The sequence below is a fragment of the Lepidochelys kempii genome, chromosome 14, assembly GCF_965140285.1.
Source record: "Lepidochelys kempii isolate rLepKem1 chromosome 14, rLepKem1.hap1, whole genome shotgun sequence".
In the NCBI taxonomy this organism is placed as follows: domain Eukaryota; kingdom Metazoa; phylum Chordata; order Testudines; family Cheloniidae; genus Lepidochelys; species Lepidochelys kempii.
The window spans coordinates 43,629,229-43,771,806 of NC_136393.1; the positions used below are offsets into that span (position 1 = coordinate 43,629,229).

General features: G+C 50.9%; 2 protein-coding genes across 2 annotated transcripts; one reads left to right on the plus strand and one right to left on the minus strand.

The window, feature by feature from the left end:
- Window positions 1-9,877: 9,877 nt before the first annotated feature.
- Window positions 9,878-50,339, minus strand: LOC140898080 (butyrophilin subfamily 1 member A1). The gene is made up of 11 exons (XM_073311539.2): window positions 50,063-50,339; window positions 49,545-49,801; window positions 47,626-47,742; window positions 45,329-45,676; window positions 39,323-39,604; window positions 30,238-30,345; window positions 28,503-28,535; window positions 21,653-21,673; window positions 20,375-20,380; window positions 20,246-20,272; window positions 9,878-12,358 (listed from the first exon to the last, which is right to left on the minus strand). The coding sequence occupies exons 3-11, from the start codon at window positions 47,729-47,731 to the stop codon at window positions 11,799-11,801; spliced, it is 1,491 nt and encodes a 496-aa protein (XP_073167640.2). The 5' UTR covers window positions 47,732-47,742; window positions 49,545-49,801; window positions 50,063-50,339; the 3' UTR covers window positions 9,878-11,798.
- Window positions 50,340-54,625: 4,286 nt separating this feature from the next.
- On the plus strand, window positions 54,626-96,951 carry LOC140898051 (butyrophilin subfamily 1 member A1). The gene is made up of 10 exons (XM_073311487.2): window positions 54,626-55,053; window positions 58,792-58,908; window positions 60,522-60,869; window positions 73,218-73,499; window positions 76,975-77,082; window positions 84,714-84,746; window positions 87,183-87,203; window positions 89,331-89,357; window positions 89,483-89,509; window positions 95,859-96,951. The coding sequence occupies exons 2-10, from the start codon at window positions 58,803-58,805 to the stop codon at window positions 96,416-96,418; spliced, it is 1,512 nt and encodes a 503-aa protein (XP_073167588.1). The 5' UTR covers window positions 54,626-55,053; window positions 58,792-58,802; the 3' UTR covers window positions 96,419-96,951.
- Window positions 96,952-142,578: the final 45,627 nt, after the last annotated feature.

Genomic DNA, 142,578 nt, shown 5'->3' on the forward strand with positions numbered 1-142,578 from the left:
TCCATGACAAAGCTCTGCAGCTTCTCTGCAGCCTGGAGGAAACAGATTGTTCCTTCTCGCCCTGCACCCACAGTCCCTACAATGAATCTGCCCAGTGCCTGGGCCAGACTCTGGAGTTGGGAGCTGGGAGGAAGATTTGCCCCCATGGGTGAGGTTCAGATTCGCTCAGCTGGCTGGGCTGGGGGCATGCTGGGAGCTGAGCTCTTCTGAGCATCGAACTGTCAAAGTCAGATTCAGGACTCACATAATTTGTCAGACCACTCTGTTTATTAGCAAAGCGCCTTGCTAATGCACCCAGATGTGAGCCCCTCTCTGAGGCTCAAGATAACTTATTTATACAGCTAAGCCAAAGCCAATTTAACATAAGAGACAAAAGGAAGCAGAAACTGACAAATATACATACATATCTTATTTGCATACTAACGTTTACCAATCTCCTAGCTCAGTAGGAGCTCTAAGTTAATTAGTTTGAGGACCCATTGTCTCACACGCCTTAATGTTTCTCTTCCTGACAACTATATTTCAACAAACCCTTCAAGTAGCATTTCTTTAATGAATTGTAATTTCAATATAATTCATTCTACTTTCACAATCCCTCCTTTTGATCAAGCTACGCAATGACCAACAATGACTGGGTTCCACATATCAATCGTTCTTTATCTCTTTGTTCATCAGTGATATTTAAAATCATCAAATTAGCACTCTGGTTTGGGGCAGCTATCTGTGTAGCATGCCTGACACAATTTTGGATACAACAGGAAAGTAACTGAAAACATACAAAAATTATTAGGATTCCAAACAGGAGAGTTAGGGCTCCCTGAAACAACCAGTTTCCTATGCCAGAGAAATTGAAAAGGTTACTTAGCCACTTCCATAAAGAACTTGGCTCTTTGTGGGGAAGATATGTGATTTGTTCTAAGTGGCTAGCACGATCTATTACCTCATTGGTGTTGTCTGGTATATACACACAACAGTCTTTTCCAATGAGAGCACAAGTCCCTCCTTTTGCCGCCAGCACTATGTCCAATGCCTGACGGTTTTGGAGGGCCATCTGTCGGATTGCCCCTGTTTCTTTGGCCAGGGCTCTTAAACTTTCTCCGGTTTCATTTGCCATTATTTCAACTACTGCTTGTAACCTTAGGAGCCTTTTTGCATGGTGTATTACTCCCCCTAATGGTATGAAGGAACCACCAACGGCCTCTTCCCAGGTTAAGGGGCTTATGTTATTTATATACCATTGGGCATCTGTTAAGTCCCTTCTTTTTCGCCTGAAATTGCGGAAGCGTTCTCGAGGGAAGGTTCCTAGCACTCGGAATTGTGGGAAGAGTCGGGCGGGATAACGGATTCCTGACCAATTAGCTGGTAGTGCGGTATAAACTCTGGTCCCACACACCCAGTGATGGCCTATTAAGGCCGGGAAGGGTCGGTTGCACCCATTTGTCATATAGGTGTTTGCAAAGGAGGAGTAGTATCCCCCAAAGGGTACAGGGTAATTCTCCTTACGAGGAGCGGTGTTATTTGCATGACTGTAGGAGGAATATGAGATTGATTTCTCTGTTTGATCCCAGGTTGAGAAAAAATTCATATCTCCATACCCGGCCCGCCACTTTTTAGTTTTGTTTGAATAATCCCATACACCATTGGCCACAATATGCTGAAGGCAACGGCTTTTCCCCAGATCCAGCCCTGTCCCATTACACACCCAACACCAATGACCTTTTCCCTCCACCACACTTATCCATTTAGATGCATTTATTCCCACCGCTTCCAAAGTGTCATTGCTGTTCCATATTTTGTTAAACGGACGAGGCCCTCCAGTGAGGTCTGGGGACTTGAGTGGGATAGCCAGGACAGGAACACCAGTTTGAGAGTGGGCTGGGATGTGGCTGCAGACCTAGCAATTAGAAATATTAAGGGTCTGAGCTATCCACACCTGCTGCTGGATAAAAGAATTGTCATCGTGGTCTCCCCAGACCGTAAGATACCAGCAGCTGAGGAACAGCGTCTTCTTCTGGCAACCCTTACGAGAGCGTAGATTGTAAGATATTGCAGATTGTTCCTCTGCGTCTTCTTCTGGAGTCAAAATTGACTCTGCGTTGTCCTGAGGTGATGATTGGTTCTCTGGGGATGGTGCCTTCTTACACTGTGAAGCATGTATCCACGCTGCGATGCCAGATAGTTTAACAGCCGTCTGTGTAGTAAGCAGTACCTGATGAGGACCTTTCCACCGGGGCTCCAAGGCTTGCTTTCGATGTTGGCGCCATAATTAGACCCAATCACCTGGCTCGAGGTTGTGGCATGCGTCGGAGGTGGGTTCCGTGGGCCAGGCGGCTCGAACCTGTGAATGGAAGTGACTTACAGCTTGCATTAGTCCCTTGCAATACTGAAGGAGCACACTGTGGTCAAGTTCAAATCTGGAACGGGAGTAATGGTAGTCATAGCTCACATAGGGCGTCCCATAACAATTGCAAAGGGACTTAATTTATGCCTTTGGGATGGAGTGGATCTCATGTCCATAAGGGCTAATGCTAAGGCTACTGGCCAGCTTAATCCTGTAGAGTCACAAATTTTAGCAAGCTTATTCTTAAGTACACCATTTCGTCTTTCAACTGCACCTGCACTCTGTGGGTCATAGGGACAGTGTAACATGCAATATACGGTCCAGGTGTTGAACAAGTTGTCCAGTAAAATGTGTACCCTGATCACTGGACAGAGTAGCAGGAATTCTCTGTGGTTTGAGCACTGGCCTGCTAAACCCAGCGTTGTGAGTTCAATCCTTGAGGGGGGCTGTTTAGGGATCTGGGACAAAAATCGGGGATTGGTCCTGCTTTGAGCAGGGGGTTGGACTAGATGACCTCCTGAGGTCCCTTCCAACCTTGATATTCTATGATTCTATGCATTCCCTTGGCAGGCATAATATAATTTAACAAACATTTGGCAACAGACAGTGAGTCAGCCTTGCGACAAGGAAAGGCTTCAATCCAACCAGAGAATAAACATACCATAACCAATATAAATTCATATTGTTGACACTTAGGCATTTATACAAAATCAAGTTGCCAATGTGTAACCCTTCTGCCCGTCAGAGTTGGCAGCAACAAGGGCCGGGTTCAATATCTAGGGGATCCATTCCAATAACACAATGCAAACCGGCTTGAGCCCCCACCCAGTGACCTGGGACAAATATATACCACCCCCGCTGGGCGCCTCCAAGAGGCAATACTTCCTCTCTCGCAAGCACCTAGTCTGAGTGTAGCAAAAAGCCTTTTAATAACAGAGAGAAACAATGTGGCATTATGTTGGGGAAACACCACCAACAGGATTCCTAACACAACCCATGAGCAAAAAACCCACCCCAAGCAATTTGGGGCATGCCCTTTCCCTTTGGTTCTTGAGTCCAGCAACCCCAAATCACCCAAAGTCCCAAAAGTTCAATGCCCCAAAAGTCTCTGTCCCTGGTCAGGGCTGCCCCAGAGTTCGAAAGTTTATCTGCAGAGCTTTACCTCCCAACCTGGGTGGAGATGGGGGCAGGGGTAAAAGGCACCTTACATGATCTGAAGCTGACCGCCCCACAGCTCCATAGGCCTTCATTCCGCTCCGCTCCACCAGCCACCCACGTCCTATGAACTGCTCCACCAGCCTGTCCACAAGGCACTCCAGCCGTCCCGCAAACTGCTCCACAATAGATCGTCAGGCTCCCCCACTACTTAACACAACGCTCAGTGATTTCAGCTCTTAGTCAGTTCAGCTCTTTGGTGAATTCAGCTTGTAGTAGGGGAGCCTCTGTGCTGGTGCACTGTCAGCCTAAAGTGAGCTCAGGAGCCTGTAACTAGACTCCTAATGGAATCAAAATTAGCTCTGATATTCTACAGTGGAGAGAGGAGGAAGTGCAATTAGCATGTAAGGCCCTCACCAAGGGGCCCATGCCACTAAGCCTTAATACTTGTCCCCACCCTCTGTCTCTTCTCAGAGTTTTGGAACCCATGACCCTTGCCTAGCGAGTGCTACTTAGTTGATGGTGAGTCCCTCCATCATAACAAAAGGCCAAGTACAGTTCCAAGCACAGTTCCCATAATCAGGATAATAACAATTTATTCTTCCTGCCCCAATAACAGAGACACTGGGGATCCCACAGCAGCCAAAGTGACCATTTGGGCAGCTATGGCCTCATTCTAGGCGGGGTGGGTGTGCCTATGCAAATGAGATCAGCCCCTGAAGTTCTTTTCCACAACTTGCCACACCTCACCACCAGATGTCAGGGTGGAGCTCATCCTGACTCTGCTTACAAATGCAAGAACGGTGCTTGAGGCAGGCCCCGGAACCCCTGGGCCACTTTTACAGGTTTACCAATATTATGGCTTTGGCAAATGATACAGGCTGCACAGTGGCGGGCTGCAAAAGAACTAAAATGGGGGGCCCACCATCCTGTCTTAGTTACAGCAGAGACCATCCCCTCCTTTCCAACATGCGAAACACCGTGTAGCAGGGCGGTCAGAGACGGGTAGAGTGAAAAGGGGGCTACAAAGGCGCCAGTAGGCAAGTGCCAAAAAGAATTGGGATGTAGAGAGCAACCTTGGGCAACCCAGGATTCTTTCTCGGTTTCTGGGGCAGAGTCTTGGAGCAGGGCAAGGTCAGTGAGGGACCAGGAGGGTAAGAGGAGAGCGGAGAACAAGGGAATCAGACATTTCGACTAGGCACGCTGCAGCAGCCACAGCACGCAGGCAGGGGGGTAAGCCTTGGGCAACAGGGCAGAGAAATAAGCCACTGGGCGGTTCTTTTCTCCGTGCATCTGAGTGACAACCCCAAGTGCACACCCAGATTGTTCGTGGCAGAAAAGGGTAAAAGGCTTAGAATAGTCAGGCAGTCCTAAGGCAGGGGCAGAAGCCAAACCCTGTTTGAGGGAAACAAAGGCAGATTTGGCCTCGGGGGCCACAGCATGGGGTCAAGTACAGAGAATCGAGTGAGTTCCTGGAGAGGTTTTGCAAGGGAGGCATATTGGGGAATCCACTGTCTGCAAAATCCAACCATGCCGAAAAACTTCTGGACCTGGCTTGGGGAGCGGGGTTGGGGATAGCTTGGACGCAAGTGGGAGAAAGTGCACGGGAACCCTGGGAGAGGAGAAAGCCAAGGTATGTGACAGAAGCTTGACAGAGTTGTAGTTTAGAGCGAGAAGCTTTGTGACCCTTATTTGCTAGGGCAGTAAGGAGCACTAAAGAGTCAGTTTCAGAGGCAGACAATGAAGCAGAACAGAGGAGTAGATCATCTACATATTGGACTAGTGTGGACCTGGACGGGAAAACAAGGTCAGCAAGGTCTCGGGCTAATGCTTGGGAAAAATATGACGGGCTTTCAGTATACCCCTGGGGCAGTGTGGTCCATGTGTAGTGTTGCCCCTTGTAAGAAAAGGCAAACAGGAACTGGGAGTCAGGGTGAACCGGGACAGAAAAGAAAGCAGAGCACAAATCAACAACAGTAAAATGAGTTGCATCTGGTGGGATAGAAGCCAGAATCTTTGAGAGGGGCAAGTTTTGATTCTGTCCACCTATGATTTGCCTCTTCCCACCACTGCATGAAACAATCAACCTCTCCTTTTGCCAATTTAGTTTTAGGTTGGCCGAGTTTGTCTTTTAAGACGTCTACTTGGTCTTTGTCCCACGATCCTAACAGTGGCCACTGAATTTTGGAATTCTCCTGAGTTAGCCTAAACCATTTTTCCAGAAATTTACAGGAGTCCGGACTCTTCCTAAAATACATAAAACAAGCCGGCATTCCTTTAGGGAACTGTCCTGACTTAGATGTCTGGTTACCCATGCAGGAGGACTTTAAACACCAATCACACAAGAAGGAAAGTCGGGTTCGTCAGAGCGATGCCCGGTGTAACACACAGAAGGAGCCCACAGGCTACTGCCTCAATTGCGCTTGCTTTCACACCAAGGGTTTTACCCAAGGCGCGGTGCAGCTGCGATTGTGCAGATTTCACTCATGCAGACCGTGGGGACACGAACCCTTTGGTCAGCCGATTCCCGGATGGAGACGGCGCCCAGACTCAAACACACCACAGGGAGGATGGATAGACACAGAAAAAGACAGTCCTTAGTTGGACACCTGACCAGATTCCTGATGTCAGATCCCGGGATCCCTACCAGAACAGAGAAGGAACCAACAGATTCGATGGCGTAGACTTCACTGTGGTCATGCACCCTTCCGTTCCGGCGGAGGACTGCTCGGGCCAAATGCCCAGGTGCTGGCTTGCCACGGTCGTCCTAAGAACAGTTAGGAGTCACACGGCCCCAGTGAAGACGGTTGCCATCTCGGTGGAACCTCCAAATTGTCAAAGTCAGATTCAGGACTCACATAATTTGTCAGACCACTCTGTTTATGAGCAAAGCGCTTTGCCAATGCACCCAGATATTTGAGCCCCTCTCTGAGGCTCATGCTAACTTATTTATACAATTAAGCCAAAGCCAATTTAACATAAGAGACAAAAGGAAGCAGAAACTGACAAATATACATACATATCTTATTTGCATAGTAACTTTTTACCAATCTCCTAGCTCAGTAGGAGCTCTAAGTTAATTAGTTTGAGGATCCATTGTCTCACACTCCTTAATGTTTCTCTTCCTGACAACTATATTTCAACAAACCCTTCAAGTAGCATTTCTTTAATGAATTATAATTTCAATATAATTCATTCTACTTTCACAAGGTATAACTCCATCTGCACGGGGTGTGTGTGTGTGTGGAGGCGGTTAATCACACTGGTTTAAAAAGGCACTGTTAGTTAAACAGGTGCGAATGCATATGCAGCAAAGGCCCAGCATTTACAGTTGTGGTTATTAACGTGTTAATTCACAGTTAATGTGCTTGAGTTAAAACAGGCCCCAACACTCTTCTGGACAAACCAAATGGGGAGTCCCTTCCTGTCTCCCCATCCAGGGGACTCCAGGTGCAGACTCTGTCCCACTGACTGGCTGTCACACAGGGGAAAGTGCTACTCGGTTTCTGAAGACAATATGGAGAGGACTGGGACCATGTGGTGGCTTGGCAAAGAAGGCTAAAGCCTTAGGGATCCAAGACTTGGATGAAATGGTGATGTGAAATGTGGGAGGTGGGAACTTCAACTGCAGAGAGATCTGGTCTTTCCTGGAAGGCAGAGTAGAGGAGTAGCAGGAGCTGGGGAACTTCAAAAACCTTCCCTGATTGCAGGAAGCCCCCATTCTTACTGGGGAGCAGGGACACAGCTGCCAGGCAGTTTCAGAGCAGTTATTTGTCTGCCCAGGTCCTCTCCACTTCCCATGCAATAATCCTGCAGCCTTCAGCTATGAATCCAATGCATGCAGGGATTCAGCCACCTGCGTGCCTAGGGCGTAGCAATGGCAGCGATGGCCTCTTTGCCCAAGAACACTATCACATAAGAATGTGGAGACATGAAGACAGGAGTCAGTGGTGTGGGAAGGGTGATGGCCCCAGGGGCATAGAGGGATATGGTGAGAGAAGCAGAGACATCAAACACATGGTGGAGATTGTAAAAAAAACATGTTCCATGGGAGTCAGAAGGGTCTAATGATCATGGCACTGGACTAAGAATCAGGAGACCTGGGTTCTCTTTCTGCCCTGCTGGGTAAATCAGAAAATCCTTAGTGCACAGGCTGTAGATTAAAATAGGTTTGACTTCTTCAGGGGCAAGAAACTGTCCAGAGCTGTGGCATTTGAGGCCCTTTCAATTATCATGTGCTGGTTCCATCAGGCAGTTTGTGTCTCCCCTGCTTGGTTTGTGTCCCTCTGGTTTCATTGGAAAGACAGCAGAGAATCCATGTAGTTACTTAAGGTTCTGGTCACCCTGGTGCCTCTGTCATATGCTCTGCAGGAGTTCATACAGGATCTCATTTTTGTTTCTGCATGTTAGAAATCATTTTTTATTAAGCACCAGCTTAACATCATTTGCGGACAGTACTCAAATGGCTCGCTATTCCATTTCCCCCCCACAGATTGACAGCTTTTCCTCATAAGCACTTATTCTTCCTTGGTATAAAATGTATATGAAACAAAGACAAAATATTTTATACATCTTACTACAAAATGCTTAACATTGTGGCTGTATCTCATTGCCTCTTCATTGCCCAGTTCCCGACAGACTCTTATTCATGAACTGTCTCTTCATGCAAGGCAAATATCCTGCTTGGATTGGACTTGACTTTAAAACCCCTGCAATGAAGTGGACCTGAGTGGATGGCTCCCCGTTAAATCAAACACGTTGCATCTTTCCCCATGTTAAATAGATCTGAAGTGTTTTTAAACATTAGCTAATGTAATTGTTTATCATTATCTGTATTTATTATTGCTGCACAATAAAGCCTCTAATCAGCTATAACAAGTGCCCACGTGAACTAATGGATGACCTAGCGCAGCAACGACTTCTATTGCCCCTTGTGCTGGCACAGGGAGCGTATTTATGCAAGTTTTCAGTTGCAGAAGTTTGGCCTGTATTTACTTCTGAAAAACACCAAAAGTTGGATTTGACTGTGTGGAGACATCAACTATTACAGAAACCACATTATAATATTTACTTTGCTTACTATAGATGGGATTATATTAAAAATGTCATAGGAAAGATCCAAATGAGAACTCTAGCCTGTGTTCTTGCACATAGGTTGTTAAAACCTGGGAATTGCTGACAGCAGATTTAATCGGGCTCTATCCAGTACCACAGAAGCGATACCAGTATGTACTGGCAGCTACAGATGATTTTTCAAAATAGGTAGAAGAATTTCCACTTAGAACTATGACAGCACATGAGATGGAGAAGAAGACATGTAAAATTATATATCAACACGGCTGCCTAGAGCAGATACTGGCAGATCTAGGTTCTGAATTGAATAATCAGGTAACAGTTTACATTTGGTGTTATTTTCATTACATGGTCAATTACACACTCATGGTGGTGTGACAGGGTGCTGTTAGCAGCTACAAACTGAGCCCTTTGGAAGCCAGCATCCTGGTCACTGAGAGCACCCAGAGCATCGGGTGCAGTTAGAGGAGGAGGGACTGAGTAGTTTGGGTTTGGAAGGGTAGAGGGGATCACTTGCACCTGTAGGGAGCCCAATGAGGTCACTAGCTCAGCGCTGAGAAGAAAGCAGCAGTATAAAAGTCTGAATCAGGGAGCAGGAAGGGGGCTCCTTGTAACTGCTGCCATGTTGTGATGCACCATAGTGCCTCCCATCACACTCTGCTCCGATAGCTCTTCAAGATATTAGGTTCAATCGCTAATTTCAAGGAATTAGATTAATCGGTCACTATTTTTACAGAAAGAAAAGGAGTACTGGTGGCACCTTAGAGACTAACCAATTTATTTGAGCATAAGCTTACAGCTCACGAAAGCTTATGCTCAAATAAATTGGTTAGTCGCTAAGGTGCCACAAGTCCTCCTTTTCTTTTTGCGAATACAGACTAACACGGCTGCTACTCTGAAACCTATTTGTACAGAGCATTCCAGAAGGTGGTGGACAGAACCCAGAGGAATTGTGATGAATTTCCTGGAGCAACTTTCTTTTCTTTGTACTCTAAACCTCACATGACAACAAAAATAGCACCCTTACATCTGATTCATGGCTGAGAAGAAAGATTTCCCAATAAAGCTTCACCAAATTTTATGTTATGTGTCATTAAATGCCAGGCTTTTTAATATAATTAAGTTAATTTGTGATGATTCAGTAAAGGAATACAACCCCTTCTCTATTTCTTTATCAAACTACATTTGTTGTGTCCTTAGAACCAAGAACATGAAGAGCCCAGCAGTACATTGAAAGCAACAGTGGACACTGACAATACATTGCCTGTAAATAATATTTCTAAAGAAAAATAAACTAAAAAACGGAGATTGTAGAAGAGATTTCTATCTGTAGGGAGATAGCATGTTTTGTTTATTGATGTGAGAGAAAGAAAGAAAGGGTCATATCTTGATTACCGATGACATGTAGCTAGAAAGTTAAAAATCACATGAATTAATGCTGACAGAAGTTCAAAGAATATTACATAACCTTGTGTAAGTTAACTTAAATATATTGCTTAATTAATTCTATCGTTTTTTCACCTATTAATTTTCAAAGGTGTAGTGCAGGAGGTGGGTGTATGTGCCCTGCCCCCCAGAGAGAACCAGTCAAGACAATAAAGAGGGAGGAGAAAGAGAGAGAGAGAGAGAGAACAGCTGCACGTGTGTAGTTGTGATGTTTATGACACACGTACTTTGTAACTGAACAACCCTGTCTGACAATTTAATAGTTTATTTTGTTTAGATAAATATTTTGGATTTCTTGAAATTCCACAGTTGAAATACAAATGACGTTATTCAGAGAAGTTAAACTTCAACATAGATTTGATGGAAGAATAAAAAAAATGTAAATAATTCCATTGCTAAAAACATGTTTAGATGCTTGATTTTGAAGTACTGTTGAAATGTAAATTAAAATATTCTTGTATTTACACCTTGTTACAATAATGTTTTCTAAATTAGAATAATCTTTTTTCTTTCATATTTTATCTTGAGAGTTCACAGGGGTAGAAAATTCTGACAGGAGTGAATGACGGTATATGGGTTGCTGGACACTGGGCAACCCCTAGCCCTCACCTTTCCCCATCCACTGTTGGATCATATTAAAGAAGTTCTGTATTAAAATCACAAATGAGTTTGATTCCCCAGAGTTTAAATTCCAGGGTATTACTAATTAAGAGGTCTCTTGGTTTTTGGTGCTGTTTCTCTCCCTCTATGTGTGAAACTTGCAAGCTGCTAATTGTGTTAGTACATTCTAAGACAGAGTCTGTTCTCAAAGCAATTCACAGAGAGAGAGACTCAAAGCAATACTCTGTAACAACAGAAACAGCACCCAGAGACTCCCCGCCCTTTTGTTGTATTAACAATTGTGATTAAAATAGAGATAGAGGATGTATGTGGATGGTTGCTTGGTGTGGATAATAACTGAATGATCAGGGAGGTGCCAGCCTAAGAATCCAGTGTCCATCGGCTGAAGAAGGCGTCAAGTGGAAATAACCAGAGGACCCCCCGCCCCCCGGAGGGCAGACTGGAATCCACCCAACAGCCTCAAGAATGGGAGAACCAAAGAACAAGATAACATCTTGGAGCACGGAGCCCTCAGGAATGTGCTATCTGCTGATTGATTCAGTAACAGCATGATGAAGCAATTCCCACAGACTGGCATAGGAAGAAATTCCTATAAAAATAGACTCTAAAAAGTGAGAACTTTGGGGTCTGATTCTGCAAAGCAACTTCCAGGAGCATCAGATGAGCATCTGACAAGGCCCTGCTCCCTCCTCATGTCCAGGCCACCTGGCCAGTGACTTGGCATGAGCAACTCTAAGGCTGGTAACTATGATAACAACCTTGCAGAACCTGTGTGTGTGGGTGTTTGTATGAATGAATGTGTGAATAAATATGAGATTGAATGGAATGTTATAGAGATAACTAACTGCTTACTATGATTCTTTCTGTATTCACAATAAATGTGGTATTTTGCCTTTTTCCCTTTAATAAGATCCTGCTGGTTTTTATTTTATTGGTATAACACCACCACCATCTGCTACCTCTGGGGCAGGGGACGAGAGAAGGTGAGGGCTGGGGGTTGCCAAGTGTCCGGTTTTCGACTGGAACCTCGAACTGAAAAGGGAAACTGGCAGCATCCGGTCAGCACAAAATGTCCAGTTGCCGGCAGTATCTGGCTTGCACAACTGGGGGCAGGAAGAGCAGCAGTGCTGGGAGGGGACAGTCTGTGCCGCGGGTGTCACTGTCAGGGACCGAGATTCCCTCCAGCTTGAGCTGGCACTGGGCTGATGATCAGGGGAGCCACATTTTCACCCCCGGAGTTGGGACCAGGACAGAAATAAGGGCGGAGTGTCCCGGAGTAGGTGCCAGTGAAAGTGATGAGATGGGACCTGTCAGTCACATTGTAAAATGAGACCTCGCCCGCCTCATAGTCCAGGAAAATCCCCACCCGGCCGGGCCTGACCCTCACAGGGAGGGGGGTCGGGGGGTCGGTGCTGGCCTTGTATTCCCCATACCACAGCCACATGGCCCAGTATCCATCCTCAGGTGTGTGTGTGACCCACCCCTCCCTGTTCACAGATTCCCTACAAACTCCCAGAGCCCACTCAGGCTTGTCTCCCACCTCCACCTCCCAGTAACGCCTCCCGCCCGCGAACCCCTCAGCGCCCAGGACACAGACACAAGGATCAAATCTCTCAGGATTGTTGGGCAGATCCTGGCGTGTGTGTCCGTCGCTCACACATTTCCGATCCTCAGACAGGACGAGCCAGGGATTTGCCGTGTCTGGATCCAGAGTCACGTCCACTGGGGAGAGAATCACAGAGTCAGGGCCGGGGGCAGGGGCTGGTCACTCGGATCAAAGGGAAATTAACCTGTGTGTGTGCACGTGTGGGGGGGTGTTGTTGACTGAGGGGAGTCAGGGACAGTGAGTGGGGCGGGGGGAGCAGGGGAGAGGGTGGGAAAGTGTCAGTGGGGGTGGGGGGAGGGATGGGCAGGTTCTGATGCTGGGAGAGGAAAGAGGAGGGGCAAGTCACAGGAGTAGACGGGGAAGGGCAGAGGGGAGGGGCAAGCACAAGGGCAATGAGGGGGGGAAAGGGGAGCGGGCACCATGAGGTCAGAGGGGGGTGAAGGGAGGGGCAGGTTCCCGGGGCAGAGGGGAGGGGTGGGCACCAGGGCAGAAGAAGGGGATGGACCCCAGGGGGCACAGGGAAGCAAGGGAAGGGGTGGGCACCAGGGGACAGAGGGATGTGAGGGAATGGGGGGCTCTAATAAGGCAGGGGGGAATCAGGGGAGGGACTGGTGCCAGGGGGTGGGGGGGATGAGGGGTGGAGCAGGTGCCAGGACCATGGTGGGGAGGGAATGGGCAGGCACCAGGGGGACAGAGCGATGCAGGAGCCTGGGGGCAGAGGGTCTGGCTAGGGCAGGGGCAGTGTCACCAGTAGGCGGAGGAGGGCAAGAGGAGGGGCAGGTACTATGGGGCTGCGGGTGGTGGTGCTGAGGAGAGGAGCATGTGCCAGGGAGCAGAGTGGGGTGATAGGAGGGGCAGGTATTGGGGGGGGGCTAAGGGGAGGGGCATGCATCAGGGCGTAGAGTATGCATGAGAGGCAGGACTGTTGTCAAGGGAAAGAGAGAGATGAGGGGAGGGGTGGGCACCAGGGGTTCAAAGTCTGGACTAGAGAAGGGGCGGGCAGCACTAGGGGATGTGGGGGGGAAGGGAAGGGGCTTGCACCAGGGGACACAAGGGGTGAACAGAGGGTCAGGCGCTAGGGAGGCAGAGGGGCAGTAGAAGGAGGGGCTGGCACTAGGGGAAAAGGAGGGGGTGGGAGAAGGTGCAGGTGACAAGGGGACAAAGAGGGGGGAGGGGTAGGACAGGTTTCAGAGGGACATGGGGGGGAAAGGGATAGGGCAGACCCCAGGGGGCAATAGTGGTATGAGGGAAAGGGCAGTTATCAGGGGGAGAGGGGCATGAGGGGTGGGTGAAAGGAAGACAGAGGTGGGACAAGGGAAGGGGTAGTCACCAGGAGAGATGGGGGGGGGATGAGCAGAGGGGTAGATGCAAAGGGGGGGAGAGGAGAGGGGCGGGCACCGGGGGGCAGAAAGTGGGTTGTGGAGAAGGGTGGGGCCTAGGGGGCAGAGGGGTGGGACCCAGAGGTTAGGAGAGGGGGAGGGGAGGGGCAGGCACCAGGGAGCCCAAAGGCAGGCAAGGGAAGGGGTTTGCACCAGCCAGGCAGAGGGGGCAAAGGAAGGGGCAGGCACCATGGAGGCAGATGGGGGCAATGGTAGAGATGGGCCTCAGGGGGGCAGAGGAGGAGTGAACAGAGGGGCTGGCACCAGGGGACTAGAGGAGGGGTGAGGGGCGCAGGTTTCAGGGAGGCAGAGGGCGAGGGGAGGGGAGGGGGAAGAAGTAAGGAGAAGGTGGCAGGGAGGAGGTGTGACGAAGTGGGACTGTTCTTAATGTTTCCTCTGAAGAGTGTGGGGGTGCCTCAGTTTCCCCTCTGCAGTTCTTAAGTATCTAGGTGGTGGGATAAGGGTGTATGATCAGTGCAGAGCCCTAGAGGGCAGGTGTGTGCAGGGATCTGGACACAGAGAACGGCCGACACCCTGTCTCCTGGCACCTGGTGGCCTGGCCCTTCCCCCCTGCCAGGTGAGACCTAAAGGGTTGGAGAACAAAGGAATCTGGTGATCTTCTGGCCCGGGAAAGGGACAAAGCCCAGAGGAGGAGGGGCTGGAGGGAGTTTCAGTTTGGGGCTGGCTGGGACATGGAGTGAAGTGCAGACGGGGTTGTCTGGCTCACTGCCCCCCAAAATGGACCCGGCTGAGGGGTCCTGGTCTCTGCACCTACATGCTCTGTGTTAGACCGTGTTCCTGTCGTCTAACAAACCTTCTGTTGTACTGGCTGGCTGAGAGTCGCGTCTGACTGCGGAGTTGGGGGGCAGGACCCTCTGGCTTCCCCAGGACCCCGCCTGGGCGGACTCGCTGTGGGAAGCGCAGGGAGGGGCAGAGGATGCAGACCCAGGAAGGTGGAAGCCGTGTGAGCTGTTTGCCCTGGGGACAGGCTGCTCCCAGAGAAGAGACCTCACCAGAGTCCTGACTGACTTCGTGGGGAGCAGTTCCAGAGCATCGCCCGGGGACTTGGTGACAGGAGGGGTTGCAAGGGAAGGGGCAGGTGCGGGGGTGGGGGTGAGGGAAGGGGCTTGTGCTGAGGGGAGAGGTGGGGGCCAGGTGGGAGAAGGAAGGGGCGGGAACTGGGGGCAGAGTGGGGGAGAGACAAATGGCTGTGCGACAGTAGTCGGGCGTGAAATGGGGAAGGCACTGGGGCGAAGGTGGGAGGGTGGTGAGGGAAGGTTTGGTCATCAGGGGTGGGTGTCAGGGGCTAGAGGGGTGAGGGGAGGAATGAAAGCTGGGGGACACAGGAGGGAGAGCAGATGGGCAGGCAGCAATAGGATGGGGGAGGGGCAGGCTCCAGGGGACAGAAGGGGGTAAAGGAAGGGGGCAGACAAAAGGAGGGTAGGGGGTGGGGAGGAGTGTGTGCGGGGGGGGGTGAAATGAGGCATTGTCACTAGAAAAGCAGGGGGTGGAGCAAGTCATGGGTGATGGGGGCAGAGGGATGTGAGGAGAGTGGAGTCAGTGGGGCAGAGGGTGGTGAGGGGATAGGCACCAGGGAGGAAGGGTGAAGGGGAGGGTCAAGTGCCAGGAGGATTGAGCGGGTTGGGCAGAAGGGCAGACACAGGGAGGGCAGAGGAGGGGAGGGACGAGCACCAGGGGCAGAGAGGGGCAAGCAGAGAAGCAGGGCAGGTGAGTAGAGGGAAGCGTTAGGAGAGGGGATCGAGGAGGGGCAGGAGCCAGAAGGTCAGAGTGGGGCTAGAGGAGGGGTGGGCACACGGGGACGAGGGAAGGGGCAGGTGCCAGGGGTTAGAGATGGTGGGGAGAGGGAAGGGTACCAGGCGGGGCTGAGGGGGTGAGAAGGGCGGCGCATCTGCACTAGGGATTTGCATTGGGGCACCAACATGGCTGAGACACTGCTGTGCCAGGGGCCAGAACCCCTCCCCTCACTGGGGTTATGGAGCAATAATTACAGGGTCACTGGAGCAGGGGAGCTGGACTCTGGGCTCCCAGGTAAGGCCCAACCCACTGGGCTGCAGAGTGATTCTCGCTCCCACGCTTTGGCCCAGTGCCCATGGCAGTGTTTAGACACAGGGGGACGTCTTCAGCAGGAGAGATTGTGGGAGCCCCACATCAGACACCCAGAGCCCAGCAGTTCCAGCCCTAACCTGGATTCCCACATTCCAATTCCTGCCCCACATCCCACGGGGGGATGGAACCGGGGGCTCCCCGCTGAGGGCCCAGTCATGGGGCTAAAGGCTGGAAGGGAAGTGGCGGCACCTTTTCCTGTTCATTGAAACTCGTCAGCAAACTCGACATGGATTCGCGAATAGTTTTAGTCGACCCAAAATATAATTTTTCAGCAAATAAACTATTTGCCCTCAAAATTACACCCAGCTCTATTTCAAACGTGTCCCAGAAACTTAGGAGCCCAAATCCCAGTGACTTGCAGTGAGTGACTGTCAACATCCCCAGAAACACACAGGTACGGCCAGGCCAGGCTCAGGACACCAGCTATGAAACACTCCAGAGCTGCTGTTAAATTTGCCCTTGGTAGAAACATTTCCCCATGGGCTCCCATAGCTCTTTACTGAAGGCTGCGGGGAAAAAGATATGGCCAGTAGTAATTAGTGACACTAACAAGGAGCTAGTCTGAATGAAAGAGACCTTAGAAGAGACTAGCTGCAGAGTTATGTGAATTCAGGGGACATCTTTACCTGGTAGTCGTGGACTATTTTTCCAGGTATGTAGAAAGAGTGTACTTGAAAGACATAACAGACCAGAGTGTTATAGAGCAACTGAAGTGGACTTTTGGTCATTTCATGGTTCCAGAAGAACTTGTGACAGAGCATGGACCATAATTCACTGACGTAGAATTTAATTTATCCAAACAAAATATGATCTTCCTCATATTACTAGAAGCCCATATTACTCACAAGCGAATGGAGAGACTGAGAGCTGTACAGACAGCCAAGAATATCCTTCAACAGGAAGATCCATTCTTTGCTCTACTGAGTTATAGATCAACCCCAATAGCAGCTACTGGATATAGTGCAGCACAGCTCCTGATGGGAAGACAACTCCTAGCTACCCTCCCAATTTTGGAAAACAATCCATCTCCAAAGTAGCCAGACACATATATAGTAGTCAAATCCAATAAAAAGGCAAAATGAGCTTACAATCACTTTTACAACAGACATCACTCAGAAAAATACGAGGCCTAGAACCTGGTGACCATGTGTGTGTCAAACTGGATGGAGAAAAAGAATGGAATATTCCAGCTGTTATAAAGAAAAAGAATTCAACACACTGATTGTCTGTGATCGAGACCAAGAGAGGAGAGTTCATCAGAAACTGTCAACATCTACACTTTGTTCCTCAGAAAGAACAATCAACCGAGCAAACTCTACAGATGGTGGATGCAGAACAAGAAGATGACTCAAGGATTCCAGACCAAACATGGTCAGTCATTGGAACTAATGGACAGACAGATGATCAAGTTGTTACCTGTTCGGATCGTGTAATTAGAAGACCAGTACCATTCAGAGACACCTACCAGACTGATCTGCACTGAACTTCAAAGACAGTGAGATAATATAAATATTATAAATGGTAGAAATGTAGAACTTAACGGGGGAGATGTAATGGAACGCTCAACTGTATTCTGCTGTTCAACCACTAGGTAGCGCTGGGTGTAAAATACCATATTTATGCAGACCTCAGCCATAGTTGGCAGAACATTAAAGGATTTTGTGATGAACACATCTGGTGTCTATCTGGCTGAGAGGGAACCCAGACCAACCTGGAAGTAGTTAAATCCCAGGTGGCTAGTTGGCAGCTAAAGAGCTAATGAGCCTGATAAAGGGTGACCAGGGCTCAGCTGAAGGGATCGTAAAGACAGGAAGCTGCTGAGGAGAGGAGCTTTCCGGAGAGCTCACCAGAGCAAGAAGCCTGGAAGGGGTGCTCCTGGAGCAGTGGACTGTGGGTCGTGCTCCCCTTGAGGGTGTGGAGGAACATTTCGGGGGCATGGCAAGGCCAGGACCAGCCTCCATGTGTGGCGGGAAGGGAACGCCACCCAGCTCTGCTCTGCCCCCAGCTCCACTCCAGCCCCGGCCTCAGCCATCGACTCCTGGCCCTGCTCCGGCCTGTGACCCCAGCTGCAGCTCCAGCCCCAACTGTGGTTCCGCCCCTGGCTTAAGCCCCTGGCCCCAACTGCAGGTCAACTCCCAGCCATGGCCCCCGGCCTCAATTGCAGCCCCCTTCCTGGCTCAACTCCCGACCGCAGCTCCCGGGGTGGGGGCGCAAACTAGCTAAGGGAGGGCATGACCAGAAATGTTTGGGGACCACTGCCCTAGACAGAGGAGCTCCCCTAAGGGGGAGGCGCTGCCAGAAATGACAATGACAGCAGCAGCTGTAGCAGGACAGAGCCCTGGAGAGCGGCCCCCGGCTGGAGAAAGTGGATGCAGAGAATAAAGGCACAGTCTGAAATGACCCCAGCTCCGGGAAGGAGGGCTGGAGTCATCTGATTCCAGGATGGAAACTAATTGAAGCCCAGCTCTGGGAAGGAGGACTGACTCCTGACTTGAGGACAGGGAGGAGCTTGAGTGAGAACTGGAGGCTGGAGCAGAGTGAAGGAAAAGATTTTATTTTGGGGTTTACTTGGACTCAGAGTGGACCCCTGGAGAGGACTTTTCTCTCAGATCTTTTGGACTGTGAGGCGTAATTTAAGGAGTGCTGAACAGGGTAAACTGAGGCAAGATGCTTGCCAAGACACCCTGAAACAGTTGAGGGTGGCACCTGAGGGCGCCACCCCATGATGAGTTTATAAAACTGCAACCCATTTAACAGACCTGCTGCCCCTTCCCCATGCAGACAGAGCCTTGCTCTCTTCAGTCTGTCTGGGTGGGCCCCTCACCGCAGCATCTGACCCCAACAGAGCCTGCATCACAGAGTGGGAACCTGGAGCGAACACAGGACGTGGTTTTGGGCCACCCACCTGGCTTCCAGTGTCCCTGTCCCAGTTCCCAGGCTGCTCCCGCTCCCCCACAGCCTTCAGCTCCCCCCGTCCTCAGGCTGCCTCTGCCCTGTCGTGTTCCCTGGGGAGGTGACCCAGGGCCCAGCATGGAGCCATCAGGGTCCTACAATACTGTCTACCACACCCAGAAGACAGGCACAGGATGGGCTCAGGGAGTGGCTGTCCCCACAACGGGACCCTTGTACCCCCTCCCCCAGTGTTTGCTGCTGCCCTTGCTGGGCCTTGTCTGCACTCAGACCAGGAGCCCTGTGGGGCTGGCAGCCCCTTGTTCTGTCTCCGCAGTGCCTGGCTCACTCGTGGGCACCATACCAATAATAACACTCACTGCCCAGCCCCTAGGGGCTGCATGACAGTGCGGGGCCTTTCCCATCACACACAGGGACCCTGGGGTGCAGGGAGCCCTGGTTATTCTGCCCCACACATTCACCCAGTGACTCCCGCGAGCTGGGAAAAGGGAACTTTTTTTCCCTTTGTTCCAGGAGTAGTGGGAGCTGGTGGGAGAAGGGAACAAGCTCCCTGCTGCTGAGCGTCATCCAACCGCCTCCTCCTCCTCCCTTCCTCAGAACCTGCTCTCACCTGGCTTCCCAGCACCAACTGCCCCCCCACCCCACTCCTGGGCAGGTTTAATTCACACTGACTCACCCAGGCGCTGGGTACTAGCACGGTGCATATGTGCAAGGTCCATGTCCTATGGCAGCACATGAGACTCGAGTTCTGTGAGTCCCCTGGCATTACGGGGCTCTGCTCCCCGAGCCCTCCCCTGTCACTGCCCCTCCACCCAGTCTAGTGTCCTGACCGTTATCGGAGTAGTGAATGGATGCTCTTGTGGTTAAAGTGCTGATCTAGGAACCAGCAGATCTAGGCACAGTGTTGCCACAGCAAAGGGTAGTCAGGGCTTGTGGTCCCCGGGCGGGGACCTGAGGAGATGCTTCTCCTCTTTCCCTTGGCAAAAGCCCTGAGTAGCTAGTGCAGAACAGCTAGTCAGCACTGGCTGCTTGTGTGGACACCCTTATTCCATGCAAAGAGAGCCCTTGTCTCGTTTGTGTTAATCCACACTGGAAGACTACGAGTGCAGAATATTCCACACTAGCTACTCTGGGCTCTTCCCCATGAATTCCACACGCTGACAAGCCCTAAGTGTGGGATGAGGAGGTTTAAATTCCTTGTTCCTCACCCCAGTGACCCTTCTAGAGCCACCAGCTGCCCCCCTGCCCTTCATCCACTCTGCTATTGCACCCAGCAGGGCTGGATAAGCTCATCAACTAGATGTTTCTGCCAAAAATGGTCAGCAGTGAAATAAACAATCCATTGACCGGAGGCTATATCATAGCAACAGAGAGCAGTAAAACAATTGTCTGTTTGCACCAGCTCCCCCCACCACTGCAGGTACCTTCGTGGGGGTGTGAATAACCAAACCCTCAGACTTTCACACCGACAATGACATTTTGCCCTACCCCTTAGTTATTGTGAGAGCTGTAAGAGGACTGAGCAGGGACCGGATATCCCAGCGGAATGGGACTGAGAGTGACTGAAGCAGTATCAGCCTTAGTTACCTGCGTATCTTCGGGCTCTGGTGAGTCCTGAAATAATAATCAGACATGAGAATTTACAGAATCGAAATACAGACTCGACAAGTCACATACTGTGAAAAACAAACTCCACAAACCAGAAATGGAGCTTACCCAGTTCTGCCAGAGGGTCCATGGGAATGAGAGGGGAGAAAAGGGAAAAAAGAACATAAATGAATCAATAGAAGAGATTCTCAATTACATAAGTGCCCAGTTCTAAACCCAAATTACCAGGGCCGGATCTAGGTTTTTTGCCGCCCCAAGAGGAATGCTGCCAAACCAAAAAAAAAGGGGGCCGGCATACCACCCCTCGAAAAGTGCCGCCCCAAGCACGTGCTTGGTTTGCTGGTGCCTAGAGCCGGCCCTGAAAATTATATTGGCTTCAGTGGGAATTTTGCCTGAGTAAGGACACCAGGATTAGGCTCCTTATCAGTAGTTAGGGCTTCTGCTTTATCGCACCTGATCCTGCAAACCCTCTCCCCAGAAATCAATGGGACTGCACCTGTGAGGATCACTCATGTGAGTCAGGGTGGCAGAATGGGGCCCACAGTGATAAAGGGTTAGGTTGTCTCCCTTGGTCCAGTCACTGTGTGCAGGGATGGCACAGACTGGCAGGAACCAGGCCCTGGACATCAGAGAATTCCCCTGGCGTAGGGAGAGCTCAGATGGGATAAAGCAGCGTAGCTTGCTCCTATGCCAGCTACCCCCGCCCCCTTCCTGGTGTAGGAGGCTTGTCAGGGACCACAGCCAGGTGGAGCAAATTAGAGCAGCCCCTGGGGCAGCCTGCGAATCAGGGAGCCATAACCAGCTCCCTCACTGCCCCCTCTTGAAGCAGATCCTGGCACAGCAGAAAATCTGGGTCTCCAGCTCAAAGAACTCTTCCTTTATAAGTGTTTCCATCATGTGGATGATGCAGGTGTGACCCCAAGAGGTGCTGAGCGCCTGCAACTCCTGCAACCCATGTGCCTGGTCCTACAGCTGTTGTGTGTAGAAGTCAACAGGGCTCAGGGGGCCCAATCGTGCTCCAAGCAAACCAATGGGCGCAGGAGCATGTGCGTGGAGAACTCACAGGGCTGGGCCCTTTTGGTATAAAATAATTATTGTTCTTGTTACAGGGTGTCTGTGGTGTCAGGGAGTGAAGTTTGTTTGTTTGTGTTTAAGAGTATTTCCAAGGGTTGATGTTGCAAAAAATAAAACTGTTAATATTCATATTTTAATACCACAAATTTTCCATCCATTATTTCTGGATAATGTCTGGATTCCCCCTTGTCGTGTACGTTACCTGTACCAGTAACACATTAGTTTTTTACGTGAACATTTCTTTGCTCACATAGTTCTGACTATTCCTTTTCCAATTTAAAGCATAATCAAAACTAGTAAAAACACACTTACCTTTCACTGCCTCGTATTCCGCTGGAAAGTAAAAGACAACGTGAGTTAATGTTGAGTCTCCAAACTTAATGTACAATAGTCAAGCTAACAGCAACGTCTTCCTCACTGGTGATACAAATGTTTTGCAAGATTTGTCCATAAGATGCTAAGCAGAGCACAGCACAGGAGCTGACTTCTTATGGAGGCAGGGACCAACCTGTCTAGGGTTGCCAACTTTCTAATCGCACGAAACCGAACATCCTTTTCCCGAGACCCCACCCCTTCCCCGAGGCCCCGCCCCCCACTTGCTCCACCCCCCCTTTCCCTCACTCGTTGTCCTCCACCCTCACTCACTGTCACCGGGCTGGGGCAGGGGCTTGGGGTGCGGAAGGGGGATTATGGCTCTGATTGGTCCAGGGATTAGGGGTTTGGGGTGCAGGAGGGGCTCCGGACTTCAGCAGGAGTTTGGAGTGTGGGAAGGGGTGCGGGGTCCTGGCGGCGCTTACCACGGCTCTCGGAAGTGGTCACCAGGTCCCTGAGGCACTTAGGTGCATGGGTGGCCAGGGAGGCTTTGTGTGCTGTCCTCGCGGCTGCAGGCACTGCCCCTGCAGCTCCCAAAGGTCACAATTCCCGGCCAATGGGAGCTGTACAGCCAGCACCCAGGGCGTGGGGCAGTGCACGGAGCTTCCCTGGCTGCCCATGCGCATATGGGCCTCAGGGACCTAGCGGCCGACCCTGGACCCTGCCTTAGCAGGTCCCCACTGCGCTGCTGACCAGACTTTTAATGGCCCAGTCGACGGTGCTGACCAGAGCTGCCAGGGTCCCTTTTCAACCAGGTGATCTGGTTGAAAACCAGACGCCTGGCAACCCTAAACCTGTCCTGCCCCAGCTGTTACATGTACTTGTTATACACCTCAGATACTGCACAGATCAACATGGACCAGAGAGCAGGGCTTCCTGGCTCCACGTCACTACCATCTGTCTCTCCCACACTGATCCCTGCAACCCCCCACCCACCAGCCTCTCTTCATCCCCCATCACCTGCATGGACACACACACCTGTAAGCCCCATCCCCTGCCATAACTCCATAGCCCAGGGCCAGTCTCCTGCCCCACTGCACATTATTTGTATTCCAGTAGCAGTTAGAGGTCGCACTCAGAGACGTAGGTGCCAACTTTCCCCAGTGCCGGTGGATGCTCGCACCCCCCTGCCCCCGGCCCCGCCCCAACTCTACTCCTTCCCCGCCCCTTCCCTCCCACCGTTCGAATCCCTTCCCTCAAGTCCCCGCCCCAACTCTGCCCCCTCCCTGCCCCTATTGGACCTCTTCCCCAAATCCCTGCCCCGGCCCTGCCTCCTCCCCTGAGCACGCCGCATCCCCCCTCCCTCCCAGCAGCACGAAACAGCTGTTTCGCGGCACAAGCGCTGGGAGCTAGGGGGAAAAAGCGGGCACACGGCACACTCAGGGGAGGAGGTGGAGGCAGAGCAGAGGTGGAGGTGAGCTGGGCAGGAGGGTGGGGAGCTGCCGGTGGGTGCACAGCACCCACCAATTTTTCCCTGTGGGTGCTCCAGCCCCAGAGCACCCACAGAGTCGGCGCCTATGCTCAGAGATGGGCCCCACTGTGCTAGGTCCTGTACACACACACTCAGAGCTGGGCCCCACTGCGCTAGGTTCTGTATACACACACTCAGGGCTGGGCCCCACGGCGCTAGGTCCTATACACATATACTCAGGGCTGGGCCCCACAGTGCTAGGTCATGTACACATGCACACTCCAGACTGGAAGGTGACACAATCCCTACTCCAAAGAGTTTACAGTCTAGGGTCCTGACCCTGAAAATATTTATGCCCATGTCTAACTTTACTCAGAAACCTGCCCCTCTTCCCCACCCACCCCTCCAGGTGTTGTTAGGGTGGCCAACGTTGTATTTCAAAACTACAGGATAGTTTTTTCTGCTCTCCCCAACCCCCGATCTGGGCCTACAGTTCTCCCCGTGGTTCTCCCAGCCAGAGCAGGGGAAATACCCCCTGGACCCTTCCTGAATGAAGCCACCTCGAGCAGGGCCAGACCCCAGGCCTCCCACTCCGCTCTGGGCTCCCTTCAGCCAGTCCAGGCCTCACAACCCATCACCAGGCCACAATCCCTAGCCCACAGGAGGGGCAGAGATCCTGGTACCTTGCTCTGGTGGGCCCAGTGTGCGGGATGGGAGGTACGGAGGGAGGGAGAACAGCCACAGCCCCCTGCGTCTGGGACGGCTTGCGGTGTTATTCAAAGGGGTGAAGAGACTAGGAAGGTAGGGAGGGCTGTGAGGGGTGCAGAAGAGATTAAACACTCAGCTGTTGAGTTGAGCTGCCCTCTGGACATCGACGAGGAGGAGATGTCAGACAGGCCGAGATGTGGGATGGGATGGAGGGGGAACAGTCTTTAGCGAAGAAGGAGCTTGAGAGACATTGGCGTAGAGGTGGTATCTGAATCCCTGCATGTAGATAAGAGCTACTAGAGGCAGGGTGTGGAGAGAAGAGAGCAAGGGGCCAAGCACTGAGCTTTGGGGGACGTTCTCTGAAAGAGGGAGATAGGAAGAGACCAACCCAACAGAACAGACACCAAAGAAGCAATTAGAGAGGCAGGAGGAGAAGTGGGAGAGGAGGGAGCTGTGAAAGCCAAGGATTTAATGGAGACAGGAGGTGATGTCAGAAGGAGGAGCATGAGGCTAGCACAAGGAGGATGAGGATCACACAGAAGCCATAGGATCTGGCCAGGAAGAGGTTGTTAGAGACTTTGGTGAGAACGGTTTCAGTGTTGTACAAGGGGGTGGGAGCTGGATGGGAGTGGGTCTAGGATGGAATTGGAGGAGAGGAACTCCAGACAGTGACTGTAGACAGAGCGTTCACTGAGCTTAGAGATGGAAGCAGAAGGGGCAGTAGGTAGAGAGGCAATTGGGGTTGGGGATAGAAAGTTTTAAGATGGGAGAGACTAAGTGTCACAGGGTGGCCGGTCCTTTAAGGGGAGTTGAGCCCAGGGCCAGTCTATGAATATTCAACTGATGCTGAGGCCAGGGATCAAGTGATGGTTTGAAGATCTCCTGGTCCTCATAAAAGCCTGATGAATCAGCAAGTCCATCAGCTAAGGGAGAGCGGCTGGGAGCAGGAAGACACATGCAGGACACCCTGGGGCAGGGGAAAGAGCCCAGTTTATGTCTGATAGTCAGGCAGATGGCCTGTGGGGTGCAATCCTGCAGGGAGAGGCTAGGCCTGTGCCAAAGAACCCAGCTCAGGGGAAAGGATGTGGCTGATACGCTGTATTTGGGTTAAACAGTTTTATTTTTAGAAGTAAAACCAAAGCAGTGAGGGAAAGGCACTGAGACCCTGTGTCTGGAGAGTGCTCGAAGGGCACAGGCTGGAGGGACAGCCCCTGGCTGGCACTAAGCCATGTTGGTATGGAAAGGGTAGGGTCGGAAGAGAGGGGGAGGTTAGTTAAAGAGAAGGGTGCATGAGGGATGCGAGCGAGAAAGGGAGATCAGGGGATGCGTGTGGGAGCAGGTGGAGGGGTTGGAGGAGGAGAGAAGAGGCGAAACTTTTGGAAGGGATGGAGGGGCGAGGTCATGTTTGACCTTGTGCATTTTCTCTATAAAGAAATCAGTGAGATCCTGTGCAGAGGGACATGGGGTGGTGGGGCGGGGCGGCGGTGGGGTGGGGTGTTAGGAGAGAGTCCCAGATGGCAAAATGGTTGCTGGCATCAGTTAGGGAGAGGAAGTTCATCTGGTTAGCTGGGAAGTGTCAGAATGGAACAAGGAGAGTAAGATTTTTTAAAGAAACAAAGAACCCAATAATTTTGGGTAGGAGACAAACCCTCCTGCTTCAGAGCTTAAGTCAACCTCTGACTGAGGGGGGCTAGGAAGACACTTTGGCTACAGGCAGCTTATTCCATCACAGGCCACTACGGGGTTTCTCACATCATCCTTTGAAGCAGCTGGTACAGGTCACTGTCACAGACAGGATCCAGGCTAGCAGGGCCCTGCTCTGATTTGCGCTGGTCACTCCTGTGTTCTTTAAAGCTCCTGTTTTAGGCCTCAGTTCAGCAAAGAAATTAAGTGGATACTTAAGTACTTAGCTGAATTAGGGGCATTAGTGACTACATCTCAGGGACTGTTCACTACAGATACCTAGATAACTATCCCCATGTAAAAGCTGTTAGCTTGAAGTTCAGGGTTTTCTGAAAGTCACCTATAAACTAATGTTATAGTAACAAAAGGTATGAAAACAAATAAAGTTTTAACAAAGTTCCAAACAGGAATTTGGATGGGCATCCAGATCTCTTAGGGAGCTTCGAAAACCTCAGCCTCATTGTGTGAAAGGCTCGAAATTGAAATTCGTAACTCCATTCCCTGCACCAGCCTTCTCGCAGCCACTGTGAGTAGAACTGACCAGTGGGTGAGAAATACCTTATCAGATAAGATAGGGCCCTGCTAACAAGTATAGGCTATAGACTGTGTTTTGTGTTTCTTTCACCTGTAACTTTATGTTTCCAAGCCCTTACGCTTACTTTCATTTGAAACTCTGTCTCAGGCTCCGTTAATTAAACTTCAATTTGGTTTTGCTCTAGACACGTCTAAGTGCCTTGTGCAAAGGAGTGTGTAGAACCAAGGTGAAGCCAGTAAGTTGGGGTGCACTGCTTCCACGGAGGCAGCAGATTGGCGCAGACTGCCCGTGTCCAGGAGACAGGGGACTGGGCACTCGAGTGTAACAAAGTGGGGGTGTGAATTGTTAGCCTGCAGAGAGACAGTAGCTTTGGGAGAGTTCCCCCAGTGGGGACAGACAAGGTTCTCACATGCTGTAAGCAGGTTGTAGCGATTCACCCCAGAGACCTCGTGTAACCCTGAAAGCATCACAAATCTCCCTGTACAATGAATGAGGAGAAGTGCCTTAGAATGGGATTCACAAAACCCAGTGTGCTAGGAGTCATGTAAGCCAGCCAATGGGAGATGCCGACAAGAGGGGTATGTGCTAAGTCCCGCCCCTCTCAGGAGTTTGGATCCTCTCTCTGCTAGCAATCCACAGCCAGGAGCCTCTCTTCTGGAGCCAGGCAGCTTAGGCACCTCAGTGTGTCTTGTGAGACAGAGTAAGGCACCTGCCATGCTGCACACAAGATGGCCGAGGGGCAGAGGGGTTACAAAGTGATTCTCAATTAATATTTAATTAAAGTGTAACAACTTGAACAAAAGAGACTGAAGGACACTCACATCAGAATGTTCCATAGCCCAGTGCTTAGAGCATTCTCCTGAGAGGTGGGAAATCCCTGTTCAAATCCTTTCTCTTCATCTCGCAGAGAGGGGGAACCTAAACCAGAGTCTCCCACATCCCAGCTGGGAACCATAACTCCTGGGCTAAAGGTTATAAGGGAGGGTTGCCTCCTCCCTGTCTCCCACCTCTGTTCTGTGTAGTGTTGGGTGGCATCTGAGCACATCTGTTGGATCAGACCCCATGGGTGAGATAGAGGCTCCTCCACCCATCTTCCCCTAGTTTGTGTGTCGCTCTGGGCCACAGGAGGGAGATAGGTCCCCAGACATCTAGCGTGAGGCAGCTGTGTGCTCCATGTGCCCAAGGCAGAAACTTAGACACTGAGAGAACTTTTACAGCAGAGATTTATGTAGCAAGTCAGTTTAGCCACCTACAGGGTTAGGTGTCAGCCAAGTGGGGGGTTGTGGATGACGGTGGCTAAAACTGGGATTGAGACACCCATGTCTGGAGTTTAGGTGCCTAAATCTCCTTGTAGATCTGGGTCATAATGCACAATGCAATTCCTCTTATTATAGAGTTAAGATTGAGAGGACGTATACTTGTAACTTAAGGGCAAAACACACTACAGGGATCTTGTAATTATCTCTAAAGTGTTATACACCCAGGAAACAGAACTAAGGTTAAATTTAAAAGAAATCCAAATATGCTGTGCTCTAGAAGTGCAGCTAAGGCACCTAAATAACCTTAACTCTGCCCTGTAGTAACATCATGAGGGGAAAGTTGAAAAACATTGTGTGCCTTTAAAAATCAGTTTTATTTAATGTAGAACCTCACAGACTGCTCTGCATTGATCAGACCTCCTATGGTTATCGTACAGAGTCACTGCAGGGTGGAGCTGAGGGTGAAATCCTGCCCCCTCCCACATCACAAGGGTATGGAAGGGCAAGAACAAAGAGGAATCCCATCTGAGGATCCTGTTAAATACTGGAAAAGTCTCTCCGGGTTTCTCTACACTGCAAAAAACCCCTCAGAGCCTGGGTCAACGGTCTCAGGCTTCTGGGGCTCACACTATGGGGCTGAAAAATACCCGTATAGACATTCCCACTCAGGCTGGACCTGGGCTCTGAAACCCGGCAAGGGAGGAGGGTCTCAGAGCCTGGGCTCCAGCCTGAGCGGGGATGTCTACGTTGCTAATATTTAGCCCTGCAGCATGATCCCCAGTCAGTTGACCCAGGCTCCGAGACTCGCAGCCACGGGTGAGTTTTTGCAGTCTCCATCAATGAGGCTGACCAAGCTGGGCTGGTGTATTCATGACCCTGGGCTCAAGGTGCCATTTCTGTAATTCCCATGGGGTTTATTAGGACAAGTGATCCCTTCCCCTTCAGAGCCCATCTGTGTCAGCACGAGCAGCCCCTGAGCTCACTGCTTGGGGCTCTGGTGCCGATATGGAGATGTTCCCCATCACTCATTAAAACAGGCTGTAACTCCATCTGCTAAAACTGAGCTAAAAGTGTTAAACTCTGACTCCACTGCATTAAAAGTGGCTTTCAATTGAGTTAAGTTGCCTTGAACGAGCTAATTCAACTGACATGACGTGAAATCTTCAACCCATCCCATTGGTCCCAGACACTGACCTTTCTGTGTCTTCATCTCAGATCGCAGAGCCTCTAGAGGGAGAAAAGGGAGAGACGTGAGATTTCACCCTGTAGCGTTTGTGGGGATAATGCTACTATTAGTTAATGTAACTGGCCCAGACAGCAGGGTCTCTAGAGAGAGAACAGGGTGAAAGATCATCCATTCATAGATTCCAAGGCCAGAAGGGACCATTGTGATTACTTAGTCTGACCCCTGCATAACACAACCCCATGGGCTTCCCAACAATAACTCCTACAGAGGATCTTTTAGAAAAACATCCAATCTTGATGCAAAAACTGCCAGTGCTGGCGAATCCACCACAACCCTTGGCAAATTGTTGCAACAGTTAATTAATAATGGCGAGATTTCACCCTGTCATGTTTAGGGGGATAACTCTTCCGTCGGTCAATGTAATGGGCCCAGACATTGACCTTTCTTGCTCTCCATATCAGGTCGAAGGGTATCTAGGGAGAGAAAAGGGCAACAGGCGAGATTTCACCCTGCCATGTTTATGGCGCGGTTCCCGCTATTCATGTAATTTTTCTGTAATTACGAAAGTGAGGCAGACAGACTGACAAACAGGACACACAGACAGATCTGTCTCAACATCCCTGCACTTAGCGTCCCTGCTGCCTGGGCCCCACTGACTATCACCTCTAGAGGCTGCTCTAAATGTCTCCCCCAGGAGCCATCCCTGCTGCCTGGGCCCTGTCACACTCCTGTCTGATCTGGCTGCTCTCCTCTGTGCCCATCCCCTGAACAGCCCCAGCTCTCCCCAGCTCCTGACTGTGGGGATGGGGGAGGGAAGTGAGTGACGGGAATGGAGCATTGACCTGGATAAGGGACGGAGTTTGGTTGGTTCAATCCTAGGCCAATTCCTGACCTTGTAGGTGGTACTTGCCCCTGCTCCTAATGATAAGTGGTAACAGCTCTTCCTAGGGTCTTGGTAGATGTGGGGTGGGGGGAGAGGAATGGGGTGGAGGTGACTTTCTTTAGCTGGATGCTCAGGTCAGCAAGATCTCAGGCTGAAAAAATATTAGTGTAGATAACGTAATTGCTAACCTGTCCATTTTCACAGCCACTGCTTTGCCCTTCTGCAGCTCCTACTCAGCTAAACTGGAGGGAGGGGGGGGCTGAAAGAACCGACGGGGGGCAGAATTGGCCCTAAGAAATCCCCCTCTCTCCTCCTTTGTTTCTGTTTTTCCTGCAAGCAGCCAAGTTACATATGTCAGCACTCCAAGCCCAGCTCACTGAGCCCCACATGGTGTTTCAATCTGAGCCACGCTGATCCCCGTGGAACAGTTCAGAATCACATTCGATTGGGATCCTTGAGTGAGATCTGAAGGGTTGAAATCACTTGACATTTCTTGGTTCAGACAAAGTCATAATTTATTCAGCTCCCTCTTCACCCTCATCCTGGCTCCCACTGCCTGACACCTCCTCCAAACATTGAATCCCTGCATCTCTTAGGGTTGCCAACCCTCCAGGATTGGCCTGGAGTCTCCCGAAATCAGCATCAATTTCCCAGTGACTATTGAAAGCATTCCAGGAAATTTTAATAGGATATTTTAAGAAAATTACATTATGTCATGTTGGAAAACAAATCTCCCGGAATAGCTTCAGTCAGAGTTGGCAACCTTAGTATCTCTACTTTTGGTTTTGTTTTTCAATCGGTCAATCAATCAATTTCTCTCTCTCTCTCTCTCACCAAATTCCCCCCTCTTGTTACTTCACCTTTTGCTCTGTGTTGCCTCCAGAAGCAGTAACCGGCCAGGGGAAGGAGAACAGCCAGGATCACACCCAGAGCCACCATCCAAGGATTGACTTGTGGGAAAAACAGCTCTGCAAGAGAAAGGGCCATTGACTTGGGAGCAAACACACGCAGAATGAAGGCAGGACACTGTGACAGTGGTGACACTGTGACTAGTTAAAAGAGTCTCACAGGGAAATACACAGTGAGATGTGGCTCCTCTGTGCTTTATTATTAAGCCAGTGAAATTCCAAGCTTTAGCCTGGTTACTGAACATGGTTAATTAATGGGAGGAGGCATGTCGGCGGTAGGGAGGGAATAGAATGGAGCTCCGCTATGCTACTGCTATCCTCATGTAGCCAATGCTGAAATGTATCAGATATATTTAGGATATAGAGGTGAAATATAAATATTAGGTCTGTCAATTAATTGCAGTTAACTCGCACGATTAACTCAAAAAAATTAATCGCAATTTTAATCGCACTGCTAAACAATAGAATACAAATTGAAATGTATTAAATATTTTTGGATGTTTTTCTACATTTTCAATTACAACACAGAGTACAAAGTGTACAGCACATGTTGTTCATTTTAAGAACACTTTCACTGCAGATTTGACAAAACACAAAGAAGATACCAATGTGAGATTTCTAAAGATAGCTACAGCACTTGACCCAAGGTTTAAGAATCTGAAGTATCTTCCAAAATCTGAGAGGGATTAGGTGTGGAGATGTTCAAAAGAGCAACATTTTGATGCGAAAACTACCAAACCTGAACCACCAAAAATGAAAATCAACCTTTGCTGGTGGCATCCGACTCTGATGATGAAAATGAACATGCATTAGTCCGCGCTGCTTTGGATCCTTATCAAGCAGAACCTGTGATCAGCATGGACATGGTGGTTGAAGCAAGAAGGGACATATGAATCTTTAGCGCATGTGGCATGTAAATATTTTGCGATGCTGGCTACAACAATGCCATGTGAATGAACATAAGAACGGCCATACTGGGTCTGACCAAAGGTCCATCCAGCCCAGTATCCTGTCTACTGACAGTGGCCAATGCCAGGTGCCCCAGAGGGAGTGAACCTAACAAGTAATGATCAAGTGATCGCTCTCCTGCCATCCATCTCCACCCTCTGACAAACAGAGGCTAGGGACACCATTCCTTACCCATCCTGGCTAATAGCCATTAATGGACTTAACCTTTATGAATTTATCCAGTTCTCTTTTAAACCCTGTTATAGTCCTAGCTTTCACAACCTCCTCAGACAAGGAGTTCCACAGGTTGACTGTGCGCTGTGTGAAGAAGAACTTTCTTTTATTTGTTGTAAACCTGCTGCCCATTAATTTCATTTGGTGGCCCCTAGTTCTTATATAATGGGAACAAGTAAATAACTTTTCCTTATTCACTTTCTCCACACCACTCATGATTTTATGTACCTCTATCATATCCCCCCTTAGTCTCCTGTTTTCCAAGCTAAAAAGTCCTTGCCTCTTTAATCTCTCCTCATATGGGACCCGTTCCAAACCCCTAATCATTTTAGTTGCCCTTCTCTGAACCTTTTTTAATGCCAGTATATCTTTTTTGAGATGAGGAGACCACATCTGTACTCAGTATTCAAGATGTGGGCGTACCATGGATTTATATAAGGGCAATAAGATATTCTCCATCTTATTCTCTATCCCTTTTTTAATGATTCCTAACATCCTGTTTGCTTTTTTGATTACCCCTGCACACTGCATGGATGTCTTCAGAGAACTATCCACGGTGACTCCAAGATCTTTTTCCTGATTAGCTAAATTAGCCCCCATCATTATTGTGTGTATAGTTGGGGTTATTTTTTCCAACGCGCATTACTTTACATTTATCCACATTAACTTTCATTTGCGATTTTGTTGCCCAATCACTTAATTTTTTGAGATCTTTTTGAAGTTCTTCACAGTCTGCTTTGGTCTTTACTATCTTGAGCAGTTTAGTATCATCTGCAAACTTTGCCACCTCACTGTTTACCCCTTTCTCCAGATCATTTATGTATAAGTTGAATAGGATTAGTCCTAGGACTGACCCTTGGGGAACACCATCAGTCACCCCTCTCCATTCTGAAAATTTACCATTTATTCCTTCCCTTTATTCCCTGTCTTTTAACCAGTTCTCAATCCATGAAAGGCTCTTTCCTCTTATCCCATGACAATTTAATTTATGTAAGAGCCTTTGGTGAGGGACCTGGTCAAAGGCTTCCTGGAAATCTAAGTACACTATGTCCACTGGATCCCCCTTGTCCACATGTTTGTTGACCCCTTCAAAGAACTCTAAGAGATTAGTAAGACATGATCTCCCTTTACAGAAACCATGTTGGCTTTTGCCCAACAATTTATGTTCTTCTATGCCTGTTTTCACTTTCAGGTGACATTGTAAACAAGAAGCGGGCAGCATTATTTCCTGCAAATGTAAACAAACTTGTGTGTCTGAGTGGACAAGAAGTAGGACTGAGTGGACTTGTAGACTCTAAAGTTTTACATTGTTTTATTTTTGAATGCAGTTTTTTTTGTACATAATTCTACATTTGTAAGTTCAACTTTCATGATAAAGAGATTGCACTACAGTACTTGTATTAGGTGAATTGAAAAATACTATTTCTTTTGTTTTTACAGTGAAAATATTTGTAATAAAAAATAAATATCAAGTGAGCACTGTACACTTTGTATTCTGTGTTGTAACTGAAATAAAAATATTTGAAAATGTAGAAAACATCCAAAAGTATTTAAATAAATGATATTCTATTATTGTTTAACAGCGCGATTAATTGCACGATTAATCGCGATTAATTTTTTTAATCGCTTGACAACCCTAATAAATATTAATCAATGTTGTATCACAGGCCTACTGGCCTCAGGCCTGTAAAATATCTGACTTAGCCAAATTAGGCCTCAGGACTTAGCGCACGTTAGCATAAGTATATTAATAATGTACCTGCTGAGTTTGTGGCTGTTTGTGATATGCTGATGTTTTGAAAAGAAGTGCTGATCTGGGATTATAATGTCTATGAGAGATCTGTAGACACCACAAGATGACCGTTGGTAGCTAGGGTGAAAGACTTCTGCCTGTTACTGTGTTGATACGGTGATGGAAATGTTAATGAGTATAAGGGGAACTAATGAGTTCACCTATGAGAAATGGAGCACCCCAAAAGGAGTGAGGTCTGGAAGTTGAAATAAGGAATAGGGGTTAAAACCTTCATAAATATGTTTGAACCCCAGTGGGCATCAGCATAACACATTACAAAAGCTGTACCCCAGCCAGTGTGCCCTGATGGGGGGAGATGCCAGGGTGATGGCCACTGGTGATGGTGGTGACGAAGGTGAGGAGGATGGTGAAGATGAGGAGTAACACTTTGGGTTTTTCCACAAGGCCTGGTGTGAGTAGTGCAAATACTGTGCATTCTATATTGGTCTCTCTCTACTTTGCCAGACTGCAGCGTGTGTATTGTTTGGCTGGCTAATCAAAGTAATTAGTGTAGAGAGAGTACTATGTAATCTCTGTTGTATACCATGGGGTCGCCCTTCTATTGATAACCTCTCTACTGTAGTCGATCTTGGGGGCTGAACTCTCGCAGATTAAATTAGGTTAAACTGTCACCTTGGGGTGGGTTGTTGGTTAAAGGAACCCATAACTATAGATAAGGCTAAACCCCACTGACATAACTTCAAGCAGTCCCTAGGCTGCTCTAACTGATCCCAAGGCTGCAGCCAGTGCTGACTGGCCCTCAGAATCAGAGCATTGTGACCAGCTTCCTGACACTTCTGACTCACCTATGCTCAGTGCGGCTCAGCCACATGAGAGAACCTGGCCCAAAATATGCTAATGAAGGACTTTAATAAAAACAAAATGTAAGCCTGGAAATTCAGAGTACAAATTTCTCCAGATTTCTGTTGCTTGGGCCCTGGAGCAATGGCTGACTAGAGGGTCCTTGTTAAGTAATTAGTGGTGTATTGAAAGCCGGGTACAAATTACAAGAGTCACTTTAAATCCTGAGGTGATTCCTGGTGTTGCTTGCAGACTAAAGGGCTCTGCAGGGAGTGTACAATCTGGAGCCTCTGCAGTCCATCTGCAAAGAACCAGCCTACACCACGGTGGGTTCAGTTCTGCCTCTCTGCCTTAGGGAGCAGCCTGCTTTGTCTCTCTCTGTATTTGGCTGTGGTGTGTTAGAGTTTTGGAGTCTTAGAAATAAAGCAGTGTTTCATTGCAACCTTTCAGGAAGAGTATTTATATTTTGTTTCTAACTCTCCATGTGTATGCTCTGAATTAAAAATTTGTAATTTCAAATTACAAATGATGAATATAAACAAATAACACAAGTATGTAGGGACAAATTTAGAAAGGACAAGGAACAAAATGAGATTAAGCTAGCTAGAGACATAAAGGGTAACAAGAAAACATTCTACAAATACATTAGAAGCAAGAGGAAGACCAAGGACAGGGTAGGCCCGTTACTCAATGAGCAGGAAAAAACAATAGCAGAAAATGTGGAAATGGCAGAAGTGCTAAATTACTTTTTTGTTTCGGCTTTCACCAAAAAGGTTAGTAGTGATTGGCCATCTAACACAGTGAATTCCAGTGAAAATGAGGTAGGATCAGGGGCTAGGGAAAGAAAAAGTTAAAAATTACTTAGACAAGTTAGATGTCTTCAAGTCACCAGGGCCTGATGAAATAAGTCCTAGAATACTCAAGGAGCTGACTGAGGAGATATCTGAGACATTAGTGATTATCTTTGAAAAGTCATGGAAGATGGGAGAGATTCTAGAGGAATGGAAAAGGGCAAATATAGTGCCAGTCTATAAATAGGGAAATAAGGACAACCCGGGGAATTACAGATCAATCAGCTTAACTTCAGTACCCAGAAAGATAATGGAGCAAATAATTAAACAATCAATTTGCAAACACCTAGATGATAATAAGGTGATAAGCAACAGTCAACCATGGATTTGTCAAGAACAAATTGTCCTAATAACTTTCTTTGACAGGGAAACAAGCCTTGTGGATGGGGGGAAGCGGTAGATGTGGTACATCTTGACTTCAGTAAGGCTTTTGATACTGTCTGGTATGACCTTCTCATAAACAAAAGAGGGAAATACAACCTAGATGGAGCTACTATAAGGTGGGTGTATAACTGGTTGGAAAAACATTCCCAAAGAGTAGTTAGTGGTTCACAGTCAAGCTGGGAGGGCATATCAAGTGGGGTCCCACAGGGATCAGTTTTGGGTCTGGTTCTGTTCAATATCTTCATTGATGATTTAGATGATGTCATAGAGAGTACACTTATAAAGTTTGCGGATGATACCAAGCTGGGAGGGGTTGCAAGTACTTTGCAGGATAAAATTAAAATTCAAAATGATCTGGGCAAGCTGGAGAAATGGTCTGAAGTAAATAAGATGAAATTCAATAAGAACAAATGCAAAGTACTCCATTTAGGAAGGAACAGTCAGTTGCACACATAGAAAATGACAAATGACTGCCTAGGAAGGAGTACTGCAGAAAGGGATCATAGTGGATCACAAGCTAAATACAATAACTCCTCGCTTAATGTTCTAGTTGTGTTCCTGAAAAATGCTACTTTAAGCGAAACGATGTTAAGTAAATCCAATTTCCCCATAAGAATTAATGTAAGTGTGTGGGGGGGTTAGGTTGCAGGGACATTTTTTTCACCAGACAAAAGACTATATATATATATATATATATACACACACACACACACACACATACACACAGTATAAGTTTTAAACAAACAATTTAATACTGTACACAGCAATGATGATTGTGAAGCTTGGTTGAGGTGGTGAAGTTAGAGGGTGGAGGAGGAAGGGATATTTCCCAGGGAATGCCTTACTGCTAAATGATGAACTAGCACTCGGCTGAGCCCTCAAGGGTTAACACATTGCTGTTAATGTAGCCTCACACTCTACAAGGCAGCACGAATGGAGGGAGGAGAGACAGCATGGCAGACAGAGACAGGGACACACACCATGTGTGAGAGAGAGATGCGCATTTGCCCCTTTAAGTACGATGACCCCACTCTAAGTACGTTGCCTTTTTAAGTAGTTTAGCAAATTGAGGCAATAGCTGCTGCCAGCAAGTTCCCTCCGTCCTGAGCCCTGTCATGTGCCCCCTCACTCTGTGGAGATGAGGTACAGAACCAGAGGGGCAGGAGCAGGGGGAGGGGGACACCCTGACATTAGCACCCCCTCTTCCCCCCACCTTTGCACAGCAAGCGGGAGGCTCCCAGGAGCAGCTCCAAGGCCGAGGGCAGGAGCAGCACAGGGCAGTTGGGGGAGGGGCAGCTGAACTGCCTGGGAACTGATAGCCTGCTGGGTGGCTGCTGCACAGGGAACTTATTGGGGCTGCTGGTCCACTCTGGTTCCAAGCCCCCACCAGCTAGCTGCAACGGGCTGCTCTTCCTGCAAGCAGTGGACAAAGCAGGCAGCTGCCAAACAACGTTACAAGAGACATCGCGCAACTTTAAACGGGCGTGTTCCCTAACTGATCAGCAACGTAACAACAAAACAACGTTAACCAAGACGACTTTAAGTGAGGAGTTACTGTATGAGTCAACAGTGTAAAACTGTTGCAAAAAAAGTGAACATTCTTCTGGGATGTATTAGCAGGAGTATTGTAAGCAAGACATGAGCAGTAATTCTTCCGTTCTACTCTGTGCTGATACGGCCTCAGCCGGAGTATTGTATCCAGTTCTGGGTGCCACATTTCAGGAAGGATGTGGACAAATTGGAGAAAGTCCAGAGAAGAGCAACAAAAATGACTAAAAGTCTAGAAGACATGACCCATGAGGGAAGGTTGAAAAAACTGGGTTTATTTAGTCTGGAGAAGAGAAGACTGAGAGAGGCCATGATAACAGTTTTCAAGGACATAAAAGGTTGTTACAAGGAGGAGGAAGAAAAATTCTTCTTCTTAACCTGTGAGGATAGGACAAGAAGCAATGGGCTTAAATTGCAGCAAGGGCGGTTTAGGTTCGACATTGGGAAAAAGGTCCTAACTGTCAGGGTGGATAAGCACTGGAACAAATTGCCTAGGGAGGTTGTGGAATCTCCATCATTGGACATTTTTAAGAGCAGGTTAGACGACCACCTGTCAGGGATGGTCTAGATAATACTTAATCCTGCCATGACTGCGGGGGACTGGACTAGATGACCTCTCGAGGTCCCTTCCAGTCCTACAATTCTATGATTCTATAACGATCATGTCATTCCAAGCATACCGAGAGGTTATTAAGCAGTGCAGCACTTTGAAATCTCATATTACTAGTACTTTACAAATACAATATTCTTATTATTACAGTGATGAAATATTAATTCTGTATTAACAGTTATTTGATCGATAATAATACACAAAATATAAACCTTTTTTTCTAAATTATAAGCTGCTCTTATGTACGATTTTGTTTCTGAATATTTTGGGCCTGATCCTTTGTTGCTGGAATTCCCAATGCTCCCACTGACTTGGTTATGCAGGAAGGCAGGATCAGGCCCATTGTGTAACTGAATTGAAAAACTATAATGTATATTCACAGGGGAGATCAGAATTATGCTAGCCATGGAGCTCTGTGTTTACTGCCTTTTGTGCAGTTAAATACAAGTTACAACCTGATCCTCAAGTTCTGACGCCGGCAAAACGCTTATTTAAGCCAATGGGAGTTTTGTCACAGTCTGAACTGCAGGACAGGGCCCGTAGTGCAGCTCTCACACTGATGTGGTATTTTCAGATGTCACCTAGTGCTCGGACCATAATCAGGGCTCTTGTGCTATTCAGGAAAAATGACTTCATTAGCCAGATTTTCATAAATGCTCAGCACCCAGCAACTCTCACTGAGAACAAAGGAGAATTCCCTCCCCCACCCTCACTGAGAACTGTAATGGTCACAGCACACAGAGAAGTTAGACACAAACATAAATACTCCTGCTGGAAGGTTGCAGCGTAACGTGACTTTGTCTTAGAATCCAGAACCTTAACACACAAGAACCTAAACCAGAGGGGGGGCTGCTCCCTAACGCCCTGGGAACAACTCACCCCACCTTGCTTTATGTTGGCTCATTCATAGGAACAGTTTGTGAACTAGTGCAAACCTGTGTGCGGACAGGTAAATCCACCTCACACTAGCCTGCTGCCCACTAACTAGCCGTGTGGACGCTGCTGCCATGCACTTAAAGTTTCCTGGTGCACGTTGCTCTGTTCCGGTTTCAAAGCGGGGCAGATCAAAGCGCACTACAGAATTGTTAGTGCACGTAGCAGGGTCCACACAGACAGACAGTGCCCAGCAGGCCAGTGTGAGACAGATTTACACCCCCGCTTGCCACAAACTAACTGTTCCTGTAGACAGGCCCTGATTCTGCTCACACACTTTCCTACAGAGCCCTCTAGCCTGCAAACAGGACCTGGAAACCCCCCACTCTTAAAGCGATAGCTTGCAATTCCAACACAGTCCCCACTATACCACAAGAACAAAGGAGAATTTCCTCCCCCACCCCCAGTGAGAAAAATGATGATTGCTGGGTACTGAGCTGTTATGAAAATCTGGCCAATGACATCCCAGCCTGCAAGGTGTTAAACAACCTCAGCTCCTACTGGAGTCAAAGGGTACATCTACCCTATAATTAGCACCCACAACTGGCCCGTGCCATTGACTCAGGCTCATGGGGCTCAGGCTAAGGGGCTGTTTAATTGCAGTGTAGATACTTGGGCTCAGGCTGAAGCCCGAGCTCTGGGACCCTCCCACCTCACACGGGTCTGGAGTCTGGACTGCAGCCCAAGCCCGAATGTCTACACCAGAATTTAACAGCCCCTTATCCTGAGGCCCTTAGCCACAGGCCATGAGCAGGTGTCTAACTGCAGGGTAGATACATCCAAAGAGAACGGAGGTTGCTCAGGACTTTTCAAGAAGGGTTCGGTACCTTGAAGGTCCAGGCCAATGAACCGGAGACACAATGATAAATACTCTCCGCCCACGTCTGCAGCATCTCAGTCTATCTATGTGCGGCTGGGGGGGAGGGGGGCACTGACCTGTTACGTAAATCGCTGACTCTCTCTCCTGGTCGAGACGGGGGTTCCTGACACAGCAGGACACTTTCTGGTTGGACTCTTCTCTTAGAACAATGGCAATCTCGGTTTGAAACAGGCCATCGGCCTCTTGGGATATGTTTTCAGAGGCCGATGGTAAGAGCTGCCCCTGGAGATCTCTCCACTGAGCCTTGGGCTCTGGGTACCATCCGGATGATCGACACACAACCCGGATCCCTCTGTCCTGATGTCCCTCCACAGAGATGGCAGGAGCAGAGCCCAAATCTACAGAAGAAATAAATGAACTTGTGATAATCCTACAGTGCCCAGTAATGAGCCAAAAGTTTTTACACTGTTATCAAAAGCCATTTCCTATTAAACTAATAATCAAATGTGAGTCCACAAGTGCAGCTGGTCAGTTAATCTGGCCAGATTCCTATTTGATATACAGTAGAGTTAATGTTAATGTCAGGGCTTTTCTATGGACAAACTTGCTCCAGTTTAGTTAAACTGATTTAGTTAATCAAATGCAAATCCCTATGTGGACACTCTTAAAGCAGGCAGGAATTGACTCAAGCTAAATCAATGTAAGCCATTTCCAAACCCGTGTAAGTGTTCACACACAGGTTTGGACGAGTTCATCAAAACCAGTGCACATCTATGTGTAGACAAGCCTCAAATTAATTCACTAATAAAAAACTTTGTTATAGGGGAGTTCAGGTTGCTTGGCAGTGCCTTGTACCTTTCCAGAATGCAGAAGTGGGTAGCAAAAATTGGTACCTGTGAAAGCCAGGAAATACACTCAGCAAAACAGAAACACAAACACTAGATAACAAGGAGTTGCAGGCTTAAGGTAACACCTCCCACAGCAGATCACACTTGGGGTTTTTTATTACCGATGAGCTAAACGGAAATAAAATTATCTTAATCTGAAACAAGAGTCTTGTACCTTAACCAGAGGTGTGAATTCAAATGGATTTCCTTATTATGGGATCCGTTTGTGTGCAGATACCTTAGGGTATCTGGAAATTTCACACAGACCATCGTAGAGAGGGAAACAATTCTTGACCAGGAGAGCACAGACTACAGAAATCTCTCCCAGCAGGAGTGGGACTCACAAGGCTTTGGTCTGACAGACTCATGGGAAATGCCCAAGAGTCACAGACAAGAACTGAGGTTAAAAGGCCTAAGGTGAAAATTATATGTAACAACCCCCGCACACACCCCTGTGCTTCTGTTGCTGTTCCTTCTAAACAGTCCACTGACTCCAGCTAGATGGGGACTTGCAGGTAAACAAAGGAAAAAGTTCATGAACCTTTGCAGCATGCTCAGTAGGGCATCTCCAAAGGTGGGGGCCAATTCCACTCCCAATATAAGGAACAAAGGTGGCAAACTCTTCTTTTAGTTCAGCCATACCCAGAGGGCGACAGCCACACCACAGGGGAGGTGAAGATCTTTGGCCTGAAGGCCGATAATCATAGGCCTGATTTTACTAACTGCAGCAAGAAGATAACCACAAGAAGGGTATCAGCCAATTTCCAAGAACTGGTTCAGCTCAGAACAGTGTGGGGACATTAACGCCAAATCAGTAGTGTATGTTTTAAATGCACAGGGTTTGGGGCCTGTGAACCATTTGGTACTGAAGAAATCTGTACGTTTGATATTAATTTTGTTGTTGTTGTTTGCAAAGTATTTGCTGTGCTGATGTAATGATAAGATTGTGTTTAGATTTATAAGGAGTCTCAGTTAACCCTCAGATTGTCCCCTTATGAACCTAATGATTGTTTTAGTTTGAGCAGCTTTACTACACTGTGGTGTCTTTATTCCAAACGGGAGCAATTCACGTTATGGGCGTCCACGACTGTCCAAATGTGCATATTTATCTCATGTGTTGTTATCCACGGATGAGAGTTCCGCTGTCAAACCAGACTGAACCCGCTCACTCTTCCTGCAGTAACATGGAATTATGGTGGGTACTTGTGTAACCAAAGTTTGGTAGGTTACATGTACGGTACAGAAGGGAATGACCGTGTTGTGGTTATAAAGTGAACTCTGTGTAATACCCAGTCTTGGCAGCTCAGGTTACCCACAGCGGACAGTTATTGTGCTGTGGATGGGAGTGAGTGGCTGGAAGGGTTTTAAGTAGAATGTATGTCTCTATCTCCCAACAAGAGGGTTACAGGGAGTGACCCTCACAAATGACAGCAGCTGAGAACCAGCCCAAAGCCCATGAGGGACAGAGCAGCTGACCGGGGACATCCCAGGAGGGAGCCAGGAAAAGCACCATGCCAGGGAGGAATCACCTGAGAAGGACCAACTGGTGGACCCAGTATCCCTGTCACCCAGAGCTGTCTGGGGCTTATGACTTTGCATTAGGAAAGAGGAGGGAGGCTGTAGTCAGTTAAGTAGGGAGGTTGTTGCTCTGTGGGGTTTGCAGAGAGTGGCAGAAGAGGGCACCGGAGAGGTTTGTTGGGGAAAGTTCACTGGCGCTAAACACAACCAGGAGCACTGAAGACTCACCACCGGACTGGAACTCTGCCCAGGACTCGTGAACTCTGAGTGTAGACACAGTGCTTGTCATCTACCCTGTAATATTGTGGTACCACTGGGCTTGTGGGGCCTCGTGTTGCATCTAACCGTTTTACTGCTCCCCCTGTATTCTCCCCTGTTGTTTTTCTACCTTCATTGCTCTGTAAATATGTATTTACCTTTCCTATATTCATTGTACTATTCTGGTGTGTGTGCGTTTACACCGCAGCAGTTTGGAACAGGTGCCTCTAGGTTGGAAGGGAGTTACCCCGGTGTACTCCAGTGTGAGCCTGTTCTTGGCCAGAGCCGCTCTGCAGAGCAGACTCCATCTCAGCCATGAGGGCTCTATAGTTACATATTAATACCCACAATATACTTGCTAATGCAGAAGAGAAGGTTACTCACCTTGCAGTAACCGAGGTTCTTCGAAATGTGTGTCCCTGTGGGTGCTCCAGTCCACCCGGCGCCGTTGATCGGAGATCTTCAGTAGCAGTGCCTGGTCGGGACGCACGTGCTCAGCTGCTGTCTTGTGGCTTCATTAGGGTCTGCCTGAGCGTGCACATCCCGCACCCCCTTCTCTACCGTAGAGTTGTCTGATTAGTACTCCAAAGTAGAGGGGAGGAGGGTGGGTAGTGGAGCATCCACAGGGTCACACCTCTCAAAGAACCTCAGTTACTGCAAGGTGAGTAACCTTCTCTTCTTCTTCGAGTGCTGTCCCTGTGGGTGGTTGGCTTCTGTGCATAGGGAGTGTGACCGTGCTCCCCCCAGCCTGTTGATGTAGAACATACATGCTATATTGTCCGTGAGGATCCGAATGGACTTGTTCCTTACGATGGGGAAAAGTGAAGGCAGGCGTATCTGACTGCTCTGAGCTCGAGAAAATGTATGTGTAGACGCGTCTCTGATAGGGACCAGTGGCCCTGTGTTGTGTGTTCCCCTAGGTGCGCTCCCTCAGGGGCCATGCAGACGTCATCTTGGTGCAAGAATTGCTGCTGCTCCATGGGCTGTGGTCCTGCGGAGCGCAAAGTGTGAGCGGAAGCCCACATTGACTTTTGTTTTGCATTCGCATGCGCCATGGGCCATTTATAGGCACCCTGACCGGGGTCCGCGTCTGCTGCGGGGGTGATGGGCAGGCTTGGTGCCAACGTTCTTGTCGGTACCGGGTCTATCTTCAGTGCCAATGGGACCGGTGCCAAGGAGAGCTTCCCACTGTGGGAAGGCGGGTCCCTGCTTTTGCGCCCCTGTGAGCCGCAGCTGAGGTGCTGGGGCAGTCGAAATCGCCTCCTTTTGGCGCTGTCAGCACCAACAGTAAAGATCTCGCACGAGACCCTTTACCCTTTTGAAAGTCTCTGTGCGGAGACATTGGGGTTTCCTGCCTCTTCGCTTGAGAGGGTGAAGCCACGTTCCCAATCGGTTCCTACCTCGCAGGGGAGCGTGAGGGAGAGGGTTTACTTCTGCCCGTCTCCATAGGTGGCTGCAGAGATTTCTCCATCAGGAGCATTTTTAGCTGCAAGTCCATGTTATGACACAATGAATTCACTTGGCAGGAACGTGTGTCTCGCCGAGGCACTTCACACACCATGAGTGTCCATCAGACCACAGCATAGATTCCTTACAGGAATCATATTTCTTAAAGCCTGGGGACCCCGGCATCATTGAAGTATGATGGCCGGGGAGAGAGTCTCAACAGGAGACAAACGTGAGGAAAAAAAAGTTTGTCTGTCTTTTTTTGAAACCAACGAACTATTCTAAAGGAAGGGAGAGAACTGGGATATTTTTGTCTAACTAATTCTATTTCTTTCTACTTATTTCCTTCAGAGACCAGGGAAGAGGTTGAGCACTGCCCCAAATACCGTCTTCAGCTGAGGACGGTTGAGAAGGAACTGAAGGGGGTGCGGGACGCGTGCGCTCAGGCAGACCCTAACAACGCCGCGAGACAGCAGCCGAGCGCGTGTGTCCCAACCAGGCACTGCTACCGAAGATCTCCGATCAATGGTGCCGGGACGCACCGTCACCTGGAGTGGAACACCCACAGGAACAGCACTTGAAGAAGAAGTAAGGATGCCCAGCAGTGCCTTGTGCCTTCCCAAAATGCAGAGAGCAGCTAAACTTAAATGTCTGAAACCCAAGAGATAAAAAATAATGGCGCACAGCACCCCTGCCATGCAACCTTAATTCTGCCTCGTGGGGCTGGCAATAGATGCTAGGAATGGTTCAGGCAGGACGGTACCATAATACACAGACATAGAATCATCGGACCGGAAGGGACCTTGAGAGGTCATCTAATCCAGTCCCCTGCACTCATGGCAGGACTAAGTATTATCTAGACCATCCCTGGCAGGAGTTTGTCTAATCTGCTCTTAAAAATCTCCAATGATGGAGGCTCCACGACCTCCCTAGGCAATTCATTCCAGTGCTTAACCACGCTGACAGTTAGGAAGTTTTTCCTAATCTGCTCTTAAAAATCTCCAATGATGGAGGCTCCACGACCTCCCTAGGCAATTCATTCCAGTGCTTAACCACGCTGACAGTTAGGAAGTTTTTCCTAATGTCCAACCTAAACCTCCTTTGCTGCAATCCCCATGAGGGAGGGCTATGAGAAGGTACCATTGCTTGTGTTGTGTTTCTTGGATTTAGATTCCAGCATCTATTTGCCTGCACTTCCACGGCCTTCGCTGCGTTCAGAGTAGCTGTAGTGACTGGTGGAGGGATTCATTCGAGGAGGCTGTCACAGCTGTCACTGCGATAGGAGGAGGGGAATCACGTATGTCTCATTTCAGTGCTGAGGTCTGTAGGCTGTGTCAGTAGAAGGGCACAGAGGTGTCTTCTTGCCATGGGGATTGTCAGCAGTCTGGTGTTTGCTGCACCCGACCTAAACCTCCTGCCATGGTCACAGAACTAGCTACACCTGTCCTCTGGCTGGTCTCTCTGGCAGCACCTTCAGGGGTCAGGCCTCCTGCCTTTACCTGTCCTGGGGTGGGGGGCTAATTCCTCAACTCTCCCACTCTTATACCAGGCCCTGGGCTACAGGACCCAGTGCATCAACTACTCTTACCCTGTGGGTGCCAGACATGAGCCAAAATCAATCCCAGCTGGTGACATCAGTTTGGGGAGGATCAGCCATCATTTGTTCCCAGGTGTGCTCAAAAATGTAATCATCACAACTTAATCTTGCCAGACTTTTTATTGATGTTTGTGCATCTCATTAACCACTTGCTCTAATGACCTCAGATTTAGCCCGCTAACCCCACCCCAGACTGCAGTGCGTCACAACAATTTCAAGACAGTCTGAGTAAGCGTGTGGATTTTAGAGGCCTACGAAAAAAACAGCTGTTAAACAGTGAACTAGAACCAGCTGTAACCAGAGCAGAGCTATTACCCCACCATAATGAGAAAAATCACATGTCCTCTGACAATGAACCCTCTGACTCCACTCATTACCCTGCTGAAGGCATCAAAGCATTAGAACAAGTTACTGACCTGCCACCTGTAATTCTAATACAGCTTCTTCATAAGTGACACTGGACTGAAAACAACACTTGTACGGTCCCTCATCAGAGGGTTGGATGTTGCGTATTCTCAGGGAAACACTCCCACTGGTGATGTCGTCTTTCAAGAACTCAGTTCTTTGTTGATATTCTGCCATCTGCTCTTCATACTGATCCTGTCCATCCTTATACAGGTGCACAACCGCAGAGTATTTGGATTGGAACCACCTCACCTCCATGTTCTCAGCGCTCATCCTAGGGGAGAGGTGGCAGGGCAGGACGGCCTCCCCACCTAGGGAGGCAATGACTGGGTGGTCAGGTCCAGTCACTGTGAACTGTGCTGTGAAATATACAATGAAAAATGGAAATTAAATCGGTAAAGGGCTGGGGGTGGCTTTAATTCAGCAGTAAAACTCACAGTAAGAGAACACCCTGCATTAGAAGCAAACACCCCATACCCATGCAATGCCCTAGACATGTCTCTGAGTGCAGAGAGTCACAAGCTTTGGGTAACTGCACCTCTGACTCCCTCTATGGTCTGCTCAAGGAATGTCCCCTTAGGTCTCAGGCCTCCAGCCATCACCTCTCCCTGGGCAGGGACCCACGTCCCGCTCTCTCCACACTGGGGTTTCAAGGCTTGCAGCTCCCTGCGATTCACTGTGGTTTTCCCAGCAGGCCTGACCAAAGACCAGCATCTGCGCTTTGTTTTCACTCCCAGGGCTATGAACAGCATGTGCCAGCAGTTACCAGCAACCAAACAGCTCTTCCAAAGCAGAGACCTTTGAAGGACAAAAGCCTGACAGAGAAAACTTACCATAAACCAATAAGAGGTCTGAACATGTTACATTTATACCGAAGGATTCTCATCCGGCACATGGGACTCTCTGATAGGTTCCAAAGTCCTTCAAACCTTCTCTAAGGGTTTTTCCTCTTGAGTAACAGATCCTGTCAGTTTGTAGCCCAAGATCCCAGGCCTCTGGTCTGTTTAAATCAAGGGGTTTTCACCAAATATCTTTGTTCTCTTTGGCTTCTGGGACCTGGTCTGAACTAGTTTGTGCAATTCTCCTTAGGGGTGGCACTTCTCTGCAGCTGTTACCTGTCCCAGCAGTAATTACCCCCATGGGTTGTAGCTCCTGGAGGAGATGAGGTAACCCTCCCCAATGGAATAGATTACAATCCTGAGCCCACAGAGGTACATATAACATGTACAGGTGCCATTTATACAGGGGATACAAAAAGAACCTTCATAAAATTAATTAAATAAACCCCAAAATACCACTTGTGGTTGCAATACCTGTCACACGGAGTACACATGTCAGGGTTATACATTGTCCCTATTATCTCTGAATAGGGCTCAAAACTTCTCACGGGCACCCCGGGCACAATGGATATTGGGGGCTTGATTCTCTGATACACAAAGGACTTTTTGTGCCACTCCGTCATGGGGCCTTCCCCAACTGCTGCAGGGATGGTGAAGCGCATACAAGACAAAAAGATATGAAAATAGATCATCACTACGCAGGCAAAGTCAGAGGCCAGATAATGGAGAGGGAGAAGGAGGCAAATAGAAAAGTGCAGGAAGCAGAGAAGCAGCCATTATGGAATTGCAGGGGGGTCTTGGTGAAGAGACTCAGCATCAGGAGAGACAGAGAGAGCAGGTTAAATTAGCAGGATGGAAACCACAGCAAGAGAGAACCAAAATGCCCAAGTTGCTGTGGAGGCAGCCCCAGGGCTGGAGTGGGTCACTATTATCCCTGAGGGAACAGAATGAAGAAGCTGGCAAATTTCACATCCCTCCTTGTGACAGGAGATTTAGCTCTGAGCCCTGATCAGATGTGCCTAGAGCAGCATGAATGATCTGAGGGTTGTTACTTCACAGCTGAAGAGTCGGGGATTCATGATTTGTTTGTGGCCGAAGAGTCTGATCTGTGACTTATACAGACTGCCAGTGCAGTGTACAGGAATGGGTAGTGTCCCTTTAAATAGTTTGTGAGCCCTGTCGTGGTGCTCCTGTGATCTGTATTCTAGAAGCTGCCAGAAACCAGCCAGAGCAGTAGGGTGGATGTACGGTCAAGGCCTGACAAGCTGGTGTATAGATCTTAACCATGGTCAGGGGACCCAGCTGTGCCCTGTGGTTTCTCCAGGTTGCTGGTTGTTGTGTAAAGAGCAAAGAGACACCAGGCGTGTTGAACAGACGCTGTTTACAAGACAAGGCAGTGATGCGAGACGGACGGTGATGACCAGCAATAGCAACAGCAGCAAACCCAGCGAGGAGGCCGGAGCTCCTACCTGATGCCAGCCGGTGAACCTGTAGAGCGAGGCAGAGAGCAACGTAGCCGGACAGATAGGAGCTCACTGTGGAGCCGGGGGAGAACGAGGGAACCTTCCCCGTCATCGTAGCTTGGTCTGGGGAACAGGAGAAATAACAAACCAGACGGTGAGTGAGTGTGATGCAGTGACAGTGCCATGGGGCAGTGGGGAGGAGGTAACAAGTCTCACTGTTGCCTAACGTACACCAGAAGGGAAGGGATTTCCCCCACAGTCCTCGTCTGCCCTGGCTCTGAGCAGGGTTAGATGTTGTTGTGATTAAAACCCAGACCTGCCAGAAGCCAGTCCATACCACGGCTGAGACCTGCGGAGCTCTCTGCTCTATTTAGACTGTGTAAGGACCTGGGGAGCAGTGTGGAAAATAGGCTCCGCAGGAAGTACCGCCCACGAGCCCCAGAGTGACAGTACCCTGCAGGCCTCTGATTGGCCAGGTGCCCCTACTTAACTCCAGGGCTTGCCCCAGGAAGATGTCTCGGCAACTACCCAAATCTTTGTCTGTTACTGTGCTGGGCTTTGCCTTGTCTCCTAATCTCTGACCCTGAATCCTGCCTCTTGATTCTAACCTGGTACTACCTCTGGTATCTGACTCTGACCCGGTCTCTTGTTTACAGACCCTGGCCTTGTGATTCCTCTAACTCTGGCTCAATGACTCCCATCCCAGGTGGGGAGACCTCAGCCCAGCTGTGACCTCTAGGCAAGACTGCCTAAGCCCTGGTCCTTTACACCTGGGCAGGGCGGGTCTCTCACTATTGGTGTGTCCAGCTCCCAGCACAATGGGGCCCCATCTTGGCTGGGGCATTTAGATGCTACCATAGAATGGGCCATATTAGGGAAAACAAGCCAGTTCAGGCAAAGCCTTTGAGTAGGGTATGAATGGCCACTGATCGCTGTGGGGGAAAGTGGCCCCATCTCCCAGCCACACCTGTCCTAGGTGAGAGGTCTCTGGGGATCTCCCTATGAGCAGATCAGTCGCTGACCCCAGTGATTTTATGTGTCAGTGACCCACCTTCATTGCCTCCAGCATTGGTGCAAATGTCAAAGGAATTCTGATCAGGGTCACCACATCTCTGTGACCCCTGGGGTCTGCACCATTTAAATCACTCTCAGGGTACGTCTACACTGCAGCTGGGAGTGAGCTTCCCCATGCTCGTAGACAGACATGCTAGCTCTCCTTGAGCTAGGATGCTAAAAATAGCGGAGTAACGGGGTAGCCCACCCCAGGCGGCAGTTCGGGCTTCCTGCCTGAGAACAAACCTGCCTGGACTCCTGGGGTACGTACCCGGGTGGCTAGCTCGTGCTGCCCCGGCTACACTGCTAGTTTTAGCGTATGAACTTGAGCACAGCTAGGACGTGTCTATCTACCCACATTGGGAAGCTCAGTCCCAGCTGCAGTGTAGACGTTCCCTTAGAGACAGAGAGAGCTTTAGATAAATGTTAGTGTCACTCATGGCTCACGCTTCAAGCAGCTGGGCAGCCCCTGCCAGGGTGTGCAGTGGTGTCAAGTCCTCCCAGGAACCAGGCTGTGCCTGTAACTTCCCCTAGACTGGGACGGCCACCGTGTTACCCACAGAGCAGCCAGCACTGGCCAGGAAGGGAGCCTGACCAGGGCTCCAGGGCACAGACTCGCGGCCTCCCAGTGTGGCTCTCGGGGGAGGTGAAGCACCCCCTGCCCTGGCAGACACCTGTAATATGGGCAGCAGCGGTAACAGCATCTGCCCTCCCTCGGGGCAATGGTCAAGCAGACTGGGGTGGGGCTGGGAGGGATTCACTGAATCTGGACCAAGGGTTTTCTCTTCTTGTCTTTCACCCCCTCCCTCTGGAACTTCAGTTCAGTGACAATAACAAAGGGGAGGAGGGGGGAGAGAAACACACACACACACCTGTCACAAAGGAAGCCCAGCTCTGTGCCAGCGTCCCAGTCTGTGTTCAGATGCAGAGAAATCTCTGAATTTGCAGGGACATTCCCACAGCCAGGTTGACATTCAGAATCAGGAGGTGCCGGTTTCTCCCTGAGAATCCCTTCAGTGAGGCCCATCGGTGCTAACGGCCCATCTGAAGGGACCTCAATGCTGTGTGTCCGGAAATCTTAGACAGAGCCGTGCAGCTGGGGATCCAGGGCCCGGAGCTTCCCTCCCGGCTGAATCCCGGAGAGAAGCTTTTAATCAGAAAGTCGGGAAGGTTCCACAAAATTCTACAAAGCTCTAGAACGTTCCAGGAGGTTAGTAACAAATGAGCCACATAAGGAAAACCTGAAACATTTTACTTCAAACCTTCGATTTTTCCTTTTATCGCTAACAACAAAAACAGCCCCCGAGCCCGGCGCCCCCCAGCCTGGCACCCCAGGGAGTTGCCCAGGTTACGTGCCCCTAAATCCGGCCCTGGTCCCCATGTCACTTACCGAGGCTGCACACGGGGTCCTGAAGCCGGAGGGTTTGAGACCCGACCCGCCATCGACAGGGCCAAGCCCCCTTCGTGCCCACCCCTGCCCCTGGCCTCAAACTTGAAAGTACCAAAGTAGGGAAAGTTGAAGTCCCGGTCTGTGTCCCGGGCTGGTTGGGGCGGAGCAAATTCCTCTGAAAAAACCAGCCCCACCCCAGGGCTCAGAGCTCCCCGGGTTGGGAGCCAGTGTCGGGGTGTCAATGCCCCCCCGTTGCTGTTCCTGCCCCCCAGGGATCGCTGGGTTCTCAGTAATTCCCCCGCCCAGCCCCGTCCCCACAGCCCTGTCGAAAAAGCACCCCCCCCCGTCCTGAGTGGAGGCAGAATGAGGAAGGCGGGGGGAGGATGCTGCGGGGGGAGGGGAGCTGAAATCCGGAGTGACTAAGTGGGACCGGGGTGGGAACCAGGAGCGGATCAATGGGGAGGGGCAGAGGGGGGGTGACTCAGGAACTTCCCGGCTGCAGCTGGCTCGGCTCCTGCAGGCGCTCAGGGGGGCAGAGCCGGGGCGGGGGGGTCAGGGAGGGCAGCAGCAGCTCTGGGACTCGCAGCGCCCCCCCCCCCCCGGGAGCAGAGCTGGGGCGAGGAGGGGCCCTTGGTGCAAAGTCACTTTCCTGCCCGGCCCCGGCCCTTTCCCCGGGTCTCTCCTCTCCGCTGCAGGCTCCGGCTCAGGGGCTGGTGTCGGCAGAGCCCGGGGCTGCCCCAGGGGCTGGTTCCAGCCCCCGGCGTGTGTCCCCCCCGCGGGAGCGCCATGGCCAAGTCTGAGGGTCGGTGAAAGCTGCGGGGGGCTCAGGGCTGGAGGCTGCGGGAGGCGGCGGGTCCGTCACTGTTACGCTGTCACCAGCAGCCCGGGGAGGAGGAGGGGGAGTCCCTGGGCGTGGGGCCAAGGGGCTGGATTCTCCTAAATCACAGGAGTTCCCCTCCCCCCAGCCCCGCCCCTTCCCAAACAGGGAACGGGGGGGGGGGGGAGCAGAGCCCAGATCTGGGGCCGTGTCCTTGCCGCTCAGCGCAGATGCTCCCAGCCACCGGCACCCCCTGCAACCCCCAATCCGGGCAGCTGACGCTGGCCGGTGTGTCAGGAACTGCTTCCCATCGGAATCTGCTACCAGTAGCAAAAAAACCGAAACTCACTTGGAGGATGGAGCCTCAGTGTTTGCAGTAGCAGTCCCCTCCGTGCCTGTTTCTGCCTCTAGTCATGTGCACTGTTGTCTCCCACAAGGCTCCCACACACTATCTCCTGCCCAATCCCTAGCACGAACCATGAACCTGGGGAAGCTAGGTGCTCCTCCGCTTAGCTCGCCTGCAGGGTCTGATCCAGCAGGTCTGCTCAGAGGCCGACCATCAGATCCAGTCTCAGACAAAGTCTGGCCAGAGGAGGATGTGCCATCCCAATAGTTAGAGCACTCACCTCAATATGAAGAGACCCAGGTTCACTGCCCCCCTGTGTGAGGGAGAGAAAGGACTTGCACTGGGGTCTCCCACACCTCTTAGGAGAGCTCTCTAATAATTTCAGAATAGTAGCTGTGTTAGTTATCATGTGCCAGCAATGCCCCTCTGCCATGTACATTGGCCAAACCGGACAGTCTCTACGCAAAAGAATAAATGGACACAAATCAGATGTCTAGAATTGTAACATTCAAAAAGCAGTCAGAGAACACTTCAATCTCTCTGGTCACTCGATCTCAGACCTAAAAGTCGCAATTCTTCAACAAAAAAATTTCAAAAGCAGACTCCAACGAGAGACTGCTGAATTGGAATTAATTTGCAAACTGGACACCATTACATTAGGCTTGAATAAAGACTGGGAGTGCATGGGTCATTACACAAAGTAAAACTATTTCCCCAGGTTTATTTCCCCCCCCCACACACACACACACAAACACTGTTCCTCACACGTTCTTGTCAACTGCTAGAAATGGTCCACTTTGATTATCACTACAAAAGGTTTTTTTTCCTGGATCGCAGCCCTTTCCCCACCTGGGCTCCAGTGCTGAAGTCTCACCCCCCACCCCCGACCCCCTTCCTGGCTCCCGGCTTCCCCTGTATGAAATATGGAGCAATAATATATGGGAGCTGACGAGGGCCTGATCCTGGAAACCCTCCCATTTCACACGTCACGTTGGTCTCAGGGAGTGCTGCTGTGACTAAGGCTGCTGGGGAGATGGGGGGGGGGGTTGCAGGCAGTGTTGGTGGCTGGGAGCATCTGTGCTGCTTAAGCGGGGGAATGGTCCTGCTATTGTGGGGAACTTTCCTGGCTTCTGCACTACCCCGGTGAAGTGGGCTAGCGAAAGGATCTGAGTCCTCCCTCCCACTTCCTTTACCCAGAGGCCTCCCTGCCCTTGAGGACTCCCCTTCCGCTCTCCTGTCTGGCAGAGTCCTCGTAACCCCAATAAGGCTGGGCCCAGGATTCCTGGGGGGCTCGACCCCCAACCCTGCTGTGGTCACCTAGGGCAGGGGCTAGGGTGTTTTCACTTCGGGGTACTCTCTCTGCACTGGGCACTTCCTTGACCCAGTGATCATTACATACAATTTAAAGCAAATACAGGTTATTTAATTAGCAATTAATTTAAAAAAGAATAAGGAAAAATGGGAAAGGTTAAAGGAAAACACATCACCCCACTCTGTGGCAGGGAACATCACAAACAGTGTGTCTGGAACGTCAGGACAGTTCACAGTCTGTTTCCTGTAGGTCCCAGGCCACCTTCTCAAGCCTTGGCTGTGCTGCAGGGATGCTGCAGGTTGGACACTTGCTCTGGTGGTGGCCACACACCTCTGGGCTTTGGGTGGTGGGACCCTTCTACTCAGAGTCAGCCCCCCGACAGGTTAAGATCCCCCTTCCAGTCTGGCCTGCAAGGACCCTTGGCTGGGGGTGTCTTTCTGCGCCGGGCCCTTTGCCCAGGTTCCCCCCTTGGCTGGCCCCAGTTGCTCACTGCACCCGGCTCCAGACTGCTCCAGCCCCCAGCTCCACTGTTCTAGCTCCGCTCTGCCTCCAGCCCCCTGAGCTGCTTCTCTGGCCCCTCTGGCTTTGGGTCCCCAGCCCTGCTCCCAGCACAGGGTCTGCTCTCCCTGGGCTGTGTCTCGGTGACTCTGCTCCCAGCTCTGACCTGCTTCCTGGGCTGCTTTTCTGGCCCCGCTCTGCTCCCCAGCTCAGCTTGGGCCCCGGCTTTCTGCTTAGCTGGGCCCCACTCTGTCTGACCCAGGCAAATCCAGCTCACGGGAAGGAGGGAGGACGGGACCCCCCTGGCCTCCTGACTCCCTGATTAGCCTGCCCACCCTGTCAATCAGGCTGACCTGGAGCACTGGCCTTCCCCATTGTTCCTGAGGACTGTCAGTTTCAGGGTCCTGATTTCCCAGGGAACCTTCCCCTTTCTTTTAGTGCTGGGAGCTAGCAACCAAAGCAGCCACCACTGAGCGTTAGTGAGGGGCCAAGAGTCCCCGTACACTGAGCAGCAAGGACACAGCCCCAGATCTGGGCTCTGCTCCTGTTCCCTGTTCGGGAAGGGGCGGGGCTGGGGGGAGGGGAACTCCTGTGATTTAGGAGAATCCAGCCCCTTGGCCCCACGCCCAGGGACTCCCCCTCCTCCTCCGGGCTGCTGGTGACAGCGTAACAGTGACGGACCCGCCGCTTCCCGCAGCCTCCAGCCCTGAGCCCCCCGCAGCTTTCACCGACCCTCAGACTTGGCCATGGCGCTCCCGCGGGGGGGGGGAGGGGGACACACACGTCGGGGGCTGGAACCAGCCCCTGGGGCAGCCCCGGGCTCTGCCGACACCAGCCCCTGAGTGGGAGCCTGCAGCGGAGGGGAGAGACCCGGGGAAAGGGCCGGGGCCGGGCAGGAAAGTGGCTCTGTATGAAGGGCCCCCCCCCTCTGCTCCCGGGAGGTCTGCGAGTCCCAGAGCTGCTGCCGGCCCTGGACCCGCCCCCCCCCCCCCCGCTCTGCTCCCCTGAGCAGTGTTTCTATATCCTGGGAAAAAGAAAAGGAGGACGTGTGGCACCTTAGAGACTAACCAATTTATTTGAGCATGAGCTTTCCTGAGCTACAGCTCACTTCATGCTCAAATAAATTGGTTCGTCTCTAAGGTGCCACACCTCCTCCTTTTCTTTTTGCGAATACAGACGAACACGGCTGCTACTCTGATATCCTGGGAAATGTCCCCAAATCTGGGAATGTTTGAGTAAAATGTTTTGAATGAAAATTCCCAATTTCCCAAGTTGAAACATTTTACTCAAACATTCCCAGATTTGGGGACATTTCCCAGGATATAGAAGCTCTGCTGGGAATTTTTCACCAGATTCGGGAAATCTTTAGCCCTAGCTTGGGAAAAGTTGGCACCAGGATACAGAAGCACTTGAGCCGCCTGCAGGAGCCGAGCCAGCTACAGCCGGGCGGTTCCTGAGTCCTCCCCTTGATCCGCTGTTGCTTCCCACCCCGCCCCACTCAGTCGCTCCGGATTTCAGCTCCCTCCCCCGCGCAGCATCCCCCCCCTCCTCATTCTGCCTCCACCCAGGGCGGGGGCGGGGCAACCTGGCTGGCGCTTTTTGCTGCTGCTGCTTCGTTTCCCCCGCCGGACAGGGCTGTGGGGACGGGGCTGGGCGGGGGAATTACTGAGAGCCCAGCGATCCCTGGGGGGCAGGAACAGCGCGGGGGGGGACATTGACACCCCGACACTGGCTCCCCCACCGAACTGCCCCCGCCAGGCCCAACCCCGCCAGCTCCGAGCCCTGGGGGGGGGCTGGGACTTTCAGAGCAATTTGCTCCGCCCCACCCAGCCCGGGCCACCGACCGGGACTTTCACTTCCAGCTACTTTGGTACTTTCAGTTTTGAAGCGCGGGGAGGCCCGGGGGGAGGCTCGGCCCCGTCAATTCAGCTACAAATTCACACAAATAATGAGGGCGGGTCCGGTCTCCAACCCTCCGGCTCCGTGACCCCGTGTGCGGATCCGGGGCTGCAGCCTCGGTGAGTGACCCGGGTGCGGGTCGGACCAGCCCGCATGGGAGGCATGGGGGTGGGGGAGGGGCTGACGCCAGTCCTGGGTTGGGGGAGTGCAGGGCTCAGGCCAGCTCTGAGCGATAGGGTGGGGGGGCCTCGGGCTAGCCCCAGGGCGTGTCCCGTTTGCCCTTTGAGGAAATATGGTCACCCTAGGCAGAGCGCCCATGGAGATGAACGGGGCAGGCGTCTTCCGACAGCCGGGCCGGACCAGGGGGCCAGGTGCGGGGAGGCCGGGTGCTCCCCCGTCCAGGGAGCCCTGTGACCCGAGGCACCTTCTCTGCTCTGCCCTGCCCTGACACACCCCACCAAAGCCCCGGGGGCCCAGACACAGCCCCTCCCAGCGGGGCAGGGATCACACCAACCCCACACCCACCCCTGGGGGGCTGCAGCCAGACACAGCTGGGGTGGGGTCGGGGGAGTGCAGCACCTTGGCACTTACGGTTGCCACGTGTCCAGTTTTCAACCAAACACCCAGTCGAAAAGGGACCCTCCCTAGCCCGGTTAAAATTAGCGTGTGAGTGAGGGTGGGGGAAAGCGAGCGATGGGGGGAGGATGGAGTGAGTGGGGGGGACCTCGGAGAAGGGGTGGGGCAAGGGTGTTCGGTTTCGTTCTGTCCGAAAGTTGGCAAGAGTCCCAGCCCACAGTTGGAGCCCGCCCAGGGGATGGCCGGGGGAGCAGGAGCTGCGGGGAGGGGCAGGGGTAGGGACCGGACACACAGAGTGACACCGGACAGGCTCCAGCCCAGCGCATAGACCCCTGAGCCTCTCCCGCAAGGGCCCGGCTGTGCCCAGACCCCCAGTCACCAGAGGCTGGTTTCTCCTGCTCTCCCTCCATGGGGAGCAGCTCAGAGCTCCCAGCACATGGGCAAAGTGACCAGCCAGGGATAGAGACACCAGCGAGGAAGAGACATGCACAAGGTCCCCTGGCAGTGCCTTTCAACCCCACCCCAGCCACCTGCCAGGACACAGGATAAGTCCCTGCCTGGGTGGGGGATGGGGAGAGGCCATAGGTGCTAACTTTTGGTTTTGCCAGCAAGTGCCCTATCCCGGCCCCGGCCCCGCCCCCTCCCCTGAGATCCTGCCCCCACTCCGCCCCCCTACTCCAACTCTTCCCACCCCCACTCTGCCCCTCCCCCTAGGTCCCTTCCCTTCCCCTGAGTTGAGAAGCTGCCCATCCACGATGCTAGGCATAATCAGACTAAACAGTAGCTTAGGGCCCAGAGCAGCTCAGGGTCCATGATCTGTGGAAATAATGCAGTTAGACTTCTCAGGGGTGGGTCAGGGCCACCCCCCACTATTCCTGCTTAAGGCAGGGAGTATTAATGTTGCTCACTTCTCATAGCTCCACTCACAATTCAGGGACATTTTTACCCCGATTATCACAACATTCCCCGGTAATGGAATTTAGCATTTTTCCAAGATCCCAGAGAATTCAGCAGGTTTGTTGCATGCAGCCAGGCACCATCTTGCTTTTTTGTTTCCCTGGCTTGCTGGCACCTGTTTCTTGGAGAAGAGCAGAGCAGCTGGGGCCCAGGAGAGGAGTATCTGAGCCAGGCTGTCTGAACAACATTGCAGGAGCTGAGGCCCAAAGGGTGGGGCTGGGCTACCTAGAGAGCATAGCAACAAACCCTATCCCCCCAATAGTCACTGGCTAATTTTGCATTGATGAATATTTTCAGCCAGGGAGGGGGAGATTTTCTAAAGCTCCTAAGGAATTCAGGAGCACAAGCCCCATTGATCCTAACTCCCCTTTGTGTTTGTGAAAATCTCCCCCTCTGAGTGTAAATTGCACCTATCTGTGCCCTCGAGGCCCTTTGCATTCCGGGGGGGCTCACCCCAAAGGTGGGCAGGTGAGGCTGCTGCTTCCCTTGGGGGGGTTCCTGGCAGGAAGGGGGGAGCTTTACCTCTTACTGGCTTGCTATCAGCAGCCGCCGCCGAACGCAGGTGCTCAGTGAGTGACTCACCTGCCAGCCCTGCTCTCACCTACTTCCTCCCCAGTGTGGCTGCTCTTTGGGCCGTGCCGGCCCCTGCTGCTGTCCTGGCCTAAGGCAGGTAACAGCCACTTCATCCTGTCACAGTCCAGACCCAGCCAGAGCTTCCATCGGCGCTATGTGGTGTGAGCCCTTGTCGGAAGCCCCCCACTGCCCTTCACAGCAACGCAGCCTCTAGAGGGCGAGGGCCACGTTTCCAAGAGATCTCATCTCTGAACTGCTCCCAGGCAGGTGCCTGTGTGATGTGGACAGATTCCCCAGGGGCTCTGAGCAGCTGCACTCGGGAGGGCAGGGCAGGGTGGGCAGTGATGCAACCCCTTACAGGTCATGACTGCACCCCAAAATATCCCAGACACTGCAGAAAAGGGTCATAAACATGATTTGGGGGCTGGAGCAAACACCTCACAGTAGGAGATGGAAGGAGATCAATCTGTTCAGTTTAGCAAAGAGAAGAGTGAGAGGTGACTTTCTGTCATGGATTCACAAGGTCTGGTCTGTGCCCTGGCCTTCAGCCAGGCCCTTGGGAGTGACGCCTTTATTGTTCTGAACCCCATGATCCACACAATTCCACAGAGACAGGTCCATGGCTTCAGTGACTCACAAACTGGGCCTTGGAGCACCAGCGATCCCTGGCTTTCTCCGTGGCTCCTTGCAGCAAGTCCAACCAAGCCAGACTTGTGCAGGAGACTTGTTCTACCCTTTCAGGGCTCAGTGTGCTCAGTGAATATCTGTAACAATGTGTTAGTCACCTGGCCTATGGAATCCGAATGTCCTTAGGTCAGCCCAGAGAAGCAAAGTTTAAGAGAGGGGTCCAGAGCTGGGGCTCCGCCAAGCCGTGTTGCTGCAGGGTCCAGCTTGGCTCACTCGCTCCCTGTCCCTTTTTTTGTGTCTAAATCCCAAGTGAGTTCCTGTGTCTCTGTCAGCCCAGTTCTTTAACACAGACACCTGACACCTTCTCCCTTTGTGCTCCAGGTCTGGGCTATTGCTCCTCTTCCCTGCAGAGAGGTGGGGGAAGAAACTTGCTCTAGGAGTTGATGCTCAGTTGTTGAGGCTTCCCATTGTCTTTTCAAGGTCCTCCATTGATCTGTGTTGATCCCAGCGCAGACAGTCTGAGTGGCTCTACATCTCAGATACCTAGCCTGTTCGGCCATGTCCCAGCGAGAGAAGCAATTCTTTCCCCCAAAACTGTACCGATCCCCTTGGCATCGCTGCTGAGTCCTACCGATAGTTCACAAAAATATTTCAGTAAAGTTCCCCATCTGCCACATGGTACTAAAGCTCTCTTTAATACAGTGGAGAAAGGCATAACAAGAACCAGTGGCTGGAATTTAAAAATGAACAAATTCAAATTAGAATTAAGGCACAGAATTGTGACAGTGAGGGTTATTAATCACTGGAATAAACTACCAAGGGAAGGGATGAATTGTCCATCTCTTGCTGTCTTCAGATAAAGACTTGGTGACTTTCTGGAAGATGCTTCAGTCAAACACCAGTTTGGGCTCAGTACAATGGTAAACGGGTGAGAGTCTTTGGCCTGTGGCACAGATCAGACTAGATGATCTAATGGTCCCCTCTGACCTTAGTGTACGAATATTCGGAATTGTGCTAATGTAATCATAACTGATCAATGGACCAGGGCTGTAAAAGTCAGACAGCCGTGGCACTGTCAATGCATCACACTCACTGTCTGGTTTGTTATTTCTCCTGTTCCCCAGACCAAGCTACGATGACGGGGAAAGTTCCCTCATTCTCCCCCCTCTCCACAGGGAGCTCTGCTCTGCCTGGCTACGTCACTCTCTGCCTCGCTCTACAGGTCCACAGGCTGGTGTCAGGTAGGAGCTCCAGCCTCCTCTCTGGGTTTGCAACTGTTGCTGGTCATCACCGTATATCTCACATCACTGCCTTGTCTTATAAACCACGTCTGCTCAACCTCCCCACAACCAGCAACCTGGAGAAACCACAGGGCACAGCTGGGTCCCCAGTAACCATGGTTACTATCTATACAGCATCTTGTCAGGCCTGTACACTGTGTTCATCCTACTGCTCTGGCTGATTTCTGGCAGCTTCTAAAACACAGAGCACAGTGAGCACCACTACAGGGTTCACAAACTATTTAAAAGGGCACTATCCAATTCCTATACGCTGCACTGACAGACCGTATACGTCACAAATCAGACTCTTCAGCCATGAAGGAGTCCTGAGTCCTAGACTCTCTAGTTTAGACGTAACAACCCACAAGTCATTCATGCTGCACCCAGACGCATCTGACTAGGGCTCAGAGCGAGACCTCATCTCACAGTGAGGATGTGAAGATATTTGCCCGCTTCTTCGTTCTGTGCCCTCAGTGAAGCCCTGATAGTGACCCACTCCACCCCCGGGACGGCTCCATAGCTACTTGGGCATTTAGGTTCCCTCATGCTGTGATTTCCATCCTGTTAATTTAACCAGCTCTCTGTCTCTCCTGATGCTGAGTCTTTGCACCGAGACCCCCACATCCTGTGCAGTTCCACGGTGACCAGTTCTCTGTTTCTTGCACTTTTGTATCTGCCTCCTCCCCCCTCTCCATTATCTGACCTCTGACTTTACCTTTCAAGCCATCGCCTGCATAGTGATGATCTGTTTTCATCTCTTTACACCTTGTAAGCCTTTACACCATCCCTACTGCGGATGAGGAGGCCCCTGTGCTGGAGCAGCACGAAAAGGCCTTGGTGTATCCGAGAACCAGGCCCCCAGCATCATTATCCCCAGGGTGTCCATGAGAAGTTAGAGCCCTATTCAAAGATAATAGGGACAGTGTCTCACGTGAACTCTGTGTGACAGATATTGCAGCCACATGCAGCATTTTGGGGACTATCAAATTCACTTTATGAATGTTCTGCTTATTTTTGTACCCCCTTTATCAATGGTATCTATACGTGTTATATGTATCTTTGTGGGATTGGGATTGTAATCTATGCCATGGGGGAGGGTTACCCCATCTCCTTCAGGATTTGCAAATCATGGGGGGTAATTACTTGTGGGACAGGTAACAGCTCCAGAGAAGTACCACCCCTAGGGAGAATTGCATAAACTGGGTTAGACCAGGTCCCAGAAGACCAAGAGAACAAAGATTTTTGGTATAAAAACTGGATTTGAACTGACCAGAGGCCCGAGATCTTGGGCTGCAAAGTGACAGGACCTGTTAACCAAGAGGACAAACCCTTAGAGAAAGGTTTGAAAGACTTTGGAACCTACCAGAGAGTCCCATGTGCTAGATGAGAATTTTTTGGGATAAGTGTAACGTGTTCAGACCTTTTATTGGTTTATGCTTCGTCAAGCTTTTGTCTTTAAATGGTCTTTCACTTCTAACGCAGGGTGCTCTCTTACTGTGTGTCTTACTGCTGAATTAATGCCACCCCCAGCCTTTCACCAATTTAATTTCCTTTTTTCATCGTACATTTCACAGCACAATTCACAGTGACTGGACCTGACCATCCAATCACTGCCTCCCTAGGTGGGGAGGCCATCCTGCCCTGCCACCTCTCCCCTAGGATGAGCGCTGAGAACATGGAGCTGAGATGGTTCCGATCCCAGTTCTCTCCAGCGGTGCACCTGTACCGTGATGGGCAGGATCAGTATGGAGAGCAGATGCAGGAATATCGAGGAAGAACTGAGCTCTTGAAAGATGACATCACCAGTGGGAGAGTTTCCTTGAGAATACGCGATATCCGACCCTCCGATGATGGCCAGTACAAGTGTTTTTTTCAGTCCGATGTCTCTTATGAAGATGCTATGTTGGAACTGCAGGTGGCAGGTCAGTAACTTGTTCTGATGTTTTAATGTCTTCAGCAGGGTAATAAGTGGAGTCAGAAGGCTCACTGTGAGATGACACAATTTTTTTCATTGTTGTGGGTCAGCAGCTCTGCTCTGGATCAGGTCGATTCTAGTTTGCTGTTTAATATCCGTTTTTCTAAGTTCTCTAAACCCCGGACGCATTCTCAGATTGTCTTGAAAATTGCTGTGACTCACTGGAGTCTGGGGTGGGGTTAGTGGCCCAAATTTGAGGGCATTAGAGCGAGGGGTTAACGAGACGCACTGACATCCCTGAACAGTCAGGTGACATTAACGTGTTGTGGTTATTACAGTTATTTTGTGCACGCCTGGGGCTGAACAATGACTCTGATCCTCCCCAAACTGATGCCACCAGCTGGGATTGATCTCGGCTTGTGTCTGACCCCTTCAGGGCAACGGTGGTTGATACACAAGGCCCTGTAGCCCAGAGCCTGGTCTAAGAGTGGGAGAATTGAGGAATTCCTGCTCCCAGGACAGGCAAAGGCAGGAGGCCTGACCCCTGAAGGTGCTGTCAGAGAGACCAGCAAGGGGGCAGAGATGAAGCTAGTTCTGTAACGAGGAGATGAGGTTTAGGCCAGGTGCAGTGAATACCTGGGTCTACACTCAAACACTAAGCCTGCTGCACACAAACCACCCCTGACTTGCAAAATGTTATCGCCTTGTCACCCTTGCCCTGTGGGTGTGGATTTCTTCTGGGACGTTGCCTTCACTTACCCCTCATCAAGACTTGGTGATCACTGACATATCTGGCACTAGGCTGCTGACAATCCCCATGGCAAGGAGTCTGTGCCCTACAACTGACACAACCTGCACTGCTCCGTGCTGAAATGAGGCATGATTGATCCCTCAAGGTACACCTGCACCACTCCTGATGTCACTGTGATAGCTCTGCCAATATGCTCCAAATAATCCCTCCTCTAGCCATTACAACTACACCAAGCACAGTGGATGCAACTTCAGTGCATGCAACCGATTCCCAGTGGTTATTGCCAGCTCCAAAGGGGCAGAGTTAAGGTTGTTTGGGTATTTACCTTCCTGATGGATTTCCTAGTTTTAGAGGCCTGAGTATTGCTGAACTCAGCGTTCTGGAAGTGCATGAGATAATACAGAGTTAAGGTTGCCTAGAGGTAACTAAAGCTACATCTACACTACAGCCGGGGTCGACGGAGTGTTGATCGATGCACCGGCAGTCGATTTAGCGGGTCTAGTGAAGACGCGCCAAATCGACCGTGGATTGCTCTCCAGTCAACCCATGTACTCTACCCCTGCCGAGAAGAGTAAGGTAGGTCAACGGGAGACTGTCTCCCATCAACCCTGCGCGGTGTAGACACCGCTGTAACTCGACCTAAAGTACATCGACTCCAGCTACATTATTCATGTAGCTGGAGTTGTGTACCTTAGGTCGACTTACTGCAGTAGTGTAGACCTACCCTAAGTTTTCTGTCAGTGAATAGACATGAGGAAGGGTTACAGGAAGGTGCCATTGTTTGTGTTGTGTTCCACAGATTTGAATTGCAGCATGTGTCTGCCTGCACTGCAGCTGCATTCCCGGTGTTCAGTGTAGCTGTCCTGACCAGTGGAGAGCAGTGGGAGCAGGGGGGCAGAGCTGTCACTGTGCTCTGGAAGGGCAGGAGATAATATCACCAGGCAGCCTGAACTCTGTGCTAACGAAGGTTTTGTCACTGAATTTCCTAGTTTTTTTAAACAGAAAGGGAAACGTTTGTTGCAGGAGTCAGTGGCCATTTAGGCGGTTGTAGTCACGGGCGGTGGGTAGAAGAGGCGTGGGAAGGCTGAGCCTTCCCTGCCGCCAATCCGCTGCTGGACGCTTGCGCCGCGGTGGTCCTGCCACAACACCACCCCCACCCCTCCAGAAATCCCCACTGCTCACTGCATCCCTCCTCCTCTTGGGAGGGGGAGTGAGGAGGGACACGGCAAGCCAGAGGGTGGCCAGCCGGGGGCATCTGGCGGGGGAGTGGGGCAGCTTGGTCATGCGCTGCCTGGTGCTGGGGGTCTTGGGGTGGGGGGCAGCGCCTTGGCCTACCGCTCGGGGGTCCAGCGCCTCAGCCCAGCACTGGGGCTCAGGGGCCAGTGGCTCAGCCCAGTGTTGGAGCCATCCCGGCTTGGCTGGTGGGGCGGGGGGGAGGAGAGGGCGGCCTTTAGGGGCGGGGAGGCCAGCTGCTCAGCCCGGAGCTGGGGCGGGTTGCCCCGTGGTTGTTCAGTGCCCCTCCCGCTGTGCACTCTGATAGTGCAGTGGGGATAATGGTCGTGCTGTGCAATGTTTGCAGTGTGTAGCTTGTAACAGGGCTGGTGAGAGAAATCTCATCCCAGGTCCCTGCCCCAACACCTTGACAGTTTTATTATACAGCGGCTAATTTAAGCGTGTGAGAGGAAACTGGTGTGTCTGTTTCCTTCTCCACCATCCCCCACAACATTTAGCTCCCCTCTGCCCTACATTTCTGGGAGCACATATCACAGGTAGCAGCTCACTGGTGGGCCACACACTACCTCGGTTACATGAGCAGCACACTGAGCTGGGCTCTTCACCCCAACTACCATGCCGAGCTGAGCCCCCCGGCCCTGGTCCAGCCGGACTTACCCAGCCATGTTGCAGGCCCACCCAATACAACTCCCCCTCCCCCACACACTGTGGCAAACCCCACCCAGGGGCGATGTGTATTTTAACTATTGATTTCCTGCATTTCAGGTGTTTACATTTTCATCACATTCAACCCCCCACCCCACTTCCCCTTGATCACAGATTACATGAGGGGCTTAGACACCCCAAGAGCGACAGGGTCTCCCAGATCCCAGGGCATACAGGGGCAAAAAAAGGAGTTCAGAGCCCTGCAGAGGGGTAGGGCTCCCCCAGATCCCAGCATGGGGAGGGGGAGAATTTGGGGATGACAGGACTCCCTGCTCCGAAACTCACAACTTTTACACCACACCTCACCATATCAAATCCCTCCCATCCCACTCCTTCCCCTTACCTGAGGAGGCCTCAACCCTTCTTTCCCTCCCTACTATAGGCAGGACTGTCCTGTAGTAGGTGACTTCTGGGTACCCTTCTGGCTCTGTCAATCTGTTTCTTCACTTCACCAGGTGGGTATTGTAGTTTTAAGAATGTTTGATAGAGATCCAGTAGGTGTTTAAGGGATCTGTCTAAGGGATTGGATTGGATTGGAGCAAATGTGGTTGTATCATAGAGTTTGGCTATAGACAATGAATCGTGTGATGTGGTCTGGATGAAAGCTGGAGGCATGTAGGTAAGCCAGAAGGGTACCGAGAAGTCACCTACTACAGGACAGGCCCAACAAAGAAAGTAACAAAACGCCACTAGCCATCAGCTAAAACCTCTCCAGCGCATCATCAGCGGTCTACGACCTATCCTGAAAGACAACCCCTCACTGTCACAGACCTTGGGAGACAGGCCAGTCCTCACTTATAGACAGCCCCCCAACCTGAAGCAAATACTCACCAGCAACTACACACCACACAACAAAAACACTAACCCAGGAACCAAACCGTGCAACAAACCCCAGTGCCAAATCTGTCCACATATCTATTCAAGGGACACCATCATAGGACCTAACCACATCAGCCACACCATCAGGGGCTCATTCACCTGCACATCTACCAATGTGATGTATGCCATCATGTGCCAGCAATGCCCCTCGGTCATGTACTTTGGCTAAACCGGACAGTCTTTATGCAAAAAAATAAATGGACACAAATCTGACATCAAGAATTATAACATTCAAAAACCAGTAGGAGAGCACTTCAGTCTCCCTGGACACTCAATAACAAACTTAAAAGTGGCAATTCTTCAACAAAAAAACTTCAAAAACAGGCTCCAATGAGAAACTGCAGAACTGGAATTAATTTGCAAACTGGACACCATCAAATTAGGCCTGAAGGAAGACTGGGAGTGGATGGGTCACTACAAAAACTAAATTTCCCACTACTGATACCCACACCTTCTTGTCAACTGTTTGAAGTGGGCCACCTTGATTACACTGAACTCATTAGCACTACAAAAGTGACTTTTTTCCCTCCCTTCTTGTCAACTGTTGATAATAGCCCACTTCCACCTTAATTCAATTGGCTCGTTAGCACTGACCCCCGATTTGGTAAGGCAACTCCCATCTTTTGATATGTTGTGTATTTATACCTCGCTACTGTATTTTCTACTCCATGCAGCTGATGAAGTGGGTTTTACCCCATGAAAACTTATGCCCAAATACCCTTATTAGAGACTCATAAATTTATGTCTACTCTACGAAATTAGGTCGAATTTATAGAAGTCGATTTTTTAGAAAGCGATTTTATACAGTTGATTGTGTGTGTCCCCACTAAGTGCATTAAGTCGGTGGAGTGTGTCCAAAGTACGGAGGCTAGTGTCGCGTTTTGGAGCATTGCACTGTGGGTAGCTATCCCACAGTTCCCACAGTCTCTGCCGCCCATTGGAATTCTGGGTTGAGCTCCCAATGCCTGATGGGGCAAAAACATTGTCATGGGTGGTTTTGGATACATGTCGTCAGTCACCCCTCCCTCCGTGAAAGCAACGGCAGACAATCGTTTTGCGCCTTTTTTCCATGCGGGCGCCATACTGCTTTCAGAAGAAGATGCAGTAGGACTGCTAACCGTCGTCATCGAACCACCGCTTCCGCTGCCACTCTGCTCTCCTGCTCTGGCAGCAGACGGTGCAATAGGTCAGAAAAACTGGCCTTCTGACCACCACTTCCGATGCCACTCTGCTCTCTTGGTAGTCTCGCAGGTCCTCTATATGACCGTCATCATTGGCCGCTTCCGCTGCAACTCTGCTCGGCTGCTCTTGTCTCGCCATACCATGGCAAGCTTGCAGCCTGCTCAGCTGTTGTGTCCTGGCAGCAGACGGTGCAGTAGGTCTGCAAAACTGGTCATCCAACCTCCGCTTCCCCTGCAACTCTGCTCTCCTCTTCTCCTGCAGACGCCATACCACGGCAAGCATGGAGCCCACTCAGATCGCTGTGGCAGTTATGAGCATTGTAAACACCTCGCGCATTATCCTGCAGTACGTGCAGAACAAGAACCTGCAAAAGCAGGTGAGGAGGCGACGGAAGCGCAGTGACGAGAGTGATGAGGACAGGGACACAGACTTCTCTCAAAGCATGGACCCCGGTGATTTGGCCATCCTGGTGGCAGTGGGGCAGGCTCATGCCATGGAATGCCGATTCTGGGCCCGGGAAACAAGCACAGACTGGTGGGACTGCATAGTGTTGCAGATCTGGGATGATTCCCAGTGGCTGTGAAACTTTCGCATGCATAAGGGCACTTTCATGGAAATTTGTGACTTGCTTTCCCCTGCCCTGAAGCGCAAGAATACCAAGATGAGAGGAGCCCTCACAGTTCATAAGCGAGTGGTGATAGCCCTGTGGAAGCTTGCAACACCAGACAGCTACCGGTCAGTCAGGAATCAATTTGGAGTGGGCAAATCTACTGTGTGGGCTGCTGTGATCCAAGTAGCCAACGCAATCACTGAGCTGCTGCTATCAAGGGTTGAGACTCTGGGAAACGTGCAGGTCATAGTGGATGGCTTTGCTTCAATGGGATTCCCTAACTGTGGTGGGGCAATAGACAGAACGCATATCCCTATCTTGGGACCAGACCATCAATGCAGTCAGTACATAAACCGAAAGGGGTACTTTTCAATGGTGCTGCAAGCACTGGTGGATCACAAGGGGCGTTTCACCAACATCAACGTGGGATGGCCAGGAAAGGTAGATGACACTCGCATCTTCAGGAAGTCAGGTCTATCTGAACAGCAGCAGCAAGGGACTTAATTTCCAGACCAGAAAATAACCGTTGGGGATGTTGAAATGCCTACAGTTATCCTTGGGGATCCTTAATGCCATGGCTCACGAAGCCATACACAGGCAGCCTGGACAGTAGTCAGGAGCTGTTCAACTATACGCTGAGCAAGTGCAGAATGGTGGTAGAATGTGCATTTGGATGTTTAAAGGGTCGCTGGCGCAGTTTACTGACTCGCTCAGACCTCAGTGAAACCAGTATTCCCATTGTTATTGCTGCTTGGTGTGTGCTCCACAATATCTGTGAGAGTAAGGGGGAGATGTTTATGGCGGGGTGGGAGGTTGAGGCAAACCGCCTGGCTGCTGATTATGCGCAGCCAGACACCAGGGCAGTTAGAAGAGCACAGCAGGGCATGCTGCACACCAGAGAAGCTTTGAAAACCAGTTTCATGGCTGGCCAGGATATGGTGTGACAGTTCTGTTTGTTTTACCTTGATGAAAACCCACCCCCTTGGTTCACTCTACTTCCCTGTAAGCCAACTGCCCTCCCCTCCCGCCTTCAATCACTGCTTGCAGAGGCAATAAAGTCATTGTTGTTTCAAATTCATGCATTCTGTATTAATTCATCACACAAATAGGGGGATAACTGGCAAGGTAGCCCGGGGAAGGAGGGGAGGATAAGGCCACACTGCACTTCAAAACTTATTGAATGCCAGCCTTCTGTTGCTTGGGCAGTCCTCTGGGGTGAAGTGGTTGGGTGCCCGGAGCCTCCCCCACCCTACACGTTCTTGGGCGTCTGGGTGAGGAGGCTATGGAACTTGGGGAGGCAGGTGGTTGGTTACACAGGGGCTGCAGTGGTGATCTGTGCCTTTCCTGCACCTCAACCATACTCTGGAGCATATCAGTTTGATCCTCCAGTAGCCTCAGCATTTCATCTTGCCTCCTCTCATCATGGGGAGGGTATTGGCTCCAGGGTGATAAACAGTTCCTGGCTGTCATAGAGAACGGTTTCTCCACTTGCCTGGTGTGCGCTGTCTTCAACCTCCCCCCTCCTCCTCATCTTCCTCGTCCCCAAAATCCTCATCCCTGTTGCGTGAGACTCCCTTGCAGGAGTCCACGTACGGTGTGGGGTAGTTGTAGAGGCGCCCCCTAGAATTGTATGCAGCTCATCATAGAACCGGCATTTCTGGGGGTCTGACACGGAGTGGCCATTTGCCTCTTTGGTCTTTTGGTAGGCTTGCCTGAGCTCCTTAAGTTTCACCCGGCACTGCTGCGGGTCCCTGTTATAGCCTTTGTCCATCATGCCTTTGGAGATTTTTTCAAATATTTTGGCATTTCATCTTTCGGAACGGAGTTCTGATAGCACGGATTCATCTCCCCATACAGCGATCAGATCCAGTACCTCTTGTTTGGTCCATGCTGGAGCTCTTTTGCAATTCTGGGACTCCATGGTCACCTCTGCTGATGAGATCTGCACGGTCACCTGTTCTGATCAGCTTGCCACGCTGGTCAAACAGGAAACGAAATTCAGAAGTTTGCGGGGCTTTTCCTGCCTATCTGGCTAGTGCATGCGAGTTGAGAGCGCTGTCCAGAGCGGTCACAATGGAGCACTGTGGGATAGCTCCCGGAGGCCAATACCATCGAATTGCGTCCACACTACCCCAAATTTGACTCGGCAATGTCGCTTTCAGCGCTAATCCTCTCATCGGGGAGGAGTACAGAAATTGATTTTAAGAGCCCATTAAGTCGATAAAAATGACTTCGTTGTGTGGACGGGTGCAGGGTTAAATCGATCTAACGCTGCTAAATTCGACCTAAACTCGTAGTGTAGACCAGGGCTAAGGTGCCACAAGGACTCCTCGTTGTTTTTGCTGATACAGACTAATATGGCTGCCACTCTGAAATCTCAAAAAGAAAAGGAGTACTTGTGGCACCTTAGAGACTAACCAATTTATTTGAGCATGAGCTTTCGTGAGCTACAGCTCACAAGCTCATGCTCAAATAAATTGGTTAGTCTCTAAGGTGCCACAAGTACTCCTTTTCTTTTTGCGAATACAGACTAACACGGCTGTTACTCTGAACTCTGAAATCTGTCATTGTGGATAGCTCTCCCACTGCGCTCTTCGCCACGGTCTGCAGCTCAGTGTTGTGGGACGGTGGAGCGGATCGCAGTGCATCATGGGTGTGGGTTCAGCATCCCATGATGCATTTTTCCATCCCAGCATTCCATGAGCTTCGGACTGCATTTCGCTGCATTTTTAACTGCCCCTGTTTGCTGTGCATCCGCCATCTCTACCTGAAAGGATGGCCCCACACTGCTCTCTACCGCTGTGGTCGCTGTTATGAACCATCGCGGATGGTCATGCAGTATCTCATGAGCTCCCAATCTGAACAGGATTCAGAGCTGCCTGACCTTCTATGTGCCATTTATAGAAACAACACCAGATTTCTGCTGGCATTCACGGAGCAGCTGCACACGGTGGACCGTCGCTTTCGGGCTCGGGAAACAAGCACTCAGTGGTGGGATTGCATGGTTATGCAGGACTGGGATGACGAGCAGTGGCTGCAGAACTTACAGATGCAGAAAGCCACCTTCCTGGAACTGTGTGCGGAGCTCGTCGCAGCATTGCAGCTCAAGGATACCAGAATGAGACCAGCCCTCTCGGTGACTATGAACGGAACATGGTGCAGGGCTGGGCAAAGATAAAGGAGATGAGGCAGACATGCCAGAAGGCAAGGGAGGCAAACTGTCACTCTGGTGCTGCACCGAAGACCTGCCACTTCTATTAGAAGCTGGATGCCATCCTCGGCGGCGACCCCACCTCCACCACCAGGAGCCCTGTGGATACTTCAGTGGGGCTGGAGACAGTGGACAGCAGACTCAACCCTGATGACAAAGTCGTGGATGAGGAGGTTAAGTTGGAGGATGATTTGGCGCACACGGCAGGGTCGATGGCGGTGCGGCAAGTCAGGACCTCTTTTCCACTCCGGAGGGTCTAGCCAGTCCCAGCAGTCCATCTCGGGTGTGCAGGATGCAGAAGAGGAGAGGCCCAGTAAGTTATCTTTTTGAGTTGACGCTGCTCTGTTACATGAGGTTCAGCTGTCCTTTGGTCTGTGTATTGTAGAAGTGGGTGAAGGGATACAAATCTGCAAGACTAGCTGTGTTTCAAAGTGCTCCACATTTCCCTTTGAAGCTAAGAAGTGTGGCTGAACAGTGTGTTAACGCACACCGATATTTCAGAGGAATCCTCCAGAAAGATCTCTAGCAAACTTTACAGGAGGTACACACCAATCCTCTGCCAAAGGTTTCTTGTCAGAGCTGCTTTGTTCCTTCTGCCATTGTAGAACACTTTCCCGTGCAACTCAGCAATCACTTGTGCTGGGACCAAAGCAGCACACAGGCGAGTAGCATAGGGACCGGGTCTGAACCCGCATGGGTGCAATAGATGCACCCTTGCTCACCTTCAGGAATGAGATATCAACTTCAATGACCCCCGCCTGTGGAAAATGGGGGCAGAATTTTCATTATTGTCCATGGTCACCCTCAGGGATCCCCTGAAAACATAACCTACCCCTTGTCTCATCTTGAATGCCCACCACCCGTCCAGGCCTCACTTATCATGCTTATGGTGTTTGTGGAGATGTGTGCTTGCCAGGATTCATAGAGAAAGTGATTGGTATGTTATAAGAGGTGAATTTTTCCGTAAGGATTGTATGCTGTGTGTGAACTAACAATGATGCTTCTGTGTATTGTTTCTTGTGCTAATGCAAATGTTGCCTTCAGGGGAACTCCCTACACACTGGCTGAGCACCTTCGCCAGCTAAGGAAGCGACCAAGGCATAGCATGGAGGACATGTACCAAGAGGTTCTCCAATCCTCAGAGAGAAAAGAATCATAGACTTTGTCATAAGGGACCATTATGATCATCTAGTCTGACCTCCTGCACAACGCAGGCCATGGAATGCAGGAATTGGAGAAAAAGAAAAGGAAGGACAGAAAGAGTGAGGAACACATTCTAAAGGGACAGAAGCAAATGATTAAAGTGATGGAGGAGCAAACAGAGATGATGAAGTCCCAAATCATGCTTCAGTCAGAGCAGATGTATGCTCACCTCCCCAGCTAACCCTATTGTTGAAGCACTGCTTACTGCTGTCCAGGTTTCCCATGTAAGATTTCATGAGTCATGGCAGTAAGGGGTAGGCTGGGACTCCCAGGATATGGGAATTTCAACATCCCCCACTGGAATCATCTGGTCTCGAAAAAGGCCCTGTTTTCAGCTTTCCGTACAGGCCAGTGTTCCTCAAGATGCAGTTTAGTATATATTAGTGCCCGATACTCTTATATTCTCACTTATTTATCTGTTTAGTCATGTAGGCATCTGTGGCCATCCCTCCCCATCCGCCTTGGAGTGAGGCCACACCCCCTTGCTACCACATTTCTGTAAAGGCAATCCTTAGTGGGGAATTAGCCATTGCTGGAGCTCAGGCCTTCTGGGCAGGACAGAGCAATATACAGTTTTGGGGCTCAGGGTCTCTGGGCAGGGCAGAGCACCAGACAGTCTAGGGAGCTCGGGCACTCAGGCAGGGAGGAGCACAAAACAGTCTATCACCTGGCAACATGGCTCAGGCAGATGGCAGACAAACGCAGTCCTCTTGGCCTAAGGTGGGTAGGTGGCCACCCCAGGGGTGGGGCAGCCGCAGGGGGTAGAGGGACCCGGGACCCTACTCCACTGCGTCCCAGCCCAGGCCCAGCAGTGGCAGAGGGCTCCACCACTGGATCAGTGAGGATCCCACCACAACACGCTGATCAGCCCTCTCGTACCACCACCACACTGTTGTCTGGTGTCCTTGGGCTACTTCTTATGACCCCCTTGTCGTGCACCTTTATCTTGTGGGGTGTCCTCCCTTTCCCCGGGGTATGCAGCCAGTGGCAGTCCCAGCAGCTCTTCCGTGTCCTTGTTGATATCTCTGGCAGTTCCTTCAAGTCCTCAGTGCTGCAGAGGTCCCTCTTGGGTGCAAGACCCAGCAGTGGGTGGGAGGCGTCTGTCTCCTTCACCATCTCCAGCCCAACTGAGCTGCAGCGCCCACCTTTTAAACTTCCTGTCCGGCCCCTCTGCTTCCGGCACGGTGGGCGTGTCTTGCCAGGCTCCGCCCACCAGGGCATGGGTGGTGGTTCCTCCCTGTCAGGCCTGGAGGGAGGCCACGCCCCCTCGCTACAAGTCACTTTCATAATTGATGGCTGTACGACCTCTATGGGTTCAAGTTTTTTGTTTGTTTTTGCTTTGTTTTTCCCCAGGTTTTGCAAATAATGAATGTAGTATTTTGTTATTTATATGCTATTTCCATCTAGTGCAGGGGTTCTTAAACTGGGGGTTGGGACCCCTCAGGGTGTTGCGAGGTTATTGCATGGGGTGGTCACGAGCTGACAGCCTCCATCCCAAACCCCACTTTGCCTCCAGCATTTATAATGGTGTTAAATATATAAACAAATGTTTTTAATTTATAAGGGGGTCGCACTCAGAGGCTTGCTATGTGAAAGGGGTCACAAGTACAGTAGTTTGAGAACCACTGATCTCGTGCATGGTTTTTGCATTATTTGTGTGTATAAGTTTTGTTCATTGTGTGTTTACATTTTATATAAAAACAATAAAAATAAAGTTTAAAAGAAAAAGACTCCTGAGCGGGGAGGGCTCCAGACATACATCCCTTCTCCACCTCTCCGTGGAGGATCTTCTGTGTGAAACTTCCAAACAGCGTAAGGCTTCTCTGCACACCCGCTGCAATCGAAGTAACTAAATCAGTTTGAATTCACACCTTTGGATAAATTGAAGCCTCTTATTTCAGATTAAGATCATTTTATTTCAGTTTAGCTCATCAGTAAAAGTGTGGTCTGGTGCAGAAGGCATTACCTTCACCCTGTATTTCTTTGTTATCTAATGTCTGTATATTGTGGGTGCGCGTGTGGGTGTGTTTCCTGTCTCTCAGAGGAGTCCAGTTTTCTGCTGCCAACTTCTGTGCTCTGAAGGGTACAAGGCACAGCCAAGACAACCTGAACTCCCCAGTAACAAAGTTTGTTGGTAGTGAATTAATTGAAGGTTTGCCTGTACATACACATGCACTGGTTACAATGAAGTAGTGCAAAAACCTATATGGACACTTTTAAATGGTTTGGAAATGGCTTATATTAATTAAGCTTGAGTCGATTCCATCTTGATTTAAGAATGTCCACACAGGGATGTTCACTGGTTTAACCAAACCACTTTAACTAAACTGGAGCAAGTTTGTGCATAGAACAGCCCTGACATTAACATTAACTTTATTAACATTAACATGTTTATTAACATTAACTTTACATGATGTATATCAAATAGGAATCTGACCACATTAACTGACCAGCCACACTTATGGACTGACATTTGATTATTAGTTTAATAGGAAATGGCTTTTGATAACAGTGTAATGAAGCTTTTCGCTCATTACTGGGCACTGCAGGATTATCACAAGTTTATTTATTTCTTCTGTAGGTTTGGGCTCTGTTCCTGCCATCTCAGTGGAGGGACATCAGGATGGAGGGATCCGGGTGGTGTGTCGATCAGCTGGATGGTACCCACAGCCCGAGGCTCAGTGGAGAGATCTCCAGGGGCAGCTCTTACCATCGGCTTCTGAAAAAATATCCCAAGAGGCCGATGACTTGTTTCAAACAGAGATTGCCATTGTTATAACAGAAGAGTCCAACCAGAAAGTGTCCTGCCATGTCAGGAACACCCGACTCAACCAAGAGAGAGAGTCAGCGATTTCCATAGCAGGTCAGTGCCTGTCCGTGCTGTGCATGGATAAGAACATAAGAATGGCCGTACTGAGTCAGACCAAAGGTCCATCCAGCCGAGTATCCTGTCTAGCAACAGTGGCCAATGCCAGGTGCCCCAGAGGGAGTGAACCTAACAGGTAATGATCAAGTGATCTCTCTCCTGCCATCCATCTCCACCCTCTGACAAACAGAGGCTAGGGACACCATTCCTTACCCATCCTGGCTAATAGCCATTAATGGACTTAACCTCCATGAAATTATCCAGTTCTCTTTTAAACCCTGTTGTAGTCCTAGCCTTCACAACCTCCTGAGGCAAGGAGTTCCACAGGTTGACTGTGTGCTGTGTGAAGAAGAACTTCCTTTTATTTGTTTTAAACCTGTGGCCCATTAATTTCATTTGGTGGCCCCTAGTTCTTATATTATGGGAACAAGTAAATAACTTTCTCCACACCACTCATGATTTTATATACCTCTATCATATCCCCCCTTAGTCTCCTCTTTTCCAAGCTAAAAAGTCCTAGCCTCTTTAATCTCTCCTCATATGGGACACATTCCAAACCCCTATCATTTTAGTTGCCCTTCTCTGAACCTTTTCTAATGCCAATATATCTTTTTTGAGATGAGGAGACCACGTCTATACTCAGTATTCAAGGTGTGGGCGTACCATGGATTTATAGAAGGGCAATAAGATATTCTCCGTCTTATTCTCTATCCCTTTTTTAATGATTCCTAACATCCTGTTTGCTTTTTTGACTACCACTGCACACTGCATGGATGTCTTCAGAGAACTCTCGACGATGACTCCAAGATCTTTTTCCTGATTAGTTGTAGCTAAATTAGCCCCCATCATATTGTGTGTATAGTTGGGATTATTTTTTCCAACGTGCATTACTTTACATTTATCCACATTAAATTTCATTTACCATTTTGTTGCCCAATCACTTAGTTTTGTGAGATCTTTTTGAAGTTCTTCACAGTCTGCTTTGGTCTTAACGATCTAGAGCAGTTTAGTATCCTCTGCAGACTTTGCCACCTCACTGTTTACCCCTTTCTCCAGATCATTTATGGATAAATTGAATAGGATTGGCCCTAGGACTGACCCTTGGGGAACACCATTAGTTACCCCTCTCCATCCACTAGTTACCCCTCTCCATAGATAGACTGAGACACTGCAGACATGGGCAGAGAGTATTTATCATTGTGTCTCTTATTTATTGTCCTGGATCTTCAACGTGCTGAGCACAACTTGGAAAGTCCTGAGCAACCTCTCAAGTCTCTTTGACTCCAGTAGGAGCTGAAGGTGTTTAGCGCCTTACAAGCTGGGATGCCATTGGCCAGATTTTCATAAGAGCTCAGCACCCAGCAAACATCGTTCTTCTCAATTGGGGGTGGGGGCGGGGGGAGGAGGGAATTCTCCTTTGTTCTTGTGCTGTAGTGAGGACTGTGTTGGAACTGCAAGCTATCACTATCAATTTAAGAGCAGGGGTTGGAGTGCAGGTTTTCCAGGTCCTGTTTGCAGGCTAGAGGGCTCTGCAGCAAAGTGAGCAGAATCAGGGTTTGTCTCCAGGAACAGTTAGTTTGTGGCAAGCTGGGGTGTAAATCTCCCTCACGCTAGCCTGGCGCGCACTGTCTGTGTGGACCCTGCTACGTGCACTAACAATTCCGTAGTGCGCTTTGATCTACCCTGCTTTGAAATGGGAACAGTTCAAAGTGCACCAGGGAACTTTTCGTGCGGTGCAGCAGGGTCCACACAGCCTGTTAGTGCGCAGCAAGCGAGTGCAAGGGAGATTTACACCCCAGCCTGCCGCGCACTAACTGTTCCTATAGACGAGCCAAGTTAAAGCAGGGTGAGGTGAGTTGTTCCTGCTGCCTTAGGGAGCAGCCCCTCTCTCCGTTGGGGGGGTTCTTGTGTGTTAAGGTTCTGGACTCTAAGAAATAAAGTCGTGTTACGCTGCAACCTCCCAGCAGGGGTATTTATGTTTGTATCTGACGTCTCTGTGTGTGCTTGAACGTCACAGTCAGTAGGGGTGGGGGAGGGAATTCTCCTCTCTTCTCAGTGTGACTGCTGGGTGCTGAGTGTTTATGAAAATCTGGCTAAAAAAGTCATTTTCCCCAAACAGCAGAAGAGAGCCCTGGGTATGGTCTGAGCATTGCTATTTAGATTACATCTGAAAATACCAGCAGTAAAAGTTCAGGCCCAAAATATGCAGAAACAAAATCTTACCTAATCTTACCTAAGAGTATCTTAACTTTTAGGGAAAAAAGGTCCTGATTTTATGTGTTATTATCTGCCAAATAACTTGGTTAATACCGAATGAAAATTTCATCTCCATAATAATAAAAATGTTGCATTTGTAAAGCACTGTTAATCTGAGGTCTCAAAGTGCTGGTTAGTCTATGATATGCCCAGTATTACCTGACTGTTATGTTCACGGCATACACACTGAGAGTTGAAAACAAAACATAAATACTCTTCCTGTAAGGCTGCAATGTAACTGCTTTATTTCTAAGAATCCAGAGCTCTAACATGCCACAGCCAAATACAGAGAGAGAAAAAGCAGGCTGCTCCCTAAAGCAGAGAACCAGAACTCAGCCTGCCTTGCTCTAGGCTGGCTCTTTGCAGAATGACTTCAGAGGACCCAGACGCCCGCTCCCTACAGAGTCCTCTAGCCTGCAAGCAGCACCAAGAAACTCTTCTGTATTTAAAATGTCAGCTCATAATTTTTACACAGTTTTCAATACACCAGCCACTTGACAAGGATCCTCTAGTCAGCCATTGCTCCAAGGCCCAGGGAAGAGGACTTTGGAGGAATTTTGACTCTGAATTTCCAGGCTCAAGTTTTGTTTTTATTAAAATTCTGCATTAATATATGTTGGGCTAGAATGTCTTGTGTAACTGAGCCCCAGTGAACACAGGGGAGTCAGGGGTGTCAGGCAGCTGGTCACAACCCTCTGATTCTGAGGGCCAGTCTGCACTCGATGCAGCCTTGGGATCACTTAGAACAGCCTAGGGCAGGGGTAGTCAATTATTTTTTGTCAAGGTCCAAATTTCTTGGTCAAGGTATAGTCAAGGTCCAGACACCAGAGAAAATAATAATAATAATGAAAAAAACAATGATAATAATAAGTAAATTAAAAGATTCCAGGGTCCATTCAAAACATCTGGTCGTCTATATTTGGCCTGCAGTCCACCTACTGACTACGCCGGCCTAGGGAATGCTTGAACTTATGCTAGTGGCAGGTAGGTGTTGCATAGCAGAGTCCACCCAACCCCCCCACCCCGTTTAATTAACCATGTTCAGTAACCAGGCTGGGACTTTCATTGGTTTAATAATAAAGCACAAAGGAGCCACATCTCACTGTGTATTTCCCTGTGAGAGTCTTTTAACTAGTCACAGAGTCACCACTGTCACAGTGTCCTGCCTTCATTCTGTGTGTGTTTGCTCCCAAGTCAATGGCCCTTTCTCTTGCAGAGCTGTTTTTCCCAAGAGTAAATCCCTGGATGGTGGCTCTGGGTGTGATCCTGGCTGTTCTCATTGGCTTGGCCAGTTACGGCTTCTGGAGGCAACACAGAGCGAAAGGTGAAGTAATGAGAGGGGGGAACTTGGTGTGTGTGTGTGTGTGAGAGAGAGGTTTAAAAACAAAACGAAAAGTAGAAATACAGGGATTAAGAGGCTATGATTCAATGTTTGGAGGAGTTTCAGGCAATGGGAGCCAGGCTGAGGGTGGAGGGGGAGCTGAATAAATTATGACTTCACATGTGAACCGAGAAGTGTCAAGTGGTTTCACCCTGTCAGATCTCACTCAGGGATCCCAGTCGAATGTGATTCTGAACTACTCCATAGGGACCAGCATGGCTCAGTTTGAAACACTCATGCGGGGCTCAGTGAGCTGGGCTTGGAGCTCCGACATATGGAACTTGGCTGCTTGCAGGAAAAACAGAAAGCAAAGTAGGAGAAGAGAGGGGGCCAATTCTGCCCCCAATTAGCGCCTTGCTAATGCACCCAGATGTGAGCCCCTCTCTGAGGTGCAAGATAACTTATTTATACAGCTAAGCCAAAGCCAATTTAACATAAGAGACAAAAGAAAGCAGAAACTGACAAATATACATACATATCTTATTTGCATACTAACGTTTACCAATCTCCTAGCTCAGTAGGAGCTCTAAGTTAATTAGTTTGAGGACCCATTGTCTCACACTCCTTAATGTTTCTCTTCCTGACAACTATATTTCAATAAACCCTTCAAGTAGCATTTCTTTATTGAATTATAATTTCAATGCTTTCACAATCCCTCCTTTTGGTCAAGCTACGCAATGACCAACAATGACTGGGTTCCACATATCAATCGTTCTTTATCTCTTTGTTCATCAGTGACATTTAAAATCATCAAATTAGCACTCTGGTTTGGGGCAGCTATCTGTGTAGCATGTCTGACACAATTTTGGATACAACAGGAAAGTAACTGAAAACATACAAAAATTATTAGGATTCCAAACAGGAGAGTTAGGGCTCCCTGAAACAACCAGTTTCCTATGCCAGAGAAATTGAAAAGGTTACTTAGCCACTTCCATAAAGAACTTGGCTCTTCGTGGGGAAGATATGCGATTTGTTCTAAGTGGCTAGCACGATCTATTACCTCATTGGTGTTGTCTGCAGACACAGCAGTCTTTTCCAATGAGAGCACAAGTCCCTCCTTTTGCCGCCAGCACTATGTCCAGTGCCTGACGGTTTTGGAGGGCCATCTATCGGATTGCCCTGTTTCTTTGGCCAGGGCTCTTAAACTTTCTCCAGTTTCATTTGCCATTATTTCAACTACTGCTTGTAACCTTAGGAGCCTTTTTGCATGGTGTATTACTCCCCCTAATGGTAGGAAGGAACCGCCAAGGGCCTCTTCCCAGGTTAAGGGGCTTATGTTATTTATATACCATTGGGCATCTGTTAAGTCCCTTCTTTTTCGCCTGAAATTGCGGAAGCGTTCTCGAGGGAAGGTTCCTAGCACTCGGAATTGTGGGAAGAGTCGGGCAGGATAACAGATTCCTGACCAATTAGCTGGTAGTGCGGTATAAGCTCTGGTCCCACACACCCAGTGATGGCCTATTAAGGCCGGGAAGGGTCGGTTGCACCCATTTGTCATATAGGTGTTTGCAAAGGAGGAGTAGTATCCCCCAAAGGGTACAGGGTAATTCTCCTTACGAGGAGTGTTGTTATTTCATGACATTGAAAGACTGTATTGTTTTCACTAATGTTACTGTAGGGGGAACATGAGATTGATTTCTCTGTTTGATCCCAGGTTGAGAAAAAATTCATATCTCCATACCCGGCCCGCCACTTTTTAGTTTTGTTTGAATAATCCCATACACCATTGGCCACAATATGCTGAAGGCCATGGCTTTTCCCCAGATCCAGACCTATCCCATTACACACCCAAAACCAATGACCTTTTCCCTCCACGACACTTATCCATTTAGATGCATTTATTCCCTCCGCTTCCCAAGTGTCATTGCTGTTCCATATTTTGTTAAACGGACGAGGCCCTCCAGTGAGGCCTGGGGACTTGAGTGGGATAGCCAGGACAGGAACACCAGTTTGAGAGTGGGCTGGGATGTGGCTGCAGACCCAGCAATTAGAAATATTAAGGGTCTGAGCTATCCACACCTGCTGCTGAATAAAAGAATTGTCATCATGGTCTCCCCAGACCATAAGATACTAGCAGCCAAGGAACAGCGTCTGCTTCTGGCAACCCTTACAAGAGCGTAGATTGTAAGGTATTGCAGACTGTTCCTCTACGTCTTCTTCTGGAGTCAAAATTGAGTCTGCGTTGTCCTGAGGTGATGCTTGGTTCTCTGGGGATGGTGCCTTCTTACACTGTGAAGCATGTATCCACGCTGCGATGCCAGATAGTTTAACAGCCGTCTGTGTAGTAAGCAGTACCTGATGAGGACCCTTCCACCGGGGCTCCAAGGCGTGCTTTCGATGATGGCGCTGTACGTAGACCCAATCACCTGGCTCGAGGTTGTGGCATGCGTCGGAGGTGGGTTCCATGGGCCAGGCAGCTCGAACCTGTTTATGGAAGTGACTTACAGCTTGCATTAGTCCCTTGCCATACTGAAGGAGCGCTCTGTGAGTCAAGTTCAAATCTGGAAAGGGAGTAATGGTAGTCATAGCTCGCATAGGACATCCCATAACAATTTCAAAGGGACTTAATTTATGCCTTTGGGATGGAGTGGATCTCATGTCCATAAGGACTAATGGTAAGGCTACTGGCCAGCTTAATCCTGGAGAGTCACAAATTTTAGCAAGCTTATTCTTAAGTACACCATTTCGTCTTTCAACTGCACCTGCACTCTCTGGGTGGTAGGGACAGTGCAACAGGTGTCTGGTATGCAATAAATGGTCCAGGTGTTGAACAAGTTGTCCAGTAAAATGTGTACCCCGATCACTGGACAGAGTAGCAGGAATTCCCTTGGCAGGCATAATATGATTTAACAAACATTTGGCAACAGACTGTGAGTCAGCCTTGCGACAAGGAAAGGCTTCACTCCAACCAGAGAATAAACATACCATAACCAATATCAATTCATATTGTTGACACTTAGGCATTTGTGCAGGAACGGTGCTTGAGGCAGGTCCCGGAACCCCTGGGCCACTTTTACAGGTTTACCAATATTATGGCTTTGGCAAATGGTACAGGCTGCACAGTGGCGGGCTGCAAAAGAGCTAAAATGGGGGGCCCACCATCCTGTCTTAGTTACAGCAGAGACCATCCCCTCCTTTCCGACATGCGAAACACCGTGTAGCAGGGCGGCCAGAGACGGGTAGAGTGAAAAGGGGGCTACAAAGGCACCAGTAGGCGAGCGCCAAAAAGAATCGGGATGTAGAGAGCAACCTTGGGCAACCCAGGATTCTTTCTCGGTTTCTGGGGCAGAGTCTTGGAGCAGGGCGAGGTCAGTGAGGGACCAGGAGGGTAAGAGGAGAGCAGAGAACAAGGGAATCAGACACTGCGACTAGGCGCGCTGCAGCAGCTAGACCACGCAGGCAGGGGGGTAAGCCTTGGGCAACAGGGTCTAAAGCGGCAGAGAAATAAGCCACTGGGCGGTTCTTTTCTCCGTGCATCTCAGTGACAACTCCAAGTGCACACCCAGATTGTTCGTGGCAGGAAAGGATAAAAGGCTTAGAATAGTCAGGCAGCCCTAAGGCAAGGGCAGAAGCCAAACCCTGTTTGAGGGAAACAAAGGCAGAATTGGCCTCAGGGGGCCACAGCATGGGGTCAGGCACAGAGAATCGAGTGAGTTCCTGGAGAGGTTTTGCAAGGGAGGCATATTGGGGAATCCATTGTCTGCAAAATCCAGCCATGCCGAAAAACTTCTGGACCTGGCTTGGGGAGCGGGGTCGGGGAAAGGTAAGGATAGCTTGGACGCGAGTGGGAGAAAGTGCCTGGGAACCCTGGGAGAGGAGAAAGCCAAGGTATGTGACAGAAGCTTGACAGAGTTGTAGTTTAGAGCGAGAAGCTTTGTGACCCTTATTTGCTAGGGCAGTAAGGAGCACTAAAGAGTCAGTTTCAGAGGCAGACAATGAAGCAGAACAGAGGAGTAGATCATCTACATATTGGACTAGTGTGAACCTGGACAGGAAAACAAGGTCAGCAAGGTCTCAGGCTAATGCCTGGGAAAAATAGGATGGGCTTTCAGTATATCCCTGGGGTAGTGTGGTCCATGTGTACTGTTGCCCCTTGTAAGAAAAGGCAAACAGGAACTGGGAGTCAGGGTGAACCAGGACAGAAAAGAAAGCAGAGCACAAATCAACAACAGTAAAATGAGTTGCATCTGGTGGGATAGAAGCTAGAATCTTTGAGAGAGGCAAGTTTTGATTCTGTCCACCTATGATTTGCCTCTTTCCACCACTGCATGAAACAATCAACCTCTCCTTTTGCCAATTTAGTTTTAGGTTGGCCGAGTTTGTCTTTTAGGACGTCTACTCGGTCTTTGTCCCAAGATCCTAACAGTGGCCACTGAATTTTGGGATTCTCCTGAGTTAGCCTTTTGCATTCCCATACACATCTTTCCCCCCCCTCATCCCCTCCAAGGTCAGCCTTTTGAAGCCATCCCCCACCCATGTCATGAGGTTTTCTGTTCATTAAAACACAACAATGCTAGCAACAAGACAAACACCACAAAACATAGATCCATGGTATTCTGTGTATATGTGTGTATATAAAGTCTGCTGCAGTTTCCACGGTAAACATCTGATGAAGTGAGCTGTAGCTCACGAAAGCTCATGCTCAAATAAATTGGTTAGTCTCTAAGGTGCCACAAGTACTCCTTTTCTTCATGGTATTCTGAGTTATTCTTCCGCTGGCGCCAGCTTGCTTGTAGAGTCTAAAAACAAAAGAAACAATTTCCACCCCCCTGGTGAGGACAGATTATTGCTTAATAATAATACCACTTTCTTTTACAAATTTCCTTGCTAATTGCAGGAAAAACAGAAGAATTACCTCCAGGCTGTACTTATTTTGTTCTATAGTCAGGCTGTTCTATAGTCAGGCTAGTGAATTACCCCACTCACTGGTCATTTATGAAATTCATGAGGTGGTGTACCTCAGTTTCCCCTCTTGTGCAACAGACCATGTTTGCAATAGTTTCTCTACTGTACCGAGCTTTAAGTTTATTCTCAGGTAATAGCTGAGACACAGCTTCAGATTTTAGCACTATACACACACACAAAATTCTCTTTTGCCTAACATCCCTTGCACTGTGATTACTCTTTTACACAACTGAACCCCGATTACACTTCCATCTTGTACAACTAGACACAGCCAGGAGCAGCCAAGTTAAGTTCCAATAGAAACCCCTTACATCCTTTAGTGATTTTGATTACATTACCCAATAGTCAAACAATTTTGATCAGATTCTCTCTCTGCCTGCTGCCTGCAGCAGTCCCTTATAGACCATTTCTGTGGGAAAAGGGCACATTTTCCCTCAGAATAGCTGTAAAGGCTTCTGGGGACAGAAGCATAGTGGTGGTAGTAGCCACTCTATCTGACCCCATTAGCCTATACCATTTTCCCAGAAATTTACAGGAGTCCGGAATCTTCCTAAAATACATAAACCGAGCCAGCGTTCCTTTAGGGAACTGTCCCGACTTAGACGTCTGGTTACCCAAGCAGGAGGACTTTACACACCAATCACACAAGAAGGAAAGTCGGGTTCGTCAGAGCGATGCCCGGTGCAACACACAAAAGGAGCCCACAGGCTACTGCCTCAATCGTCCTTGCTTTCACACCAAGGGTTTTACCCAAGGCGCGGTGCGGCTGCGATTGTGCAGATTTCACTCACGCAGACCGTGGGGACAGGAACCCTTTGGTCAGCCGATCCCCAGATGGAGACGGCGCCCAGACTCAAACACACCACAGGGAGGACGGATAGACACAGAGACAAGACAGTCCTCAGTCCGGACAAAACACAGAAATAATTACCTGACCAGATTCCTGATGTCAGATCCCGGGATCCCTACCAGAACAGAGTGGGAACCAACAGCTTCGATGGCGTAGACTTCACTGTGGTCATGCACCCTTCCGTTCTGGCGGAGGACCGCTTGGGCCAAATGCCCAGGTGCCGGCTTGCCACGACCGTCCTAAGAACATTCAGGAGTCACACGGCCCCAGTGAAGACGGTTGCCATCTCGGTGGAACCTCCAAATTGGCAAAGTCAGATTCAGGACTCACATAATTTGTCAGACCACTCTGTTTATTAGCAAAGCGCTTTGCTAATGCACCCGGATGTGAGCCCCTCTCTGAGGCTCAAGATAACTTATTTATACAGCTAAGCCAAAGCCAATTTAACATAAGAGACAAAAGAAAGCAGAAACTGACAAATATACATACATATCTTATTTGCATACTAACATTTACCAATCTCCTAGCTCAGTAGGAGCTCTAAGTTAATTAGTTTGAGGACCCATTGTCTCACACTCCTTAATGTTTCTCTTCCTGACAACTATATTTCAACAAACCCTTCAAGTAGCATTTCTTTAATGAATTATAATTTCAATATAATTCATTCTACTTTCACACTGCCCATGCCCATGGCTGCATGGAGGAGCCTCCAGCTAATACCCCTGGCAGGCCGTGGTACCAGGCTGGAATATAGGCTGGTGACCAGGGTAGGGAAGGACCTGGGATGGGTCTCTGCACAGCAGCGTGGCAGGAGGGTTGGTAACATAGCCAGAGAGGGGTTTAGCCAGAAAAGGGCCTGGGAGAGCGGGGAAGCAGCAGCCTGGGAGAGGCTGCAGAGAAACCCAGAAAGGGACAGACGGTGTAGGAAGCAGCCCAGGGAAAAGCGACTCAAGGTTACTGAGCAGAGTGAACAGTCCCTGCATATTTAGGGTCGCTGGGCTGGAATCGAGAGTAGAAGGGGAACCCAGGGCCTCCCATAGCATCACCTGGAGGAGATGGACGTAAACCCCAATGGTGAGGGTAGGAGGACTGACTGAACCCTGGGTAAGGGATTGCAAAGTTGGAGAGATGGGAGGGGGCTAGGGATGAGCTGTCTGAAGTCTAGAAGGATTATTGAGCCCAGAGAATGGCTGTGACCCAGTGGGGGCAGGGGAGGGGAGCAGATTGTTTAGCTACTTTACTCATTGGACTTTTTGTTGATCCTGCAAAGGGGAAGGGCCCCGACAGAGCTTTGTGCAGAGAACTGAACCCAAAATTACTTCACCACAAGTTACCCCTCCAGCAGCTGCAGACTTTAGACCCCTGGGGAACTACTGTCTGAGAGGGGAAACTGAGGCGTGGCAGCACCTCCATGCTGGGGAGAAGTATCCTACTATTGTACACACTTCTAAATTAAACCAGTGAAACTTTGTGTGTACACCTGGCCTAATACAAAGAGACCTTCTCTCAACCCCCTCACAACAGCCAGATTTGAGAGGGGTGTGACTGGGACGCAGACAGTGGGGTGGCTTCTGTGGGGAGACTTTTAAGTGGCCACGGGAGGGGATACGTCATCGTGTCCCCACTATTGTGTGCTACCATGACTCAGTCCCAGGCAGCAGGGACACTGAGTGCAAAGGCCCCTGGACAGATCTGTCTGAGTGTCCATTTTTTGTCTGTCCGCCTCTCTCACCCTAGTGTGACTGTGCTAAGTTAACAGTAGTGATGTGCCTGTAAACATGATGGTGAAATCTTACCTCTCACCATTTTCTCCCCCTAGAGATGCTGCGATCTGATCTGGAGAGACAGAAAGGTCAGTGTCTGGGCCAGTGGGGCGTGTTAAAGCTTTTATGTAGCTATTTGCAAACAATGAAGAGGATGAGAAAGTACCAAGATTCTCTGTAGATGGGTAATTTCCAATTACACCAAAGGGAGTTTGACTGACATCTCGAGATCCTCACAGAAACATGATTCCCTCAGGCATCCTGCTGTACTAATTAAACCAGCGTTTATCAACTCGCAGGTCATGACCCTCTGGAATGGGGTCATAGAAGGCTATTGTGGGGGGGGGGGGTGAGGTGTTGAAAATATTATAACAGTTGTAAAGAAAAGAAAAGAAAAGAAAAGAAAAGAAAAGAAAAGAAAAGAAAAGAAAAGAAAATGTCCAGAATAACTTTGGGGCTGCCAAAACCTTCCGAGTTTGGGAGGTCACATACAGTAAATTTAGTGGTTGTGATGGATTATCCAGGCTTATCTTAGTTATTGATATATGTTTTACTCTGACTTTTATAATAAATAAAAGGGGGTTGTGAAAATTTTTTACTTTAATTGAGGAATGAACAACTTGAAACGTTTGAGACCAGTGCATGATTGGCTCCCTCTCTCAGAAGGGGGACTCTGAAATCTCATTGGGGATTCCCCTTTAAACTCCCTTGGGCTGTGTCTACCCACAAACTTTCATGAGTTTAACTGAATCAGTTGAAAAGCACCTTGGGTAAAATTGGTGCAAGCAAAGCAGGGCCTTGTGAGGCAGTGTGTTCAGTGCACAGAGCATCGTGTTGCCCTGATTGCCCCGTTCACTGTGCCATTGCTCACTGTGATGTGATCATGTCCAGTGGCCTTCGCTGGTGGCCATGCTCAGCGGGCAGAGCAGGGGCTGTGCTGAGAGCTCACTCTCTGGTTCCTTGTGTCGCTTTCATTCAAATCTCAGCCTAACCCGGTTCTGGATGTAAGGTTGGGCCCAGTCAATCTGCTCAGCTCACAGACCCACTGACCAGGCCTCCGACTCTGGTCTGCCCCTGAGCCCCTCTCTGTGATCTCACAGAATGGGTGGCTGTGGGATCTGGTGTGCAGTGCTTCAGAGCTGCTGAGGCCCCTACGTGGCCTGTGCTTCGGGATCGCTGTGGATCCCCTGTCTTCTGACAGGCCAGTGGCCATGTAAGGAAGGGGACCCTCAGTGCCCATGGGCTGCATTCTTTCACTGCTGCTTTCCATGAAAAATAGAGATTTTTGTATTGTAAATATATCACTGCATCCCAGGTGTTTGGGGCAGGGGAGCCGGAGGTTTGGGCAGGTGTGGGAGGTGATTTTGTGTCTTTACTGCAGGTAGCCAGGCTCTTACTGAAGTGATGCCTCCAACTCTCCCCATCCTGTCCACACACAAACGCTCTCACCTGAGTTTAGTGGGGCTTTCAGTCCAGGGGAGCTGGCCCATCTCGGGCTGAGGGTTAGAGCCCAGGTAACACTTTCACTTGGGCTGGTAACCTGCCCATTCTACAGTGAGGACACAAGCTAAATCACTCAGTGCTGACAGTCCTCCAGTGCCGTCCCATGATTCCCCCAGGTGTGCTAGAAGCACAGACAAGTTCTCCCATAATTCACTGGGAAAGAATCAGTGTGGCTTAGCTGACTCAGCACCGAGAACCATGGGATATGTTTCCAGCAGTCCTAGGGACTCACACGGGGTGCGCAGCACCAGTGTGGACACAGTAACTGGGGTAGGGCTTTGCAGTGGGGCTGCTCACACCCAGGTTAGGTTAACCCAGAGGCTCAGAATGGGTGCTGATCATCTGGGCTAACTGCAGTGAAGACCTACTCTGGGTGGCATTTCAGACTGAGGAGGGGATACATCTGCCCCCTTTGGCCACAGGCAGAGGTGACATTAAATTTGGGAGGGAAAGGCCTTGATTTCATTATTCTAAACCCAGCAGCCTTCATGGCAAGTAGCTGCCTCAGTGCACTCTACCCCAATTTCTGTCACTACATCAAACAGTGAGGGAGAAGCACACTGCTGAGAAGTTCTGATCAAATTATCAGCCATGAAATAGCTCTGAATGCTGTCACTATAAGGCTTTGGAGTCTACAACCTGAGATGAAGGGGGCAGTTTGTATCTCTCAGATCACTGGTTTCAGGCTCTCTGCAAAGTCAGGCAGACATTGCTGTATTGTTGCAGCTGGTTCTCTTTGGAAGTATTTATTTTTATTAGGGACTTATTGTATTAGTGTTTATCAGTTAAACCCAAAAGTCAGAAGCCCCAATTATGGAGCACAATTATGTGGCAATTTTTAAAAAAATTGGAAATAATGTAGCTGAGCAAATGACTGCATAATCACGTTACACAAGGGCCTGACAACAGTGTAGTCAATGGGAACAGCTGTAAGCCCATGTATGTATAGATAATAGTAGAAAATACTCCTGTAAATGTGCCATATGTTAAATCGCATCCTCTTCTTTATGATTTATTTGTAGAAGAACATCGTGAAGAAAAAGGTAATGTTTCTTCGTTAATGTTAGCAAGGAGGGAATATAACTTATACTTCCTAAGCAGCTATTGAGGGCTCTTATCAAACAGAACACACTCTGCTTTATATTGCATGCCAAGTAGAGCTCCACCATAACCCCTTCCATTCTGCACACGCTAGCTATGTTTACCAGTGCCCCAGCCACTGAAATAACCTGGGGATTTGCTTCCTAGTCATTGACAGAAGGGAGCAGGTGAATGTATTATTTTGTCATTTACTATATATTTAGTGATGGGGAAATGTTAAGTTGTAATAATATTTCTAACTTCCCCATCAGGGACATTCCCCATCAGGAAGGTGGTGGCCAGGGAGAAATTGTCTGCACAAAGGTTGGAGCTGGGATTAGACATATCATTGTGAATTGCTAAACTTTCAGACATTTAAGTTGTGATTCATTTTTATAACATTTCATGGCACATTTTCACAAATGTATTAACTTAGAGTTGACATTTGGGACAATTACCTAGGTACTGTAATGTGATTTTGTGCAATAACTCTTGACTGGTACATTCAGTAAACAGAATCTTTGCCAGATTTGCCATAGCAGATCAGACCAGGGAAGAAGCTCCTGTGGGATCCTGTCTCCCTGTTGCTTCAGAGAAAGGTTCCAGAAACCCCAATAAGACAGTCATGGAATACCCTGCCCAGAGGGGACGTTTCTTCCTAGCTCTAGGCAGTTCAGGATCAGCTTATGCCCTGAATTGGGAGGTTTTACATCCCCAATAATTTTGCAGTTCTATCTAACATACTGTGACTGTCCTCACTCTCCCTGGATATGTATAATGCTACTCAGGTCTTGGTCTGAGTGATACCTGATGGGGAAGAGTCACTGTGTATTTCTTGGGAAAGTATTTCAGTGAAATTGAAAGGCAGCAACTTAAAAAAATGGGAAAAAACTGTTGAGAGCGGGTGACTAGGACCATCCGATAATCGATTTACCATCTCCGTGCTGTTTGTTAGTCTGTGCACCTCTGCCATGTCCTCTGCTGTCTCCTCTCTGAACAGTCCTAATAATAACCTCTCTCTCCCCACACTGAAGTCTTTCCATGCTATAATTAACACCTTCTCCCTTTTCTGAATCCTCCACCCGCAATTTCTGCTCTGTCCTGTTGGAGATAGTGACCAGTAGAGGCACTGACTTTCTAATGTGTGTGTGTGTGGGGGGGGGGTCTCGATCCCCTGGTTCTGCCCCAGGCTCCATCCCCAGCTCCACCCCTTCCCCCAAGGCCCTTCCCTGCCTCTTTCCAGCCTGTTCCATCCCCTCCCCTGAATGCACCCAGCCCTCACTCCTCCCCCTCCCCCCTCAGCGCCTCCTGCACGCCGCAGAACAGCTGCTCTGTGGCAGGTGGGAGGTGCTGGGAGAGAGGGGGAGGTGCTGATCAGAGCTGCTGCTGGCGGTTGGGAGGCACTGGGAGGGGAGGGGGGTTGGCTGCCGATGGGTGCTCAGCACCCACCATTTTTTTCCCATGGGTGCTCCCTATGTGTTCATCTACATGCTTTTGGATTCTATTTTTAATTATAATTTCAACCAATTTACTGGGATCTGAATTAAAGTTAGCTAGGCTGTAATTCTCCTTATCACTCTTGCACTTTTTAAAAAATATAGGGTGCAACATTTCCTACCTTCTTTTCCTCTCCATCAGTAGATGATTTTAATTAGATGCATATTTTTGCTAGCAGCTCAGCTGTTTCATTCTTAACACTCCTTCAGGACTGCTTGTTTAGGGCTGTGCAAGTGTCTGGATCTGTTGTGAATGCCTAGGTGCATCTTTTGTCTAACGAGTTAAACTCCTTTTAGGTTTTTCGCTCCCATCCCTTTTTTATAAGCATGAATTCAGATCTATTTATTTATTCGCAAAAAGAAAAGGAGTACTTGTGGCACCTTAGAGACTAACCAATTTATTTGAGCATGAGCTTTCGTGAGCTACAGCTCACTACATCAGATGTATCTGATGAAGTGGGCTGTAGCTCACGAAAGCTCATGCTCAAATAAATTGGTTAGTCTCTAAGGTGCCACAAGTACTCCTTTTCTTTTTGCGAATACAGACTAACACGGCTGTTCCTCTGAAACCTGTATTTATTTATTGTTTTCTAGGGAAACTCTTCACTGAATTTGGGCTTGGTAAGTTCCATTTCCTGCCCCCCACATACACACCCTTAATATAATCTGTGTTCTACACTGTGTCCTGCTCAGTGTGTCTGTGTTCAGAGGAGTTCTCATTTCTCTCTCTCTGTGTTTGCTTTCAGGGCTGAGAAGAGCCCAGCTATATGCAGGTACTGTACCAAAAACTGACACTTCATTCACGTCAGCATCCCACCTGCCCCTGAGAGCTCTCTCCTCATTTCCCCAGTGCACCAGCACTTTCTTACCAAAAGCAATAGGCTGGAAACAGCAATGTCACTGGGGGCAGATGGAAAGGGGCAGACAAAACCCAGGTTTATTGCACAGCAGGGACATGCCCCCTTTGGGAAAGGGCTGATTAGTGAGGAAATGCTGCCCCCTGGTGTCACCTTTCTAGGACGGTACCTGGGCTCTGCAGGAGGGACATTCTCAGCTGTCCATAATTAAACAGACCTGCTCAGCTCTCTCCTCCCAGCAGCAGCATCGCTACGCTCACACCAAGCTTTAGCCACAATTTCCTTCTAGCGTAACAGGACCAGACAGGAGCTGTTCAGTGTCTCCCTGGATCTGGGGGGAGGAAGGCCCTGTCCCCACTGCCAGGGCAGACAGGTTTTAAAACCAGTTTGTGACACTCCCCTGACCCAGTTACAACAAACAGTGCCCAGACCATGAGGCAGCTTTTCTGTGGCTGAGCTGTGTGTGCGTTTGCTCCCAGCCTGCAGCCTGACCGTGTGTGTGCCCTGGAGCCTGCTGGGGGAGTCGGGGCTGCTCCAGCAGGGATCAGAGAGCCCAGGGGCCATGCACACACATTGCAGAGCCACTGGCCCAGGGGTCCATGCACTCCGGGGTATCCTACCACACAGAGCTGGAGGAGGGGACACCCAGGGCAGTTACACAAACACCAGTTACAGGGTTGCCACCTCTGAGGTGCAAAAAAACCAGGACATCTGCCTGCTCCACATACACCGCCTGTCCCCTCACCCCAGGCACTGTGTCCCCATCCCACCCCTGGATGTTCTCTGGCTGTCCTGGATGTCCCTCTTGTTCCTGGGGCTGGGCCAGGCACCAACCTCGCCAAGCAGGACATGGTGCAGATCTACTCCCCTCCCACCCCAGTAGTGACCCCCACATCCGGTACTTGAACCGTGTAAATGGGCCCTACTGGTCCCGCACTCCCCATCTCACTTGGGGCTAGTAATGTCCTGGGCAGACTCACAGATTTCCCAGGTCAGCGACCTGAACAAAGGGACAATCCTGGGAAACCTGTCCCGGTTCCAACCCTAGGTCCTGTCCAGACAGCACAGTAACACCCAGCTGAGCTGGATACAGGCAGCCAGACATGTGCCAGCCTAGGCCCCTGGCAGGGATGCTGAGCTGCCAGCTGCCAGGGTCACGAACATGTTAACTCTGCCGTGTGCCATACACCACGCTTAGATCCCCCAGGGCCCTGGGCCCAGCCCCAGAACAGCTGTAACCTAGACTCCTAGCAATGCAGGACTGGAAGGGACCTCGAGAGGTCATCTAGTCCAGCCCCCCATGCTGGGGCAGGGCCTAGACCATCCCTGACGGGTTTGTCCTGTTCTTACAAACTTCCAGTGACGGGGATCCCGTAGCCTCCCTTGGACCAGGTCCAGAGCTTCACTGCCCTGAGACTTCGACAGTGTTTCCTCATCTCCAGCCTCAGTCTCCCTTGCTGCAGCTTGCACCCATTGCTCCTTGGACAGGCCCTCACCCTGCCGGCTGCGGGCACTGGGGGTGTCACCAGGTGTGATCATCGCTATTATCGCTCTGAATGCCTGGGGGTGCTGGGCTGGCTCAGGGGGGCAGTGAGGGCAGCTGGGACCTTTCACTCCCCAGTCACCGATCTCAGCCCAGGCTCAGAGTCCAGTTCCCAGCGAACAGGAGCTCATGTCGTAATTCTTGTTAACGGCAGCCTGACCGGCCATGTCCGCAGGGAGGCCAAGGCCTGAAGGGGCCGCAAGGACGGTTCCTCCCCAGGGAGAGGCTCCAGCAGGTGTCAGGCCTGAGCCATGTTGACAGGACAGAGCGGGGCTCACACGGCCCCTGTGACGTCCTTGTACCCTCGATACCCAGAGCTCCAGCAGGAGGGGTGTAAACCCCACTTGTACCCCCAGCACTGAACTCACTGACACTGCCCCAAGGCCCCCTCTCCTCCCGGGGTTGAAGGGGGGGAATAAATGGCACTGGAAGAGAGGGGCCAGGAGACCATGGCGCCATCACTTTTACTGATAGGAGGGCTAGGTCTCCCATTTTTTACCGGCTGTAAGGGTGAGCGATGGGGGGCGGGAGGGGGCAGAGAGGAGCGACCATGGGGGCAGGGTGTTGGGGGGGAAGAGGCGGTGCAGGGGTTGAGTCTTGGGGAGAAGGGGCGGTGCGGGGGTGGGGTCTTGAGAAGAGACAGTGTGAGGGCCGTGGCTCGGGGAGAAGGGGCTGTGTGAGGGCAGGGGTTCGGGGAGAAGGGGTGGTGCGGGGGCAGGAGCTCCAGGAGAAGGACCCACACGGGAGAGCGGGGCCATGGTTCAGGCACCAGTGGCCCCTCTACTTTTAGGGAGCTTCCATCATTCCTGGGGAGAGGACCATCCCGGATCCTGATCCACGGGCACATCTGTGTATTTGCCGGGTGCACAGAGCTCTCCAGGTGGAGACACTTTCTCACTGACCCAGGAATCGGTGCTGGGAGGCCCCACTGCCCAGAAGGCCAAGGACTCTCGCTCCCCTGCTCTGGGGGTGAAGGGGGGGACCCAGGGGCTGCTGTTCCAGTCCCAGGAATGGGGTGAAGGGGACGTGGACACAGACAATGTCCCCGCTTGCGCTGTGAGGGGCAGACCTGGCTCCACGCTGGGCTTCAGAGCCTGAGCTCTAGCCTGAGCGTGAACGTCTACGTGGCTATTTTTAGTGCCAAAGAGGGAGCCCCACAAGCCTGAATCTGTCCACCCCGTTCAGAGACTCGCTGCGGCGGGCTGTGTACATGAACCCAGAGTGTGTCCAGAGTCTGAGTCTGAAAGTTCCCAGCGCGTCTGATCCAGGGCTGGTTAATGAGAGCGAGGGGGGTGGCTGGCGCAGTCGTTAGATGGAGACACCGGGGCCCCTGGGGCTCTGGGACGGTCTCTGTGACCATTGTCTGCTCTGGGAGACGCCCAGGTGCAGCTGCAGAGGGTCTGTGCCACCAGCATCGTCCATGGGACAATCGCTCTGGGCAGAGTTCAGGCTGATTTGTGGGGGTCTCCATTTTCAGCCTGATTTTGGGGGCGAGATCAGGGGCTCAGGGGGAATTTTTTTACCCAGGGCAAATTAAATGGCAGCTCTGGAGTGTTTCATAGCTGAAGTCCTGAGTCTGACCTGCCCGTAACTGCGTGTCTGGGGATGTTGACAGTCACTCACTGCAAGTCACTGGGATTTGGGCTCCTCAGTTGCTGGGACATGTTTGAAATGGAGCTGGGTGAAATGTTTTGGACAAATAGTTTATTTGCTGCAAAATTATATTTCGGGTCGACAGAAACTATTCGCAAATTCATGTCGAGTTTGCTGACGAGTTTCAATGAACAGAAAGGTGCCGCCGCTTCCCTTCCAGCCTTTAGCCCCGTGGCTGGGCCCTCAGCGGGGAGCCCCCGGTTCCATCCCCCCGTGGGACGCCATGAGGGCTTGAGCTGCTGGGCTCTGGGGGTCTGATGACGTCCCCCTGTGTCTAAACACTGCCCTGGGCATTGGGCCAGAGCGTGGGAGTGAGAGTGACTCTGCAGCCCAGGGTGTCGGGCCCTGACCTGGGAGACCCAGAGTCCAGCTCCCCTGCTCCAGTCACCCTGTAATTATTGATCCATAACCCCAGTGACGGGAAGGGTTACGGCCCCTGGCACACCAGTGTCTCTGGCCATGTCTGCCGGGGTTTCCTTGCACCGGTGCAAACCCCCAGGGCAGACTGGCTGTGCGGATGTGAACTGGGACTGGTGCCTGGTGCAGCTTCTCCCAGATGGAGGGGGCAGTAAGCGGGGAAATGCCCCCGTCCCCCCCACTGCCCTGGCCTCATTAGCAACGGCCTATTAGTACGCATTTATCCCCCACCCCAGAATCCTCCACTGCACGGCCGCCCCAGTGAGCCCAACCCAGACCACTGCCCCATGGCGGACGGGCTGGGCCAGGAGAGGGGAGGGGCAGACTGTGGGGCAGATGGGAGAGAGGGAAGGGGCGGGAGGGGCAGACTGAGGGGCAGACTGGCTGGAAGGTGGGGCCCGTGGGGCCCGCCAGCATGGAGAGTCCCAGCTGCGCCCCCTGGGGCAGGGCTGCACCCCCAGTGTGTGTGGGGCCTGCACCAACCTGCTCTTAGCGAGAAACCAACCACACATGACCCCAAAGCAAGAGAGATTCCCTGGGGCCTGCCTCGCCCTCACCCCTCTGGCTCCTGCCCCTCCCTTACCCTTTTCTCACCCCTGTGCCCACCTGGACCCTGCGTCTATTCTGACCCCTCCTCCTCGCCCCTCCCCTTCTTCCCACCCACTTACTGCTTCCCCAGGCCGCTCTGTCCCCCACTTTGCCTCCCTGGCACGTGCCCCTGCCTTCCACCCACGTCTGCCCCACTGGAAACCCCCTCCCTTCCCCTCCTGCCCTCCTGGCACCTTCCCCTCTCCCTCAAACATCCTCTGCACCCTGGAGCCCACCCATCACTTCACACCCCCTCTATGTCCTGGCATCCACCTCTCTCTTTTCCCTCCTCTGCTGCCATGTCTCCCGCCCCTTCCCTCTCTCCCATCTGCTTCCCTGGTGCCTGCCACTTCTCTCTCCCCCTCTGCCCCCTGATGGCCGTCCCACCCCTCACCCTCTTCTGCTGTCCTGGCTTCTGCCCTTCTTACTCCCCTCAGCCCTCCTGGCACCTGCCTCTCTCCCCACCCTCTCTGACCCCTGGCACGCACCCTTCCCTCATCCTCCTGTGCCCACCCCTCCTCTAGCCCCACTCTGACCCCCCGGCACCTGCCTCTCCCCAATGCCGTCTCCTAACACCTCCCTCTACCCACCTGCCCCTGCCTCTCTCCTTGCCCCTCTCTGCCCCCTGGTGCTTGTCCCTCCCCTCCTCTGCCCTCCCTGTGTCTGCCCTTCTGCTCAACCCCCTCAATCCCCCTGGCACCTACCCTTTCCCTTACCCCCCGCCGACCCCTTCCCTCCTTCCCTCTGCCCCCCCAAAAACCTGACCCTCCCCTTGTCCCCTTCCTCCCTGGTGCCCCCCCCTCACCACCCTCTGCCCCACTGACCCCACTCTCCTCTCGCCCCTCTGCCACCATCATCCATGCCACCTTCTCTTTATTTCTCACTCTGCCCCTCCCCTCGCCCTCTGGCTCCATGACACCTGCACCCCTCAGCACCCCTCTAGTCCCCTGATGCCAGCTCCTCCTCTGCCCCAAATCCCAGCTCTACCCTTGCCCCCTCTGCCTCCCTGGTGCCTGCCATTTCCTTTGCCCCCTCTGCCCGCCTGGTGCAAGTCCCTCCCCTCGCCCCCCTTTGGACCCCTGGTCTCTGCCCTTCCCCTCACCTCAGCACTGGCCCGCCCCTCCCCTCCCCCTCTCCTAATCTCTGGGTCCCACCCCTCCCTTCACACTCCTCTGCCCCCCTAGATCCTGCCCTTCTCCACACCCCTCTCTCTGCCCCCTTCGGCTCACCTGCTCCCTCACCCCCCATTCTGCCCCCCGGCACCAGTGCCTGCCCATTCGCTCCCCCCCATGGTTCCACCTCCCCACGCCTCATCATCTCACCCCCTGGCAGCTCACCCTCCCCTTGATTTCCCCTGCCCCATTGGAGCTCCCCCATTCCCTCACACCCCTCTGCCCCCTGGTGCCTGCCCCTTCCCTTGCCCCCCGCAGCCCCCTGGGGTCCATCCCCTTCTTCTCCCATGGAGCCCACCCCCCCCACCCCCTGCAGCACCTGGGATCCTGCCCTTCGCCCCCCCTCTGTTCTTATGGTGCCTGCCCCTTCCCTTGTCCCCTCATTGCCCTTCTGCCTGCCCCTCCCCTCTACCCCTCCCCCCTCTGCTCCTGTCACCTGCCCCTCCCCTTTCCTCTCCCAGCATCAGCCTCTCCCCTCCCCCCTCCCCCACTGACACCTTCCCACCCCTCCCCCGCTCCTCCTGCCCCTTCCCCCCATTGTCTCCTCACAGGCAGAGGGGCCCTGACTCCCCTCAGGCAACAACCCCCCCCCCAGTGATTAACGGGGACGCAGGTTAATTTCCCTTCGATCCCAGTGACCAGCCCCTGCCCCCGGCCCTGACTCTGTGACTCTCTCCCCAGTGGACAAAAAGAAAAGGAGTACTTGTGGCACCTTAGAGACTAACCAATTTATTTGAGCATGAGCTTTCGTGAGCTACAGCTCACTTGAAGTGAGCTGTAGCTCACGAAAGCTCATGCTCAAATAAATTGGTTAGTCTCTAAGGTGCCACAAGTACTCCTTTTCTTTTTGCGAATACAGACTAACACGGCTGTTCCTCTGAAACCTCCCCAGTGGACGTGACTCTGGATCCAGACACGGCAAGTGCCTGGCTCGTCCTGTCTGAGGATCGGAAACGTGTGAGCGACGGAGACACACGCCAGGATCTGCCCAACAACCCTGAGAGATTTGATTATTGTGTCTGTGTCCTGGGCGCTGAGGGGTTCGCGGGCGGGAGGCGTTACTGGGAGGTGGGGGTGGGAGACAAGACGAGATGGATTCTGGGGGTTTGTCGGGAATCTGTGAGCAGGAAGGGGAAGGTCACACTCTCCCCTGGGAATGGATACTGGGCCGTGCGGCTGAGGGACGGGGGATACGAGGCCCTCACCTCCCCCTCAACCCCCCTCCCCGTGAGCGTCCGGCCCGGCCGGGTGGGGATTTTCCTGGACTATGAGGCGGGCGAGGTCTCGTTTTACAATGTGACTGACGGGTCCCGTCTCTTCACGTTCACTGACACCTTCTCCGGGACGCTCCGCCCTTATTTCCGTCCCGGTCTCAACGCTGGGGGTAGAAACGCGGCTCCCCTGATCCTCTGCCCGGTCCCGGCTCCGGCCGGGGGGAATCTCGGTCCCTGACACTGACCCCGCGGCACAGACCGGCCCCCCCAGCGCTGCTGCTCCTCTGTGGGGGGGCCGGTTACTGCAGCTACTGGAGTTTTTGTGCTGACCGGACGCTGCCAGTTTCCCTTTTCCACTGGAGGGTCCAGTCGAAAACCGGACACCTGGCAACCCCCAGCCCTCACCTTGCCCCGTCCCCTGCCCCGGGGTACCAGATGGTGGGGGATGGCGTCATTCACTCCTGCCAGAATTTTCTACCCCTGTGAAATCTCAATGTAAAATAGGAAATAAAAAAGATTATTCTAATTTAGAAAATAGTATTGTAACAAGGGGTAAATATAAGAATACTTTAATTTAAATTTCACAGTATTTCAAAAAAAGGCATCTAAACATATTTTTAGAAATGGAATTATTTACATTTTTTTTTTTATTCTTCCCTCAAATCTGTATTGAAGTTTAACTTTTCTCAATAACATCATTTGTATTTCAACTGTGGAATTTCAGAAAATCCAAAATATTTATCTTCACAAAATAAACGATTAAACTGTCAGATGGGGTTGTTCAATTACAATGTACGTGTGTCATAAACATCACAACTACACACATGTGCAGCTGCTCTCTCCCTCTCCTCCTCTCTCTCTCTCTCCCTCCAACCCCCCCTTTATTGTCTTGACTGGTTCTCTCTGGGAGGCAGGGCACATACACCCACCTCCTGCACTGCACCTTTGAAAATTAATAGCTTAAAAAGGATAGAGTTAATGAAGCAATATATTTAAATTCACTCATACAAGATTATATAATATTCTTTGGAGTTCTGTCAGCATTAATTCACTTTCTAGCTGCATATAATCGGTAATCAAGATATGACCCTTCCTTGCTTTTTCTCACAAAACATGGTGCCCAACCTCAAGTGCTGTATTCTTAGATACCAGGGGTCGGCAACCGTTCAGAAGTGGTGTGCCGAGTCTTCATTTAGTCACTCTAATGTAAGGTTTTGCGTGCCAGTCATACATTTTAACGTTTTTAGGAGGTCTCTTTCTATAAGTCAATAATATATAACTAAACTATTGTTGTATGTAAAGTAAATAAGGTTTTTAAAATGTTTAAGAAGCTTCATTTACAATTAAATTAAAATGCAGAGCCCCCCCGGCCCTTGGCCAGGACCCGGGCAGTGTGAGTGCCACTGAAAATCAGCTTGCATGCCGCCTTTGGCACATGTGCCATAGGTTGCCTACCCCTGCGAAATACAAAAATGTCTTCTACAATCTCATTTTTGTGGTTTATTTTTCTTTAGAAATATTATTTGCAGGGAATGTCCTGTCAGTGTCCACTGTTGATTTCAGAGTACTGCCAGGCTTTCCATGTTCTTGGTTCTAAGGACACAACAAATGCAGTTTGATAAAGAAATAGAGAAGGGGTTGTATTCCTTTACTGAATCATCACAAATTAACTTAATTGTAGTAAAGATGCTGGCACTTAATGACACATAACATGAAATTTGGTGACGTTTTATTGGGAGACCTTTCTTCTCGGCCATAAATCAGTCAAAAGGGTGCTATTTTTGTTGTCATGTGAGGTTTAGAGTACAAAGAAAAGAAAGTTGCTCCAGGAAATTCATCACAATTCCTCTGGGTTCTGTCCACCACCTTCTGGAATGCTCTGTACAAATAGTGACCGATTGGTCCAATTCCTTGATGTTAGCGATTGAACCTAATTTCTTGAAGAGCTGGCTGAGCAGAGTGTGAGGGGAGGCACATCACATGGCATTGCTAGGACCACTTTTTGTTTTAAACGTGACGCGTTATGAACATTTTCAGTGTCATCATTCAGTTTTGAAGATTTATTCACAATACGCCATCCATGGCAGAGTGCCCGAAACTTACCTTGATTATTTGAAAATAAATACCCTAACATTATCTTGTGATGGATTCATTTGTGTTTTTATCCAGTCTGCTGCTTTTTAGGTGGCATGGTCTGCTGAAGCTCTGTGTCACACGGCCATGATTGTGCAATTGACCATATAGTGAAAATAACATCAAATGTAAACTGTTACCTCGTTATTCAGTTCAGAACCTAGATCTGCCAGTATCTGCTCTGGACAGCCATGTTAATATATAATTTCACATGTCTTCTTCTCCACATCATGTGCGGTCATAGTTCTAAGTGTAAAATTCTTCTACCTATTTTGAAAAATCATCTGTAGCTGTCAGTACATACTGGTATAGCTTCTGGGACACTGGATAGAGCCCCATTAAATCTGCTCTCAGCAATTCCCAGGTTTTAACAACCTATGTGCAAGAACACAGGCTAGAGTTCTCATTTGGATCTTTCCTATGACATTTTTATTATAATCCCAACTATAGTAAGCAAAGTAAACATTATAATGTGGTTTCTGTAATAGTTGATGTCTCCACACAGTCAGAATCTAACTTTTGGTGTTTTTCAGAAGTAAATAAATACAGGACAAATTTCTGCAACTGAGAACTTGCATAAATACACCTTGCAGGGTCAGCGAGTTACATGGGCCCTTGGTGCTCGTGCTCCAGCAATATTCAGGGCCTGGGAGCCTGGGTCCACCAATGTTTGGGGCCAGGTCTCTGCCCCAGCCCCACCTGCTGCCCCCATGGGCCTCCCCTGGAGCGGCCCCGCCAGCTGCTCCGCGCAGTGCTCCCTCACCGGCCGCTGCTGGCTACAACACAGGGACCGGCGCGGGCGGCAAGCTGAGGTGGCTGCTGCACCTGCGGAGGGGGGAGAGGAGGAGGTGCACATGTGATGGCAGCCCCCCTGGCACCTACTGGGAGACGACTCCAACTCCGAGGAGGCTTCCTGGAGTCTGGACCTGCGCGGCTGGGGCATGGGTCTGTGTTGGACTCGTGCCCCCGCCCGCAGTCACCTCTCCTGCCCCACGCTTGGCAAGGAGATGCCCCATCCCCCACCCCCAGTGATGCTATGGTGAGGGGCAGCAGCGGGGAAGAGGTGCACACGTGGCCGCAGCCCCCCACCACCTTCTGTCACCCACCAAAAGGGAGGCGAGGGGGCTTCCTGGACCTGAGCACCTGGGGCTTGGGTGAGTGTCGTGACACCCTGCCCTCCCCCCTCGCCTCCGCAGTTACCACTCCTGCCCCAGGCTGGGCAAGGGGCAGCCCCATTCCCCACTGGACAACGACGAAAAGTGTTTGCTGCCTCCTGAAGAACATCGCAAAAGAAGGGGCGACATTTTGTTTTAATTTTAGAAAGTGTTTGCTTTTGAGGGCTATTGATCCAAGAGTGCTGGGTTGTTTCTGTATTCAAAAGCGTATTAATAAAGTTGATATTCTTAGTTAAATACATTTTTTTATGATGGTGATATTGTAGAACAGAGGGAAACTGTTAAACGCTTCCTGTTTCCAGTCCACTTTTACATTATTTTAAAAAATATAAATCGGCTTACAAGGCAGGTGTGAATGTCCCACAAGGCTCCTGTCTGCATCTTTAGGAGCCTAAATAACTTTCCAAATCTGGCACAGAGACTAAGGGGCAGATTTTAGAAGGTCTGTAGTCACCTAAAGATGTAGTTAGGCATCTAGTGGGATTTTCAAAAGCACCTAGGTGCCTAACTCCCATTGGAAGCTAAGTGCCCAGGCATCTTTGAAAATTCCACTAGGCGCCTATCTGCATCTTGAGACACTAAAACACCTTGGAAACTCTGGGCCTAGGTGACTTGCCTAAGGCCACACAGGGAGTCTGTAGCGGAGCAGGGAATTATGCACCTTACCCTGGAACTCCCTTCAGAGCCGCACCTGAAGCGTCTCAGATCCCCTGAGCTCGGTCAGCACAGGCAGCGGGGTGTTTAATGACTTTTCCCTGTCAGTGTGTTCTGGGGCACACAGGCTCCGCGTCGCTGGTGCCCTGACTCAGGGCCCGTCTGTCAGATAATAGTTCAATGATGTGCAATAAAAAAGGAGACTCTCACCTCAGAGGCTCCCCTCTGCAGCTCAATAAACTGTTACCCTTTGTACCCCCTGCTCGCCACCTGCACCTTTCTGCTGCTGTTACCAAAGGTCGTCATCTCAGCAGGATCATGAACGATGAGGGAGGGGAGGTTTCAGAGTGGTAGCCGTGTTAGTCTGTATCAGCAAAAACAATGAGGAGTCCTTGTGGCACCTTAGAGACTAACACATTTATTTGAGCATAAGCTTTCGTGGGCTAGAACCCACTTCATCAGATGCACGGAGTGGAAAATACAGGAGCAGGTATAAATACATGAAAAGATGGGACTTGCCTGCCAAGTGTGAGGTCAGTCTAATGAGACAATTCAACTAACAGTAGGATACAAAGGGAGGAAAAATAACTTTTGTAGTGTTAATGAGAGTGGCCTATTTCAAACAGTTAACAAGAAAGTGTGAGTAACAGTAGGGGGAAATTAGGATGGGGGAAATTAGGTTTAGGTTTTTTAATGACTTAACCAGCCCTAATTCAGTCTTTATTCAGGCCTAATGTGATGGTGTCCAGTTTGCAAATTAATTCCAGTTCTGCAGTTTCACGTTGGAGTCTGTTTTGGAAGTTTTTTTGTTGACGAATTGCCACTTTTAGGTCTGTTATTGAGTGACCAGGGAGATTGAAGTATTCTCCTACTGGTTTTTGAATGTTATAATTCCGGATGTCAGATTTGTGTCCATTTATTCTTTTGCATAGAGACTGTCCAGTTTGGCCAATGTACATGGCCGAGGGGCATTGCTGGCACATGATGGCATAGATCACATTGGTAGATGTGCAGGTGAATGAGCCTGTCAGGGTTCCTTCCCCACTCTGAACTCTCAGGTACAGATGTGGGAACCCGCGTGAAAGACCCCCTAAGCTTATTCTTACCAGCTTAGGTTAAAAACTTCCCCAAGGTACAAACTTTGCCTTGTCCTTGAACAGTATACTGCCACCACCGAGCGTTTTAAACAAAGAACAGGGAAAGAGACCACTTGGAGACGTCTTCCCCCAAAATATCCTCCCAAGCCCTACACACCCCTTTCCTGGGGAGGCTTGAGAATAATATCCTAACCAATTGGTTACAAAATCATCAAAGACCCGAACCCCTGGATCTTGGAACAATGAAAAAAATCAGTCAGGTTCTTAAAAGAAGGATTTTATTAAAAAAAAAGAAAGGTAAAAATCATCTCTATAAAATCAGGATGGAAAATACTTTACAGGGCATTCAAATTCAAAACACAGAGGATCCCCCTCTGGGCAAAACCTTAAAGTTACAGAAAACGAATAAACCTCCCTCTTAACACAGGGAAAATTCACATAAAACAAAAGATAAATGAATCCGCCTCGCCTGGCTTACCTATACTGGTTGCAATATTGGAGACTTGGATTAGGATGGGTTGGAGAAGATGGATTTCTGTCTGGCCTCTCTCAGTCCCAAAAGAGAACAAACATGTAAACAAAGAGCACAAAACAAAAGCCTTCCCCTGCCCCCCCTGCCCCCCAAGATTTGAAAGTATATTGTCCCCTTATTGGTCCTTTGGGTCAGGTGCCAGCCAGGTTAGCCGAGCTTCTTAACCCTTTACAGGTAACAGGATGTTGCCTCAAGCCAGGAGGGATTTTATAGCACTTTATACAGAAAGGTGGTTACCCTTCCCTTTATATTTATGACAGAGCCCTTGATGGTGTGGCTGCTGTGGTTAGGTCCTATAGTGGTGTCCCTTGAATATGTATGTGGACAGAATTGGCACCGGGGTTTGTTGCAGGGTTTGGTTGCTGGGTTAGTGTTTTTGTTGTGCGGTGTGTAGCTGCTGGTGAGTATTTGCTTTAGGCTGGGGGGGCTGTCTGTAAGTGAGGACTGGCCTGTCTCCCAAAGTCTGTGAGAGTGAGGGATTGTCCTTCAGGATAGGTTGCAGATCATTGATGATGTCCTGGAGAGCTTTTAGTTGGGGGCTGTAGGTGACGGCTAGTGGCATTCTGTTCCTTTCTTTGTTGGGCCTGTCTTGTAGTAGGTGACTTCTGGGTACCCTTCTGGCTCTGTCAATCTGTTTCTTCATTTCAAAAGGTGAGTATTGTAGTTTTAAGAATGCTGGATAGAGATCCTGCAGACGTTTGTCTCTGTCTGAGGGATTGGAGAAAATGCAGTTGTATCTTAGAACTTGGCTGTAGAAAATGGATCGTGTGATTTGGTCTGGATGAAAGCTGGAGGCATGTAGGTAAGTATAGTAGTCAGTAGGGTGGTGTTTATGTGACCATCACTTATTAGCACTGTAGTGTCCAGGAAGTGGACCTCTTGTGTGGACTGGTCCAGGCTGAGGTTGATGGTGGGGTGGAAATTGTTGAAATCCTGTTCGAATTCCTCAAGGGCCTCCTTCCTATGGGTCCAGATGATGAAGGTGTCATCAATGTAGCACAAGTGGAGTAGGGGCGTTAGGGGACGAAAGCTGAGGAAGCGTTGTTCTAAGTCAGCCATAAAAATGTGGGCATATTGTGGGGCCATGCGGGTACCCATAGCAATCCTGCTGACTTGAAGGTATAAATTATCCCCAAATCTGAAATAGTTGTGGGTGAGGACAAAGTCATGAAGTTCAGCCACCAGGTTTGCCGTGATAGTATCAGGGATGCTATTCCTGACGGCTTATAGTCCATCTATGTGTGGAATGTTGGTGTAGAGGGCTTCTACATCCATCGTGGCCAGGATGGTGTTATCAGGAAGATCACCAAAGGATTGTAGTTTCCTCAGGAAGTCAGTGATGTCTCGAAGATAGCTGGGAGTGTTGGTAGCGTAGGGCCTGAGGAGGGAGTCTACATAGCCAGAGAAATCCTGCGGTCAGGGTGCCGGTGCCTGAGATGATGGGGCGTCCAGGATTCCCAGGATTATGGATTTTGGGTAGCAGATAGAATACCCCTGGTCAGGGCTCTAGGGGTGTGTCACATCGGCAGAAGCACACTATGTAGAAGTCCAGTCTGCTGTTTCGACCTTCAGGAGGAGTCCACTCAGAATCCTTCTTTTTGTAGTGTTGGTAGGAAGCTTTCTGTGGGTTAGTGTGTGGTTAGAATACTCTGGGAATGGTGGGTAGAGCTAGACATTAACTAGGGTGTCTTGATAACTTTTCCCCCTAATTTGGACATGCAATTTTTCTCCCTTGTTCTCACTGGACTGAGCCTATTTTCTTGGAAAAAAAATAATGTGGCCAGATGAAAGAATAGCCGATAAAATCACATTGTTAGTTTCCCTCTGCTCCTTCCTCTTCAGTTACCTGGGGTGTGCCACGTTCACCTGAAAGCTGCAGCCTGAGGCTTATCTGGCACCTGGCTTGGGCTGGGGTTTGCACTTCAGCCTCGGGAGCAGGAGAACTCGCAGGGCCTCTGCAGAGTCACTCGGAGCAGCCCCAGGGCTGTTGTTACTTTCTGACATTTTCATTTTCAGGGCAGGATGGCGGAAGCCCGGAGGAGATTTAACAGCCAAGACAGAACTCTGTGAGCTCAGCTCAGTGTCTCCCTGTAACAATAACCCAGGGGGTCGCTAGGCCCCTAACAACGCACAGTGCACTCAGGGCCGGTGCAACCCTTAGGCGAACTAGGCGATCGCCCAGGGCGCCAAGATTTGGGGGTACCAAAAAGCGGTGCCCCCCCCCAATTTTTTTTTACATTTTAACTTGTCTTCTCTCCAAGGAGCGGGGGTGCTGCCTGGCCGCTGTGCAGCGCACGGAGCCGGGGGATGGACCGGCGGGGAGGGGCGGGGCGGGTCCAGCTTTCACTGCGGCGGGCGGGGCAGCACCGCGGGCAGTAGCAGATTTACCATGGCGCCAGCTAATGCGCCAGGCCCACACTCCGAAGGAGCCCCGGTGGCCGCTCTTCTCCGTGCCCCGCTCTCCCCTGCTGGGGCAGAAGCTTGGTGCTGCAGCTCCCGGGGCTCTGTCCTACTTCAACAGGGCAGGCTGTGCCGGCCGCCAAGCTCCCCCGTCCTCCGCCTCTTCCCCAGCATGCTGGGTTCCCGCCTCCCCCCTCACTCCCTCTCCCTCCCTGCCACCCATCAGCTGTTGCCTGCGAGAGGGAGAGGGAGGAAGCGGAGAAGAGGCAGGAGCGGGGCCTTGGGGAAAGGGGTGGAATTAGGACATATCCCCTCCAGGCCCCTGCCATGAGCCTCTCAGGGCAGGGGGCTGGGAGCATCCCCAAGACCCAAGCCCACACCCCCAGCCCTCTGCCCTGACTCCTCTACCCCCGAGTCCTCTGTCCTGACTCCTGCACCCCCCACACCTCCCATCCCTGACCCCTGCACCCCCCACACCTCCGAGCCCCAACCCCTGCACCCCCCACACACCCCCATGACCCCATCCCTGACTCATGCACCTCCTCACACACCCCCAGCCCTCTGCCCTGACTCCTGCACCCCCCACCCCCCATGCCCTGACTCCTGAACCCCCCTCACACACACACAGCCCCCAGTCCTGACTCCTGCACCCCCACATATACCCAGCCCCCCCACCTCATGCCCTGACTCCTGCACATCCCCGCCACCACCCTGAGCACCAAATGGGAGCTCCTGAACCCGGCCCCCCACATACCCACCTGCACCCCTGACACCGAACGGGAGCTGCCCCAGGTAAGCACTCCACACCCCAACCTCCAGCCCCAGCCCTGAGCCCCCTCCCTCATACTAGCTGCTGGCCAGACCCTGAACCCCAACCCCCAGCCTGCTCCTGCACCCTAACTCCCTCCCAGACCCTGCACCCCCACCGTCAGCTCGGTGCAGAGAGAGATGAAGAGAATGGGCTAGAACCAGGGAGAAGGTAGGTTCCAGCTCTATGTGGGCAGGGGTGAGGGAGGGATCCTGTTTACCCCCCCCCCCAGCCCTGCTGCACTTGCAGTTTACTCCCAGCCCCTCCCTTGCTCCAAGGACCAACCCTAGCTCCCACCCCGCTGTGCTTTTGCCTCCGGCCCCTGCCTTGCTCCAGTCAGCAGGGACTAATTCTCCCACCATGACCCACTGTGCTCATCTTGCCCCTGGCCCCTGCCTCGCTCCAGCTGGGGACCAATCCTTCCCCCCCACCATGCCCAGCTGTCAGGGTGGATAAAAATCAATGACTTTAAGAAAAAAATAAAAAAATTAGATTTTAATTTAACTTGGATTTTTGAGGGAAAAAACGATCTAAAGATAGTTTTAATTAAGATACATTATATCATGGAATAGGGATAATAAATTCTAATTCTATAGTATGAGACAATATATAATTGTAATCTTTAAGAAAAGTTCTGTAAATAAGTTCTAATAGTTCATGGATTAGGGACCCAATCTTATGGGGTTCCAGGGGCTTCTGTATAGATTATTGAAGTTAATTTTTCTATCTACCCAATGGGACTCAGTGCTCAGTCTGCAAGACACCATCAGAGATGCTTAGTTTTGCAGTTCTCAAACTGTGGATTTGTGTCTCCAGAGGTAACATGCTTGTTAACAGCAAAAATGTTTTTAAATAAATAAATAATGTATAGCGGTGAGAAATAACAGACCTCAACTCTATTGTCCCTCTGCAAATTTGTGTACACAGGGTCAACCCTTTACCTCTCTTTAAAAGCGAAAAGTTTCAAAAAGTTCAATGAACAGAAGATTGTTGAGGGCAGAATAGATCTGGAAAAGGAGAAGAAGTCTGGAGGTAAATGTGAGAAGTGATGGACATATGCTTTTTTATTAAAATATTATGTTTGCTGTTGAAGAAAAAAATACTTAACGTTGTTGTTTTAGTTAAATAAAACAATTTAAATGTCTGTCTGGTAGTGTTCTCCTCTTAATACAGCCTGGCAAGAAAATCCTCCAAATATTCATGATTAACCTCTTGAATTGGAGATAGTTCACCGTCCAATGACTTCATAAATACCTGCTTCAATTATCTTTGACAGATGAAATAACCAAACAATCATTCATTTTCTGATATAGCTGTAAAACTCATCTGAAAAGTTTTCAAAATAAATCACAGTTTACAAATGTACAGTGCGTGCCTTCTAAAAATGAAACCTACATCTGTCTCTGAGTTGTGAAGAATATGTATTAAGGTTATAACAACCAACAAGAATGCACTTTTATGTAGAAACCCATGATTAAATCAAGTCTTCCTAACTTGTGATTTAAGTCATGATTTAAATCAAATCTACCCTGCCCGCTGTGCTCTTGCCCCTCGCCTCTACATTCCCCAGGGAGGCCCACAAATATGTTTGGCATCGGGCCCACAAAAAGTTAATCTGGCCCTGGGGGGAGCCAGGCCAGCCCCCTCTGGAGCAGGGAGCACGGGGCCCGGCCTGCTCTGGGGCAGAGCACAGCCCCCACAGGCCCATGAGGTGGGACAGGTTCATCCCCCTAAGGTGGGACTGTTCATGGAGCAGGGCCGTGGCAAGACCAGATGGGAGCTGAAGGCAGGCGCTAGGGGGATGGAGCGGGATTCCTTGCCCAAAGCCTGAGGGTGCCTGGGTACCTGCTGCTGCCTCCCCGTGTGCCCCCGCAGTCTTCCCACTGGTGCCCCAGCTCCCCATAGCGAGCAGCCTCGGAGACCCCTGCCTGCCCCCCTTATTCTACATTTGGCCCAAGACTTTTTTAAATTTCTTGGAGCAGTTTACCCGTCTCAGGATTTCTATGGGAAGTGCTCACCTGGAGCCACAGCTGGTCAATGCAGAGACAAGCGGGCATCATGAGGCATTATAGTTACCAAACATGGAAACCTCCCGCTCTGGGTACCCAGAATGCATGTGTGTGTGTGTGACGTCGTTTTCCTCATTGCGCGTGGCCGTCACCCGTTCTGACAGGCTGGTTATCGTGCTACGTTGACTCGTTTTCGGAGGTTGTCGACTGAGGCTCACGATGTCTGTGGAGATGTTTCAGATCTCAGACTCTGGCAAGTGCTGCTGCATCACTTCGCGAATACGTTGTGTCCATTGTGTGGGTATGTTGAGTGTTTGAGTGTGTATGTTTACGTGCCGATATGCGTGTGTTGTTGACATTTGTCATATTGATATTGTCCTTGCCACTTTGTACCGCAGTGAAGCAGTACGCGGGGAGGGGAAAGGAGGGGGAAGGGGGGGCACAAGGAGGAAGTTTCGCCTAGGGCGCAAAATATCCTTGCACCGGCCCTGAGTGCAATACACAGGTGATGGGATGTGCGCGAGGGCCAGATCCAACGGCCAGTGGGAATCTGACCATTGACTGCAAGGGGCACCGGATCAGGCTCCAAGGCCCGGAGAGTCTCAGACAGGCCAGAGCTCACGGATAGAAATGTGGGGCTGGAAGGGCTCCGGAGAAATCACCACATCCAGCCCCATGCGCTGAGGCAGGGCTCAGTAAACCGGACTGCTAGGGCTTCACCCTGGTCTGTGGGGGGTGTGGGGGGAGAGGGGGGTTAAGCATCCTCAGACCATGCTTCATCCAGACCTTATTTTGTGGGTTTTTACAGCTCTGAACTTCACAGACTGACTCTTTAGCTCCAGCTGTAGAGACTTGTGCTAAGCGCTGTAGGTCCCCACTTCAATCCCCAGTGAGTGTTGGGGTGGGTTAGACAGTTCCTGCCTGTGGGGCAGGGGATATGCGCTCCCTTCCAGCCTTCCAGCAATACACATCAGATTAGTTCATATTCTTCCCCCTCTCTCCATTGCCCCCTGTTCTCCCATCCCTTCTCCTCACCTCCATCCATTCCTTCTCTCCTGCCCTCTCCCTGTCTTTCCCCCTCTTTTACTCTCCTTCAGTTTCACTTTCCTGTTTTCTCCCCCTCCTGGCTCCTCCTTTTTCTTCTTCTCCTTCTGTGGCTGGGACTAGCAGATACTTGCAGGCGGCCCCTCCCAGTGTCAGCCCAAGCCCACACTGTGTAGAGCCACGGGCAGAGAGAACAGATACTCACCCAGCTGCCATGGCCGCTGCAGCTACAGCAGGGGAAATACAAGATGAAGCTATTTGCTCCGTCTGCCTGGGGTATCTGACAGAGCTGGTGACTACAGTGTGTGGGCACAACTTCTGCAGAGCCTGCCTCACCCAGTACAGTGAGGAGAAGGGAACGGAGGGGAAGGTTTCCGTATTTGGTAACTATAATGCCTCATGGTGCCCTGACCTGTCCCCAGTGCAGAGCCCAGTTCTAGAAAAGGGAGTTCCAAATCAACACACAGTTGAAACAACATCATACAAAAATCAAACAACTGGGGTTAAAATCATCGGACGCATTCAATGAGCTGTAGCTCACAAAAGCTTATGCTCAAATAAATTTATTAGTCTCTAAGGTGCCACAAGTCCTCCTTTTCTTTTTGCGAATACAGACTAACACGGCTGCTACTCTGAAACCTGCTCTCTGAGTGAGACTTACTCACAAGAGTGTGACCCTGTCACAACATCTGAGCATGAGCTGCCCCCATCCAAACCCCTCCCCACAACCCCAGCGCCGCGACCGGGGGCAAAGACAGAAACCTGACAGTGAGGAAGGACAGAGAAGAAGCTAAGGCCGAGGAGAGGGGGAGTGGGAAGGTTCAGTGAGCTCGGTCTGTGATTGCTGAACTGGCCCTTTCATCCTACCCCCGCCCTCCTCTCTTCCCACCCCCCACCCCCAGCAGGGGGCAGTCGAAGGGGCCAAGCTGGGTGTGTCTGTCCCGGCCGATGGAGGCTGCGCAGTGGGTGCCGGCTGCAGGGCCAGGATCTCAGGGCTCCGGGGAGCAGGAACCCCAGGCTGTGGAGGAAGCAGCTTCCTCTCTGTGGCTGGCTGGAGCCAGCACATCCCTGCTCCCCTCCCCCCTCGCTGCCCCCAGCCCAGCCCAGTCTGGGCCCACCGGACCCTGAACACGGCTGGGCTCTGGGCCATTCCACAGCCCTGGCCCCTGAGCCTGTCGGGATCCTGAGCCAGTCACCTCCGTGCCTCCTTCTAGGGGATCAGCAGCCCCTGGGGAGCCTCCTGTTACCCCCCGGAAACCCCGTCCTGGGCAGGGCCCCAGGCCCTGAGTCACTCGCTGGCTGCTCCCAGCTGGCCAGGCCCAGGGTCTCCAGCAGGGCCCTTGGTGCCGGCCCCGTGCTGGCTGCCAGAGCTCCCAGCCCCTGGCCCAGCCCGGCCTGTTGTCCCAGCACCGACCCCTCCCCTGCGGGTGGGGGGGGACCCTGTTGCTCTCAATGGCTGAGCCCCCCCCCCCACGCCGCAGCCTCTGGTGCTGCGCTCGCAGGCTCAGCCCGTGCCAGGGTCAATGCGGCGCTGCTGGGGCTGCTCCTCCCCCGGCCCCTGGGTTCTCTGGGTCTGGGGCAACTCTTTCCTGCCACCCCCCCCAGCAGCCCCGGCCGGTCAGTGCCACTCGACTGCCCGCACTCTGACCCCAGGGACCTGGGTCTGGCAGCTCGGGGGAGTCGCTGGGTGAATGTGTGGGGCAGAGTAACCAGGGCTCCCTGCGCCCCAGGGTCCCCGTGTGCAATGGGGAAGGCCCCGCGCTGTCATGCAGCCCTTCGGGGCTGGGCAGTGAGTGTTTTCATTCGTATAGTGCTCACGAGTGAGCCAGGCACTGCAGAGACAGAACACGGGGCTGCCAGGCCCACAGGGCTCCTGGTCTGAGTGGAGACAAGGCCCAGCAAGGGCAGCAGCAAACATTGGGGGTGGGGACACGGGGGTCCCATTGTGGGGCCAGCCACTCCCTGAGCCCACCCTGTGCCTGTCTTCTGGGTGTGGTAGACAGTATTGTAGTGACCCTGATGGCTCCATGCTGGGCTCTGGGACACCCCACAGGGAACAGGACAGGGCAGAGGCAGCCTGAGGTCGGGGGGAGCTGGAAGTTGTGGGGAAGCGGGAGCAGCCTGGGAGCTGGGACAGGTGTGGAAGTTCAGTGTGGAAGCCAGGGGGGTGGCCCAAAACCCTTTGCTGTCTTCTCTCCAGGTTCCCACTCTGTGATGCAGGATCTGTTGGGGTCAGACCCTGGGGTGAGGGGCTCACCCAGACAGACTGAAGATAGCGAGGCTCTGTCTGCATGGGGAAGGGGCAGCAGTTCTGTTAAATGGCTTCCAGTTTTGTAGACTTATCATGGAGACGCGCCCTCAGGTACCACCCTCAGCTGTTTCAGGGTGTCTTGGCAAGCATCTTGCCTCAGTTTACCATCTTCAGCACTCCTTAAATTAAGTCTTACAGTCAAAAAGATCTGAGAGAAATATCCCCTCCTGGGGCCTGCTCTGAGTCCAAGTAAACCCCAAAATAAAATCTTTTCCTTCACTCTGCTCCAGCCTTCAGCTCTCACTCAAGCTCCTCACTGTCCTCAAGACAGGAGTCCTCAGCCCTCCTTCCCGGAGCTGGGGTCATTTCAGACAGTGCCTTTATTCTCTGCGTCCACTTTCTCCAGCCAGGGGCAGCTCTCCAGGGCTCTGTCCTGCTACAGCTGCTGCTGTCATTGTCATCTCTGGCAGCTCCTCCCCCGTAAGGGAGCTCCTCTGTCTAGGACAGTGGTCCCCAGACTTTTTTGGTCATGCCCTCCCTTACCTGGTTTGTGCCCCCACCCCAGGAGCTGCGGTCGGGAGCTGCGGTCAGGAGTTGGGCCAGGAACGGGGCTGCAACTGGGTCCAGGAGCCGTGGGCTTCAGCTGGGAGTGGAAGCACGGTTGGGGCTGGAGCTGCAGCTGGGGTTTAGGATGGGGCCAGAGTAGAGCTGGGGGCAGAGCAGAGCTGGGTGGCGTTCCCTTCCCACCACCCATGGGGAGTGGTCCAGGCCCTGCCATGCCCCCCAAATGTTCCTCCACACCCTCTGGGGGGCACAACCCACAGTTTGGGGACCACTGCTCTAGGAGCACCCCTTCCAGGCTCCTTGCTCTGGTGAACTCTCCTGGGAGCTCCTCTCCTCAGCAGCTTCCTATCCCTCAGATCCCTTCAGCTGAGCCCTAGTAACCCTTTATCAGGCTCATTAGCTATTTGGCTGCCAACTAGCCACCTAGGGATTTAATTATTTCCAGGTTGGTCTGGGTTGGCTGGTTCTCCCTTCCAGGAGCCTGTCAGAGGTAGCCTCTCCCTAACTCCTGTAAAAGGGCCAGCCCACTTGACACATTCCCACTCTTCCCCCGGCCCCCGAGAGCCAACCTGTATTCAAAGGTTGACTTGACCATGGCTGACACTTGGTTATGTTCTGCAGCTGGGGTGAGGTGGGGGGTACTTCCTGCCCTGCTGCCACAAGGAAATCTGCAAGGCTCTTGGCCATAATTTTATTCTCGTCACTGAAGTATGAAGAGACCAGGAGTTTGATTCCCCAAGTCTCTATGTAGCACATGTCATGGGTAAAATCCCCCATAGTCTTCAGCATGTCATAGTTCAGAAGAACTCGTTGGCCATAGCAGAGGTAGTCGATAGCACTGGGCTTTCATCATTGGTGTGGTGGTCCTGTAGCAGATATGGGCTGGCTACAGAGCTTCCCTCTCAGCCAGATACACACCAGAAGTGTTCATCACAAAATCCTTTAATTTTCTACCAACTATGGCTAAGGTCCGCTTAAATATCATATTTTTACCCAGCGCTACCTAGTGGTTGAACAGCAGAATACAGTTTAGCGTTCCATTACATCTCCCCCTTTAAGTTCTACATTTCTACCATTTATAATGTTTACATTATCGCACTGTCTTTGAAGTTCAGTGTGGATCAGTCTGGTAGGTGTCTCTGAATGGTACTGGTCTTCTAATTACATCACCCAAACAGGTAACAGCTTGGTCATCTGGCTGTCCATTAGTTCCACTGACTGACTGTGGTCAGTCTGGAATCCTTGAGTCATCTTCTTGTTCTGCATCCACCATCTGCAGAGTTTGCTCAGTTGATTGTTCTTTCTGAGGAACAAACTGTAGATGTTGACAGTTTCTGTTGAACTCTCCTCTCTCGGTCTTGATCACATACAAGCAGTGTGTTGAATTCTTTTTCTTTACAACAGCTGGAGTATTCCATTCTTTTTCTCCATCCAGTTTGACACAAACATGGTCACCAGGTTCTAGGCCTGGTAGTTTTCTAAGTGATGTCTGTTGTAAAAGTGTTCGTAAACTTTTTTTCCCTTTTTATTCGATTTGGCTATTCTCTATGTGTCTGACAACTTTGGAGATAGATTCTTTTCCAAAGTTGGGAGGGTAGTTCTGAGTCGTCTTCCCATCAGGAGTTGTGCTGCACTATATCCAGTAGCTGCTGTTGGGGTTGGTCTATAACTCAGTAGAGCAAAGAATGGATCTTCCTGTTGAAGGATATTCTTGGCTGTCTGTACAGCTCTCAGCATCTCCATTTGCTTGTGAGTAATATGGGCTTCTAGTAATATGAGGAAAATCATATTTTGTTGAGATAAATAAAATTCTACTTCTATGAATTGTGGTCCATGCTCTGTCACAAGGTCTTCTGGAACCCCGAAATGCCCAAAAGTGCACTTCACTTGCTCTGTAACACTTTGGTCTGTTATGTCTTTCAAGTACACTCTTTCTACCTACCTGGAAAAATACTCCACGACTACCAGGTAAAGATGTCCCCTGAATTCACATAACTCTGCAGCTAGTCTCTTCCAAGGTCTCTTTCATTCAGACTAGTTCCTTGTTAGTGTCACTAATTACAACTGGCCGTATCTTTTTCCTCTCAGCCTTCAGTAAAAGAGCTATGGGAGCCCGTTGGGAAATTTTTCTACCCAAGGCAAATTTAACAGCAGCTCTGCAGCGTTTCATAGCTGATGTCCTGAGCCTGCCCTGCCCGTAACTGTGCATTTCTGGAGGTGTTGACAGTAACTCACGGCAAGTCACTGGGATTTCGGCTCTTAAGTTGAAGTCAAGCTGCATGTAATTTGAGGGGTAAATAGTTTATTTGCTGCAAAATTATATTTCGGGTCGACAGAAACGATTTGCGAATCCATGTTGAGTTTGCTGACAAGTTTCAACGAACAGAAAGGTGCCGCCGCTTCCCTTCCAGCCTTTAGCCCTGTGGCTGGGCCCTCAGTGGGGAGCCCCTGGTTCCATCCCCCTGTGGGATGTGGGGCAGGAACTGGAATATGGGTGCCCCCCGAGGTTAGGGCTGGAACCACTGGGCTCCAGGTGTCTGGTGTGGGGCTCCCTCAATCTCTCTTGCTGAAGACACCCTGTATGGCTAAACACTGCCATGGGCATGGGCCAGAGCGTGGGAGTGAGACTGACTCTGCAGACCAGTGGCTTGGGCCCCTGCTGGGAGCCCAGAGTCCAGCTCCCCTGCTCCAGTGACCCTGTAATTATTGATCCATAACCCCAGTGAGGGGAGGGGCTCTGGCCCCTGGCACAGCAGTGTCTCAGCCATGTTGGTGCCCCACTGCAAACCCCGAGTGCAGACGCAGTGCACGGGTGTGAACTGGGACTGGCCTCTGGCGCAGCTTCTCCCAGATGGAGTGGGCAGCAAGTGGAGAAATGCCCCCTCCCCTCCTCACTGCCCCAGCCTCATTAGCAATGGCCCCTAATCCCTCCAGCACCCCTCAACTGCCATCCCCCCACTACCCTGCCCATGCCCTAACATGGTGAGTCCCAGCTGCGCCCTGTGGGTCAGGGCTGCTGGGACTCTCCACTGTGGACTGTTGATCTCAATGTATTGCCAGGCTCTTCATGGTTTTGGTTATAAGGATCTCATTATCTCATTCCCGCTGCTCTGAGTGGTGCCCATGTGCACACGACCCAGCTCAGCTCTTCCTGTATCCCAGGAACGTCTTCATCTTCTGGGATCCTCATGGCAGCAGTGGGATGATTTAACGGAGCCCCTTAGTCATGGGGCCTTTCTCTCGCTTTTGTTTCAGAGCCAGCGTCCTGGAATCGTCTCCTGGTGCGTGGAGTGGTGGCAGTGGTGGGGGTGATAATCTCACTGTACCGATGTGGGTTTTGGAAAGGTAGAGGGAAAGTGTTTGCCTACTCGCAACTTGTCTTCAGGAAGCTGCTGACTCATCCCTCCCCGCAGCCTGGAAGTCGGCAGGATTCCCAGGAATCTGAGCTCCCCGCAGTGTCTGACAGGGACGGGGACCAGGCCCAGGGAACCAGAAACAGGAATCGAGACCCAGCCCTGGAGAATGGGGAAGGAGACCTGTTTGCGAATTCCTATCTGGTCTGCTGAATTGTTCACATCCAGACCCTCCCCACAGTTCTTAAAAAGTCAAAGCATTTCGTTTAGACGCTTTCCAAACAAACCATTTTGATTTTTCAGTTTGAAATAATTTTTTGTTTAAAAATGTCCTTCAATTTTATTTTAAAAATTCAAAAAGTTACAACCCTTGAAATGTTCCTGGGTCTCTTTGGTTTTTTTTTTAAAAGCTTTTTGGTTCATCAAAAATTTGGAAAAATGTTAGTTTTATTCAACCTGAAACCGTTTTTTTCCATCTCTTTTTTGGAATTGCTAGGAACCAAAAAATTCTGTTTGCCCAACTCGAGGGGCAGGTGAGGATTTTGGCAGTTATATTGTGGGTCTCTAAGTCTCCTTGTTGCTCAAAGTTTTCTTACTGCAACAAATTAATTTGGGATGAGGGCAGGATGGGCAAAAGCTTCCTAAAAGTGTGGGGGGGCTGCTGGCACCCAAACTGTGGCCCAGCCCCTGTGCCACCCCTTCTCCTCGAGGTCCTGCCCCCTCAAACTGCCCCTTTCCCTGAGGCCCCCCCTCACACCGCCTTTCTCCCTGAGCTCCCACTTCATGCCACCCCTTGCCCCCAAAACAGTGCCCCCCCATTCCCTTCTCTTCTCCATCATCCAGTCGCTCACACTTATGGCCAGTAAAAAGTGGTGGGCCCTGGTCTCCCCTGTTCTGGCCCCCCTGGGTGAGAGTGGGAGAGGATGAAGAACTCCTTTCAAATATAACTCCCCCCGACCTCAAAACAGCACAATTTGCCAGCAACAGCAAAACATGCACCTAACCAACCCGGGCCAGTCATGCTGTGTTGTGTGTTACATTCCCGTCCTGGGGCAATTTATGTCTTTGAGAATATGAACCCTGCAGGCCTGGGTGTTTCTCTGCGTAATGTGACCTCAGTGCTCCTCATGAGAGCCGTTGTTTGTAAATGTTTCAGTAGCAGACATATTTATTATTCATGGACAGACAGACATTTATTCACAATTAGAACTGGTCAAAAATAGCGAGGGTGGAGAGGTTCATGAAAATTGAAGAAGAAACCACTCCCCCCCCATATTCTTCAAACTTATTTGGAAATGTTTTTAATTATCAAATTTTTGTTTAGTTTTGGTGGGAAAAACTCCACATTCTCTCTGAAATGGGCAGAGAAATCCAAAATGTTTTTTTTAAAGAGGTAACTTTTTTCAAATGATCAATGTAATCCAAAGTGGCATTTTTAGTTAAAAGGTTGCATTGTCAGTGTAAAACACTTTTGAACCACCTCTGTTACTGTATAACATCGTGATGCATTGTTTGGGCCAGGTTCCAAGTGGCATTTCAGTTTTTGCACAGCCCTTCTCTTCTTGCGTCTGCACCTCTCATAAGCTGTGGCCTTAATCTTGGCCCTGGAAACACTTACGTGCATGTTTCACTTTAATTACTGCTGTGAATAATTCCATTTCAATGGGACAACTCTGAGGTTGGGTTTATGCTATGGCCCTATATCGGTGTGACTATGTCATTTCTTTAATTTTCTTTCTTTTATATGTGAAAGTTCTTGAGAGGTTAAAGCAGGTAAAATACATGAACAGGTTCGGACAGTCCAAGTTTGTCCGTGCAAAGTGACAGCAGAGATGTGGGATCTGCTAATTTTCCATAAGTCTCTCAGGGTTACCAAGGATAACTTTGGGGATCTCTGTCTCTCATCGGGAATGTTCCCTGAAAGTGTCCAAACAGCTCAGAGCTACAGAACCATTCCCTGGATCCATTCTTATAGCTGTCTTCCCCGGAAAGCAGTCTGGCAAGTGTTCCTGTCAGCTCATTGCTAAGTTATCTGTCAAAACACTAGAGTTTTCAGGTGCCTAAGTAGCTCCTGGAATCAGGGTGAAATTATCCTCCCCGCCACCACCAAAATTGGAAATGGTGCCCCTGAGTGCACGGTACCCTACCATAGTTCCCCCATAGGAACTGCATGAACAGGCAACTCTGCAAGTTCTCTGCATGCCTCTGCACGTGACCCCCACGCCTCTCCATTTCCTTGCCCACATGTATCCTGTCCCCATGCTGGCGGCTAATCCAGAAAAAGAGGGAAAGAGCTCACCACTGCGACCACCTGAGGGAGGTGTTGGGTTGAGATTAGCTGGTCAAAGCAGGCAATAGGGACAGAATTGGAGACTTGAAGCTCCTCAAGTGACCTCTGCCCTTTCTAGACCTGCCCTTCAATCACACACAGCGATTGTAAAGTTGAATGTGATAGTAACTAGACCCATTTTAAACCCTTCACCACACAAGACAAAGCCCGTAGGATTCATCATGAACTATTTATTTCCCCTCCCCTGGCTCCCTGAAGCCACCAGCCACCCTGGAGCTTTCCCTCCTCTCTCCCAGGCTGGGCTCACTTGATCACAGGAGCTCAGCGGAGGGTCCAGCTTTGCTCTTTCGCTTCCATTCTTCACGTCTTTGGGTGGCTGCATTGGCAGCTGAGCAGCCTGATGGAAACACTGAGTCCTCTGTCTCGGCAGGCAGGCCCAGCCGCCAAAGCCAAAGACTCCCTGAGAACAGGGGGAGGTTCGCCTGAACTCTCAGGGGTGGCAGCTGGGCCCATAGGGTAGGGTTACCATATTTGAACTTTCAAAAAAGAACTTTTCAAAAAAGAGGACACTCTGAGGGTGGGGGGGGAGTGGTAGCCCTGCCACCTATCTACTCCCTCCCACTTCCTGCCCCCTGACTGCCCCCCACAGAACCGCCAACCCATCCAACCCCCACTGCTCCTTTTCCCCTGATCACCCCCTCCCAGGACCCTGCCCTCTATCTAAGCCTTCCTTCTCCCTGTCTCCAACTGCCCCCTCCTTAGACCCCCCCAACCTAACTGCCCCCCTAGAACTCCACCCCCTACCTGTGCCCTGATTGCCCTGCCCCCTATCCGCACCCCCGCCCCCTGACAGACCCCGGCTCTCCCACACCCATCCAACCACTCCCTGTCCCCTGACTGCCCCCGCAGAACCCCCAACCCATCTAATCCCCCCTGTTCCTTGCCCCTGATTCCCCCCCGAACCTCCGCCCCATCCAACCCCCCCCCCCTCTCTGTTCCTTGACTCCCCCGACCCCTCTTCATATGCCCACCCCCTGACAGGCTCCCCCCAGAACCCCTCACCCATCCAACCCCTCCTGCTCCCTGTCTCCTGACTGTCCCTTGGGACCCCATGCCCCTTCTCCAGCCCCCCCGGCCCAGAGCAGTGTGTCTGGGGTGCGGAGCCAGACACAGTGCCGTGCCCCCCCGCAGAGCGTGCAGCTCCCTCCCCAGCCCCCAGAGTGCTGCATTGGGAGGGAAATCCTGGACCTTTTCAGAATTTTACAAATTCCATCCAGAGGGCGATTTAAAACCCAAAAAGCCGGACATGTCCGGGAAACTCCGGACGCATGGTAACCCGACCACAGGGACTCCAGGATCTGCAGCTGCTGCCACCTGTATGGTGAATCCTCCGACTCATCACCAACCAGCTCTTCCCCATTCTCCAACCTGGCCCCACGGTCTGACCGTGCAGGAGAACAGAAACCCTTTGGGACAACAGGAGAGTCTCCTCAATGCCGCACTCTTCGCATGGCTTCCCGTGGTCACCGGGAAACACGACTACGCTGCCCCCAGGAGTCTCTCAAGGAGCTGCCGGCGCAGTCACTGGGCACCCACTCGTAATGGTCTCGGGCAGTGGCATTGCAGAGGGAGCTGAGCAGACCGTCCCTTCTGTGACTTCCTGAATTGCTGCCAGGACGGATTCTCCTCTGCGCTAGGGAGAGTCCCCGAGGACAAGCAGCTGTGGTGGGGGAGGGGGCAAGACAAGCACTCCCCCTGAGCCCTTGACTAGCAGGAAAGCAGGACTCTGGGAGCCAAGGCATCGGTGTGTCTTGCTAGGAGAGCAGAGCTGGACAGCAGAAAACGGCATTGGAGGAATTGTAGAAAAGTCATTGTCATGGCCGGGTCATGGGCAGCCAGACCTAGTGGTCAGAGGCAGAGTCCACACTCACAAGACAGGAGTCGAGAGTCAGCTGGGTCAGGACACTGGAAGAGCAGAAGCAAAAGACCAAATTGTGTTCAGAACCTCAAGTCAGGTGAGTCACCCTGAGTCCGGATGCCAGGAAATCAAGCCTCGGGAGTGGGAGCAGGAACAGCCAACACACGGTCCAGAGCCGGGGAGGAGCTCGGCTGTTCAGACAGCTTCTTCTTCCTGCTGCTGGTTTAAGGAGGTCCCGGGGGCCGATTAGCTGCTCTGGGACTCTGCCAATAAGAGCCTCAAACTGGGTCTGGACTTCGTCAGTCCTAGGTAAGCAGTTTTTCATAGGCTTCCATGTGGCGTGCTGGAGGGTGGCTGCTCCCAGGAACCCTGCAGACCCGGGTTAATGACCCATGGGTCAGGACAGTGAGTGATCTCTCCCCGCTCAAACCTCCTGCACGAAACAGTCTCCAGGGGCATCCTCTGAGAAGAAAAAAACACAGTCATGAGGACAAATAGGCTATGGAACAGGAGCCCCCTCTTTCTTGCAACAGCCCCAAGTGCCCAGAAGAGTGGACGGTTCTTACCTCCAGGAGATGCCTGGGATCTTCCATCTAAGCCTCAAGGGGACCCCTGTTGCTTGGTCTGACAGGAGGAGATCATCTGTCCCCACTGCTCCCTGCGCTGGGCTGGCTGCAGCACACATCTGTGTAAGAGGCTGGGCCAGAGAGATGTTACAATCAGGGTCCAGGCAGCCCAGAAGGAGAACAGAGGGTCTGAAACCAGAAGACGAAGCAATCAAATCAGCAGATTCGACAGAGAAGTTTTCTACCCTACAGGGACATGAAAGAAGGTCTGTTAGGAAAGCTGAGATGTTAGTCTGGAAACTGCTAAGGCAAAGATTGTGACTTGTTAAGATTCAGTTTTAGTCACTACAAAGTGTGTTGTGCTTTGTTTCTCTCTTTGAAATGTCTCTCTTTCTCTTGCTTAGTATCACTTAAATCTCTTCTTTGTTACTATGCTTCCCAAACCACCTCAGTGTTGTGTGTTCGAGTGAAGTGTGGGTCTCCAGCCTACCCAACAGGCTGAGCTGTGCCCTGTCTCTCTGAAGGTAGCGAATAATTTCTGAGCGGTGCTGGGCCCAGAGTCCAAGGGCAGTTCACCAGACATCTCGTGGGAAGCCCAAAGAGACCAAAGGAGCAGGAGAGATTCAGGCCCCACTGACCCATGGGAACTTCCCACAGAAGAGCCTACACAGGGCTCTAGACACAGCCACTTTGGGTGTGTACCAGAGTTCACTCACCGCTAGATGCTGACCAGGCCTCGTGTCATTGCTTTCTCGCTGGGCTAGCAACCCCGCTCATACTCACTCTTGCAGTTTGTTGGCTGGGAACTCAGCCCTCCAACCAGGTGACTGTCCTTTACTCCACTCCTTCCTGGGTCGTGCTCCTTGCAAACAAAGTCCCAAAATGTCTTGAACAGAAACAAAGCCTTCCACCCTCGTGGGGAGTTCTTCCTCAGCCTGATTTCGGTTCGGCCTGCCCTTCTTGGGTTTCTATGGTCTTCTATGTCCCCTTCCTTAGGGATGGTGAGAGAAGCCAGTCCTACCCTGGACTTCAGGGTTTGGCCCAAGGCCGTCGACTGAACAGCTCGCTCTGCTTCTGGAGTTTTGCTGCTGTTTTCCCTTGTTTCCTCTCAGGTGGGGCTCACTTGGTCATCAATTTGGCCTAGCCCCAGGCTAGGCAGCCATAGGCCAAGCCACCCTGTTAGATACCCTCCTCCTTCAAATCCGGTCCAGCCCGGCTGACAGGTTTGCTGAGGGGATAGTGAAACCCCATTGCTGATCAGAAGGAGGTCAGAGTCTGTTCTCTAGGAGCTGAAGGTCCGTTTGTCCTGCTGCGGCAAGTGGAGCTGGAGAGCGGAGATGTTAGGTGAAAGAGATTGCATGATGGAGTTGGAGACTGAGGGACGAGAGCCTCCTCCCAGAAACGCTCCCAGGAGAACAGGCTTGAGGAGGAGTTCTCTGGGGAGCCTCTTGCTTGGAAAAAAACAAGGGTGGCACATTGATGAAGATGTCTCTGTCCCAGGGATGGGGGAAGCTCCCACCCAGGCTATGTAGCAGGGATCCCATTTCTCCCCCAAGAAACCCATTTTGCCCAAAGAAGTCAATGGCTCTTACCTCCAAGAGGGAGTGGGCTCTTCCCTCTCAGCCTCTTTGAGAACTACCACTGCTTGGCTTCCTAGGACAAGGGACCTGTCCCCACAGCTCCCTGAGGTGCTTCAGCTTCTGACTGCACCCATCTGGGAGGCTATCACACATGCCAGGGCCTAGAAGACATGCGGGGAGGAGGCTCCCTCTTCATGTCAGACTCTGAGAGCCCAGAGAAGGGCCAAAGGAAGAATAAAGGGCAGGAGATGAAGCTAGCCCGGAGCCTCTGTCCCATCCTCACCTCCTCAAATGTGGACTTGATTATGTCCGACTTGATTATGTAAAGAGTTGTCACTTTGGATGGGCTAGCACCAGCAGGAGAGTGAATTTGTGTGGGGGGGTGGAGGGTGAGAAAACCTGGATTTGTGCTGGAAATGGCCCACCTGTTGATCACTTTAGATAAGCTATTACCAGCAGGACAGTGGGGTGGGAGGAGGTATTGTTTCATGATTTCTGTGTGTATATAAAGTCTGCTGCAGTTTCCACGGTAAACATCTGATGAAGTGAGCTGTAGCTCACGAAAGCTCATGCTCAAATAAATTGGTTAGTCTCTAAGGTGCCACAAGTACTCCTTTTCTTTTTCCTCAAATGTGGAGCTTCCTGAGCTTCAGTTGGGCAGACAGTCTGTAGCCCTAACACAAAGGTCCTTCTGCACCATATGGGGAAGGCAGATCTCTGCCTGGGAGCATGGGGAATGGGATGGGGGTGAGATCAAGGAAAGAGGGGAGGGATATGGGTGTGAGGGAAAGAGCTCCTACCCCAGATGAAGGAATTCGGGGGGCCGCGGAAAGGACACAGCTCCACAGAGAGGGGAGAGAGTGCCAGGGGCCTCCATTTCCGCTTCCACTCGCCCCCCATTTATAGTGAGACACAGCAGTACCTGCAGCAGGGAGTGGGACTTGCTGAACAGGGAGGGGAACCTTGAAGAGCATCAGATGAGCCACAGCCCTTGCAGCGCCTTGGGCATCTGGCGCAAGTGCCGAATCATGTGAAGCTGGCCCATGACCTTGGCTGTGACATCCTCATGCTGCAGGGGAACGAGAACATGTCAGAGACTGAGACACTCCCCAGGAATCAGGGAGGATGAAGGGCACCTGGAACCAGCACCATCATTTCCACCCAGCAGCTGCTCATGTCTGAGTGGTGGATTCACCCTCCTGACCCCCAGGATGGAGGCTTGCTGTCCTCTCTAGTGACCTCCAGTGCCAACCCCCCTCCTTGTAGGGTGAGCTCCTGCCACTTCCCCATCAGTGCCCCTGACAGCTGTTCCACCTCCAACCCACCTGGGGACACCGCTCAAGTTCGGAGAACCCTCTCTTCCCCCATACCTCCATCCTCACCCAGGTAGGGCAGGGAGGGGGCTCTAGAAGGGTGGCGGGCGGAGGGAAGGATTCTGGCAGCAGTGAAGTGGGATGGGGAGAGCTTGAGACCTTTCCCCAAGACACCCCAGTGACAAAAGCTGAAACCACAGGATGGCAGCCCTGGGGAACGGGACAGGTCAGCAGCCCCTGACGACTGAATCCTCCCAATATCTCGAGAGTGGGTCCAGCCCTACCAGCAGCAAAACCAGCTTCCCACGCCCATGTGCCTCAGTCAGTCACCATCACCAGTCAGTCCTTGGCCTCCCAGGCTGCCAGGGATGGGAGCAACTCTCGATGGTGGCTCGGGTGACATGGACACTAGGCCATGGGGAAATGGGTGCAGCTTCGTGGGGCAGGAAAGGTTCCCAGAGGGCACTTAGGGGACTCTCCTGTCCTTCCCAGGAGTGATAGCAGAGCACCACATCCTAAGAACAGAAGTCCATGAAGGCCAGAAGTCCTTACTAGGCTCCTTGCTACCAGGCCAGCGAATGGCGAGAGGATGGGAAGAAGGCCCTGGGCCCCACCCCAAGCTTCTGAGTCGATTGCAGCTGCTTACTGTGTCCCCCATCAGTTGCTGGGCTTCCCCCAGGAGGGAGTAGACCAGCACCAGCCCAGCCTGGCTGACACGCAGCAGGGGGTCGTGGATGGCCAGCAATGCTGTCTGTACGAAGGATCTTCTCTGCCCGACGGAGAAGAATTTTTCAAAGACCTAAAACCAAGAGGACATGAGGCTCAAGTAGATTGCCCAGAGCCAGCCTCCAAGTCCTGGCGGTACAATGGCGTCTAGTGCCCCAAAGGGCGGGGAAGAGAGCTGCTGTGGCCAAGGCAGTTCATTCCCCAGGAGGCTTTCAGGGTCCCAGGGCTCAGGGAAGCCCCTTTATTAAAAGGTGGCAGATGCTGAGGGACCAAAGCCTCCAGTGGCTCTTTCGGGAAGGCAATTTATGGCAGGGGCCAGGATGGGCTGGAAATGGATCTCTAATGTGTGTGAGCAGGCCCACTCTGCTGTGCAGGGCACAGAGACGACAGGGGACCCTGTCTTGCTTCCAGCAGAGAGATCTCCTGCACCTCAGCGGCTAGAGGAGTGTGCGTGTGTTGTTACGGGGGGAGGGGGTTGGAGCTGACAGACCAAAGGTCTCTTCCCCGCAGCTTAGTGATTTCTCTCCTCGCTGGGAATGGCCTCTGCAGCTCCTTGGTTTCTTCAAGGGGAATCCAACCTGCAGCCTGACAAGGACAAGGAGACTCCTGGCCCAGTCCCAGTGTGGGACCTTTAGCACCAGCGTGTCCCACTGGTTGCTGGATGAGGAACTCTGAGCTGGAAATAAGGAGCGGGCTCTTTTCCTATCTCCAGGAGGCATCCACTGCAGGGAACCCAGCCAGCCCCACTCCCTGAGCTGTGTCATGCCCTGGCACAGTGCCCTTACCTCCCCCACTTTGGCTGTGTTCTTGTAGCCCAAGAGCCTGCTGTCCTGGTGCCAGTCATAGCACCAGAGATCTTCCGCCTCATGTACGGTCAGGCCTGGAAGAGAGAGAGAGAGAGAGAGAGAGAGAGAGAGAGATATTTTTCTCCTCATTCTGGTTGCAGTTTCTGTGTCCTTCCAATCCCATTGGTGGCTGCACAGTGGAGTGGAGAAGAACAGAGGCAGAGAGAGACTTGTCCTCCGGCTGGGGTCAGTCTGAGAGAAATGGTCTGGGGTCCCATTATCCACCTGTGGTCACTCTCAGTCCCCTATTGGGTTCCGTGTCCCAGCTGGGTTCCTTACCCCTCTGTTGGAGCAGCAGTTGGTAGAGCCGGTAAGTCCCCTCCCTGGCCTGCCGGCTGATGTCCTTGTCTGGATCGCTGACAAATAGAGCCAGCTGGGCCACATGGTGACCCATCCGAGGGAACTCGGCTGAGATCTAATGGAAGGGAGAGCAGAGGGGACTCCATCAGCATTTTTCTGTCATCTCCTTGTCCCCCCTGGGCCAGAGGGCTCCTTCCTCTTAGCCCCTCTGCAGGAGATGCTGGGGGAGAGGAGCTTGAGATCGACCTTTCATTTGCTCTGCTGCCAAGGGAGCCTGGAGCTGCTTTGGGATGCCAAGCAGGGGCTGGAGCATAGGCCCCTTAAAGGCCCAGGGACAACGCTGAACCAGGACAAGAAGAACTTGACATAAGCCTAGCTCAGTCCTGCTCTGACTCTGCCTCCCCATGAAGAACCCTCCTAACCCACAGCCCCGGCAGCAGCAGCAGATCCTGCAGCCCGCTGGAGCCAGCCCGCCTCCGCCTGGAGCCAGCAAGCTGGGCTCGGAGCTCACTTACGTCAAACTCAGGGAGGGTGACTGTGTATCTCAGCAGGGCTGTGCTGCTCCTGATAGCCCTGGCTCGCTCCTGCGACACCCTGGACACGACCCAGAGGTTGACATGCTGTGGGGAAAGGAGGCAGGTCAGACTCAGTGGCCAGCTGCTCCTGCTTTGCAAATGAGCCCCATGCCCCCAGCCCCAGGGGCCTGAGACATTCTGCGCAGGGGGGAATAGCTGAGTCCTTGATGGCAGAGCTTTAGAAGGGGATTCTTTCCCCCAGGACGCAGCTTGTACCCTTCAGGTCACAACTTGTCAGCGTCTCTCTAGATTGGGACAATGTTCGGGGTCGGGGCTGGTCCCATCCTCCCAGAACTCCTGACTCCTGAACAGTTCATCAGAAAGAAGACTGAACCCTCGGCCCTTCCCTGCTACGCAAATCCTTGGGGGGATGTAGGGAGTGACTGAGAGCACAATCCCCCCAGGAATTTCAGAGCACATCAGAGGGAAGGGCTGATTCCCTGGGCTCCTTCTCTTTCTCTAGGAAGGAGCATGTGCCTCTTCTCTGAGAACCATCTCCCGAATCTGATGGGCTCTGTGTGTTGAAGGGGTGGGGGAAGGGTGGGTTTTCAGACTCTCACTCCCCAAGACAGCCAGGAGCCCTGTGCTTAGTGCTCAGCAGAACCAGGCAGAGCTCTGGCTTGGAGCCCCAGCTCCTTCCTCTGTCCCTCAAGAGGGAAGGACCTGACACTACATTGCACTGACCTCCCCAACCAAGGACGGCCCACTGGGGACCCAGCTAGGAGGACAGAGTAGAAAATGCATCTTCCAGTCTCTCCTTACCAGTCCCCCAAAGAGTTACGGTCAAATGGGGCTCACCTCCAAGATGAAGTGGAGCCTGTCTGTGTCTGGGGACTCTGCCAGCAGGTTCCCCAGCATGGCATCCAGGACCTCTGGGATGACTTTGTGCAGAGCCTGCAAAGCATGGGTCAGAGTTAGGGAACCTGGGCCTACACCTGCCACAGGATGGGAAGAGGGGTCTCTGGGAAGCACTGGGGAGACGCCCAAACACATCTCCCGGCCTCTCTCCTTCACATCCCACTGCAGGCAATTCGCAAGAATTGATGACCCCTGGACCTTTAATCCATGAGCTTAGCAGGTCTCTGCAGAGGGCCTTGTAGGCAGAAGAGTATGAAACAGCCAAGTTGCTATGGATGGAACCTGGGCTTCTGGGCAAAACACGGCTTATGAAAGAAAGAAAGAAAGAAAGAAAGAAAGAAAGAAAGAAAGAAAGAAAGAAAGAAAGAAAGAAAGAAAGAAAGAAAGAAAGCAATCCCCCAGGGAGGGGTAATCTCTTCCCTGCTGGAGGGAAGGATCCAACCCTGCAGCTTGTTCCATCTCCGCTACCCCACCCCTAAAGCTGGAGCTCCAGCGAATCAAGGGAGCAGGGACCAAGGACTACTCTGGAAGAGGAAGAGGATGGAGGAGGAGGAGGTACCTGGATGCCGGTGGTGTCCTTCTCCGTGCCCAGGGTGAAGACGGAGTGAAGGGCAGCTCGCAAGAGGTGGGTCTCTAGGGCTGGCTCCAGGGCAGGTTTCATGGTGCTGGCAAGAGAGAGGAGCTGGTATTAGACTGTGCAGTATGGGGGTGGGACTGTCGCCAACATGGACACCAAGCCACAGGGATAGAGGCACAGGCTGGCGAGAATGGAAACTGAGGCACTTAGCTCGGGAATGACAAGGCCAAGGCGTCCCAGACAGACAGTGGCAGGACAGGAATAGCTCCTGTTCACTGGAGCCTGCTGCCCCTCCTGTATCTGAGCCCGGGAGTGAGCCCCTCCCCAAGGCCCCTGTCATGTGATGGGAGTGAAAAGAAGAGCCCCGCCAGGAGAAAGTGAATCTTCCCACCCCACCATCTCTGCCAGAGGCGCCACTCTTGGGAGGTGACTTGGGAGGGGCAGTGACGGTGACTCCCAGCCTTGGGCCTGATCAGCAGTGGGGTTAGGGGAGTCGGCGGGGTGGGGGGGTGGGGCTGTCTCGGTACCAGAGGTAGCCCACTGCAGCCAGGGAGTGGGCGAGGACGGCGCTGGGTGACGAGTCATCGGGAAGCTCCTCGATGAGCTCCTGTGAGACGCGAAAGAGACAAAGGAGCGTGTAAGATTCAGGCCCGACTGACACCTCCCAGTGAGGAGATGACACAGCCAGTGCCCCACATGGCCAGCAGGATCCCCCACCACCTCCCGCTCCCCCGATTCCTTCCTGCCCATCCGACTTGTCCCCCTTCCCGGATTCCTGCCCAGCTCACTCCCAATCCCCTTCTCTCCTCCTCCCTGTCAAAAATGCCCCCATTCAGCCCCATCCCGATGACCGAGCTGGGACCATGTGATTCCTTGGCCCCCACTGTCAGCTGCCCTCCAGTCACACAATTCCCCCCCTGCCCACTACTGACCAATCTCACAATTTCTCCCTTCTCTTCTCCCAAGTCTTCAGCCCCAGCAATCCTTGTCCTCTGCTGCCCCCTCCAACACCACCCAGCCCCCACCCATTAGCCCGGCCATACTCCTGCCAATCCCATGTCTCCCTCCTCCCTCCAGCTGCCGTATGGCGTGTCTCACTCACCACGATCCTCTTCACCACAGCCGCCTTGCAGCAGCGCGGCTCCAGCGTGTCCTCCCCTCTCTCCCATGCAGCCAGACATGCGGGGTAGATGGCCTGAAGGAACAGGAGCTGCTGCCCCTCATCCTGGACCCACCGGGAGTGGGGTATAGTGAGAGAGAACCTGTTAGCTCGGGACCTTCCTGCCCCACCCAAACCAGCTCCAGGGCTCAGGCCTCAATGGGGGATTGTGGGAACCTGCCTATTGTCCAAATCCCCCACCACTCCTACACAAGCAGGATCAGGAACTGGGACAGTGCCTGTGGGGGGAGACGACCTGGGCTGTTGTGGGACAAACACCCCCATCTTGGGGATCCCACATCATGGATGTAAAAGGGCCCCATCAGGGGTGGTGTATCATGAGGGACAAGACCCTAGGCAGGGGGTGGGGATGCTGGGAAGGGACAGGGCAATCTTGGTTCCAGCCCAGGTGGGGAACATTTGTACCTTATCTCTGCACTGGAGCTGCTCTCGGATGAGCTTGAGAGCAGCTTCATCTTTGGCCATGTCCACCCCTTCCTCCTGCTCCGAATCCAGGGGGGTCCCTGCACCAGGGAGGGAAGGACAGGGGCATGGTGGGCAGAGCAGGATTCAAGACCCCCCTTCCCACCTCAGGCACCCAGGGCAGATGGGGCCCCAAACCTCCCTCTCAGGGATGCCTTCAGCCCCCAACAGCTGCAGAAGCCCAGAGCAGAGCCCTCCCTCCACTGGCCAGGACTCCAGGGGAGGTGCCGATTCCCCCGGCCCCGGAGCAGCAAAGACCAAAGTGGCAGCAGCTCTTCACACCCCCACCCCCAGGTCCCCGTGCGGAAGGGGTTCGCAGTGGGGTTCGCAGGGCTCAGGCCAGACACCTGGGCTGGGGACCCCCCCCCCATATCACTGGGAGAGCGTCTGGGCCCAGGGTGTTCACATCCCGTCCTCACCCCTCCCGGAGCCCAGCCTGGCTCCTCACCTGGAACAAAGCAGTGGCCTCCATCGGCCTGGCTGCTGCCAGAGGCCCAGGTGCTGCTGCTGTCCCAGGCTGAGCTGCCGGTGCTGGGACAGGGACCTTCCACCTCCTGGCCGGCGGGGGCTGGAAGGTCCTCAGAGACCGGGCAGGGCGATGCCTCCTGATGGGAACGAGGGCTGGGCTCCTGGGGCCGCTGCTGCCCACACAACCAGCCCCAGAGCCACCCTGCCCGGCGCCCCTCCTGGGCTGGGTCCTGTCTGCAAAACCGCAGCCTGGGCCAGCTCCACTGGGGCCTGGTCGGGGCCGCTCCCAGCTCGGCGCCTGCGCCGGGAGCTGGGTTCCTTTTCCAGAAGGCTGGGCACTTCCGCCGTCTGGTCTGGACGGGACCTGCTTCCCCGCCAGCGGGGACGCAGGGCTTGCTCTGCCCCTTGGGAAGGTGGCAGCTGCTTCCCTCAGGCTCTGGGGCCACCTGCAGAGCCTTCCTCCTGAACATCCGCAGGAGCCTGGCCATCCTGGAACCGAGCGGGGAGCAGGTGTGAGTCTGGGCTCAAGGCAGCCTTTCACTCATGGGCCTTTTCTGTCCCTCCTCCTCCCTGCTCCAAACACAGCCGCCCCCTCTGCCCCCACAGGAGTGCAGGGAGTGCCATCTACACACACGGGCAGGAGTTCATTGCATGATCTGCTCCCAACGTTCCCCCTCATAATCCCTGCTGCTGCAATATCCAGGAAGTCTCATCCTTTTCCAGCAATGAGGTCAGTCCCAAAGACCATCGGTTACTCTGGACAAGCAGCCCCCTCCTGTCGTCCCAGGCCACTCTCCCGCCCAGGCTAGAGAAGGAACAGAACTCAGGCGTCCGGACTTCTCCTGGGAAAAGACCCTCGGCACAGGAAGCACAGGGCCCTCCTCATTCCCCATTGATTTCCAGACTCAGCAGCTCACAGGGTCTGGCCCAGTTCAGAGACTCTCAGCCTGGGGAACAGTGTCCCACAAGGGAAGGGCTGGGAGCCCCACTGCTGGAACCTTTCCAAACACACTGGAGACGGCTCTGGAGAAGCCCCTGCCTGGCATAAGAAGGAGGGGCTCTTGGGGGCTGTTTGCAAAGGAAATCTCCCTTTGGAGATAGTCTCTCCCCGTTTCTGCCTCTCCCCAGACAGACAGGGGAAGCCACCGAGGAACCCGAATGCCACTCACTTGCTCTCAGTGATGGGATAATTGATGGCGGATGTTCAGGGTCAGCAGACGTCCCTCGCCCTCCTCCTCACTCTCCAAGCCCAAGGCAGGCTGGAGAGGGTGGTGACCTCAGGAGTTACCCTGCCCAGCCAGCAGGCAGGGTGATGACACGAGGGCGATCGACTGGCTGTGAAAACAAGAGTCTGTCTGATTGCCAAGGGACGGAGAAACTCAGCCAGCAGCAGGGGGGTGCAGAACACGGCCCTAGGGCGGAGGTGACAGCGCCTCCGGGATCCTGACATCCCAGCACTTTACACACCTTCCTGCAGCCTCCCAAACCCACTGGGCTGTAGTGATGGGACCCCAACCCTACTGACGGCAAACGGACTCAGCTACCAGCTCAGGGTCACACCGAGTGTCAGAGCCATGGATGGACCCCTTCACTAACCACGGCCGCACACTCCCTCCCACAGCTGGCAATTGCAACCAGGCCCTAATGTCTGGTCCCCCTGTCTTTGAGAGAGAGTGTCACTCCTGCTTCCATTGCTGCCTATTGATCTGTGGGACTTTGGGCAAGTTGCTCCCCCTCTCTATGGCTCTCTGGGACTCACATCCCTGAATGGACTTTAAAAAAGACAATGGTTAAAGTTTGGCCCCAACTAGTTCTTGTTTCTCAAGACTAGCCATTTTAGCAAAGTTTAGAATTCTTGACATTCAACACCTGGAAACATCCCTTTCTCCTTCGCAGATGGCCTTAACATCCCTTATCTCACCCAGGCTCCCTGCTGCCTGGAGTTAGAGAATTGACCCTGTTCCCATTGGACCTACCCAAGGTGTCACACAGCAAAGCGGTGACGGAGCCATAAAGAGAAGACAACAGTCCTGATTCCTGTTCTGACTAACAGACAACAACCCGCCAGAGGCAGGATAAAGCCCAGGAAATCAGATGTGAACATTTTCATGGAAACCGTTTTCTGTCAGAAAATCCATTCAGACAAAACCACTTTGTTTCTTGAAATCATAACAAGTAGGATGAAAATTCTTTGCAAAAATATTTGTTTCCAAAACAAGAGCATCTCCTGTCACAGTGCAGTCAACTGTCTCGTTGTACACAAAGGGGACACACTATGATCTAGCAAAAAGAAAAGGAGAACTTGTGGCACCTTAGAGACTAACGAATTTATTTGAGCATAAGCTTTCGTGAGCTCCAGCTCACTTCATCGGATGCATCTGTAGCTCTCGACAGCTGTAGCTCACGAAAGCTTCTGCTCAAATAAATTGGTTAGTCTCTAAGGTGCCACAAGTCCTCCTGTTCTTTTTGCGAATACAGACTAACACGGCTGCTACTCTGAAACCAACTATGATCTAGAAAATTAGATGAGATGCTTCCGTCTGAGCTAAGTAGTTGCTGCTCTTCACAATTTCAAAAGAATAAAATACAAATAAAAGAGAATATTAGGTCATAATCGGATATGGCTCAGTGTGATAGGACACCCCTAGTCTGCACTGCTCCGAGTGACACTCTTCAGTGGATCCCCAGCATCCACCCATGGCGAGGTAGGTGGGAGAGGATTGTTGTTCGTACTTGACAGAAGGAGAAACGAAGGCTGAGAAAGGAGCAGGGACTTGTCTTAGCTGATGCAGCCAGTCAGTAGCAGAATTGCTCTCAAATGAGCTACAGACCAGCAATTGTTCCTAGTAATTATGCAGCAATTATTTGAGAAGAATTGGAATGTTCAAGAGGATCATGAACTGCTCCGAGACAATGAATGGAAAGCAGCATCCACATTGGTCAGACATATAACTGGTTGTGGCTTATTTGCTTGGTCATAAAAGAGAACAACAAAGACCAGATTTTCCTCCCTGTCAATAGCCCCCTCCTCAGCTGATCAAGGTTGAGACTTTGAAGGGTGGGAGGCTAAGGGTTCTCATCAAATAGCCCAAAGAATGGCCCTGATCACCACCGAGGCAATCACTCTCGGAGCCCTATTCCAGTCTCCTCTCTGTGAGGGCCTCCCAGAACCCACCCGGCCCCCGCTCCACACACAGAACACCTGGTGGTGGGAGGAGAGCAGAGGAAAAGGACAACGAAAGCAAGAAGAGAAAGGTAGGAGGGACAGAGGAAAAGGGAAAACAAAAAGGAGAAACCCCAATGTCCCCAGTGATTCTAAGGGACAAAGTCCTAGGTCGGAAATAAAATACTGCCCCCACAATCTAATGTTTTCCTTTCCTAAAAATCAGCCGGCACCTGATGGATCAGACTGAACTGGTTCCAAACCTCTCCGAGGCTCTTACCTTCTATACAGGGACGTCTGTTTTTGAGCGAAACCACTAAAAGAATAGGAGAAAACTCCAAAGAGGGTCCTCCTTGCGCTCACGAACGTGAAAGTGAATGCTCTCTCAGTCCTCCAGGAGAGACCTCGAGAAGGAGACGTGCTGAAGCAAAGCCACAGGGATCTCTGAGGTGGCCCCTGTCCTGCACCCCTGTCCTGCCTGGCTGATGTCAAGATCTCTCTGTGAGGTCATCGCCTCCCCACCACCTTTGTCCAGTAGGCTGAGGTCCTGCCAAAGGCCCTTGTGATGTCAGTGCCACACCCACCCCTCCCCTGCAGTGCTGATGTCCTGCCCCTGTCCAGCCACACTGGATGTTTCAGCCGCTTCCCCGGGATCACCCCTCTCAATGACTCTTCCTTGTGGGGTGACACTGACTACACAGTAGAACACAGAGGTTCTTCCCCAGGCCGCAATTAGGTTTTCACAAGTTAGTTGACTTTATGGCCAGAAGCAACCGTTAGAGCATTTAATCTGATCCCCTGCATATCCTAAGGCCTCCTGTATATCAGAAGAGCTGGGCTTTTCTTTTACTCAAATGTTTTCCAGAAAGGCATCTAGTCTTTATTCGAAGAGATCAAGAGATGGAGAATCCATCATTTCTCTTGATAGTTTGTGCCAATGACGAATCACCCTCTTACAAATCCGGGTCTTATTGTCATTATACTTTTTCTGATTTCTGCTTCCATCCATGGGGTCTTGTCATGCCTTTCTCTGCTACATAAAAGAGCCCTTTTATACTCAACATTTTCTCTCCATGAAGTCAAGCAACTCACCTCTCATTTGTCTTTTGTGTATACTAAACAGATTGAGCTTTTTCAATGTCTCATTAGAAGGCATCATCCCCATCACTCAATTACGAATCTTTTCTGTACCCTCTCCAATTGTTTTAACATAATATTCAAAATGTGGACACAAGAACTGGATTCAACATTCCAGCATCAGTCTCACCAATGCTCTTTCACTTCCCTTTCCATTCTCACTACTCTATCCATCCAAGAATGGCTTTAACCTTTTTTACCACAGTTTCATATTGACAGACCATGCTGAGCAGCTCGTCCACTATGACCCCGAAATCCTTTTCAGGGTCAATGCTTTCCAGCGGATTGTCCCCCATTCTGTAGGGTGCCACCTGACTCCTTTGTTACTGAAGCTATGGGGTTGCATTTGGCTTTATTAAAACCTAATTATTTAGTAAGTATTTTAGAAGAACTAGCCCATTAGAGAGAGAATCGTGAATTACTCAAAGACAATGAATGGAGAACAGCGGCAAGAGCAATCAAATACATGTTTGGTTATGGCTTATTTCCTTGGTCTTAAAAGAGAGTAACGAGGACCTGAGTCTCCTCCCTCACAATAGCCCCAAACTCCCCCAATCAGCACTGAGACTCTGAGAAGCACAAAGCTGAGAGTCCTCACCAGATGTCCCAGGCCACCACCAGAGGGAGTCACTCTTAGAGCACCATTCCAGCCACATGTCTTTGGGAGGGCCTCCCGCAATGAGAGTTGGAGTGCAACCCCCCATCCCCAACTCTACAGGCACAGACAGGTCCTGGTGGTGAAAGGAAAGCAGGGGAAAAGGACAAAGATGCAAGAGAAGACAAGAAAGGAGGGAGAGGCAGGAAAAGGGAAAACAAAAAGGAGAAACCCCAATGTCCCCAGTAATTCTAAGGGACAAAGTCCTAGGTCGGAAATAAAATGCTGCCCCGACAATCTAATGTTTTCCTTTCCTAAAAATCAGCTGGCACCTGATGGATCAGACTGGTCAGGTTCCAAACCTCTCTGAGGCTCTTACCTTCTATACAGGGACGTCTGTTTTTGAGCAAAACCACTACAAGAAAAGGAGAAAACTCCAAAGAGGGTCCTCCTTGCGCTCACGAACGTGCAAGTGAATGCTCTCTCAGTCCTCCAGGAGAGACCTCGAGAAGGAGACGTGCTGAAGCAAAGCCACAGGGATCTCCGAGGTGGCCCCTGTCCTGCACCCCTGTCCTGCCTGGCTGATGTCAAGATCTCTCTGTGAGGTCATCGCCTCCCCACCACCTTTGTCCAATAAGCTGAGGTCCTGCCAAAGGCCCTTGTGATGTCACTGCCACACCCACCCCTCCCTTGCAGTGCTGATGTCCTGCCCCTGTCCAGCCACATTGGATGTTTCAGCTGCTTCCCCTGGATCACCCCACGCAATGAGCGTTCATTGTGGGCTCAAGCCCAACACAGTAAAACATCAGAGGCTTCTCCCCATGCTACGCTCAGTTTTTCATAAACTAGCAGACTTTATGGACAGAAGAGACAGTTAGAGCATGTCATCTCACCCCCTGCATATCACATGCTTTCTGGAGAGCATAGTAGCTAGTTTTTGACTACACACGTTCCAGAAAGGCATCTAGTCTTCATTAGAAGACATCAAGAGGTGGGGAATTCCCACCACTTCCCTTTCTAGTTTCTTCCTTTGGTGATTCATCCTCACGGTTGAATATGTGTGCCCTCTTTCTAATATGAATTGGTCTCTTTTGAGTTTCCAGCCACTGGGTCTTGTTATTCTTTTCTCTGCTAGATTAATGAGCCCTTTCATACCCGATATTTTCTCTCCATGAAGTCACTTCAACACTTCAACGACGTCACCTCCTGATCTTTTTTATCATCGAAACAGGCTGAGCTCTTTCAATAGCTCATGAGCAGGCATTTTTCTCCAGCCCACAAAACGTTTCATTGCTTTTTGCTGCCCCATCTCCAATATTTCCAAATCTTTTTTCAAAGGTGGACGCCAAAACTGGATGCAGGATTCCATGATCAGTCTTCCTCATGGTGTGTCACCTCCCTATGCTCCTCACTGCTCTTTTCATACATCTAATGATGGCTTAGCCCTGTTCACCACAGCATCACCTTGGGTGCTCATGTTCAATGGCTTGCCTAGCATAGCCCTAAATCCTCTTCACACTCAGTGCTTTCCTGGATACACTTCCCCACTCTGTAGGTGTGGCCTACATGCTTTGTCGCTAGCTATAGGACCCTTCATTTGGTTCTTTTCCAACTTGTTTTCTTTGAATGGCTCCAGCTTACCAAGGGATCCGATTGCTCTGTGTCGCTGCCCTTTCCTCATCATTAATTACCACTCTGCTACTATTTTATCACCCACCAATGTTAGCAGAAGTGAAATTTTATTTGGGTTGCGGTTCATTGATATTTATTTTCAAGAAATAGTCCTTGAGAGCCTCTTCATATCCCTCGTGCCCATAACCTGCTCCACACAGCACAGTGAGAAAAGGCCGCCCAGCCCAGCTGTGCCCTAGGGGCTAAGCACAGAACAAACGTAGGAGCTTGTGTCATCCATAGCTTCAGAACAACATGTGGGGGTCATCAGCTTACAAAGACACTCTAGACCGGTAGCGTAGACAGGCCCCAAATGTATCTAAGTGTCCCGCCTTGCAAAACAGGAGAGAAAAAAACATAACCTTGAGTAGCTTTATTTTATAGTCGTGGAAACTGAGGCACACAGAAGCAAAGAGATTTGCTCATGGTCAAAAAGTCAGGAATAGAAAATGGCCCATCTGCTGATAGTCAGTCCTGGGCCCTAGCCGTGTTTGTCCTGGCTTCTCTGCTTCAGCTCCAGTAACAACCCGAGTCAAGGTTTTCTTCCTCTCTGTGTCCTTTAACTTCACGTCACTGGAGAAGAAAGATTGTTTCTGACCAGCTGGGTCTAATGCTTAAAAACCTTAATTTTTTTCTTTCGCTAGGATAACGCTGGGCATTTTCTCTCATTCACTTTCCTTTGGAATAATTTCAATCCAGTCCAAAGGATTTCCTCTTCCATTGTGTCTTCAGCACCTTTCCTAGCAAACAGTTACTGTTCAAGCCCGGGTTTACAGTTTCAGGCTGTCCCAGGGTGAGATGGCCATGAAAGGGGTAGTAGCTCAACTGAACCTATCCCCAGGTGAAGGGAATAAGTGCAGGGGTCACATGAGAAGGAGCAGCATGTATCTAGGATCCAGGCCTGTTGGGCGATATAAGAACAGCCTGTGCTCAGCCAGGAGAGAGACCCGCAATGGGGGCAGGCCTGGGAGGGGCTTGGATAGTCCTTTCAAGTCAGTTTCGGTACACATTAGGGGATGGAACAGCCAAGCTGCTAGGGTTGGGAGCTGGGCCTCCTGGCAGTGTCCAGGAACGAAAGCACAGCACCTGCCAGGAGGGGAGTCCCCACAGAGGGACACCGTCATCTCCCAGGAAGGGAAAAGGCTCTCACTGCCATTTCTTAACCTCATGGGGTGTTCTCCTGCTCCGCCAACCCCACCCCTATTTCAGCATCTCCAGGTGCCTGAGGGAGCAGGAACCAGAGGCCATCCTGCAGCTGGGACAGAGATGGAGGTTGATGACCTACCTGCCCGTGGTGACCATGGTGCAGGACAGCCCTCAGGACATGCAAATGCAGCTCCAGATCTACAGAATGCAGCTTCCCTTTGCTGGCACGAGACCTTGCAGGTTGCGGGGGGTGAGACAGGCACTAACTTTTGGTAACCCTCAGTGGGATCAGAGGGTAATGGTTTGTAGAAAGTGGTGTTGGAGAGCGTTACAAAAACTAGGCAAGCCATTTACAACACACACTTTGTTTCTCTACAAAAGAAAAAGGACACTAAACTCTCTAAACTACTACATGCCACAAGGGGCTACAACAGTGGTTCTCTTAACCCACCCACCAATATTGTTAATGTATCCAACTATACTTTTAGCCCAGCAGAAGAATCTGTCCTATCTCGGGTCCTCTCCTTCTGCCCCTCCACCCCCATGAATATGATACCGTTCTGTGGTGACCTAGAATCCTATTTTTGACGTCTCCGACTCAAGGAATATTTCTAACACACCTCTGAGCAACATACTAACCCACAGAGACCTTCCTACCAAGACGACAAAAAGAAGGATTCTGGGTGGACTCCTCCTGAAGGTCGAAACAACAGACTGGACTTCTACAGAGAGTGCTTCCACCGACGTGCACGGGCTGAAATTGTGGAAAAGCAGCATCACTTGGCCCATAACCTCAGCCATGCAGAACACAACGCCATCCACAGCCTCAGAAACCGCTCAGACATGATAATCAAGAAGGCTGAAAAAGGAGGTGCTGTCGCCATCATGAATAGGTCAGAATAGAAAAAAGAGGCTGCTAGGCAGGTCTCCAGCACCACTTTCTACAAGCCATTACCCTCTGATCCCACTGCGGGTTACCAAAAGAAACTACACCATCTGCTCAAGAAACTCCCTGAAAAAGCACAAGAACAAATCTGCACAGACACACCCCTAGAACCCCGACCTGGGATATTCTATCTGCGACCCAAGATCCATAAACCTGGAAATCCTGGATGCCCCATCATCTCAGGCTTTGGCACCCTGACAGCAGGATTGTCTGGCTATGTAGACTCTCTCCTCAGGCCCTACGCTACCAGCACTCCCAGCTATCTTCGAGACACCACTGACTTCCTGAGGAAACTACAATCCATCGGTGATCTTCCTGAAAACACCATCCTGGCCACTGTGGATGTAGAAGCCCTCTACACCAACATTCCACACAAAGATGGACTACAGGCCCTCAGGAACAGTATCCCCGATAATGTCACGGCAAACCTGGTGGCTGAATTTTGTGACTTTGTCCTCACCCATAACTATTTCACATTTGGGGACAATGTATATCTTCAAACCAGCGGCACTGCTTTGGGTACCTGCATGGCCCCACAGTATGCCAACATTTTTATGGCTGACTTAGAATAACGCTTCCTCAGCTCTCGTCCCCTAATGCCCCTACTCTACTTGTGCTACATTGATGACACCTTCATCATCTGGACCCATGGAAAAGAAGCCCTTGAGGAATTCCACCATGATTTCAACAATTTCTATCCCACCATCAACCTCAGCCTGGACCAGTCCACACAAGAGATCCACTTCCTGGACACTATGGTGCTCATAAGCGATGGTCACATAAACACCACCCTATACTGGAAACCTATTGACCACTCTACTTACCTACATGCCTCCAGCTTCCATCCAGGACACACCACACGATCCATTGTCTACAGCCAAACTCTACGATACAACCGCATTTGCTTCAACCCCTCAGGCAGAGACAAACACCTACAAGATCTCTATCAAGCATTCTTACAACTACAATACACACCTGCTGAAGTGAAGAAACAGATTGACAGAGCCAGAAGAGTACCCAGAAGTTACCTACTACAGGACAGGCCCAACAAAGAAAATAACAGAATGCCACTAGCCATCACCTTCAGCCCCCAACTAAAACCTCTCCAACGCATCATCAAGGATCTACAACCTATCCTGAAGGACACCCCATCACTCTCACAGATCTTGGGAGACAGGCCAGTCCTTGCGTACAGACAGCCCCCCAACCTGAAGCAAATACTCACCAGCAACCACACACCACACAACAGAACCACTAACCCAGGATCCTATCCTTGCAACAAAGCCCGTTGCCAACTGTGTCCACATATCTATTCAGGGGACACCATCATAGGGCCTAATCACATCAGCCACACTATCAGAGGCTCGTTCACCTGCACATCTACCAATGTGATATATGCCATCATGTGCCAGCAATGCCCCTCTGCCATGTACATTGGTCAAACTGGACAGTCTCTACATAAAAGAATAAATGGACAAAATCAGACGTCAAGTATTATAACATTCAAAAACCAGTCGGAGAACACTTCAATCTCTCTGGTCACGCAATTACAGACATGAAGGTCGCTATCTTACAACAAAAAAACTTCAAATCCAGACTCCAGCGAGAAACTGCTGAATTGGAATTCATTTGCAAATTGGATACTATTAATTTAGGCTTAAATAGAGACTGGGAGTGGCTAAGTCATTATGCAAGGTAGCCTATTTCCCCTTGTTTTTTCCTACCCCCCCCCCCCCGCCCTCAGACGTTCTGGTTAAACTTGGATTTATATTGGAAATGGCCCACCTTGATTTTCATACACATTGTAAGGAGGGTGGTCACTTTGGATAAACTATTACCAGCAGGAGAGTGAGTTTGTGTGTGTGGTTTTTGGAGGGGGGTGGGTGAGAAAACCTGGATTTGTGCTGGAAATGGCTCACCTTGATTATCATACACATTGTAAAGAGAAAAGGAGTACTTGTGGCACCTTAGAGACTAACAAAATAAATTGATTAGTCTCTAAGGCGCCACAAGTCCTCCTTTTCTTTTTGCGAATACAGACTAACACGGCTGTTACTCTGAAAACTGTAAAGAGAGTGGTCACTTTGGATGGGCTATTACCAGCAGAAGAGTGAATTTGTGTGTGGGGAGTGGAGGGTAAGAAAACCTGGATTTGTGCTGGAAATGGCCCAACTTGATTATCATACACATTGTAAGGAGAGTGATCACTTTAGATAAGCTATTACCAGCAGGAGAGTGGGGTGGGAGGAGGTATTGTTTCATGGTCTCTGTGTATATAATGTCTTCTGCAGTTTCCACAGTATGCATCTGATGAAGTGAGCTGTAGCTCACGAAAGCTCATGCTCAAATAAATTGGTTAGTCTCTAAGGTGCCACAAGTCCTCCTTTTCAGTTTGAGAACTGCAAAACTAAGCATCTCTGATGGTATCTTCTAGACTGAGCACTGAATCCCATTGGGTAGATAGAAAGATTAACCTCCATAATCTATACAGAAGCCTGTGGAACCCCATAAGATTGGGTCCTTAATCCATGAAGTATTGGAACTCATTTCCAGAACTTTTCTTAAACGTTACATGAATATATTGTCTCCTACTATAGAATTAGAATTTATCATCCCTATTCCATGATGAGAGATCTTTGAGCTATAATGTACCTTAATTAAAACTATCTTTAGATAGCTTTCTGAGGGGCAAAAAACATTTTATCAAACAAATCCAATTTTTTTTATTTTTTTTTTTAAATCATTGATTTTTATCCACCCTGGTTGCAAGTGAATAGCAAAGCTGGTCCCAGCAGGGAGCCAGAGTGTCCAAAATCCTTAGCTGGTGGGAGAGCCTCTCTGTGAGCCTCTGTAAAGCATCTCACTTCAACAGTGACTGGCTGGACGATTTATTGTAAGGGACGCCCTTTCTCAGACCCTTTCCCTTTATTGTCTCCCAACCCTCCACGTCAGTCCCTGACCCAGGATTGCCAAGCCAAACTCAAATACTACTTGTTTGAAATCTCACAGCTCGCCAAGATTACCTAATTGTCCAGGTGGCTGAGCCCGAAGGCAGCTCTGTGAACACCTCCATACCGAATGCCAGCTCCATTTCAGAGACGTCTTTCTTCGTGCAGAAATAGAACACCTCCACTTCTTCGTGGGAAGATGTCGTTTACTCCTCTGATGGGGGCTCCCAAACAGTCCTCAGTTCCGTCAAGGAGACACTCTCCTTTTCCAGTGGATACTTCAAGATGGAGAATGTGAGCAAAGGGGCTGAAGGAGTTTACAGGATTCAAGATGAAATGTACAGGAAGTGTGTGGCTGTCGTAAACTTTACCGTGGTGGGTAAGTTGTGCACTCAGTGACCCCAGAAAAAACTCTGCTCCCCTTGCACTTCTCAGGCCATGTAAAGCCTGTGGAAACATCCTATAAACTCACAGAATATGGAAGACCCCAGCAGATATTGAGCTGGGAGAGCCATCTCCTCTGCAGCCCCAGCCCAAGGGGTGTGTCACGTGGGAATGCGTGAGGAGAGGAACTAGCCAGACCACAATGCACTCTGGCTCTTCTCAGTGGAAGGACGGTCCCTGAGGGCCCCCTGCCAGCCGGCACACACTAGAGCAGCCCCCAAGCTGCTATAACCAATGACGGGACTGGCATTAGAGCTAGGGCAGAGAACCAGGAAGGTGTAAATCCTGTTGTGCCAGAGCAAGAGTCTTCTCTACACTAGGCCCACCGATGTTCCGACCACTGACTCTAGTAACAATGAACATTTTTTGCAAACATGGTCAGCTAGTGACCCAGCTGCCCCGGGGAGGCTAGTCCCTGGCCCCACCCCTCCCTTTCTGCCCCCTTGCCCCTGCAAGAGCCCAAAGCACCCCCACCGTGGCCCCCGGCCCCAGTGCCGGGCAGCTGTCAGGGAGAGGCCCCAGGCCAGCACGGTTGCTGTGTCCTCAGGCCTGGCAGGGCAGAGCGCTGGGAACAGCAAGAGGGGGCCTGGCCTGTGGCGGAGCGTGGGCAGAGCCATGGTAGGCTGTCTGGCAAGTCACAGGCTCCCCCTGCCTACGATACCTGCTGCCCATATTTGCAAAGTTTCTGCAGTGCAGGCAAGGTTTCAAGCACCCCAAGGGCTCACAGGGAAAGTGGCATGTGTTGTATAGGCCATGGGGTAACTTTTATTTTTATGGTGCCTAGCAAGCCTTTTGTTCATTAGGCTGCTCGTTAACATACCCCTGGCTCTGTCTGACTGCGGGATCAGGAGCAAACATTCATGAAGGGTCTGCGCTGAAATCCCTGGGAAATACGTAGTATGCCGTGACCTGTTTTATCTCTGGCCACTGTCACCCTAGTCTCTGAGGCCCAGATCTTCAAAGATCAATGGGAATCGGATACCTAAATACCTTGTAGGATCTGGGCCTAAGGGCCAGATTGTCAAAGGTATTTAGGCACCTAAAGCTGCAAATAGGCACGTAGGGGAATTTTCAAAAGCATGCAGCTGCCTAACTCTCACTGAAGACGGTAGTTAGTCACTTTTGAAAATCCCATTAGTGACCTACCTGCATCTTCAGGAATGCAAATACCTTTGAGTAGCTGGCCCTAGATAATCAAAGGGCTCCAGGGCAGAGGCTGGAATTGAACCAGGCACTTATGGCTCCTAGATCAGCACCTCCCCCTTAGGCCAACCTTCCGCAGTGCAGGCAAGAAGAGGAGAATCAGGCATGTGGTATACGGAGTCCTCACCAACACTTTCCTCCTTCTTTTCTCGTTCCAGAGCCCAGCTCATTCCCACCTACTGTGTCTGGGACCTCCGGTGCTGAGGAGGAAGCTCGTGATGAGACCAAAGGGGATGGGAAGTAGCTTGTGATGGGAGATTTCCTTCCCCAGTAGCCTCTCTCCTCCCAGCCTGAATTTCACACGCCCGTCCCAGGTCCCACTGACATCAGAGTGAGCTTGAGGGCAGTGTCCAGTTGTTCCAGATCTTCTCAGGTGGCCTGAGGGCTTGGGCCACAATTGGCCAAAAATGGACCACGGGGAGCTGGCACAGCAGAGTTGGCTATGGCCAAGGACAAGCCCTTGGCTGATTGAGGAGCCGTGTTTGGGGCCTCTCAACGCGAGTGCAGAGTGTCAATTAAGGGGATGAGTTCAGGGGCAGAAAACTGTGATCCCCAAAACCCAGCATGCTCTGGGGGGGAGCCACCTATGCTAGCCAATGGGAGATGTTGATGAGAGGGGTGTGTCCTAAGCCCTGCCCCTCTCTGTGTTCGATGCTTGTTGTGGCTTGTGATCCTGAGAAAACCCCTCTCTTGCAGTCAGGTGATTTAGATGCTGCTTAAGTCATATCTTGCAGGAATAAGTTAGGTACCTGCCTTGCTCCATGCAAAATGGCAGAGGGGCCATCCTAACCCAGCCCTGTTGTCAGAGCACTCAGCTGGGAAAGTCCCGTTCAATTCTCCATCATTAAAAAAAGAAGTCAGTCCATTCTTCTGAATGCTCTCAGACAGGCAACTCCTGTTTGTCTGGGTTCGGTGAGGGAGTTGCTTAGTCACAGTCAAATAATTTACTTAACAGTCCAATTCATCTAAGTATTATATTTAACGGGTTTCTGGAATTTGTAACCGCTTTAGCAAGGTCATTGCATGACAGGCTGGTGCACCGTTAAAAGAAACAGGTGCTAGGCGGAAGTAAGCAGCAGCATCTTAAAAACATTTGTCAACCATTCAGCTTTCTTCAAGTTGCAAGGAGAGAGGCTTGTAGATGGCCTAGAGAAGAAATCGCTTTGCATGAGGATTCTGTCGGTGTTTAAACCGAGGGGGTGTTTTCTGCAAAGGGAGTAGGTGGGAAGGAACCTGCTTTATGGCTCAGGCTCTGTCTGCACTTAAAACACGATAGCTGCTGCAGCCCTTCAGTACAGACACTTCCCACAGCAACGGGACTCCGAGTCCAGCACTCTAGGCCTCACTGCCTCCATTAGTACAGAAAAGGATGAGAAAAATGATGAGGGACGTGGAGCAGCTTCTGTATGAGGAGAGATTAATAAGACTGGGACTTTTCACCTTGGAAAAGAGATGACTAATGGGGGA

What these genes read in the sequence shown, in the direction of transcription:
- LOC140898080 (XM_073311539.2), bottom strand. Translation starts at nt 47,731, where the DNA reads ATGACGGGGAAGGTTCCCTCGTTCTCCCCCGGCTCCACAGTGAGCTCC. An exon ending in GTCAGCGATTTACGTAACAG is followed by an intron (nt 30,346 to 39,322) that starts GTCAGTGCCCCC and finishes TTTCTCTTGCAG; the next exon opens with AGCTGTTTTTCCCACAAGTC. An exon ending in TGAGATGAAGACACAGAAAG is followed by an intron (nt 21,674 to 28,502) that starts GTCAGTGTCTGG and finishes TTTACTTTCCAG; the next exon opens with CGGAATACGAGGCAGTGAAA.
- LOC140898051 (XM_073311487.2), top strand. Translation starts at nt 58,803, where the DNA reads ATGACGGGGAAAGTTCCCTCATTCTCCCCCCTCTCCACAGGGAGCTCT. An exon ending in AGAACATCGTGAAGAAAAAG is followed by an intron (nt 87,204 to 89,330) that starts GTAATGTTTCTT and finishes ATTGTTTTCTAG; the next exon opens with GGAAACTCTTCACTGAATTT. An exon ending in CTTCACTGAATTTGGGCTTG is followed by an intron (nt 89,358 to 89,482) that starts GTAAGTTCCATT and finishes GTTTGCTTTCAG; the next exon opens with GGCTGAGAAGAGCCCAGCTA.